Here is a 112,931-nt window from a genome sequence, read left to right as displayed (position 1 = left end):
CCTCTCCTCTTCTCTCTCCTCTCTCTCTCTCTGTCACTGCTCTCCTCTCCTTTCTCTCTCTCTGTCACAGCTCTCCTCTCCTTTCTCTCTCTCTGTCACAGCTCTCCTCTTCCCTTCTCTCTCTCCTTTCTCTCTGTCAGCTCTTCTCTCCTCTCCTCTTCTCTGTCCTCTCCTCTTTCTCTCTGTCACAGCTCTCCTCTCCTCTTCTCTCTCCTCTCCTCTTTCTCTCTGTCACAGCTCTACTCTCCTCGTCTCTCTCCCCTCCTCTTTCTCTCTGTCACAGCTCTCCTCTTCTCTCTCCTCTCCTCCTCTCTCCTCTCCTCTTTCTCTCTGTCACAGCTCTCCTCTCCTCCTCTCTCCTCTCCTCTTTCTCTCTGTCACAGCTCTCCTCTCCTCTTCTCTCTCCTCTCCTCTCCTCTTTCTCTCTGTCACAGCTCTCCTCTCATCTCTCATCTCCTCTTTCTCTCTGTCACAGCTCTCCTCTCCTCTTCTCTCTCCTCTCCTCTCCTCTTTCTCTCTGTCACAGCTCTCCTCTCTCTGTTAGCTCATCCCCTCTCCTCTCTCTGTCAGATCTCCTCTTCTCTCTCTCCTCTCCTCCCTTTGTCAGATCTCCTCTTCTCTCTCACACACGTTATCCCTTCATCCATAAAAGTAAAATGCTGCAGGTTGGTTGGGAAAAAAGCCTTGTCCTGTTTGTCAGAGGGGCTGTCGTAAATATGACAGGCTGTCTGCTGCGTGGAAGGCAAAGTGGGTGTGTGTCTCTCTGTGGTTGTGCTTGCACGTGTGTATGTTTGTGTGTGTGCATACTTGTGTGTCTGGCTGTCGTAAATAATAGAGACCGGTGGTAGAAGACAGAATCTGTAGAGGCGAGAGGCATGGTGATAGAACTCATCATCGCCCAGGGAGTACATCTCACTACAGAACACCCAGACAGTACTTTTAGTATTTCCCAACGCCCTCTACTACCTCCTATAGTGTGTAGTCTTAACAAAACGCACACGTGTACTCAATATTCATTTTTGGGATATACTATAGTAAATATTGACTGGCTTTCATCTGTCTGCCCACTCACCCTCCAGGTGTCGCCCATCTTACCCATTATCCCCTGTGTATTTATACTTGTGTTCTCTGTTTGTCCATTGCCAATTCGTCTTGTTTGTCAAGTCAATCAGTGTTTTTGTTCTCAGATCCTGCATTCCCCAGTCTCTCTCTTTTTCTTGCCCTCCTGGTTTTAACCCTTGTCTGTCCTGACTCTGAGCCCGCCTGCCTGACCACTCTGCCTGCCCCTGAGCCTGCCTGCCGTCCTGTACATTTGCCCCACCTCTGGTTTACTGACCCCTGCCTGCCTTGACCTGTCGGATTATTAAACCATTGTCAATTTGACGGGTCTGCATCTGGGTCTTACCTTGATTCCTGATAGCCTGTAACCTGGTTCAGGTTATCAGTCAACCTACCAGGGTAGTTACAAACAACACGGGAATGATTATTGATCACATCTTTACTAATGCTGCAGACATTTGAAGGAAAGCTGTATCCAAATCCATCGGCTGTAGTGATCACAATACAGTAGCCATATCTAGTTCCAAAGGCTGGGCCTAATATAGTATATAAGAGGTCATGCAAGATGTTTTCAGTGATTTCTATGTTGTTGGTGTAAAGAATATTTGATGGTCTGTGGTGTTTAATGAGAAGAAACCAGACGCTGCACTTGACACATTTATGAAATTGCTTATCCCAGTTATTAATACACATGCACCCATTAAGTAAATGACTGTAAAAACTGTTAAAACCCTGTGGATTGATGAGGAATTGAAAAATTGTATGGTTGAGAGGGATGAGGCTAAAGAGGGATGAGGCTAAAGAGGGATGAGGCTAAATAAATGGCAAATAAGTACGCAGAACAACCAATTGACAAACGTCCTGCAAATTGAGAAATGATGTGACTAAACGAAATAAAAAGATGAGGAAACAACAGTTTGAAACAAAGATGAATGATAGTACAAAGCTTTGGAGCCTTAAATGACATTTTTGGGCAAAAAGGCAATCTCCGCTCCATCATTCATTGAATCCAATGGCTCATTCATCACAAAACCAACTGATATTGCCAACGAATGATTTTCTCATAAGCAAGATTAGCAAACGTAGGCATGACATGCCAGCAACAAACACTGACGCTACAGATCCAAGGATATCTGACAAAATTATGAAAGACAAGAGTTTTAATTTTGAATTCTGTGAAGTGAGTGTGGAAGAGGTGAAAAAAGTATTGTTGTCTATCAACATTGACAAGCCACCGCGGTCTAACAACTTGGATGAAAAATTACTGAGGATAATAGCGGACAATATTGCCACTCCTATTTGCCATATCTTCAATTTAAGTTTACGAGAAAGTGTGTGCCCTCAGGACTGGAGGGAAGAAAAAGTCAGAAAAATTTGTCCTACCTAAGAATAGTAAAGCCCCCTATACCGGCTCAAATAGTCGACCAATCAGCCTGTTACCAACCCTAAGTAAACCTTCAGAAAAAGGTTTTACCAGATGCAATACTATTTTTGTCAAGCAGAGCAGCACAGGGGAACCCAAGAGCAGACTCAGACCAGGAAACGGGGTTGAATGAAGCATGATATTTATTGTATCACAGGGAGAGATGAAGTGCAGAACCAGGGAAGCTCAGATGAGTTGTAGGAAACCAGATGTGGAGGCTGAGGTTGGAGTGAGCTGGGTTGGGACAGGGTAACAGGTCTAGAGGGGAATCCAAGGGAGTGATGATGAGTTGTATCCAGAACATGGTATCAGGGTGATGAGATGTGAAACAGGAGACAGGAACCAGAGTCAGAGTGGCAAAACTGCAGTGAAACAGGAGACAGGAACCAGAGTCAGAGTGGCAAAACTGCAGTGAAACAGGAGACAGGAACCAGAGTCAGAGTGGCAAAACTGCAGTGAAACAGGAGACAGGAACCAGAGTCAGAGTGGCAAAACTGCAAAAGTGAAACAGGAGACAGGAACCAGAGTCAGAGTGGCAAAACTGCAGTGAAACAGGAGACAGGAACCAGAGTCAGAGTGGCAAAACTGCAGTGAAACAGGAGACAGGAACCAGAGTCAGAGTGGCAAAACTGCAGTGAAACAGGAGACAGGAACCAGAGTCAGAGTGGCAAAACTGCAGTGAAACAGGAGACAGGAACCAGAGTCAGAGTGGCAAAACTGCAGTGAAACAGGAGACAGGAACCAGAGTCAGAGTGGCAAAACTGCAGTGAGAGCAGAAACAGCGTCAGGCAAGGAAACAGGCACAGCAGGAGACAGGATCTTAAATAACAACAAATAGCCAGAAGCATGACTTACTGAACGGAGATTGGAACCAGGGGTGCCTAAGCCAGCCCGCCGGGCTTTCATGCCCTGGCTGGCTCGAGAGGTTTCCTTGCCTCGGTTGGCTTGGCGGCTTCCCATCCCACGTCACACTCCACCGGATCTTCGGGCTCCTTCTCTGCAGCGGGATCGACAGGCGTCTTGACTCAGCAGGAGCCTCGAGCTTCCAAGCCTCAACCGGCTTGCCAGGCTCTCACGCTCCTGCCGGTTCGTCGGGCTACCACGCCGCACCCGTCTTGCCCAGCGCCCATGTCTCGGCCGGTTCGCCAAGGTGGGACGCCGGGTGGCGCCCCTAGAGGGGGATGTACTATCACGTCTGCTTCTGCTCTTCCCTCCCCCTGGCGCTTGAAGGCGCCAGGTTGCCCTGGATCAAGCACTCCTGCCATCCATCACACACACCTGCCTTCCCTCGTCACAAACATCAGCGTTATTAGACTCACCTGGACTCACTTATCACCTGTTCATTTCCTCCCCTATATCTGTCAGTCCCCAGCTCTGTTCTCCTGGAGTCACTTATCACCTGTTCATTTCCTCCCCTATATCTGTCAGTCCCCAGCTCTGTTCTCCTGGAGTCACTTATCACCTGTTCATTTCCTCCCCTATATCTGTCAGTCCTCAGCTCTGTTCTCCTGGAGTCACTTATCACCTGTTCATTTCCTCCCCTGTATCTGTCAGTCCCCAGCTCTGTTCTCCTGGAGTCACTTGTCACCTGTTCATTTCCTCCCCTGTATCTGTCAGTCCCCAGCTCTGTTCTCCTGGAGTCACTTATCACCTGTTCATTTCCTCCCCTGTATCTGTCAGTCCCCAGCTCTGTTCTCCTGGAGTCACTTATCACCTGTTCATTTCCTCCCCTGTATCTGTCAGTCCCCAGCTCTGTTCTCCTGGAGTCACTTATCACCTGTTCATTTCCTCCCCTGTATCTGTCAGTCCCCAGCTCTGTTCTCCTGGAGTCACTTATCACCTGTTCATTTCCTCCCCTATATCTGTCAGTCCCCAGCTCTGTTCTCCTGGAGTCACTTATCACCTGTTCATTTCCTCCCCTGTATCTGTCAGTCCCCAGCTCTGTTCTCCTGGAGTCACTTATCACCTGTTCATTTCCTCCCCTGTATCTGTCAGTCCCCAGCTCTGTTCTCCTGGAGTCACTTATCACCTGTTCATTTCCTCCCCTGTATCTGTCAGTCCCCAGCTCTGTTCTCCTGGAGTCACTTATCACCTGTTCATTTCCTCCCCTGTATCTGTCAGTCCCCAGCTCTGTTCTCCTGGAGTCACTTATCACCTGTTCATTTCCTCCCCTATATCTGTCAGTCCCCAGCTCTGTTCTCCTGGAGTCACTTATCACCTGTTCATTTCCTCCCCTATATCTGTCAGTCCCCAGCTCTGTTCTCCTGGAGTCACTTATCACCTGTTCATTTCCTCCCCTGTATCTGTCAGTCCCCAGCTCTGTTCTCCTGGAGTCACTTATCACCTGTTAATTTCCTCCCCTGTATCTGTCAGTCCCCAATTTATATGACAACAGACTTTCAGCACGCTTATATGGGGGAAGAACAACCAATTTGTACCTTGTCAGCTCGGGGATTCAATCTTTAACCTTTCGGTTACTATTCCAACACTCTAACCACTAGGCTTCCCACCGCCCCATTCACAAGCACAACACGTACACAATGACTGATGATTGGCGGAGAGAAATTGATGATAAAAAGATTGTGGGGTCTGTTTTGTTAGACTTTAGTGCGGCTTTTGACATTATCGATCATAGTCTGCTGCTGGAAAAACGTATGTGTTATGGCTTTACACCCCCTGCTATAATGTGAATAAAGAGTTACAGTGCCTTGCGAAAGTATTCGGCCCCCTTCCACTTCATGATTGTGTCCCACTTGTTGTTGATTCTTCACAAAAAAATACAGTTTTATATCTTTACGTTTGAAGCCTGAAATGTGGCAAAAGGTCGCAAAGTTCAAAGGGGCCGAATACTTTCGCAAGGCACTGTACCTGTCTAACAGAACACAGAGGGTGTTCTTTAATAGAAGCCTATCCAACATAATCTAGGTAGAATCAGTAATTCCCCTGGGCAGCTTTCTAAACCCCTTACTTTTTAAAGTCTTTACTAATGATGTGCCACTGAGTAAAGCCAGTGTGTCTGTATACAGATGACTCAACAACTGAAACGACTGCAAAACGTAACAGAGAGCTGCAGTTCGTTTCAGAATGGGTGGCAAAGAATAAGTTTGTCCTAAATATTTATAAAACTAAAAGCATTGTATTTGGGACAAATTATTCACTAAAACCCTAAACCTCTATATCCTGTAATGAATGATGTGGAAACTGAGCACGTTGAGGTGAATAAACTCCCTGGATTGCAAATTGTCAACAAAACATGTTGATACAACAGTAGCTCAGATGGGGAGGAAGTCTGTCCATAATAAAGAGCTGCTCTGCCTTCTTAACAGCACTATCAACAAGGCAGGTCCTACTGGCCCTGGTTTTGTCGCACTTTGACTACAGTTCAGTCGTGTGTTGTGAAATCTGTTGTGAATGTATTGTAATGTTGTTTAAATTGTATAAACTGCCTTCATTTTGCTGGACCACAGGAAGAGCAGCTGCTGCTTTGGCAGCTTTGATCCATAATAAACACAGATACCTCCCATACATATATCTCACCCACTTCCACAATCCACAGTCTTTTCACAACTACCACAACATGGTTTTGTAAAGAAATCCGTCTAGAATGATTATCATACAGAACAATAATTTATAGCTGTATAGATGTCCTATACATTCAGAAGGTCCTGTATACATCCCTCTACCACTCTCTCCTTAGTTAATAGGCTGTTGAAGAGCATAATGGATCCTAAGTGCTTTGGGCCTCAGAAGACTGTCTGGCTCTGCTCTGCCCTTCCAGCCCTGATGTAAATTGCCTCCATGCTTTTTAAGGATGTGTCGTTATGTTAATACACCACCCCTCCATCCCTTCACCCCTCCACTCTGTGCCCTTTCAGTCTATCTATGTGTAAACACTATTATTCCATCCAATTGTCCTCTGCTTCTATTCAAGCCTGAGTGCCAAAAGAAAATGTCCTTTCTATGAAAATGTAATGGACATTTACCGTTTTCTTAGATGTTATCTAACTAATGGCATTACAGTAAACCATTGTAAAAGTAAGAGTCCGTTCAAAACACACTCAATGTATGAATACCACTGGGCATACAGTACACTCAGTCTTCATTCAAATAAAAAAAATCTTCCCACATAGAAATATGCACATTTGAATAGAACGGGGTAGTTTAGTTCTTCTTACAAAACAATTTTCCATAATAGCTCATGTAAATACTACATTTTCAGTCTGCTGATGCCTAGAGAGCCTTGTGGTGATATCACATTCCAAGTCCCCAGACATCACAGTCCCTTGGGCTTCAGAGAGCAGTGGCAGAAATGGCAGTGGTCCCTGAAGGACTCTCTATCATGCACACAGACACATGCGCACACACTCACTCTCCCCTCTTAAAGGCCCAGTGCAATGAAAAGCGTGATTGGCCTGTTTTATATATTTTCCACACTATGAGGTTGGAATAATAATGTGAAAGTGTGAAACATATTGTCACACCCTGACCATAGTTTGCTTTGTATGTTTCTATGTTTTGTTTGGTCAGGGCGTGATCTGAGTGGGCATTCTATGTTACATGTCTAGTTTGTCTGTTTCTGTGTTTGGCCTGATATGGTTCTCAATCAGAGGCAGGTGTTAGTCATTGTCTCTGATTGGGAACCATATTTAGGTAGCCTGTTTGGTGTTGGGTTTTGTGGGTGATTGTTCCTGTCTCTGTGTTTGCACCAGATAGGGCTGTTTAGGTTTTCGCACATGTATTGTTTTGTTAGTCTATTCATGTATAGTTTTCTTTACTAAAGAACCATGAATAGAAACCACGCTGCATTTTGGTCTGCCTCTCCTTCAAGTCAAGAGAACCGTTACACATATGACAATGCCCTTTTAGTGTAAGAGATGTTTGAAAAGGCCGCCAGCAATTTCTGCATGTTTTGGTGGGATGGAGTCCTGGCCTGCCTGGTGACATCATCATATGGTAAATTAGTTAATAGACCAATAAGAAAGAGGTCCAAACCTCTGCCAATAAAAGCACATTTTCTGTTTTCTCCTCCCATCTCAGACCACTCTCAGGCAGTCCTAGCTAAATTCTTGTTTGAGGAATTCCTCTTTGCTAAGCAGCTATTTTTGTTTATTTTTGACAATTTGAATTGAAAAAAGTAAGGTGCTTCATTTTTTACCCAGAAATGATCTGATATTGAGATAAAAACAGCTGCATTGGACCTTTAAGTATCTGCTAAGTAGCTCCAGCCAGTCACAGAGATGGTCTGACTGAATGCTGCCCTGCTCCCCCCCCCCCCCCCCCCCCCCCCCAAGGCAGCAGCAGCCAAACGGAACCTGTGAAATCTGTCACAAACCATGGTGGCAAATGTCTCGCAGTTCCTACAAATGCTAATTCATCTCATGAGAGGTCCAAAAAAACGAGGAGGGTTGGAGGAAGTGTGGTCGACAGGGTTGGAGGGGACTCAGAGTTTATTCCAATTTAGAAAGGTATAAAACCATCCTTCCAAAAAGGGCATTGAAATGTATCTGGCCTGAGGACAGACAGACACACAAATGAGCTGAGCTCAGAGGGATGTGGTGGTATGACATTCAGGGTGCCATTGTGACGTTCTCCTCAGAGACTACATTATATTAGAAGGGGGTGTAATAAAATCCTGCTCTGCTGACTTATGCTGGGTTCATTAGAGAAGAGTGCACAGAGTGAGCGAGAGAGAGAATGGGGCTTGCAACACCAAGTTAGTTGGTTCGATTCCTGAGACCACCTTACGAAAATGTATGTGCGCATGAAAGCACGCTTTTGGAATATACATTGACGCTTCTCATTTCTTGATTAGCCCAGGCTGGACACGCACTGTTACTTTGTCACGAAATCAAGCCAGAAGTTAGCAACGTTTTCCAATGCAGCAGTTGATGGATGAATCCTGTGAATAAAAACAGGTCGAAGGAAGTCTAAATGTTAAAACACAGCAGATCAAACACACATCTCAACACTTTGTCTTCCCTTGATACTCACACACTCACACACTCAGATACTCACACACTCACAGACCCAGACACTGACACACTCAGATACTCACACACTCACAGACCCAGATGCTCACACACTCACACACTCACACACTCACACGCTCACAGACCCAGATACTCACACACTCACACACTCAGATACTCACACACTCACAGACCCAGACACTCACACACTCAGATACTCACACACTCACAGACCCAGATACTCACACACTCAGATACTCACACACTCACAGACCCAGACACTCACAGACCCAGATACTCACACACTCAGATACTCACACACTCAGATACTCACACACTCACAGACCCAGACACTCACACACTCAGATACTCACACACTCACATACCCAGATACTCACACACTCAGATACTCACACACTCACACGCTCACACACTCACACACTTAGATACTCACACACTCACAGACCCAGATACTCACACACTCAGATACTCACACACTCACACGCTCACAGACCCAGATACTCACACACTCACACACTCAGATACTCACACACTCACAGACCCAGACACTCACACACTCAGATACTCACACACTCACAGACCCAGATACTCACACACTCAGATACTCACACACTCACAGACCCAGACACTCACACACTCACAGACCTAGATACTCACACACTCAGATACTCACACACTCACACGCTCACAGACCCAGATACTCACACACTCACACACTCAGATACTCACACACTCACAGACCCAGACACTCACACACTCAGATACTCACACACTCAGATACTCACACACTCACACACTCAGATACCCACACACTCACAGACCCAGATACTCACACACTCAGATACTCACACACTCAGATACTCACACACTCACAGACCCAGATACTCACACACTCACACACTCAGATACTCACACACTCACAGACCCAGACACTCACACACTCAGATACTCACACACTCACAGACCCAGATACTCACACTCTCAGATACTCACACACTCACAGACCCAGATACTCACACACTCAGACACTCACACACTCACAGACCCAGATACTCACACACTCAGATACTCACACACTCACAGACCCAGATACTCACACACTCAGCAACCCTGGTTGATTACTCCTGGCTAGCGTTTCCACCCACGTAGCTTGAAGCTAGCCCGGCCAGAGCTCCTAGCATACTCCTGGGCTACAATACCTTGACTACGACCGGTCTATCGATGTCACCGCATGAAGAGGAATAAACAGACTCACCCCATCGCAACGTCCTCCAAAGGCTAACTCTCTAGCCCTCGCTATCTCCTTGCTTGCTAACTCGGCATGCTAACTGCTAGCTTGTTTAGCTTGTTTAGCCCAGAACACACCCAAGAACCTCCAGAAGCTAACCAGCTAGCTACAAGCTATTTAGCTACCAGCTAGCTAGCTACAAGCTATTTAGCTACCAGCTAGCTAGCTACAAGCTACTTAGTCATTGTTAGTTTTCTTAACCTGGATAACACTCGCCAGCCCCCCTGCCCCTGGACTCTGATCACTTGGCTACATAGCTGATGCATGCTGGACTGTCCATTAATCACGGTACTCGATTCTGCTTGTTTGTTTTATCTGTCGGCCTCGTTGCCTAGTCAATGCCATTTTACCTGCTGTTGTTATGCTAGCCGATTAGCTGTTGTCTCACCCACTGTTTTAGCTAGCTTTCCCAATTCAACACCTGTGATTACTGTATGCCTCGCTGTATGTACATTTACATTACATTTAAGTCATTTAGCAGACGCTCTTATCCAGAGCGACTTACAAATTGGTGCATTCACCTTATGACATCCAGTGGAACAGTCAATTTACAATAGTGCATCTAAATCTTAAAGGGGGGGGGTGAGAGGGATTACTTATCCTATCCTAGGTATTCCTTAAAGAGGTGGGGTTTCAGGTGTCTCCGGAAGGTGGTGATTGACTCCGCTGTCCTGGCGTCGTGAGGGAGTTTGTTCCACCATTGGGGGGCCAGAGCAGCGAACAGTTTTGACTGGGCTGAGCGAGAGCTGTACTTCCTCAGTGGTAGGGAGGCGAGCAGGCCAGAGGTGGATGAACGCAGTGCCCTTGTTTGGGTGTAGGGCCTGATCAGAGCCTGGAGGTAATATATATAATAATATATGCCATTTAGCAGACGCTTTTATCCAAAGCGACTTACAGTCATGTGTGCATACATTCTACGTATGGGTGGTCCCGGGGATCGAACCCACTACCCTGGTGTTACAAGCGCCATGCTCTACCAACTGAGCTACAGAAGGACCACTGAGGTGCCGTTCCCCTCACAGCTCCGTAGGCAAGCACCATGGTCTTGTAGCGGATGCGAGCTTCAACTGGAAGCCAGTGGAGAGAGCGGAGGAGCGGGGTGACGTGAGAGAACTTGGGAAGGTTGAACACCAGACGGGCTGCGGCGTTCTGGATGAGTTGTAGGGGTTTAATGGCACAGGCAGGGAGCCCAGCCAACAGCGAGTTGCAGTAATCCAGACGGGAGATGACAAGTGCCTGGATTAGGACCTGCGCCGCTTCCTGTGTGAGGCAGGGTCGTACTCTGCGGATGTTGTAGAGCATGAACCTACAGGAACGGGCCACCGCCTTGATGTTAGTTGAGAACGACAGGGTGTTGTCCAGGATCACGCCAAGGTTCTTAACGCTCTGGGAGGAGGACACAATGGAGTTATCAACCGTGATGGCGAGATCATGGAACGGGCAGTCCTTCCCCGGGAGGAAGAGCAGCTCCGTCTTGCAGAGGTTCAGCTTGAGGTGGTGATCCGTCATCCACACTGATATGTCTGCCAGACATACAGAGATGCGATTCGCCACCTGGTCATCAGAAGGGGGAAAGGAGAAGCTTAATTGTGTGTCGTCTCCCAAATATCAATATGCCTTGTATACTGTTGCTCAGGTTAGTTATCATTGTTTTAGTTCACTATGGAGCCCCTAGCCCCACTCCTCATACCCCTGATACCTCCTTTGTCCCTCCTCCAACATATGCGGTGACCTCACCCATTACAACCAGCATGTCCAGAGATAAAACCTCTCCCATCATCACCCAGTGCCTGGGCTTACCTCCGCCATACCCGCACCCCACCATACCCCTGTCTGCGCATTATGCCCTGAATATATTCTACCATGCCCAGAAACCTGCTCCTCTAATTCTCTGTCCCCAACGCTCTAGGCGACCAGTTTTGATAGCCCTTAGCCTCATACTTACCCTTACCCTCATACTACTCCTTCTCTGTTCCGCGGGTGATGTGGAGGTAAACCCTGGCCCTGCATGTCCCCAGGCACCTTTCATGCATGTCAACATCAGAAGCCTCCTCCCTAAGTTTGTTTTACTCACTGCTTTAGCACACTCTGCTAACCCTGATGTCCTTGCCGTGTCTGAATCCTGGCTCAGGAAGGCCACCAAAAATTCAGAGATTTCCATACCCAACTATAACATCTTCCGTCAAGATAGAACTGCTAAAGGGGGAGGAGTTGCAGTCTACTGCAGAGATAGCCTGCAAAGTAATGTCATACAGACCTAGATACTCACACACTCACAGACCCAGACATTCACACACTCACAGACCTAGATACTCACACACTCAGATACTCACACACTCACACGCTCACAGACCCAGATACTCACACACTCACACATTCAGATACTCACACACTCACAGACCCAGATACTCACACACTCACAGACCCAGATACTCACACACTCAGATACTCACACACTCACAGACCCAGATACTCACACACTCAGATACTCACACACTCACAGACCCAGATACTCACACACTCAGATACTCACACACTCACAGACCCAGATACTCACACACTCAGATACTCACACACTCACAGACTCAGATACTCACACACTCAGATACTCACACACTCACACGCTCACAGACCCAGATACTCACACACTCAGATACTCACACACTCACACGCTCACAGACCCAGATACTCACACACTCACAGACCCAGATACTCACACACTGAGATACTCACACACTCACAAGCTCACAGACCCAGATACTCACACACTCAGATACTCACACACTCACAGACCCAGATACTCACACACTCAGATACTCACACACTCACAGACTCAGATACTCACACACTCAGATACTCACACACTCACACGCTCACAGACCCAGATACTCACACACTCAGATACTCACACACTCACACGCTCACAGACCCAGATACTCACACACTCACAGACCCAGATACTCACACACTGAGATACTCACACACTCACACGCTCACAGACCCAGATACTCACACACTCAGATACTCACACACTCACACGCTCACAGACCCAGATACTCACACACTCACACACTCAGATACTCACACGCTCACAGACCCAGATACTCACACACTCAGATACAAGACACGTATACGCTCACACACTCACACACACACACACACTCAGACACTCAGATACTCAGATACTCACACACTCAGACACAGACAGTCACACACACAGACACTCACAGACTCATACTCTCACACGCTCTGACAATTAGACATTCAGATTCTCACACACACATACTTAGACACTCACACACACACACACACACACACACACACTCACACATTCACACACTCAGATACTCACACACACACTCACACACTCAGATACTCACACACACACTCAGATACTCACACACACAGATACTCACACACACAGACAGTCAGACAGTCACACACTTAGATACTCACACACTCAGACACTCACACACTCAGATACTCACACACTCGGATACTCACATATTCAGATACTCACACACTCAGATACTCAGACACACTCTGACAATCAGACACTCAGATACTCAGACACACTCTGACAATCAGACACTGATACTCACACACACATTCACACACTCAGACATTCAGCTACTCACACACTCACATACTGACACACTCAGACACAGTCACACACCCAGACAGTTACACACACAGACACTCACACACTCACAGACTCATACTCTCACACGCTCTTCGACAATCAGACATTCAGACACACACACACACGCACGCACGCACGCACGCACGCACGCACGCACGCACGCACGCACGCACACACACACACACACACACACACACACACACACACACACACACACACACACACACACACAGATACACACTCAGATACACACACACACACTCAGACACACTCAGACACACACACTCAGATACTAAGACACTAAGAGACTCAGACACTCAGATACTCACACACTCAGATACTCCCACACACAGACACTCAGACACATACACTCAGATACTAAGACACTAAGAGATTCAGACACTCAGATACTAAGACACTAAGAGACTCAGACACTCAGATACTCACACACTCAGATACTCCCACACACAGACACTCAGACACATACACTCAGATACTAAGACACTAAGAGACTCAGACACTCAGATACTCAGACACTCAGATACGCACACACACACACACACACACACACACACACACACACACACACACACACACACACACACACACACACACACACACACACACACACACACACACACACACACACACACACACACACACACACACACACACACACACACACACACACACAGATACACACTCAGATACACACACACACTCAGATACTCACACACTCCGATACTCCCACACACAGACACTCAGACACATACACTCAGATACTAAGACACTCAGAGACTCAGACACTCAGATACTTACACACTCAGATACGCACACACACACACACACACACACACACACACACACACACACACACACACACACACACACACACACACACACACACACACACACACACACACACACACACACACACACACACACACACACACACAGATACACACTCAGATACACACACACACACACACACTCAGACACACACACTCAGATACTAAGACACTAAGAGACTCAGACACTCAGATACTAAGACACTAAGAGACTCAGACACTCAGATACTCACACACTCAGATACTCCCACACACAGACACTCAGACACATACACTCAGATACTCAGACACTAAGAGACTCAGACACTCAGATACTCACACACTCAGATACGCACACACACACACACACACACACACACACACACACACACACACACACACACACACACACACACACACACACACACACACACACACACACACACACACACACACACACACACACACACACACACACACACACACACACACAGATACACACTCAGATACACACACACACTCAGATACTCACACACTCAGATACTCCCACACACAGACACTCAGACACATACACTCAGATACTAAGACACTAAGAGACTCAGACACTCAGATACTAAGACACTAAGAGACTCAGACACTCAGATACTCACACACTCAGATACTCCCACACACAGACACTCAGACACATACACTCAGATACTCAGACACTAAGAGACTCAGACACTCAGATACTCACACACTCAGATACGCACACACACACACACACACACACACACACACACACACACACACACACACACACACACACACACACACACACACACACACACACACACACACACACACACACACACACACACACACACACACACACACACACACACACAGATACACACTCAGATACACACACACACTCAGATACTCACACACTCAGATACTAAGACACTAAGAGACTCAGACACTCAGATACTCACACACTCAGATACTCCCACACACAGACACTCAGACACATACACTCAGATACTAAGACACTAAGAGATTCAGACACTCAGATACTAAGACACTAAGAGACTCAGACACTCAGATACTCACACACTCAGATACTCCCACACACAGACACTCAGACACATACACTCAGATACTAAGACACTAAGAGACTCAGACACTCAGATACTCACACACTCAGATACGCACACACACACACACACACACACACACACACACACACACACACACACACACACACACACACACACACACACACACACACACACACACACACACACACACACACACAGATACACACTCAGATACACACACACACTCAGATACTCACACACTCCGATACTCCCACACACAGACACTCAGACACATACACTCAGATACTAAGACACTCAGAGACTCAGACACTCAGATACGCACACACTCAGATACGCACACACACACACACACACACACACACACACACACACACACACACACACACACACACACACACACACACACACACACACACACACACACACACACACACACACACACACACACACACACACACACACAGATACACACTCAGATACACACACACACACACACACACTCAGACACACACACTCAGATACTAAGACACTAAGAGACTCAGACACTCAGATACTAAGACACTAAGAGACTCAGACACTCAGATACTCACACACTCAGATACTCCCACACACAGACACTCAGACACATACACTCAGATACTCAGACACTAAGAGACTCAGACACTCAGATACTCACACACTCAGATACGCACACACACACACACACACACACACACACACACACACACACACACACACACACACACACACACACACACACACACACACACACACACACACACACACACACACACACACACACACACACAGATACACACTCAGATACACACACACACTCAGATACTCACACACTCAGATACTCCCACACACAGACACTCAGACACATACACTCAGATACTAAGACACTAAGAGACTCAGACACTCAGATACTAAGACACTAAGAGACTCAGACACTCAGATACTCACACACTCAGATACTCCCACACACAGACACTCAGACACATACACTCAGATACTCAGACACTAAGAGACTCAGACACTCAGATACTCACACACTCAGATACACACACACACACACACACACACACACACACACACACACACACACACACACACACACACACACACACACACACACACACACACACACACACACACACACACACACACACACACACACACACACACACACACACACACACAGATACACACTCAGATACACACACACACTCAGATACTCACACACTCAGATACTCCCACACACAGACACTCAGACACATACACTCAGATACTAAGACACTCAGAGACTCAGACACTCAGATACTCACACACTCAGATACGCACACACACACACACACACACACACACACACACACACACACACACACACACACACACACACACACACACACACACACACACACACACACACACACACACACACACACACACACACACAGATACACACTCAGATACACACACACACTCAGATACTCCCACACACAGACACTCAGACACATACACTCAGATACTCAGACACATACACTCAGATACTCCCACACACAGACACTCAGACACATACACTCAGATACTCCCACACACAGACACTCAGACACATACACTCAGATACTCAGACACATACACTAAGAGACTCAGACACATACACTCAGATACTCCCACACACAGACACTCAGACACATACACTCAGATACTCCCACACACAGACACTCAGACACATACACTCAGATACTCAGACACATACACTCAGATACTCCCACACACAGACACTCAGACACATACACTCAGATACTCCCACACTCAGATACTCAGACACATACACTCAGATACTCAGACACATACACTCAGATACTCCCACACACAGACACTCAGACACATACACTCAGATACTCCCACACTCAGATACTCAGACACATACACTCAGATACTCAGACACATACACTCAGATACTCCCACACACAGACACTCAGACACATACACTCAGATACTCAGACACATACACTCAGATACTCCCACACACAGACACTCAGACACATACACTCAGATACTCAGACACATACACTCAGATACTCCCACACACAGACACTCAGACACATACACTCAGATACTCCCACACTCAGATACTCAGACACATACACTCAGATACTCAGACACATACACTCAGATACTCAGACACATACACTCAGATACTCCCACACTCAGATACTCAGACACATACACTAAGAGACTCAGACACATACACTCAGATACTCCCACACACAGACACTCAGACACATACACTCAGATACTCCCACACACAGACACTCAGACACATACACTCAGATACTCCCACACACAGACACTCAGACACATACACTCAGATACTCAGACACATACACTCAGATACTCCCACACACAGACACTCAGACACATACACTCAGATACTCAGACACATACACTCAGATACTCAGACACATACACTCAGATACTCCCACACACAGACACTCAGACACTCAGATACTCCCACACTCAGATACTCAGACACATACACTCAGATACTCAGACACATACACTCAGATACTCAGACACATACACTCAGATACTCAGACACATACACTCAGATACTCAGACACATACACTCAGATACTCAGACACATACACTCAGATACTCAGACACATACACTCAGATACTCAGACACATACACTCAGATACTCCCACACACAGACACTCAGACACATACACTCAGATACTCCCACACTCAGATACTCAGACACATACACTCAGATACTCAGACACATACACTCAGATACTCAGACACATACACTCAGATACTCAGACACATACACTCAGATACTCAGACACATACACTCAGATACTCAGACACATACACTCAGATACTCCCACACACAGACACTCAGACACATACACTCAGATACTCAGACACATACACTCAGATACTCCCACACTCAGATACTCAGACACATACACTCAGATACTCAGACACATACACTCAGATACTCCCACACACAGACACTCAGACACATACACTCAGATACTCAGACACATACACTCAGACACATACACTCAGATACTCCCACACACAGACACTCAGATACTCAGACACATACACTCAGATACTCAGACACATACACTCAGATACTCCCAGACACATACACTCAGATACTCCCAGACACATACACTCAGACACATACACTCAGATACTCAGACACATACACTCAGATACTCAGACACATACACTCAGATACTCCCAGACACATACACTCAGATACTCCCACACACATACACTCAGATACTCAGACACATACACTCAGATACTCCCACACACAGACACTCAGATACTCAGACACATACACTCAGATACTCCCACACACAGACACTCAGATACTCAGACACATACACTCAGAGACTCAGACACATACACTCAGATACTCAGACACATACACTCAGATACTCCCACACACAGACACTCAGACACATACACACAGACACTCAGACACATACACTCAGATACTAAGACACTAAGAGACTCAGACACTCAGATACTCACACACTCAGATACTCCCACACTCAGATACTCCCACACACAGACACTCAGACACATACACTCAGATACTAAGACACTAAGAGACTCAGACACTCAGATACTCACACACTCAGATACTCTCACACACACACTCAGACACTCAGACACTGATATCAGATACTCAGACACTGAGATCAGATACTCACACACTCACACACCCAGATACTCACACACTCAGATATTCACACACATGCACACTGAGATCAGATACTCACACACACACTCAGATACTCACACACTCATACACTCAGACCCTCACATACTCACACACAAGATACTAATTTACTCACACACTAAGACACAAAATACTAAGACACTCACACACTCACACCAGATACTCACATACTCACACACTCACACACTCAGACACAAGATACTCAGACACAAGATACTCAGACACTCTGACAATTAGACATTCAGATACTCACACACTGAGATCAGATACTCACACACTAACACACTCAGATACTCACACACTGAGATCAGATACTCACACACTAACACATATACCCGCTCACACACTCAGACACACACACATTTACACCCTCACACACTCAGACACTCTCACACTTAGATCAGACACTCACACACAGAGATCAGATACTCACACACTCATATACACACCCAGACACTCACATACTGAGATCAGATACTCACACACTCAGATACACACTCAGACACTCACACACTGACATCAGATAGTATCACACTCAGATACACACTCAGACACTCACACATTGAGATCAGATACACAATCAGACACTGAGATCAGATACTCACACACTCACACACTCACTCAGACACTCACACACTAAGATCAGATACTCACACACTCACAGACTGAGATCAGATACTCACTCAGACACTCACACACTGAGATCAGATACTCACACACTCAGATACTCACTCAGGACCTCACACACTGAGATCAGATACTCACACACTCAGATACTCAGATACTCACACACTCAGATACTCACATATTCAGATACTCAGACACACTCTGACAATCAGACACTCAGATACTCACACACTCCGACACTCAGACACACTCTGACAATCAGACACTCTGAAACTCACACACTAAGACACAAGTTGACAATCAGACATTCAGAAAATAACACAATCAGATACTCACTCACACACACACACACACACACACACACACACACACACACACACACACACACACACACACACACACACACACACACACAGACAGTCACACACACACACCCAGACAGTTACAGACACTCAGTGTAGTGTCAACAATGCAGCCACTGCCAGCTAGCCTACAAAGTCAACAACGCAGCCACTGCCAGTGCCTGATACTCACACACTCAGATCAGATACACACTCAGACACTGAGATCAGATATTCACACACTCACACACTGAGATCAGATACTCACACACTCACACAATCAGACACTGAAAACTCAGACACAAGTTGACAATCAGACACTGAAACACACACACTCAGACACAAGTTGACAATCACACACACACACACACACACACACACACACACACACACACACACACACACACACACACACACACACACACACACACACACACACACACACACACACACACACACACACACACACACACACACACACACACACACACACACACACACACACACACACACACACACACACACACACACACTGAGATCAGATACTCACACACACACTCAGACACAAAATACTCAGACACTCAGAGAATTAGACACTCAGACACACACTCACTGAGATCAGATACTCACTCAGACACACACTCACACACTCAGACACTGAGATCAGATACTCACACACTGAGATCAGATACACACACACTCACACACTGAGATCAGATACTCACACACTCAGACACTGAGACACGTTCAGTGCAACGCTCCTTCTGTGTTGATTTATTGATTTTACCTTTATTCAACTAGGCAAGTCAGTTAAGAACAAATTCTTATTTTCAATGACGGCCTAGGAACAGTGGGTTAACTGCCTGTTCAGGGGCAGAACGACAGATTTGTACCGTGTCAGCTCGGGGATATGAACTTGCAACCTTTCGGATACTTGTCCAACGCTCTAACCACTAGGCTACCCTGCCGCTGTGTTAAAGTAGAACTGTGAAGAACCCGCCACTGAAAACAGAACAAACAATACAGCTATTATACTGTAGATAATTCAACTAGTTTTAATATTCTCCAGTATATGTCTTACTGAATTTAGCCTTTATATATCCATTGGCTAATGGAGCAACAGCAGAAATAGCCCTACAGCCTTTATATATCCATTGGCTAATGGAGCAACAGCAGAAATAGCCCTACAGCCTTTATATATCCATTGGCTAATGGAGCAACAGCAGAAATAGCCCTACAGCCTTTATATATCCATTGGCTAATGGAGCAACAGCAGAAATAGCCCTACAGCCTTTATATTTTTTTGCATGATTTGGATTGTGTATGTCTTGGTGAATTTATTTTGCCCTCTAAGGATAGAGTGATCAAGTGAGCTCAACCTCAGAAATCTGACTGAAGACTGACAGCTCCGTTTATGACTAAATTACGAGGTAAACAAACTATGAATAATGAGCACAGATAAACTCAAACAATACAGAGCTTTATACATAGACTTAGTTTGACTTCTCATCTTTGTATCTGCTCCATTATAGCATCTCTGACAGCATGGGCAACGCTATTGAGGCTATCTCCATTTTAAAGTAGTCAATTTGTTCTTCTACTACTTCTATGAGCTGGTAAACTCATTTTAAGGGAGCATACTGCCACCTGGAGTGTATTGTTTGAACATGTATAAAGGTTGATGATTTATGGACACCTGCAGGTATGGAATGTTATCTTGAGAGTATAATTAATTGCCTGATCCCTCCTGATGATCTGGATGGAATTATATGATCCTTCCTTAACCCATAGGAAGTCCCATCCAGTTGACTACTTCAAAATGGTTTAAGTCCTCAATGGCACTGCCCATGCTAAAATGTGTTTTGGGGCACTAGAGTTGTCTAAGTCTATGGCATTAGAATACAAAGCCTTGAGAGGACATTACATTCACAGGTCAGGCTGAATACACTGAGAACTGACAGCTTTGTTTATGATTCAATTGTGAAGGGAACCAACAGTGTTCAGATTCAGAACACAGATACTGGAGGCAGAGAAATCCAACAACGGTAAGCATTAGAATTCAGAGCTTTGACCTGTGAATATCTCCATGCCTGATGCCTATGCTAAGAATGAGTGGCTTGCATCCCAAATAGCACCCTATTCCCTTTCTAGTGCTCTACTTTTGACCAGAGCCTGCAGCCAGTGTCTCCTATACAGAGTGTATTTGGGATGCATCCAGTGTCTCCTAAACCATAGTCTCGCTCGAAGTTGCCTGGGGCGGAGGTAACCTAAACCCTGACTGTGGCCCGGCCATCTTTTACAGAAAATAATAATGACACACAGTGAACACATACAGGGGACGGGGACAGGAAAAAGGGGGCATGGGGCAGGGGCACAGGGGAAAAGGGTAGAGGGGACAGGGCACAAGATTGGGGACAGGGGGACATGGGACAGAGGAAGAGGGGACATGGGACATACATCTTCATTGCTGTATGGGGTTTTAGGCTGGGTTTCTGTATAAGCACGTTGTGACATCTATTGATGTAAAAAAGGGCTTTATAAATAGATGTGATTGATCCCCTGTCCTCCCTGTATGTTTAACTGTTTGTCATTATTCTCTTTGCTTATTTGAGCTGTTCTTGCCATATTATGGACTTGGTCTTTTACCAAATTTGGATATCTTCTGTATACCACCCCTACTTTGTCACTACACAACTGATTGTCTCAAACGCATTAAGAAGGAAATAAATTCCACAAATGAACTTTTAACAAGGAACACCTGTTAAATTAAATGCATTCCAGGTGACTAGCTCATGAAGCTGGTTGAGAGAATGCCAAGAGTGTGCAAAGCTGTCATCAAGGCAAAGCGGGGCTACTTTAAAGAATCTCAAATATAAAATATATTTTCATTTGTTTAACACTTTATTTGTTACTACATGATTCCATATGTGTTATTTCATAGTTTTGAGATCTCCACTATTATTCTACAATGTAGAAAAATAGTAAAAATAAAGAAAAACCCTTGAATTAGTCGGTGTGTCCAAACTTTTGACTGGTACTGTACAAAAACAGAGATTTATCAACTTGGTGCACGACATATATTGGCATAAATCAGACCTGTCGTAAAAAAGTGTGCGTGTGAAAGAGCATTATAACAAAGCCTGAAAAACGCCCTTACTGAATGTATACTTTGGAAGTATTGTAATCAGGACAAGACAGTATCTAATATATAATAATCTAAAGGAAAAAGCAGTGGCGATCTTGATTAAATGTCTTTGGAGGTCTTGACAGAATGTTTTCTTTTGCAGTGACATTTGCTGTGTGTCCATTTCTCTGAAAGACAAAAACAATTCCAAATGGTTGTGGACCTGTAAACAGATCATTTGAATAACATTGTCTACTCTGAAAAAAATACAAATACACTTGGCCTACTTACAGTGGTAGACTACAGACTTCCATGCAAAATATTCTGGTCACCTGTTAAATTCTACTGTCTCTTAAAAGCCAAGCTCCTTTACAGATGCATAGCCTAGAACAAAATACTTGAAATAGCTTATATATTTAGTACTGTGACTTGGGTCCAATTAAATGAGAGATGGGCAGAATGGTGGTTTGTACTAACTTGTTGTAGGCCTGTAGCAGGGGTATCAAACGCAATCAGCATAGAGCCATATTGAAAATAACAATGAATTCCAAGAGCCATATTGAAAATAAAAATGAATTCCAAGAGCCATATTGATAAGAACAACGAATTCCAAGAGGCATATTGAAAAGAACAACGAATTCCAAGAGGCATATTGAAAGAACAACAAATTCCAAGAGGCATATTGATAAGAACAACGAATTCCAAGAGGCATATTGATAAGAACAACGAATTCCAAGAGGCATATTGAAAAGAACAACGAATTCCAAGAGCCATATTGAAAAGAACAACGAATTCCAAGAGCCATATTGATAAGAACAACGAATTCCAAGAGGCATATTGAAAAGAACAACGAATTCCAAGAGGCATATTGAAAAGAACAACGAATTCCAAGAGGCATATTGAAAAGAACAACGAATTCCAAGGTCCGGACAGATTTGGCCCAGGGGCCTTGTATTTGACACGTGGCCTATAGGCTCATTTTACCTGCAGAGTCATTTATACCAGTGTGTGAATACTTTACCTTATAACCTTCTGACAACCAAGATGACATTTTCTGTAGGCTGGAGGAAGGATCTGTTGGCACCAAAACTTGGCGCTGGGCATGGACATTTAGCCTACAACACGTTTATACTTTCGGTCTGATAAAATATTTAGTCAGTGCCATGAGTGATGGTATGATTGATACAGTGCATTATGATACAGTGCATTATGATACAGTGCATTATGATACAGTGCATTATGATACAGTGCATTATGATACAGAACCATCTGAACTTGATGTCCCAAACAAAACCACTATTTATTTTATTTTGAGAGAGATACCAAGATGACAACCACTGAAAGATTAGACACTTTTAACACAGATATTTTGTATTTCTTCCATGAATGTTCAAAGCAGCACAGTTACAAAGAAAAACTTTGAAGGTCTCAGGTTGATATGGCAGAAGAGAACACGAGGGGTTACTGAAGATGAAATGTTAGAGTGACTGGTTTTAGTAAGACAGAACAGTCCTCTCTCTCATCTCACTGCTTCTCTACTAAGAGATGGCATATATGCCAAATGGCCCCCTATTTTATATGTAGTGCACTACTTTTGATCAGGGACTATAGGGCAGTAGTGCACTAGATTGGGAATAGGGTGCCATTTGGGACATAGAAGAGGGAGAGAATGATCAATGATTATTTTTCAATCACAAATCTCAACTGGTTTGTTATATGGACCTTCATAAAGTGTGTGTGAGGTGAAGTCTAATTCAGAACTGAATGAACTTACGCTGTGTTTTCAATTACAGACTCCACTTTATAGGCTTATCTACTAGAGGACAGTCTCCTCTCTCATCTACAGTATATTAACAACCCCTTTCAGGACCTGTACAAATATTTACAATACATTAGCCCCCCTCCAATACAGCTTCAGAATTTAAAATGAGCCACAGGGGCGAAGACAATGAAAACATCATTCAGATTTTCCCTTGCAGGTTGTTATAGAGCATGGATCTACATTTTAATACGCAACATTAGGTTAGGATTTCTTTTTTCTTCTCATTTTGTTGGATGTTTGATACAAAAGAGGGATTAAGGGGATGAGATGTCAAAATACACAACGAAGGACAGATGGATGGCTTGAGTGCGCTAATGAAATGTCTTTCAGCGCTCAGGAGAGAAAGAGGAAGAGAACAGGGAGGAAGAGAAGACGAGAGAAAGTAAAGAGCCTTTTATTACTCTCCGGAAGCTTTCAGCAACTCTAAAACTGAGGCCTGTAAAGAGGTGTGATACATCTCGTGTACATTCACAGCCTGGTATAATCTGAAGAGGAGAACAGGGTCCCCCCCCAACCCCCAACTGGTACCCTATTCCCTACATCAGTGTTTCCCAAGCTCCTTCCTCTGGACCACAAGGGGTGCACATGTTGGTTTTTGCCCTAGAACTACACAGCTGATTCAAATAACCAACTCATCCATCTTTGATCATTTGAAAGGACAATGGACTTAGAAGTTCCGGGAAAAAATGGTAAATTAGGAACAGTTAAAAGGGCAGTGAATTCGGGGGTAGCCCCGACCCAAACCCAGAGCCAGCAACTGTCAAGCCAACACTTTAACCGTATGCGAAGAGGTTTGGCCCTCTTGGCGTAATGGTTAAGGTGTTGGCTTAACGGTCGCTGGACCTGGGTTTGAGTCCTGGTCCTGGTCAGGGCTACCCCCCGAATTCACAAAAACATACTTCATTGTTTGGTTTAATCATGTCACCCATTAACTGTGCCTAATTGACACATTTTTAGCTATAACTTCCCAAGTCTGTTGGAGTGGATCAGTTTAAACAAAGCGAGGTGTAGAATCACATCTATTTGATAGTATTCCCTGCCAAATAGGCTTTGTGCGATTGAGTCTCAGAGCTACACTTCCCCTGGCTTAGGAAATCCTCCTGCCAAACACACACGCACAAACCAGACATTGATTGTGTCAATTGTAGAACATTTCCTAGGATTCCTACCTGCAGGAAAACTAGTGGACATTGCTGGAAATACCAGTAAAAGCATAGTGCCTCAAATTGCCCAAACCTTCTGTCCCCATGCACACACCTTTTTCTCCCCATCATCCCATTCAGACTAGGAGAGAAGGAAGAGAAAGCAGGACTTCTTGCACTCTGCTGCTGCTGGGCCTGTAACTTAGCAGGCTGTATTGGAGCACAGTCAGTCCTGATCTCAGTGTATGTGCACTCAGCCTGTCTACCGGTCAGCTTCTAAATGAGTTTGACCTCAAATTCTTATCAGATGGATCAGCTGTTAAACCAACATCTTGATCAGTTTTTATCCACTACAAAAGGCCTATCCATTGGTGCAGCACAATGTTAACTGGAAAGGCAAGGGAACATCTATTGGGTATTGGGTGTAGGAGCTGGGAAATAGCAGTTAAAAGGTTCACCTTGACCTCGGGCACTTAGACAGGTGTGTGGTGCCGAGCTTGGAGTAGAATACTGATTTACCCTAGGCTGGGTCCTGAGGGACAAGAGGAAGCAAGTTACTGACAGAGTTATCACACACAGAGAGAGAGCGAGCGCAAGCGAAAGATCGACAGAGACAGAAGGGGGGGAGGAAAGACAGCCAGACAGAGATGGAGAGAGAGATGAGTGAGAATTTGTGTGAAAGACCAGAAAACAAAGGGAAATTAGATCATGGTGCCAGAGAGATTCAGAGAATGAGCAGCGTCAGCTACATTCTGAAGAGTTTCAACCCTTCACACAAGTCTACTATAAACAATTGACTGAAAAATCAAAACATTACTTTTATTTGTTTACAAACCAAAACAAAACAAAGCCTTGCCACCTGCAGCATTGTAAACATGATCATTTTAATACATGTATTTTTACATTTACATTTACATTTAAGTCATTTAGCAGACGCTCTTATCCAGAGCGACTTACAAATTTACACACGAGTGTCAAATTATGACAGGCAAATATTCAGAATATTTTATTTAAATTGCATGACTTTATTTGGTATAAAATACATTCATTGTATACATGTCCATAAAACGCAAACATTTTAATATTTAACACTGGTCTGTTTTGTGGTCAAATGTGCAAATATGCTTAAAAAGCTTACCCTGCTATTATTTGTGCCCTTCACATCTTCCCTTAAAATAGCTTACATTCTGTAGAACCAAGTGTCCTGTGTTCCCTCCACAGTGTGAACAAAAACAGCATGAACAGACTAACACAGCGTTGAACAGAAGATAAACAAATAAATATAGTGCAGTTCAGAAAGACTTAAAAAGATAGACTGCTAAATTATGTGGCCACAAGCAGCTCCACAAATATTGTGATGAGTGAGATTCTGGACTTCGCTCTCAGTCACACAATATCTGCTCATGCGCATGTGTTCGCTGGTAGCTACAAAGAGAGGAGAAGTTGAGCCTCGCGCTTCAATGCTCTTAGTTTTTGCGGAAATTGAATCACTATGGACCACTACCACGTCATGTTCCTGAGTCTCTTTAAATGAATGTGAAAGTAAGTGGCACATTTGATTTAGAAATTTCCTAGAACTATGTGCATGGAAACATTCACCAAAACTTAAAAACATCAATGTATTACTATACTCTATGGGCCTGTTCCCTGGACTATAAGGAATAAGGATATTGTCTTTTGAGCCTGCTGTTTAGTCCATGACTAACTAGCCTTAGTCTGTGTTCGGGAAACTGGCCCTAAATAATTTAATGGTAGCGATATTCTCCATTGTTTGCTTGAGATACATTGGACCCTTAACTGCCACTCAGTGAGCAAACACACACCCTGCCGTTCTCTCGATGAGAGTTAGGACCGGACAGAACTGGTACCCGTCTAAGCTGTAGTTCATTATGTTCTGTCCAGTCCTCTAGTCCTTGATCAGTGACCATTCAGACGTTTGACAAGTGATTAATCAGACAGGCGGCCTCGGAGGAGCAGCTGAAATGTAATTTCCATACTTCAGCCTGCTGCGGAGGAGGACATGAATTAGAGGCAGCAGACAGGACACTAGCTCCAGCTACCCCCCCCCCCCCTACTGCACTTCCATCAGCTTCAGCAACAGCACCTCTTTCAGGGTGACCTCTAGACCTCTCTCTCCTGGTCCTCCAGTCCTGAGACAGGATGATGTCCAGCCTGGTTGCTCCACCTAAGACCATACAGAAATAAGTTGTTCAACTGTTTTTGATGATTCATTTAAATAAACTGTATGGTTGAATTGTGTTTTAAATGGCCAAATAAATACCTTCGTCCCCGGCTCCATCTCCACACACACTGGTCGAGCTCCCAACCCCGTTTCGGACTATCACACATTGGACGTCAGAGAGGCAACGGAGGGTCACCCCCTTGAACTGGGCCTGGCGGGACAGCAGGGGGACGTGGTGGGGGGCGGGGTGGAACACTGTATCCTCCTAAGTGAACGAGTGAGTGAGTGCTTTGCGCATGGTATCCTCCTGCATAAATTAATGAATGTATTAATTTACTAAGAAATGTATTTGACATAGTTAATGTACCTGCACCAGTCCCAGGTGTGTGTCTGTGAGGAGGAGCTGGGCCCAGGGGTCAGGTCTGGGGTCAGGGGTCGTTGTCACACCAACACTGGTGTAAAGCAGCAGCCTAACCTCTCCCAGATGAGGCTTCTCTCTGAAAAGACTAAAATATTTTAGTTTTATTTTGATACAGTGCCTTGCGAAAGTATTCAGCCCCCTTGAACTTTGCGACCTTTTGCCACATTTCAGGCTTCAAACATAAAGATATAAAACTGTATTTTTTTGTGAAGAATCAACAACAAGTGGGACACAATCATGAAGTGGAACGACATTTATTGGATATTTCAAACTTTTTTAACAAATCAAAAACTGAAAGATTGGGCATGCAAAATTATTCAGCACCCTTAAGTTAATACTTTGTAGTGCCAACTTTTGCTGCGATTACAGCTGTAAGTCGCTTAGGGTATGTCTCTATCAGTTTTGCACATTGAGAGACTGACATTTTTTCCCATTCCTCCTTGCAAAACAGCTCGAGCTCAGTGAGGTTGGATGGAGAGCATTTGTGAACAGCAGTTTTCAGTTCTTTCCAGATTCTCGATTGGATTCAGGTCTGGACTTTGACTTGACCATTCTAACACCTGGATATGTTTATTTTTGAACCATTCCATTGTAGTTTTTGCGTTATGTTTTGGATCATTGTCTTGTTGGAAGACAAATCTCCGTCCCAGTCTCAGGTCTTTTGCAGACTCCATCAGGTTTTCTTCCAGAATGGTCCTGTATTTGGCTCCATCCATCTTCCCTGTCCCTGCTGAAGAAAAGCAGGCCCAAACCATGATGCTGCCACCACCATGTTTGACAGTGGGGATGATGTGTTCAGGGTGATGAGCTGTGTTGCTTTTACGCCAAACATAACGTTTTGTATTGTTGCCAAAAAGTTCAATTTTGGTTTCATCTGACCAGAGCACCTTCTTCCACATGTTTGGTGTGTCTCCCAGATGGCTTGTGGCAAACTTTAAACAACACTTTTTATGGATATCTTTAAGAAATGGCTTTCTTCTTGCCACTCTTCCATAAAGGCCAGATTTGTACAATATACGACTGATTGTTGTCCTATGGACAGAGTGTCCCACCTCAGCTGTAGATCTCTGCAGTTCATACAGAGTGATCATGGGCCTCTTGGCTGCACCTCTGATCAGTCTTCTCCTTGTATGAGCTGAATGTTTAGAGGGACGGCCAGGTCTTGGTAGATTTGCAGTGGTCTGATACTCCTTCCATTTCAATATTATCGCTTGCACAGTGCTCCTTGGGATGTTTAAAGCTTGGGAAGTCTTTTTGTATCCAAATCCGGCTTTAAACTTCTTCACAACAGTATCTCGGACCTGCCTGGTGTGTTCCTTGTTCTTCATGATGCTCTCTGTGCTTTTAACGGACCTCTGAGACTATCACAGTGCAGGTGCATTTATACAGAGACTTGATTGCACACCGGTGGATTGTATTTATCATCATTAGTCATTTAGGTCAACATTGGATCATTCAGAGATCCTCACTGAACTTCTGGAGAGAGTTTGCTGCACTGAAAGTAAAGGGGCTGAATAATTTTGCACGCCCAATTTTTCAGTTTTTGATTTGTTAACAAAGTTTGAAATATCCAATAAATGTCGTTCCACTTCATGATTGTGTCCCACTTGTTGTTGATTCTTCACAAAAAAAATACAGTTTTATATCTTTATGTTTGAAGCCTGAAATGTGGCAAAAGGTCGCAAAGTTCAAGGGGGCCGAATACTTTCGCAAGGCACTGTATATATATATATATATATATATATGACATCTACTTTGTACATGACACAGGTAATTTTTCCAACAATTGTTTACAGACAGATTATTTAACTTGTAATTCAATGTATCACAATTCCAGTGGGTCAGAAATTCACATACACTAAGTTGACTGTGCCTTTAAAAAACCTGGAAATTTCCAGAAAATTATGTCATGGCGTTAGAAGCTTCTGATAGGCTAATTGACATAATTTGAGTCACTTGGAGGTGTACCTGTATTTAGAGGCCTACCTTCAATCTCAGTACCTCTGCTTGACATCATGGGAAAATCAAAACAAAATCAGTCAAGACTTCAGAAAAAAATTGTAGACCCCCAGAAGTCTGGTTCATTCTTGTGAGCAATTTCCAAACGCCTGAAGGTACCACATTCATCTGTACAAACAATAGTACGCAAGTATAAACACCATGGGACCACACAGCCGTCATACAGCTCAGGAAGGAGACGCATTCTGTCTCCTAGAGATGAACGTACTTTGGTGCGAAAAGTGCAAATAAATCCAAGAACAGCAGCAAAGGACCTTGTGGAGATGCTGGAGGAAACTGGTACAAAAGAGTCTATATCCACAGTAAAACAAGTCCTATATCGACATAACCTGTTAGGCTGTGAAGCCACTGCTCCACAACCATCCATAAAAAAGCTAGACTACGGTTTGCAACTGCACATGGGGACAAATATCGTACTCTTTGGAGAAATGTCCTCTGGTCTGATGAAACAAAAATAGAACTCTTTGGCCATAATGACCATCGTTATGTTTGGAGGAAAAAGTGGGATTCTTGCGAGCCGAAGAACACCATCCCAACCGTGAAGCAGCATCATGTTGTGGGGGTGCTTTGCTACAGGAGGGACTGGTGCACTTCAAAAAATAGATGGCATCACGAGGGAGGAAAATTAGGTGGATATATTGAAGCAACATCCCAAGAAAGTCGGAAGTTAAAGCTTGGTCGCAAATGGGTCTTCCAAATAAACAATGACCTCAAGCATACTTCCAAAGTTGTGGCAAAATGGCTTAAGGACAACAAAGTAATGGTATTGGAGTGGCCATCACAAAGCCCTGACCTCAATCCTATAGAAATGTTGTGAGCTGACCTGAAAAAGTGTGTACGAACAAGGAGGCTGACAAACCTGACTCAGTTACACCAGCTGTCAGGAGTAATGGGCCAAAATTCACCCAACTTATTGTGGGACGCTTGTAGAAGGCTACCCGAAACGTTTGACTGAAGTTAAAAATTTTAAAGGCAATGCTACCAAATACTAATTGAGTGTATGTAAACCTCCGACCCACTGGGAATGTGATGGAAGAAATAAAAGCTGAAATAAATCATGCTCTCTATTTTTCTGACATTTCACATTCTTAAAGTAACTGACCTAAGACAGGGAATTGTTACTAGGATTAAATGTCAGGAATTGTGAAAAGCTGAGTTTAAATGTATTTGGCTAAGGTGTGTGTGTGTGTATATATATATATATATATATATATATATATATATATATGCTCAAAACAAAAGGGAACAATTAAACAACACTGATTGACAATAAATCTCACATGCTGTTGTACAAACGGAATAGACGACAGGTGGAAATTATAGGCAATTAGCAAGACACCCCCAATAAATGAGTGGTTCTGCAGGTGGGGACCACAATCCACTTCTCAGTTCCTATGCTTCCTGGCTGATGTTTTGGTCATTTTTAATGCTGGCGGTGCTTTCACTCTAGTGGTAGCATGAGACAGAGTCTACAACCCACACAAGTGGCTCAGGTAGTGCAGCTCATCCAGGATGGCACATCAATGCGAGCTGTGGCAAGAAGGTTTGCGGTGTCTGTCAGCGTAGTGTCCAGAGCATTGCGGAGCTACCAGGAGACAGGCCAGTACATCAGGAGATGTGGAGGAGGCCGTAGGAGGGCAACAACCCAGCAGCAGGACCGCTACCTCCGCCGTTGTGCAAGGAGGAGCAGGAGGAGCACTGCCAGAGCCCTGCAAAATGACCTCAAGCAGGCCACAAATGTGCATGTGTCTGCTCAAACATTCAGAAACAGACTCAATGAGGGTGGTATGAGGGCCAGATGTCCACAAGTGGGGGTTGTGCTTACAGCCCAACACCGTGCAGGACGTTTTTCCATTTGCCAGAGAACACCAAGATTGGCAAATTCACCACTGGCATCCTGTGCTCTTCACAGATGAAAGCAGGTTCACACTGAGCACGTGACAGACGTGACATTCTGGAGACGCCTTGGAGAATGTTCTGCTGCCTGCAACATCCTCCAGCATGACCTGTTTGGCGGTGGGTCAGTCATGGTGTGGGGTTGCATTTCTTTGGGGGGCGCATAGCCCTCCATGTGCTCGCCAGAAGTAGCCTGGCTGCCATTAGTTACTGAGATGAGATCCTCAGAACCCTTGTGAGACCATATATGCTGGTGTGGTTGGCCCTGGGTTCCTCCTAATGCAAGAACAATGCTAGACCTCATGTGGCTGGAGTGTGTCAGCAGTTCCTGCAAGAGAAAGGCATTGATGCTATGGACTGGCCCGCCCGTTCCCCAGACCTGAATCCAATTGAGCACATCTGGGACATCATGTCTCGCTCCACCCAACAACACCACGTTGCACCACAGACTGTCCACGAGTTGGCGGATGCTTTAGTCCAGGTCTGGGAGGAGATCCCTCAGGAGACCATCAGCCACCTCATCAGGAGCATCCCCAGACGTTGTAGGGAGGTCATACAGGCACGTTGGTGCCACACACACTGAGCCTCATTTGGACTTGTTTTAAGGACATTACATCAAAGTTGGATCAGCCTGTAGTGTGGTTTTCCACTTTAATGTGACTCCAAATGTGACTCCAAATTTATCAACCCATGGAGGTCTGGATTTGATTTCCATTGATCATGTTTGTGTGATTTTGTTGTCAGCACATTCAACTATGTAAAGAAAAAAGTATTTAATTAGAATATTTCATTCATTCAGATCTAGGATGTGTTATTTTAGTGTTCCCTTTATTTTTTTGAGCAGTATATATATATATATCTATTATATATTATATATCTATCTATTATATATCTATCTATTATATATCTATCTATTATCTATATCTATATCTATATATATATATATATATATATATACACACTTTACCTCTCAACTGCCCACTGACTTGCTTTCCTTGAAACACAGACACTGAATAGAAGAAATAGCGCTATAATATTTGAGCTATCCTTTCAAGAACAGGAAATACTACTACCTGGCCATGTTACTGTGTAGGAGGTAGACCAGGTCAGCTATGGTCTTGTGGAACTGGCCAGACAGCCTGAGACTACCACTACTACTACTACTACTACCACCATACCGGTTCATGTTGCCGTGGACCAGGTCAGCTATGGTCTTGTGGTAGACAGCCCAGGTTCATGTTGCCTAGGGTCCTGTGGGTCTTGTGGCCAGACAGCCTGAGACTACCACTACTACTACTACTACTACCACCATACCGGTTCATGTTGCCGTGGACGAGGTAGACCAGGTCAGCTAGGGTCCTGTGGAACTGGCCAGACAGCCTGAGACTACCACTACTACTACTACTACTACTACCGTACCGGTTCATGTTGCCGTGGACGAGGTAGACCAGGTCAGCTAGGGTCCTGTGGAACTGGCCAGACAGCCTGAGTTCAGCATTCAGCAGCAGGTCAGGTGCCTGGGCCTTCCAGTCCAGAGACAGAACCATTAGGTTCTCTACCAGGAGGGGGTGTTGGAACACTCTCTGGTCCCCAGGACAGAGGACCTCAAGCATGGTGTGGGTGAGGGCCTGGGTGAGGGTCTGGCTGTGGGTTTGGAGGTATAGGGTGCAACTGAAGCTTTGGTTAAAAAAATCAAATCTATATTTAAGCAACATTTCTTAGTAAACTACTTTACAATCTACTTATATTCAAGTGCTGGCCTATCTGGAAAAAAATGGACCGTTTGATTAACGACCGTTCTTGATCCACTGTTGGCTCCAAGCACCCATTTATTTGTTTAGAGGATAAGAGTTAAGCACCTTGGTCCTTTACCTGTGGGTGTAGAGGGTGAGGACACACTCCTCACTGGAGGCCTTGAGACGCAGGCTCTGACCGCCAAAACCCACCTGGATGGATATAAACTACATTACCAAAAGTATGTGGACACCTGCACATCAAACATCTCATTCCAAAATCATGGGCTGCGTGCTCGATTTTATACACCTGTCAGCAATGGGTGTGGCTGAAATGACCAAAACCACTCATTCAAAAGCCGTATATACACGGCCGTTCAGTTTGGGGTCACTTAGAAATGTCCTTGTTTTTGAAAGAAAAGCTCATTTTTTGTCCATTAAAAGAGCATCAAATTGATCAGAAATACAGTTTAGACATTGTAGTAAATGACTATTGTAGCTGGAAACGCCTGATTTTTTAAATGGAATATCTACATAGGTGTACAGAGGCCCATTATCAGCTACCATCACCCCTGTGTTCCAATGGCACGTTGTGTTAGCTAATCAAAGTTTATAATTTTAAAAAGGCTTAATTGATCATTAGAAAACCCTTTTGCAGTTATGTTAGCACAGCTGAAAACTGTTCTGCTGATTAAAGAAGCCTCACAAGTCCTCAACTGTCAGCTTCATTAAATAGTACCCAGAAAACACCAGTCTAAACATCAACAGTGAAGAGGCGACTCCGGGATGCTGGCCTTCTTGGCAGAGTTCCTCTGTCCATTGTCGGTGTTCTTTTGCCCATCTTAATATGGCTTTTCTTTGCAGCGCTGCCTAGAAGGCCAGCATCCTGGAGTCGCCTCTTCACTATCGACATTGAGACTGGTGTTTTGCGGGTACTATTTAATGAAGCTTCCAATTGAGGACTTGTGAGCCGTCTGTTCTCGTCCTCTTGCTCAGTTGTGCACCGGGGCCTCCCACTCTTTCTATTCTGGTTAGAGCCAGTTTGTGCTGTTCTGTGAAGGGAGTAGTACACAACGTTGTATGAGATTCTCAGTTTCTTGGCAATTTCTCGCAAGGAATAGCCTTCATTTCTCAGAACAAGAATAGACTGACGAGTTTCAGAAGAAAGGACATTTCTTCTGGCCATTTTGAGCCTGTAATCAAGCGATGGCTGTAATCAAGTGATTGTTGAGAGCCCCGAGACAAAAGTACAAAGGACTTTTATAGCCAAGATACACCCCTTTAAACATACATGACGATCAACAGATGTATAGAATGGGTCGTACTCTGGAATGACCTTTAGGTTTTATCACCCAAAAGACATGGTAAATCTCCTGTCAGTGCCATCTCCCAGAGGCCCATCCTCAGTAGAACACACACACAATAGTTATAAGAATACTCTTTTCTGATGCATAAAGCAACCATTTGATGCAATAAAAGTATTATAACATAATCTTGAAATGTTCCAACATAGTACGCCTACGTAGATATTCCTTATTTTTTTTATCAAATAAGCCGTTTCCAGCTACAATAGTAATTTACAACATTAAATGTTTACACTATTTCTGATCAATTTTAAGTTATTTTAATGGACAAAAAAATGTGCTTTTCTTTGAAAAACAAGGACAATTCTAAGTGACTCCAAACTTTTGAACGGTAGTGTATATAGTGAATATATTGAAAAATCTGGATGCTAATAAAGACAGATAAAAATGTTAGTAGATACAAAGAAAAATGATTCATTGGTAGAACAATAACATTTATATTATATACATTTTTTCAAATAAAAAAACAGCCTACCAGGATCTCTTTAACCTGTAGCAGGGGGAGGTGTTGGAACACTGTCAGAGGCGTTGTCTGATCTGTCGTGTCAGGGTCAAAGGTCAGGGCGTAGAGGCAGGACTCCAATAGGAGAACAAGGGCGAGGTGTGGGTGGGGCTGGCTGCAGTTAGCCACGCCCAGCCAGTAGAGAGCCAGTAGTCTCTGTGAGGTGAAGACGGAGGGGAGGACAGACTGGAGACAGCCCAGGAGGTTGGATACGGGAAGGGACTGGAGTTTAACCAGAGCCTCTGGGAACTCAATCAGGCTCTGAAAGAAAGAGAAAATGGTTTACTTTATTAAAACAATGTTACATATGTGCGTTCAGTTTGATTCAACGTTTGCTACGTTGCTTGATGTTTGCACTGAACGACACGTTTACCCAAAACGGTGCACATCGTTCTTCAGCAGCCTTTACGGTGTGGCCAGATCAATATGGGTATGACCACTTGAAATCGTAAAACTTGTGCAGAAAACACCATACAAAATCTCCCTCTGGGCCACCATAATCACACTGTTCTGGTCGTTAAATACAGTGCCATCTCCATTGAATTAAACGTTGGAAACCGTTTCCTCGTAGTGAACGCACCCATGGTATCAATAGCAGCGAAGGCTTTATTATTTAATCACAATTATTCTATGTTTTTTTACGAAAAGAAAACACACCCCATAATACACCTGAACATCATCAGTCCTCTGATTTCCATGCCCAGGAATAAAGATATTCTCTGGGCCTGTGGAACTGGTGTTGTTACGCTGCTCTGGAGGGGGCTGTGACTTGGTGCTCTTTGCTCCACAAGTGACACAATGTTTGTCCTCCACAATCTCGATCTGGTCCTTTGATGGCCACAGCACCTTCTTGGTTATACTCTGTTCCTCTGACTTAGCTAGAGATTCCTCTCTGCCCTCCTGCTCCAATGAACACTCCAATACTCTGACAGGACTCTGTTCCTCCAACTTAGCTAGATCTTCATCTCCACCCCCGTGCTCGGATGTACACCCCACTTCTCTGATGGGACTCTGTTCCTCCGACAGAGCTTGAGCTTCTTCTTTGCCCTCGTGCTCTGATGTACACTGCAGTTCTCTGATTGGACTCTGTTCCTCCGACAGAGCTTGAGCTTCTTCTTTGCCCTCGTGCTCTGATATACACTGCAGTTCTCTGATGGGACTCTGTTCCTCCGACTTAGCTAGAGCTTCCTCTTTGCCCTCCAGCTCCGATGTACACTGTAGTTCTCTGATGGGGCTCTGTTCCTCCAATTTAGGTAGAGGTTCCTCTCTGCCCTCCAGCTCCGATGTAGACTCCACTTCTCTGATGGGACTTGGTTCTTCTGACTTAGCTAGAGCTTCATCTCCACCCCCGTGCTCTGATGTACACTGCAGTTCTCTGATGGGACTCCATTCCTCCGACATAGCTAGAGCTTCCTTTCCACCCTCCTGCTCCAATGTACACTCCTGTTCTCTGATGGGGCTCTGTTCCTCCGACATAGCTAGAGCTTCCTCTCTACCCTCCTGCGCCGATGTAGACTCCACTTCTCTGATGGGGCTCTGTTCCTCCAATTTAGGTAGAGGTTCCTCTCTGCCCTCCTGCGCCGATGTAGACTCCACTTCTCTGATGGGGCTCTGTTCCTCCAATTTAGGTAGAGGTTCCTCTCTGCCCTCCAGCTCCGATGTAGACTCCACTTCTCTGATGGGGCTCCATTCCTCCGACATAGCTAGAGCTTCCTTTCCGCCCTCCTGCTCCATTGTACACTCCTGTTCTCTGATGGGACTTGGTTCTTCTGACTTAGCTAGTGCTTCCTCTCTGCCCTCCAGCTCCGATGTACACTCCACTTCTCTGATGGGGCTCCATTCCTCCGACATAGCTAGAGCTTCCTTTCCGCCCTCCTGCTCCATTGTACACTCCTGTTCTCTGATGGGACTTGGTTCTTCTGACTTAGCTAGAGCTTCCTCTCTGCCCTCCAGCTCCGATGTACACTCCACTTCTCTGATGGTCCTCTGTTCCTCCGACTTAGCTAGAGCCTCCTCTTTGCCCTCCTGCTCCGATGTACAAGCCAGTTCACTGATGGGACTGTGGTCCTCTGTTCTCCAATCCACTTCTTTACCTGTGCTCTGTTTATTTGCTAATTCTATGGTGTTGTGGGCTGGGTACAGGCTCAGTACTGTGCTGAGGACAGTGTTGTGGACTAGGGGCAGTTTTATTTCTGGTGTTTTGTTGAGGTCAATATCTTTCTGCTGGAGTCCAGTTGACTCCACTGGCTGTAGAACCTGAGTGAGCTTATTGTGAATGATCCCGAAGTCTTGAGTTAGCTCTGTGCTGATGTGATGCACAAACGGCAGCTCACTGACCATAGAGAACACCTGACTGTCTCGGACCAGGGAGTACATGTGACTCTCTCTGACCAATGAGAAGACCTGGCTATCTTTGACCACCGACAGCACCTGACTTTCCCTCACAACCTGACTGGACCAGTTGGAGCTGGCTCCTCCCCCAGCTCCAGGCTGCAGACTCCTAGCCCCTCCCCCAGCTGCGGGCTGCAGAACTCCTGTACCTTCCCAGACCTGCTGCAGGATCCTGGGGGTGGAGCTGCGAAGGAGACGGCCTGTGTCCGGAAACATCCAGGAGAGCCCCCTGCTGACCAGAGAACCCATCCCAGAGACCTCTTCCCCCAGAGAGTCTAGCTCCTGCTCCCCTCCAATCCCAGAGATCTGGCATACCCTTCTAACCAGAGCACTTAGTCCAGAGACAGAGAACTGGTTCTCCTCCTCTGGCTCCTCCTTCCGCTCCTCCTCCTCCCTAAACACCCTGCTAACCGGAGCGCCCAGCCTGAAGCTCTGCTCCACCTCTTCCCTCCTAGCCCCAGCATCCCCCTCCTTGTCATTCTCCCTGTGGCCCTCCACCGTCATCCTGGATCGATCCATCATGACACGACTGAACTGGCCCTCCAAAGCCTCTAGCGGTAGGCCGCGTACCGCCTGGCTGTGTCTGTGTCTGTCCTGCCGAGTGGCAGTGTGTGTTGCCTGGCTGCAATTGTGTGTGTCAATCTGAGACAGAGAGGCAGTGTGTGTTGCCTGGCTGTGATTGTCGAGCTGAGACACAGAGGGTGTGCGTGTGTCAAACCGAGAGGGAGAGGTCTGTGTGTATGTTGAGCTGCTGCTGGCCTGTGGGAGGTGGGCACGGTCCGTTCGTTCCTCCGTCCACCCATCTATTCCTCCTGCGTCTCCTCTCTGCAGATAGGATACAGCAGTGCTTAATGAGGTCCCTGCAGGGCCACCGTAGCGGGCTCCGGCCCTGGACAGGTCTCCTCTGCAGCAGTCAGTTGCCAGGACCCCTCCCAGGACCCTGCAGCCATCAGGTAGGCCTGACAGGACACCTGGGCTCTTGTTAGCAGGCCCCAGTAGCCCCTTCGGCCCAACGGTACATACATCAGTCTGCTGGACCAGGAGGACAGGTGTCTGCTGGAGGGCCCGGTTCCTTTCCTCGTCTCTGTCCCCAGGTTCAGACCAGGCCTCCTCACCCCAATAGAGTCCTCCCTCTTCCCTCACTCTACGCAGAGGTAGAGCTCCCTCCAGCCACCTATCAGACACTCCAACCCCAGACGCTGATTGATGACACAAGTCCCACTCTTCCACCACCTCTCCTTCCAATCCCTGCTGCAGGCTGTCCCATTCCAAGGCAGTGGGAGTGAGAGTGGGGTTGGAAGTGAGTGTAGGAGTCCCTGTCCGGTGGACTGGGGAGGCCCTGGCCCTCCTCTGGCTCTCTACATTAGTACTACTGCAGGGACGTTCATGGCCCTCAGCTGCACCGAAGCTCCACCCGTATACCCCAGCCTGCAGATGCTGAAGGGCTCCGGCTCCAATCTGAAGAGGTACAGCATAACATGCTGAAGGATGACGAGAGACAGGAGCCTCCATAGGCATGGCCTTTGTCTGGGTGAGAGAGAAAAACATGATAAATAACTTCTGCTTCATGTTTCACATTTTTGAAACAAGTCATTCCTCATAACCAGGTAGCCTGCTTGTTTAAAAAAGAAATTGTTCATCCGAAAGTAAAAGGACTGATAAGAAAGCCACAGTTAACCCACATTGCCAATGAAAAAAAAAAAACCTTTTCAAGTATTTATTAAAGCATGTCTGTTTTCTTCTGTAGAAAAAACATTAATCAAAGCATTAACAAGCCAATGGAGTGAGGATCAGAGAGAGGGGGGAGCGGGAGAGAGAGAGACGGGGAGAGATGTAAATACACTAACGTCTTGCTTTGTGTACAATGTGCTATCACAAAACGCTAGTCGTTTTCTCTGAGGTGGGCTCTGAAAACCCTGCAGGAAGGTAATGGGTTTGAAATATGTGCATATTAAACAAAGAAAACAAGCCAAGGGAACAGGCATTTCATGCTCCATAAAAGTCTGTATTAGGCTGTGTGTGCGTGCGTGAATGCATTAGGCCGAGGCAGGGGAGAGGAATAGCCATTACATTATTATCTAACAATTTGCAAAGATGTGAAACCCGACCTGACTAGAGCTGAGATGGCGACGTTCAGAGCACTCACATACACATGGAATAATGTATTGGGCATGCTGTGGAGATAGATACGCAGCCTACACCATAGTCTGAGACAACATGTGAAGTGGGTTTATCTTAAACACTTAATCTCTATTTTACCTTTTTGTTAGAAACATTTTGCAAATTCGCCCCATTGTTAGTTAGTAAAAGGTTTGCCCATCCACTAGCACAGTATCCATCTATGAATGTACGTGTTTATGTCACTGTGTGTGTACGTACCATAACCGTACAGCTCTGTAGTTGAGGAGAGAGCACAGAGCTCCTCTGTTGTCTAGAGTCTCCCTTCTCTCCTGCTTCAGCGAACACATCCATCCTGTTGCTGGAGAAGGAGGTAGCCATATAATTAAGAATTAGAACACTAGAAATCATCCATATTGGTAAAGTAATTTAATAGGATCTCGATACGGCAGCTGTTAAGCAGGAGGACATGGATCTCTCTCTCCCTCTAGATCGATAGACTCTGGGTACTAACTCCTAAACTTGGGATAGGGTTAATTATCAGGTATCCTATTGAAATATTGAGTGCCTAGGTTTAGAGGGTCTACACCAGAAGTTATCTGTAGGAGGGAGGTATAATAGTGTGTGCAATTAAGCTTGGAATGTGCCGAGTGCAGGGAAAGTGATCACATGGCAGTCATTGATAAGGGGAGAGAGCCATGGATTAGTGATGAAGGGGGTCGAGGTCAGGTCACGTTAAGGGAGAAAGAAAAGTTTACGGGCACATTACTTAGTTTCCTGCCTAGCAGTAGCAGAAATTGACTCAACCCAGCGTAGGAGACTAGGGTTAAATATCAGTGCTTGTGTGAACAATGTCTTTGTCTAATGCTGCTGTATTGATCCTCTGGGAATAAATCAACTTGGTTTAAGCATTCAGTGTCCGTCAAGTTTTTACTCAGAAATTAGAACCTAACAATATATAAAAGATGAGGGATGGAGGTTCAAAGCAATTGGGGGTTTATCCCACTGGCAGTAACTTTCTTTTCCAAAAGCGATTTAAATTATTTTCATGCTGTGACACAAGAGACTTGTGCACATGTGCAGACACACACACACTAATAGCGTAATACATCTAGCCCTCGCTAAGTCTGCTGTCAGATAACTTCTTGAGCTGTATATTTGGTTTTGCTCTGTGTTCTCCTCCCCCCCCACACTCCCAGATAGAGGTTGCGTCACAAATAGCACCCTGGTTCCAGTATAGTGCACTACTATACTGCACTACTACTGTGTGTGTGTGTGTGTGTGTGTGTGTGTGTGTGTGTGTGTGTGTGTGTGTGTGTGTGTGTGTGTGTGTGTGTGTGTGTGTGTGTGTGTGTGTGTGTGTGTGTGTGTGTGTGTGTGTGTGTGTGTGTGTGTGTGTGTGTGTGTGTGTGTGTGTGTGGTGGGGAGAACAAGTATTTGATTGCTGCTGATTTTGCAGGTTTTCCTACTTACAAAACATGTAGAGGTCTGTAATTTTTATCATAGGTACACTTCAACTGTGAGAAAATCCAGAAAATCACATTGTATGATTTTTAAGTAATTAATTTGCATTTTATTACCTACCAACCAGTAAGAATTCCGGCTGTGTGTGTGTATCTGTGTATGTATGTATGTTTTTCACAATTGTTGAAATTTAATCATAGTAAAATTCCCTGTCTTAGGATCACCACTTTATTTTAAGAATGTGAAATGTCAGAATAATAGTAGAGAAAATGGTTTATATCAGCTTTTATTTATTTCATTACATTCCCAGTGGGTCAGAAGTGTACATACTAATTAAGTGTATCTGGTACCATTGCCTTTAAATTATTTAACTTGGGTGAAATGTTACAGGTAGCTTCCCACAATAAGTTGGTTGAATTTTGGCCCATTCCTCCTGACATAGCTGGTGTAACGGAGTCAGGTTTGTAGGCCTCCTTGCTCGCACATGTTTTTTCAGTTCTGCCAACAAATGTTCTATAAGATTGAGGTCAGGGCTTTGTGATAGCCACTCCAATAGCTTTACTTTGTTGTCCTTAAGCCATTTTACCACCTCATGATGCCATCTATTTTGTGAAGTGCACCAGTTCCTCCTGCAGCAAAGCACCCCCACAACATGATGCTGCCCCCTCCGTACTTCACGGTTGTGATGGTGCTCTTCTGCTTGCAAGCCTCCCCCTTTTTCCTCCAAACATAATTATGGCCAAACAGTTCTATTATTTCATCAGTACAGAGGGCATTTCTCCAAAAAGTATGACCTTTGTCCCCAAGTGCAGTTGCAAACCGTAGTCTGGATTTTCTATGGTGGTTTTGGTTTCTTCCTTGCTGAGCAGCCTTTCAGGTTATGTCGATATAGGACTCGTTTCACTGTGGATATAGATAATTTTGCACCGTTTCCTCCAGCATCTTGACAAGGTCCTTTTGCTGTTGTTCTGGGATTGATTTGCACTTTTTGCACCAAAGCACGTTCATCTCTAGGAGACAGAACACATCTCCTTCCTGAGCGGTATGACGGCTGTGTGGTCCCATGGTGTTTATACTTGCATACTATTGTTTGTACAAATGAACGTGGTACCTTCAGGCGTTTGGAAATTGCTCCCAAGGATGAACCAGACTTGGGAGGTCAACAATGTTTTCTGAGGTCTTGGCTGATTTCTTTTGATTTTCCCATAATGTCAAGCAAAGAGGCATTGAGTTTGAAGGTAGGCCTTGAAATACATCCACAGGTACACCTCCAATTGACTCAAATGATGTCAATTAGCCTTTCAGAAGCTTCTAAAGCCATGACATAATTTTCTGGAATTTTCCAAGCTGTTTAAAGGCAGTCAACTTAGTGTATGTAAACGATTGACCCATTGGAATTGTGATAGATTATTTAACTTTTAATTCACTGTCTAAACAATTGTTGGAAAAATTACTTGTGTCATGCACAAAGTAGATTTAACAAACTATAGTTTAACAAGAAATGTGTGGAGTGGTTGAAAAACGAGTTAATGACTCCAACCTAAGTGTATGTAAACTTTGACTTCAACTGTGTGTGTGTGTGTGTGTGTGTGTGTGTGTGTGTGTGTGTGTGTGTGTGTGTGTGTGTGTGTGTGTGTGTGTGTGTGTGTGTGTGTGTGTGTGTGTGTGTGTGTGTGTGTGTGTGTGTGTGTGTGTGTGTGTGTGTGTGTGTGTGTGTGTGTATATATTTGTCTGTGTGAGTGTGTCTCGATATACTGTACACGCACACACCTCATTTTAGAGCAGCCAAAACGATCCCAGTCGTCTCAGTCCAGTATCTGTTCAGCCGGGTGTACACTACACGATTTTGGCCATGATTTAGATGTCCCTGACAAATTTTTTGAGATCGGACAAAAAAAAATCCCCATGTCGTTGCTTTCTCTGGGCGCGCAACCGGCACTCGTTTAATTTCAGCAGGTCAAAGACGTAATGGGAAGGGCTCTGAAGTTCACAATCAATGTTACTCAATTCAAAATGTTGGCTAGATATTTCAACTCTGTATGGCAAGCATGAATGTCTGAATGTCATTTATGAGGCTACCATTCTCATCGACAGGCCTGTAGTGGAGATTCAAGTTCCTTGGTGTCCACATCACCAACAAACTAACATGGTCCAAGCTCACCAAGACAGTCGTGAAGAGGGCACGACCAAACCTACTCCCCCTCAGCAGACTGAAAAGATGTGGCATGGGTCCTCAAAAGGTTCTACTGCTGCACCGTCAAGAACGTCCTGACCGGTTGCATCACTGCCTGGTATGGCAACTGCTCGGCCTCCAACCGCAAGGCTCTACAGAGAGTAGTGCATACAGCCCAGTACATCACTGGGGCCAAGCTTCCTGCCATCCAGGACCTCTATACCAGGAAGTGTCAGAGGAAGGCCCTAAAAATTGTCAGGGCCTCCCGGGTGGTGCAGTGGTCTAAGGTACTGCATCGCCATGCTAACTGTGCCACCAGAGATTCTGGGTTCGAGCCCAGGCTCTGCCGCGACCGGGAGGCCCATGGGGAGGCGCACAATTGGCCCAGTGTCGTCCGGGTTAGGGAGGGTTTGGACGGCAGGAATATCCTTGTCTCATTGCGCACTAGCTACTCCTGTGGCAGCCCGGGTGCAGTTCACGCTGACTAGGTCTCTAGGTGTACAGTGTTTCCTTCAACACATTGGTGCGGCTGGCTTCCGGGTTGGATGTGTATTGTATCAAGAAGCAGTGCGGCTTGGTTGGGTTGTGTTTCGGAGGACACATGGCTCTCGACCTTCGCCTCTCCTGAGTCCGTACGGGAGTTGCAGCGATGAGACAAGACAAATTACTACCAATTGAATACTACGAAATTGGGGGTAAAAAAAATAAAAACAGTCATAGATTTCTCTCTGCTACCGCACGGCAAGCGGTACCATTTGGACCTAGACCTGGCGCTGAGGCTTCTAAACAGCTTCCCTTGCAGCCACAAGACTCCTGAACATCTAAATCAAATTACCCCCCCCCCTCTATTTTTTTACACCGCTGCTACTCTCATCTATGCATAGTCACTTTAATAACTTTACCTACAAGTGCATATTACCGCACATAGACTCCGTATCGGTACCCCTGTTTCTTATTTGTATTTTTTTAACGGCATTGTTGTTTTTTAAATTATTTATTTCCCCAGCTAGGCCAATTGAAAACAAGTTCTCATTTACAACTGCAATCGGGCCAAGATAAAGCAAAGCAGTGTGACAAAAAAACAACAGTTACATGTGGGATAAACAAAAGTACAGTCAATAACACATAAGTAAGCATTTCACTGTAAGGTCCACACGGGTTGTATTTTCACGCATGTGACTAATAAAATTTGATTTGAGCCACAGCTCAAATCAAATCTAATCACATTTTTGCGAAACAACCTTAGAGAATTCTCACAACCAAGTGAAGAATCTTGTAGTGTGCGACACCCGTCTGTGTTACAGTTTAGTCTGCGCACCATACGTGGCAAGACAAAAAAAAGGTGGTTTAATGTGAGAAACTGTCCACCCGGCTTCAGTGTGTGTGGTAACTATGGTGGCTGCATGTTGTCGTATCTGTGTTTTAGCTTTGTGTTGTCTGTCTGCTATCTTTCAGTGTTAGAGATGTGTTGGTTGCATCTTATCCCTCTGAACCCCACAAGGATATACAACCTCTGAACTTCTCCAAGATTGTATTCTCAATATCACCCACTAGCACGAGCAGACATCCATCTCATTCGACTAGCTCGTTCTCTCCATCTCCTGTCTTCTATCTTTGTCTCCTTCACTCACCCTCCATCTTTTCTCCTCACACTCCCTCGCATACACTCCCTCCCACTACATCCATCCCTCTCAATCCCCTCTCCAAATCATATCTTCTGTCTAAAGCCTGCAGGAGAAAGTGCTGTGCCGCTGTTAGGGGACGTTGTCTTGCGGAGTAAATTACAAGTCAGACAGGAGTAGTAGCTGTAACACCAGAATATCAGATCACACAACCAGGCCTAGAAGCCAAAGAACACAGGCCTAATGTGATCCCCCCCACACAGAGGCTGAGAGAAGAGAGAAGCCTGCTGTGTCCTACTCCATCAGTGGTCTACAGGAGAGAGAGAGGGTGTGTGTGTGTGTGTGTGTGTGTGTGTGTGTGTGTGTGTGTGTGTGTGTGTGTGTGTGTGTGTGTGTGTGTGTGTGTGTGTGTGTGTGTGTGTGTGTGTGTGTGTGTGTGTGTGTGTGTGTGTGTGTGTGTGTGTGTGTGTGTGTGTGTGTGTGTGTGTGTGTGTGTGTGTGTGCTCCCCACTTACACTTCACTTGGCGGGAGCAGTGACAAATGGGTTTTATTTGGTTTTCATGCCAGACAGATGGAGCAATGGGTTTTATTTGGTTTTCATGCCAGACAGATGGAGCAATGGGTTTTATTTGGTTTTCATGCCAGACAGATGGAGCAATGGGTTTTATTTGGTTTTCATGCCAGACAGATGGAGCAATGGGTTTTATTTGGTTTTCATGCCAGACAGATGGAGCAATGGGTTTTATTTAGTCTTCATGCCAGACTGATCAACACTAGGCAATAAGCAACGATGGGGAGGACCACAATGTAAATAAGCCTCCGCCTTTATGGTTTTTAGATCCTCAATTTTGTATTTATTGTGACGTCATCTCCGACTGGAGAACCCTACTAGTCTTATAGGCCCAGTGCATTCAAAAATCATATTGCACAACAGCTGACGAAACTACCGCCTGTCTTTTTTTACCATTTTAAATGGAAAACCGTTACAGTAAGATATCTAATTGTTAACCAGAAATTAGAATAACCATCCAATGTCGTGGGAGTGGAGAGGGAGTTTGTGTGTGTGTGTGTGTGTGTGTGCGTGTGCGTGTGTGTGTTAACTCACCCAGGATGGAAAAGCCTGGAGAAGTCAGTCAAGGAAAGGCTGGAGACAAGGACACTCTGGGAGAAAACATAAGATACACAGTATTACACACGCACACCCTTTCACTAGTAAAAACAACTGGATGTTGCAAACATAAGAGGTCCCACCAAAGGACATCATGGACATAATGGAAACTAAGCTCCAAATGGTTTTGAAAATATGGAGACATCGAACATGCTGTTCCTGATCTAGACCGGGCAATTACAGTGTTTAGTGAAAGTCAACACCCCACATTTTACAGCCTTAAAACGCAATTTAAAAAATATTACATTAGATGTTTTCCTACCAATCTAATCCACATTTTCTAAGTGAAAGAAAATGTATTGAAATTCTTTCAAATCATAAAAAAATGGCTTTCCAATAAGTGTTGAGTGTTCCAGTCTCAGTCCTGAATTCAATTTGCTTGAAAAGCAGAGAAGTTTAAATCAAAGTTTTATGCACCGAATACAACCTTACAGTGAAATGCTTACTTAAGTACGTTCTTGGATAAGGGCTTGTAAGAAGAATAAGTGTTAAGAAATTATTTACTAAAATGAACTGAAGTAAATAAAAAGAAGTGACTAAGCATAGTTTGGGTAGCCATTTGATTAGCTGTTCAGGAGTCTTATGGCTTGGGGGTGTTAAGAAGAAGCTGTTAAGAAGCCAATTTGGACCTAGATTTATCATTCTGGTACCGCTTTCCGTGCATAACAGAGGAAACATTCTATGACTAGAGTGGCTGGAGTCTGACAATTTTTAGGGCCTTCCTCTGACACCAGTGGAGGTCCTGGATGGCAGGAAGCTTGGCTGAGGCGCAGTCAGAGGCCGAACAGTTGCCATACCAGGCAGTGATGCAACCATGCTCTCGATGGTGCAGCTGTAGAACCTTTTTACGATCTGAGGACCCATGACAAATCTTTCCAGTCTCCTGAGGGGGAATACGCATTGTCATGCCCTCTTCACGACTGTTTGTGTGTTTGGACCATGATAGTCTTTTGGTGACATAGAAACCAATGAACATGAAGCTCTCGACCTGTTCCACTACAGCCCTGTCGATGAGAATGGGGACGTGCTCGGCCCTCATTATCCTGTAGTCCACAATCATCTCCTTTGTCTTGATCACGTTGAGGGAGAGGTTATTATCCTGTCACCACACTGCCAGGTCTATAGGCTGTCTCATCGTTGTCAGTCATCAGGCCTACCACTGTTGTGTCATCGGCAAACATCATGTTGGAGTAGTGCTTGGCCATGCAGTCATGGGTGAACAGGGAGTAAAGCAGGGGACTGAGCATGCACCCATGAGGGGCCTCCTTGTTGAGGATCAGCATGGTAGATGTGTTACCTACCCTTACCACCTGGGGGTGGCCTGTCAAGAAGTCCAGGATGCAGTTGCAGAGAGAGGTGTTTAGTCCCAGGGTCCTTAGCTTAGTGATGAGCTTTGAGGGCACTATGGTGTTGTACACGAGCTGTAGTCAATGAATAGAATTCTCACGTAGTTGTTCCTTTTGTCCAGGTGGGAAGGGCAGTGTGGAGTGCAATAGAGACTGCAGCATCTGTGGATCTGTTGGGGCGGTATGTAAATTGGAGTGGGTCTAGGGTTTCTGGGATAATAGTGTTGATGTAAGATATGACCAGCCTTTCAAAGCACTTGATGCTACAGATGTGAGTGCTACGAGTCGGTAGGCATTTAGGCAGGTTGCCTTTGTGTTCTTGGGCACAGGGACTATGGTGGTCTGCTTGAAACATGTTGGCATTACAGTCCCGGTCAGGGCCAGTTTGAAAATGTCAGTGTAGACACTTGCCAGTAGGTCAGCGCATGCTCGGAGTACACGTCCTGGTAATCCGTCTGGTCCTGTGGCCTTGTGAATGCTGATCTATCTTACTCACATCGGCTACGGCGAGCGTGATCACAGTCATCTGGAACAGCTAGTGCTCTCATGCATGTTTCCGTGTTGCTTGCCTCGAAGCGAGCATTGAAGTAATTTAGCTCGTCTGGTAGGCTTGTGTCACTGGGAAGCTCGCGGCTGTGCTTCCCTTTGTAGTCCGTAATAGCTTGCAAGCAATGCCACATCCGACGAGTGTTGGAGCCGGTGTAGTACAATCAAATCTTAGTCATGTATTGACGCTTTGCCTGTTTGATGGTTCGTCGGAGGCCATAGCGGGATTTCTTCTGAGCTTCCGGGTTCGAGTCCTGCTCCTTGAAAGCGGCAGCTTTACCTATTAGCTCAGTGAGGATTTTGCCTGTAATCCATTCATGTAGGTACAGTCACTGTGGGGACAACATCATCGATGTCCTTATTCACGAAGCCAGTGACTGATGTGGTGTACTCCTCAATGCCATTGAAAGAATACCGGAAACGTCTAGTCTGTGCTAGCAAAACATTCCTGTAGCTTAGCATCTGCATCATCTGAGCGCTTCCATATTGAGTGAGTCACGGGTACTTCCTGCTTTAGGTATGGTCAGATTTGCCAAATGGAGGGCGAGGGAGAGCTTTGTACACATCTCTGTGTGGAGTAAAGATGGTCTAGAGTTTATTTCCTCTATGGTTGCACATATAACATGCTGGTAGAAATGATGTAAAACTGATTTAAACGTTTCCCTGCATTAAAGTCCGCAACTAAGAGGGCAGCCTCTGGATGCTTATGGCCTTATACAGCTCGTTGAGTGTGGTCTTAGTGCCAACATCGGTTTATGGTGGTAAATAGACAGCTATGTAAAATATAAATCAAAATTCTTGGTAAATAGTGTGGCCTACAGCTTATCATGAGATGCTCTACGTCAGATGAGAAAAACCTTGCGACTTCCTTAATATTAGATTTTGTGAACCAGCTGTTATTTAACCATAGACAGACCGCTACCCCTGGTCTTACCGGAGGCAGCTGTTCTATGTTGCCGATGTATGGAAAACACAGCCAACTGCATGTTATCCATGTTGTCGTTCAGCAACAACTCGGTTAAACATCAGATATTACAGGTTTTAATGTCCCGTTGGTAGGTTAGTCTTGATCGGAGCTCATCGATTTTATTATCCAATGATTGCACGTTGGCTAATAGGACTGATGGTCGAGGCGGATTTTCCACTCGCCTTCGGATCCTTACAAGGCATCCCAAACTACGTCCCTGATATCTCTGTCTCTTCAAGCGATTGACAGGGATGTGGGCCTCGTCCCGGTGTCTGAAGTAAATCCTTTGCGTCGACTCATTAAAGAAAAAAAACTTCATCCAGTGCGAGGGGAGTCATCGCTGTCCTGATATCCAGAAGCTCTTATCGGTCATAAGAGACGTTGGCAAAAACATTATGTAAAGTAAGTTAAAAATAACAATAGCACAATTGGTTAGGAGCCCCTAAAAACTGCAACCATCTCCTCCGGTGCCATTGCTGTCCAATGATTCCCAAATTTATTGAGCTTGAGCAATTGGACTGAATCTTTTTTTAACATTTTTATATATGTTGACCTAAGAGTTGGTACAATCTTATTCAATAGGATTTACAGATGTAATGGCTGCCAAAAGGTGCTTACAGCAAATTTTAACTCTTGACTTGTTTTTTTATTAATTTGGAAAATGACCTATAATTTCTCTTTGGCTTTGAAAATGTGGAGAAGGTTGTGTAGATCAGTAGGAGAACATCCAATTTACTCCCATTTTAGTTTTAAAGGCAGCAAAATGTGAAGAGGGGTGTGTAGACTTTCACTAGGCACTCTGAACATATTGAAACAATTTATCTTAATTTCATCCCCACAAATGCATACAGGAAGGAAGACTCACATAACTCAATTTCTTTTTGTGATCCATTTTTATTACCCAATTTTGTGACCACAACACAAATGAATAACTACAAATGTGAGCACTAGAATTGTTGGTATAGAAACTCTTGCATCAGTCACTGGCTTCATGAAATATACTCTACATTAAAATGACTTAACAACCTGGAACTCTATCATTACCTGCTGAATCTGCCTCAGTAAATGGATGTCAGCGTCCCAAATGGAACCCTATTCCATACGAAGTGCCCTATGGTCCCTGGTCAAAAGTAGGACACTATAAAGAGCACTGAGCCTGGAACCTGACAGTTACAGCCCATTATCCAAAGAAGCAGTTCGGTAACACTTTACAGTACCTAAACCAGCAGGTATATAATGCATTTTAATTCAGTTAGACTAGACTTGTCATAAGCATACAATATATGACCCCCTTATGTCTTAGAATCATCTCATGATCCTGACTAAATACCAGCCACCTTGAGAGCATATTATATGCCTTATAAGACATTAAAATAAATACTTGTTGATAACAAGCTATGAAGTATTACAGACATGGTGAAGTAGGAGGAGATACAGTATTTACAGTGATAGCTTCGAGGAAGTGGAAGATGCATTTCTTTGAAGATGTGTTTTTTCCTTGTTTGATATATAGCCGACGGCACAGCACTAATTATGACTCCGAGACGAAGAAATGCAAATGACTTTACGTACTGGGTTAGATAGCTTGTGATTTCTGCTCAAGTTTAACTGATCAAAAACAGGAAAGTTAGGGAAATGTAAGGTTATGTTCTGGGCTGGAGTTTAATCTGGTCTGGAAATAAGAGTTGGTTGGGTTGCAAGGACTGGTTTCCCAAAAATATTAATACAAAACTAGCCCTGGAATAAAGAGCATGCTCAATGTAAATTGTTTATTGAAAGTGTTTTTTAGTCCAGGGATAGGCTTACTCGGTGTCGGGGAACCTGGATCTAAGAGAATAAGAGTGGTTGTGGTGTGGTCTGGGGGGTTTGGGTTAGTAAGAGCGGTTGTGGTGTGGTCTGGGGGTTTGGGTTAGTAAGAGCGGTTGTGGTGTGGTCTGGGGGTTTGGGTTAGTAAGAGTGGTTGTGGTGTGGTCTGGGGGTTTGGGTTAGTAAGAGCGGTTGTGGTGTGGTCTGGGGGTTGGGTTAGTAAGAGTGGTTGTGGTGTGGTCTGGGGGTTTGGGTTAGTAAGAGCGGTTGTGGTGTGGTCTGGGGGTTTGGGTTAGTAAGAGCGGTTGTGGTGTGGTCTGGGGGTTTGGGTTAGTAAGAGCGGTTGTGTGGTCTGGGGGTTTGGGTTAGTAAGAGCGGTTGTGGTGTGGTCTGGGGGTTTGGGTTAGTAAGAGCGGTTGTGGTGTGGTCTGGGGGTTTGGGTTAGTAAGTGGTCTGGGGGGTTTGGGTTGTGGTGTGGTCTGGGGGTTTGGGTTAGTAAGAGCGGTTGTGGTGTGGTCTGGGGGTTTGGGTTAGTAAGAGCGGTTGTGGTGTGGTCTGGGGGTTTGGGTTAGTAAGAGCGGTTGTGGTGTGGTCTGGGGGTTTGGGTTAGTAAGAGCGGTTGTGGTGTGGTCTGGGGGTTTGGGTTAGTAAGAGCGGTTGTGGTGTGGTCTGGGGGTTTGGGTTAGTAAGAGCGGTTGTGGTGTGGTCTGGGGGTTTGGGTTAGTAAGAGCGGTTGTGGTGTGGTCTGGGGGTTTGGGTTAGTAAGAGCGGTTGTGGTGTGGTCTGGGGGTTTGGGTTAGTAAGAGCGGTTGTGGTGTGGTCTGGGGGTTTGGGTTAGTGGTGGTGTGGTCTGGGGGTTTGGGTTAGTAAGAGCGGTTGTGGTGTGGTCTAAGAGCGGTTGTGGTGTGGTCTGGGGGTTTGGGTTAGTAAGAGCGGTTGTGGTGTGGTCTGGGGGTTTGGGTTAGTAAGAGCGGTTGTGGTGTGGTCTGGGGGTTTGGGTTAGTAAGAGCGGTTGTGGTGTGGTCTGGGGGTTTGGGTTAGTAAGAGCGGTTGTGGTGTGGTCTGGGGGTTTGGGTTAGTAAGAGCGGTTGTGGTGTGGTCTGGGGGGTTGGGTTAGTAAGAGCGGTTGTGGTGTGGTCTGGGGGTTTGGGTTAGTAAGAGCGGTTGTGGTGTGGTCTGGGGGTTTGGGTTAGTAAGAGCGGTTGTGGTGTGGTCTGGGGGTGGTGTGGTCTGGGGGGTTTGGGTTAGTAAGAGCGGTTGTGGTGTGGTCTGGGGGTTTGGGTTAGTAAGAGCGGTTGTGGTGTGGTCTGGGGGTTTGGGTTAGTAAGAGCGGTTGTGGTGTGGTCTGGGGGTTTGGGTTAGTAAGAGCGGTTGTGGTGTGGTCTGGGGGGTTTGGGTTAGTAAGAGCAAATCAAATCATCAAATCAAATCAAATAATAATAAAAATCCTCCCCCCCTTGGGTTGTACCGTGTCGGAGATCTTTGTGGGCTATACTCGGCCTTGTCTCAGGATGGTAAGTTGGTGGTTGAAGATTTCCCTCTAGTGGTGTGGGGGCTGTGCTTTGGCAAAGTGGGTGGGGTTATATCCTTCCTGTTTGGCCCTGTCCGGGGGTGTCCTCGGATGGGGCCACAGTGTCTCCTGACCCCTCCTGTCTCAGCCTCCAGTATTTATGCTGCAGTAGTTTATGTGTCGGGGGGCTAGGGTCAGTTTGTTTATCTGGAGTACTTCTCCTGTCCTACTCGGTGTCCTGTGTAAATCTAAGTGTGCGTTCTCTAATTCTCTCCTTCTCTCTTTCTTTCTCTCTCTCGGAGGACCTGAGCCCTAGGACCATGCCCCAGGACTACCTGACATGATGACTCCTTGCTGTCCCCAGTCCACCTGGCCATGCTGCTGCTCCAGTTTCAACTGGCCTGGGCCCTAGGACCATGTCCCAGGACTACCTGACATGAGGACTCCTTGCTGTCCCCAGTCCACCTGGCCATGCTCCTGCTCCAGTTTCAACTGTTCTGCCTTACTATTATTCAACCATGCTGGTCATTTATGAACATTTGAACATCTTGGCCACGTTCTGTTATAATCTCCACCCGGCACAGCCAGAAGAGGACTGGCCACCCCACATATGCTCTCTCTAATTCTCTCTTTCTTTCTCTCTCTCGGAGGACCTGAGCCCTAGGACCGTGCCCCAGGACTACCTGACATGATGGCTCCTTGCTGTCCCCAGTCCACCTGACTGTGCTGCTGCTCCAGTTTCAACTGTTCTGCCTTATTATTATTTGACCATGCTGGTCATTTATGAACATTTGAACATCTTGGTCATGTTCTGTTATAATCTCTACCCGGCACAGCCAGAAGAGGACTGGCCACCCCACATAGCCCGGTTCCTCTCTAGGTTTCTTCCTAGGTTTTGGCCTTTCTAGGGAGTTTTTCCTAGCCACCGTGCTTTTACACCTGCATTGTTTGCTGTTTGGGGTTTTAGGCTGGGTTTCTGTACAGCACTTTGAGATATCAGCTGATGTACGAAGGGCTATATAAATACATTTGATTTGATTTGGGTTAGTAAGAGCGGTTGTGGTGTGGTCTGGGGGTTTGGGTTAGTAAGAGCGGTTGTGGTGTGGTCTGGGGGTTGGGTTAGTAAGAGCGGTTGTGGTGTGGTCTGGGGGGTTGGGTTAGTAAGAGCGGTTGTGGTGTGGTCTGGGGGTTTGGGTTAGTAAGAGCGGTTGTGGTGTGGTCTGGGGGTTTGGGTTAGTAAGAGCGGTTGTGGTGTGGTCTGGGGGTTTGGGTTAGTAAGAGCGGTTGTGGTGTGGTCTGGGGGGTTTGGGTTAGTAAGAGCGGTTGTGGTGTGGTCTGGGGGTTTGGGTTAGTAAGAGCGGTTGTGGTGTGGTCTGGGGGTTTGGGTTAGTAAGAGCGGTTGTGGTGTGGTCTGGGGGTTTGGGTTAGTAAGAGCGGTTGTGGTGTGGTCTGGGGGGTTTGGGTTAGTAAGAGCGGTTGTGGTTTGGTCTGGGGGTTTGGGTTAGTAAGAGCGGTTGTGGTGTGGTCTGGGGGTTTGGGTTAGTAAGAGCGGTTGTGGTGTGGTCTGGGGGTTTGGGTTAGTAAGAGCGGTTGTGGTTTGGTCTGGGGGTTTGGGTTAGTAAGAGCGGTTGTGGTGTGGTCTGGGGGTTTGGGTTAGTAAGAGCGGTTGTGGTGTGGTCTGGGGGTTTGGGTTAGTAAGAGCGGTTGTGGTGTGGTCTGGGGGTTGGGTTAGTAAGAGCGGTTGTGGTGTGGTCTGGGGGTTTGGGTTAGTAAGAGCGGTTGTGGTGTGGTCTGGGGGTTTGGGTTAGTAAGAGCGGTTGTGGTGTGGTCTGGGGGTTTGGGTTAGTAAGAGCGGTTGTGGTGTGGTCTGGGGGTTTGGGTTAGTAAGAGCGGTTGTGGTGTGGTCTGGGGGGTTGGGTTAGTAAGAGCGGTTGTGGTGTGGTCTGGGGGTTTGGGTTAGTAAGAGCGGTTGTGGTGTGGTCTGGGGGTTTGGGTTAGTAAGAGCGGTTGTGGTGTGGTCTGGGGGTTTGGGTTAGTAAGAGCGGTTGTGGTGTGGTCTGGGGGTTTGGGTTAGTAAGAGCGGTTGTGGTGTGGTCTGGGGGTTTGGGTTAGTAAGAGCGGTTGTGGTGTGGTCTGGGGGTTTGGGTTAGTAAGAGCGGTTGTGGTGTGGTCTGGGGGTTTGGGTTAGTAAGAGCGGTTGTGGTGTGGTCTGGGGGTTTGGGTTAGTAAGAGCGGTTGTGGTGTGGTCTGGGGGTTTGGGTTAGTAAGAGCGGTTGTGGTGTGGTCTGGGGGTTTGGGTTAGTAAGAGCGGTTGTGGTGTGGTCTGGGGGTTTGGGTTAGTAAGAGCGGTTGTGGTGTGGTCTGGGGGTTTGGGTTAGTAAGAGCGGTTGTGGTGTGGTCTGGGGTTTGGGTTAGTAAGAGCGGTTGTGGTGTGGTCTGGGGGTTTGGGTTAGTAAGAGCGGTTGTGGTGTGGTCTGGGGGTTTGGGTTAGTAAGAGCGGTTGTGGTGTGGTCTGGGGGTTTGGGTTTAGCGGTTGTGGTGTGGTCTGGGGGTTTGGGTTAGTAAGAGCGGTTGTGGTGTGGTCTGGGGGTTTGGGTTAGTAAGAGCGGTTGTGGTGTGGTCTGGGGGTTTGGGTTAGTAAGAGCGGTTGTGGTGTGGTCTGGGGGTTTGGGTTAGTAAGAGCGGTTGTGGTGTGGTCTGGGGGGTTTGGGTTAGTAAGAGCGGTTGTGGTGTGGTCTGGGGGGTTTGGGTTAGTAAGAGTGGTTGTGGTGTGGTCTGGGGGGTTTGGGTTAGTAAGAGCGGTTGTGGTGTGGTCTGGGGGGTTTGGGTTAGTAAGAGCGGTTGTGGTGTGGTCTGGGGGGTTTGGGTTAGTAAGAGCGGTTGTGGTGTGACTCACCTTGCGTTGCTCTCTGAGATGTGCAGCTTCTTTAGGATGGTTGAAACGGAATATAGTCCCTCTACCTAGCTGGATTACTGCACCTGAAACCAACCAGACACAGAGACAAACATGCTCAATGTAAATGGCACATGAGTTATTATACCGTGAACAAAGTTTTACATCGATGGTTGGTTTCCTGGACACAGATCAAGCTTAGTCCTGCACTAAAGAGAATCTCTTTTGAAATAGCTTTTTAGTCCAGGACTAAGCTTGATCAGTGTCTGGGAAACCAGCCATGAGTTGAGTGCTATGGCAGTGGATGGTTGGTAATTGGAACATTAAAAGCTGATAGTGGGTTCAGTTTTAGTGGGAGGCACACAACACATCTCTCCCAAATGTTGTTAAGATTAAAGTGCTGCCTCTTCACCTCTTCTCATGGTATCCACTTCAAATTCCTGCATTCTGTCTCCCTCTAAAGCATTCAGTGTTACCAGTCAGGAGTGGCTGTGAACCACGCTCCCATCCCTGCTCCACAGGGCAGATGACATTTCTTTTACTAAACATTTGAGGGTGAGAGGCCTTGGAAAAAGCCCTGAACAAAGCTCCAGGCCTCTCCGGTCAATTGGCAGATGGTGGTGATAGCAGAGTGGGTTCTGAAGTAGAGACCAGGATCAACCTTTACAGAAGTGGGAATAGAGCCAGCCAGGCAGGCAGAGAGCTGAAGAGCTAACTTTGGCCCCAATAGAAAAACACACTATTCAGTTAGCTCTGCCAGCTCTGTCTGCAAGCTTTTTTTTCTTCCATCGTAGCCTCGCTTACACCAACCCGCTCTGACTCAGAAATATAAAGAACAGCTGTGTGTGTGTGTGTGTGTGTGTGTGTGTGTGTGTGTGTGTGTGTGTGTGTGTGTGTGTGTGTGTGTGTGTGTGTGTGTGTGTGTGTGTGTGTGTGTGTGTGTGTGTGTGTGTGTGTGTGTGTGTGTGTGTGTGTGTGTGTGTGTGTGTGTGTGTGAGAGTCCCAGCACCCCACATCAAAAAGGTCCCTGCCACTACTCCTTCATAGCCATTTCAAATTGACCCAAAAGTCCCCCCGAAGCAACTGCATCTCAGGCCATTTTCTACACAACAAATGATAGTCATTTCTGCTCCTGTTGCAGCTCAGGTGCATTGTCACTCGTCAGAAGCCATTAATCAAAGCAAGATTAGTATTTTATGCACAAAAAGAAGGAGAGAGAGCGTGCCTGTGAGAAAGAGAGGAGACCTGGAGAAAATCTTATAAGTGTGAGCCTGCTAGATATATAAGCCTCCAATATCAGCCTCTATTCCATGGCTTTACAACACATCCTAGAGTTTTTCTAGCCTATTACCTTCGGTAAATCACCCAGCTGGGGTCTTGACGAAAGCCAATCATGTCAGAGAGATTGTGTACTTCATGGCAATGTATTCACTTTACCACGGCAAAGGACTGAGAAAATGAGTAAAACTTTATATATTTATTTGTCAAGTTGCCTGAAAGTTAAGAGTTGTGTTGTCTAGTCCCAAAGTAAGAAGGGGAAAGATGGTCTCCAAAGTTGGAGCAGCCATTACAGGTTTAGCATTGAAAGAGAGGTGTGCCGGTTTAGATTATAGGTACAACTGTCCCAGTGCCCCGGTTAGAGGACGTAAATGACCAGTCACAAAGTTTGTGTCCCTAACTCCCAGGGTCAGAGAGAGGATTTTGTACAGATTATCTTGCAGAGTCTCCACACACGACCGGGAGATGACACACACACACACACACACACACACACACATTACCCTGTGTCAGCTGACAGGGCTGGGTCGTCTCCCGTCTGTTGACAGAGCACAGCGCCCCCGTCTGGGGGATCAGAGTCACAACTCCATCACGGTTCTCAAACACACAGTGTTCCTCCAGGAGACCAGCACCATGGAGTACTGCATGGTGGGAGACAGGGTTAGGGGTCAAAATTCAAAAACTGTGTTCCTCCTGCAGACCAATACCATGGAGCACTGCAGGGAATAAAGGGAGGGAAGTGGTCAGAGGTTGATGTAGAAAAAGCATGAGTTTAAAGGGGGTCAGTTAAGGTGAGGCTCAGAATCACTTATCTTGATCATATAATGAGCAAAAAAATGAGTGCCTAATGCTCTGGAATAACACTAAACTCACATGAACCCGAAGCAACAACCCACAGCAGATATCCTATCTGCCTACTGACTCACCAATATCCGGATTGGATGAAGCCTCGTCTCGACCCACCAGCGTCCTGCCCTCCTGCAATCAGATCACAAGGCCAATGTCATTAGGTCTGCCTGATCGTAAGCCGATTTGCTCACGGGAGAATCCAAATCTAAGGCTGCATCCCAAATGGCATCCTATTCCCTATATAGTGCACTACTATGGCCCTGGTCAAAAGTGCACTTTAAAGGGAAGAGGGTGACATTTGGGATGTAGACTAAGAGACCAGTTGTGGATAAACTAATATGGATTTCCCACATTTAGCAGTAGTTTTAAAACAAGCTACATTATTGGCTAGCACCACAGACCCATTGAGAAAGTACACTGAGTGTACAAAACATTAGGAACACCTGCAATGACAGACTGAACAGGGGAAACCAGGTGAAAGCCATGATCTCTTATTGATGTCACTTGTTAAATCCACTTCAATCAGTGTAGATGAAGGAAAGGACAAGAGGTTAAAGGATTTTTAAGCCGTGAAACAATTGAGACATGGATTGTGTATCTGTGCCATTCAGTGGGTGAATGGGCAAGACAACATATTTAAGTGCCTTTGAATGGGCTATGGTAGTAGATGCCAGGCACACCGGTTTGTGTCAAGAACTGCAATGCTGCTGGGTTTTTCACGCTCAACAGTTTCTCGTGTCTATGAAGAATGGTCCACCACCCAAAGGACATCCAGCCAATGACAACTGTGGGAAGCATTGCAGTAAACATGGGCCAGCATCCCTGTGGAATGCTTTTGACACCTTGTAGAGTCCATGCCCTGACAAATTGGGGCTGTTGTGAAGGCACAAGGGAGTGCAATTCAACATTTGGAAGGTGTTCATAAAATGTTATATACTCAGTGTATACAGTATACTCTATATACAGTGGGTACCGCCGATTTTGCAGGTTTTCCTACTTACAAACCATGTAGAGGTCTGTCATTTTTATCATAGGTACACTTCAACTGTGAGAGATAGAATCTAAAACATCTAAAAAAATCCAGAAAATCACATTGTATGATTTTTAAGTAATTAATTTGCATTTTATTGCATGACATAAGTATTTGATACATCAGAAAAGCAGAACTTAATATTTAGTACAGAAACATTTGTTTGCAATTACAGAGATCAAACCTTTCCTGTAGTTCTTGACCAGATTTGCACACACTGCAGCAGGGATTTTGGCCCACTCCTCCATACAGACCATAGAGCATGGCGCTTGTACGCCAGACCACCATCTCCATGACTGTAAGTTGCTTTGGATAAAAGCGTCTGCTAAATGGCATATATTATCTCCAGATCCTTCAGGTTTCGGGGCTGTCGCTGGGCAGTACGGACTTTCAGCTCCCTCCAAAGATGTTCTACTGGGTTCAGGTCTGGAGACTGGCTAGGCCACTGGCTAGGCCACTTGAGATGCTTCTTACGGAGCCACTCCTTAGTTGCCCTGGCTGTGTGTTTCGGGTCATTGTCATGCTGGAAGACCCAGCCACAACCCATCTTAAATGCGCTTACTGAGGGAAGGAGGTTGTTGGCCAAGATCTCGGGATACATGGCCCCATCCGTCCTCCACTCAATACGGTGCAGTCGTCCACCAAAGAATGATGTTTCCACCTCCATGCTTCACGGTTGGGATGGTGTTCTTGGGGTTGTACTCATCCTTCTTCTTCCTCCAAACACAGCGAGTGGAGACCAAAAAGCTCTATTTTTGTCTCATCAGACCACATGACCTTCTCCCATTCCTCTTCTGAATCATCCAGATGGTCATTGGCAAACTTCAGACGGGCCTGGACATGCACTGGCTTGAGCAGGGGGGACTTGCGTGCGCTGCAGGATTTTAATCCATGATGGCATAGTGTGTTACTAATGGTTTTCTTTGAGACTGTGGTCCCAGCTCTCTTCAGGTCATTGACCAGGTCCTGCCGTGTAGTTCTGGGCTGATCCCTCACCTTATGATCATTGATACCCCACGAGGTGAGATCTTGCATGGAGCCCCAGACCGAGGGTAATTGACCGTCATCTTGAACTTCTTCCATTTTCTAATAATTGTGCCAACAGTTGTTGCCTTCTCACCAAGCTGCTTGCCTATTGTCCTGTAGCCCATCCCAGCCTTGTGCAGGTCTACAATTATATCCCTGATTTTATCTTACTGTTTGGTAGGTGATCAAATACTTATGTCATGCAATAAAATGCAAATTAATTACTTATAAATCATACAATGTGATTTTCTGGATTTTTGTTTTAGATTCAGTCTCTTACAGTTGAAGTGTACCTATGATAAAAAATGACAGACCTCTACATGCTTTGTAAGTAGGAAAACCTGCAAAACCGGCAGTGTATCGAATACTTGTTCTCCCCACTGTATGTATTTGTCTTACTCACTTTTAAATGATAGAGAATGATGCCAGTGCCGAGAAGATCATCATCGATGCTGATTAAGTGAGGTAGTTTGGAGTCCATGACCACGCCTATACCCTGCTTCCTCAGAGCTACAGTCTCCTCCTATATAGTAGCAAACACAGAACAGGGTAGTACTACTATTATGATAACATGTTAACCCAGCATTACACCTATGCCCTGCTTCCTCAGAGCTACAGTCCCCTATATAGCAGGAGATTAATAGACAGGTGAGGTAAGTCCAACACTGTCGTCTGTCAAGGTAAGTCCAACACTGTCACCAACATTCGAAGGTTTGGGATCACTTTGAAATGTCCATGTTTTTGAAAAGCACATTTGTCCATTACAACATCATCAATTTGATCAGAAATACAGTGTAGACATTGTTATTGTTGTAAATGACTATTGTAGCTGGAAACTGATTATTTCTATGGAATATCTACATAGGCGTACAGAGGCCCATTATCAGCAACCATCACTCCTGTGTTTCAATGGCACGTTGTGTTAGCTAATCCAAGTTAATAATTTTAAAAGGCTAATTGATCATTAGAAAACCCTTTTGCAATCATGTTAGCACAGCTGAAAACTGTTGTACTGATTAAAGAAGCAATAAAACTGGCCTTTATTTTTTATAATTATTTTTTATAATAGCCTTTATTGAGAAATAAAGGCTATTCCATGCGAGAAGTTCTTTCAAAAACAAGGACATTTCTAAGTGACTCCAAACTTTTGAACGGTAGTGTATGTATGATCGTACATAAGTCACACAGACAGTCATACATAGTCAAAAGACACATACAGCACACTTCTGTATATTTTAAAAGCGTTACATGGTCGCTGCCCAGATCATTACATAGCGCAGAAAATACACGAGAGTTCAGAGGCCTTGCTTTAACAAAGTTAACCATTTTCACTGTAGTGTTCAAAATGTCTTTCAAGCGGTCAGGAATTTCCTTGGCAGCAAGAGCCTCTCGGTGGATGCTGTAGTGTACCCAAGTGGCGTCAGGGAGCAACTGCTTGCACGTGCATTAACACTCCACTATTTTGTGGCTTTTGTGCCATCACAGTGCATATACCAACACATCTTGACCAGTCCATTTGATGTCACAAAGCTGTCCAGTACTTACAAAAATATCATCCTTCTGTTGTCCTGGTTTCCAGTGGTTTTATTTTAATTTTATTTTTTTCACCTTTATTTAACCAGGTAGGCTAGTTGAGAACAAGTTCTCATTTTCAACTGCGACCTGGCCAAATTAAAGCATCGCAGTGCGAACAGACAACACATGGAGTAAACAATTAACAAGTCAATAACACAGTAGAAAAAAATGGGCAGTCTATATACAATGTGTGCAAAAGGCATGAGGAGGTAGGCGAATAATACAATTTTGCAGATTAACACTGGAGTGATAAATGATCAGATGGTCATGTACAGGTAGAGATATTGGTGTGCAAAAGAGCAGAAAAGTAAATAAATAAAAAACAGTATAAAAACAGTATGGGAATGAGGTAGGTGAAAATGGGTGGGCTATTTACCAATAGACTATGTACAGCTGCAGCGATCGGTTAACTGCTCGGATAGCTGATGTTTGAAGTTGGTGAGGGAGATAAAAGTCTCCAACTTCAGCGATTTTTGCAGTTCGTTCCAGTCACAGGCAGCAGAGTACTGGAACGAAAGGCGGCCGAATGAGGTGTTGGCTTTAGGGATGATCAATGAGATACACCTGCTGGAGCGCATGCTACGGATGGGTGTTGCCATCGTGACCAGTGAACTGAGATAAGGTGGAGCTTTACCTAGCATGGACTTGTAGATGACCTGGAGCCAGTGGAAGAGGAGGTCTTCCTTGATCCCCCATAAAAGTAATGGGCATACACCAGGAGCCGTGTCAGGCCCGCCATGTCTGTTGACTCATCCAGCTGTAATGCATAGAATTCACTGGCTTGTACGCAACGCAGTAATTGTTTCAAAAAAGCTCCAGCCATGTCACTAATGCATCGTGAAACAGTGTTGTTTGATGAAGGCATTGTCTGTATAGTTTTTTGCGCCTTTTCCCCCACCATTGTCCCAGCCATATCCACGGCAGCAGGAAGAATTAAGTCCTCCACAATAGTATGGGACTTGCCTGTTCTAGCCACTTGGTAGCTCACCATATAAGACGCTTCGAGGCCCTTCGAGCCTCTTCTCATTCATGGTATCTGTTGCTTTTATACGTCTTACTACTCAAAAGTCTTAAATTTTCACTCAAACTTTGTGGCTTATTTTTCAACTTTGCGTGTTTTGTTTCTAAATGTCTGTGCAAGAGTGAAGGTTTCATTGAGTTGAGAGATTACTTTTGCACATATAAAAAACACTCACTGTGGCTGAGAAAAGGCACTACTCCCAATATAAGTGAACCCCAAATCAATGTAGTTATCATATTTGCGCCTCTTAGATGGTCCAACGTCCCTGTCTGTTATTCGATGCTTTCCCGGGTAAGGGGGCAGTAGCTCTTCGGCTGCATCAGATTCACAACGGCCAGTGTCCATACTAGCTGGGCTAACAACAAATGTAGAATTACTGATGCTAGCATTGGATCTGCTCATGGAAGCAGAACGTATGTCGTCGGAACAGAATGAACAGCAGTTACGTTTGGCTACATACGGACCGTTAGTGTAATTCCCGCCAGAGACAGAGTTATATTTCGTATTGTATTATGTACTGTATATTATTATTTTATTTGTGTTTCCTGTTTGGACCCCAGGAAGAGAAGACGTTGCCTTGGCAGCGATTTTGTTACTCTAAGCACACCCTCCAAACCCTTTTCACCTCTTCTGAATATAAAGTTATAGCGTGCCTTCAGAAACTAACTAGGTATAGCGTGCCTTCAGAAACTAACTAGGTATAGCGTGCCTTCAGAAACTACCCTTGATGTTTTCCACATTTTGTTGTGTTACAGCTTGAATTTAAAATTGATATATTGAGATTGTCACTGGACTACACAAAATACCCCATAATGTCAAAATGGAATTATGCTTTCAGAAGAGTTTAAAAATTAATAAAAAATGAAAAGCTGAAATGTCTTGAGTCAATAAGCATTCAACCTATGTTATCGCAAGCCTAATTAAGTTAAGGAGTAAAGATTTGCTTAAGTCACATAAGTTGCATGGACTCACTGTGTTCAACATGATTTTTGAATGATTACCTGATCTCTGTACCCCACACATACAGACAATTGTAAGGTCCCTCAGTTGAGCAGTGAATTTCTAATAAAAATTCAACCAAAGACCATGGAGGTTTTCCAAGGGCACCTATTGATAGATGGGAAAAAATAAAAATACCAAAGCAAACAGTATATTAGTTATAATTTGATGGTGTAGCACTACACCCAGTCACTAAAGATACAGGAGTCCTTCCTAACTCAGTTTTCGGAGAGGAAGGAATCTGCTCAGGGACTTCACCATGAGGCCAATGGTGACTTAAATACAGTTAGAGTTTAATGGCTGTGATAGCAGAAAACTGAGAATGGAACAACATTGTTACTCCACAATACTAGGGAAAGGGGGATACCTAGTCAGTTGTACAATGCATTCAACTGAAATTTGTCTTCCGTATTTAACCTCTGAATCAGAGGTGCGGGGGGCTGCCATAATCGACATCCACGTCGGCAGTGCCCGGGGAACAGTGGGTAAACTGCCTTGCTCAGGGGCAGAATGACAGATTTTTACCTTGTCAGCTTGGGGATTCTATCCAGCAATCTTTCAGTTACTGGCCCAATACTCTAATTACTAGGCTAATATCCTAAAGGACACTGAAAAGGAAGCCTGTACAGAATAAAAAATATTCCGAAAACATGCATCCTGTTTGTAATAAGGCACTAAACTGCCCAAAAAAGTGGCAAGTAAATGTACTTTATGTCCTGAATACAAAGCGTTAGGTTTGTGGCAAATCCAACGTCACTGAGTACCACTTCATATTTCCAAGCATGGTGGTGACTGGAGCATGTTATGGGTATGCCCGTCATCAGGAAGGACTAGGGAGTTGTTTGTATTTTTATAAAAAATAATCAGAATAGAGCTAATCACAGGCAAAATTCTAGAGGAAAACTTAGTTCAGTCTACATTCCAACCGACACTGGGAGAAAAATTCACCTTTCAGCAGGACAGTAACCTAAAACAAGGCAAAAACTAAATACACTGGAGTTGCTTCCCAAGACAACATTGAATGTTCCTGAGTAGTCAAGTTAAAACTAACTTAATACGGCTTGAAAAGCTAAGGCAAAACCTGAAAATGGTTGTCTCGCAATCATCAACAACCAACTTAACAGAATGAAGAATTTTCCAGGTATGGAAAGCTCTTACAGACTTACCCAGAAAGACTCACAGCTTTAGTCTATCATGTACTGACTCAGGGGTGCGAATACTTGTGTAAATTAGATATTTCTGTACAAAAATGTCTAAAAACATGTTTTCACTGTCATTATGTGGTAGTGTGTAGATGGGTGAGAGAAACAAAGTTTGCTATTTTGAATTCAGGTTGTAACACCACAATGTGGAATAAGTCAAGGGGCAGGAATACTTTCTGAAGGCACTGCATGTTGCCCTCCTAGTAATCAAATCGTATTTGTCACATGCGCCAAATACAACCTTTCAGTGAAATGCTTACTTATAAGCCCTTAATATAACAAGTGATGCGTTGTTCTCTGCGCTGAATTATCTTTCAATGCACCATCTTCCAGAGGAAAGATTGAAGGATTGGGTGAATATGAATCATTTTTTAACAATTTCATGGCCGTATCAACCATTTTCCTTTCTGAACATTTTTTATTTATTCACACAGAAACCTCCATGTCAAACACTGACTAATAGAAGGGTTTTTAACGTCCATACGCCACACACGAGTCTGATTAATGCTACCCTATAGTGTGTGTGTGTGTGTGTGTGTGTGTGTGTGTGTGTGTGTGTGTGTGTGTGTGTGTGTGTGTGTGTGTGTGTGTGTGTGTGTGTGTGTGTGTGTGTGTGTGTGTGTGTGTGTGTGTGTGTGTGTGTGTGTGTGTGTGTGTGTGTGTGTTTGATGAATGCTGCCCTATAGTGCTGACATTCACATTACAGGCAGTCACACCCCCACGTTAGCCTTTGGTCGCATCAGAAGCTCGAGTCAGCCTCAAATCAATGGATGTTCAGGTGGAAAAATCCATGCCGCTTGTCCAGAAATCCCTGCTAAATATGTATTTAATGCATTTTAGGTTTCTGCACGTCAGAAGAGGGTGATAAGAGGCAGGATAAATGGAATTGATCTGTGGAAGACATTTTTAAAGCTTTAGTACAGAGAGCTACAATTCTACATTTCCATCGGCGATCTGTCTGCTTCACTGCCCACAGTATGGGAGCTGGGCTAATGTCAGGAAACTGTCCTGAGAGAGGGAGTCGACAGCCGTGTGTGTGTGTGTGTATTCTGTAATAGAGGCTGAAAAACAAACAGAATACAAGTCACCAGTGTTATGACTATTGACATTGCTGAAATGATACCAGAGATTAAAAACAGAGCAGACTTCCCACCTTGGGTTCAAGGCTAAACGGCCTTTTCCTTCCAGTCAGTGGCTCCTGCTGAATAACAAACTAACTCCTTCAGTGTGTGTCTGTGTGTCTCATCTCCCAGTCTTGTCTCAGTGAAGTGACACAGTGCATTAATCTGCCAGGCTCCTCTCTTCACCTCTAATGAAGTCTGTGAAGGAACCCTTTAATTAACTACCAGCCTGGAAACACACTTCCCTGAGACAGGATGGGTAGATGAGATTCTCTTTCTTAGTCAGACCAAATCAGAGTATAGGGCCAGGCCATGCAGCATGATGCCACTCTCCATCCCTTGATTGAGGCAGGTGGTGGACGTAATTATCTTTTGGGCAGGCTTGGGCACAAACACTCACACACACCTCATCTATCAGCCAGGCTTGGGCAGCATTTAAACTCGCATTAAAATTTCACCCAACTGCAGATGATGGCTTTCATGCATTTGTGAGCACTTCCACTCAGAGTTTCTCTACTTCACTTTACATAAATTAAAAGTAACTCCACTGCAAGGTCAGCCTACCACCTGTCCATGAGAGCTCTGATGAGAGCTTCTATCCATCAGAGCTATGATGAGAAAACTAGTGAGTAAGATTTCCAATATATTTTATAAAATATGGCACAAACTTTACTTAATCCGTCAGGAGCCCACACTACAATACATCAATAAAAAGTCCTCCCACAGAGATAGCAGAGGGCAGAGTAGGGTAGTAGGCCATCTCAAAATGAAACAGTATTGTGGTAACTTGGGGGGATATCTCTCCAAAAGAAGTTGAAATTAAGTTCACACATCAGATATTTGCATTATTGGGTTTTATATTTAGGAGTTGCAACAAAATGCTTGAAGCTTTGAGAGCAAACATTGCATTATTAAAATGTCACCCAACTGCAGATGTCTTTAAAGCTAGACTCCATAATGGTGAAACTGACATGTCCGTTCGCGATATTTAAACAAAAAGGTTACTGCTAGCGCTGTTGTTTTTACACCTCCGACATCACACACACACACACACACACACACACACACACACACACACACACACACACACACACACACACACACACACACACACACACATACACACACACACACAGCAGCATATGTACTGCAACAACAAAAAATTACGATGTGCAACGCTCCCCAGCTCTGCTTCGGCAACAAAACAATAATTGCCGTGGGACGGACAGTTGCCCCGTATCCCCTACATACAGATTCCATATTTAAATGGGTTTCTGAGCATCTCCAGACACCTAGGAGATTCCCTACTTTACTCTACATATCAAACAAACAAACTACACAGTTGGACAGCAACACACCTGTCCAGCTTGCAAGAAAGTCACCAGTCTGTCCAGCTCACGTACAGAAACCCATACTGAAACACTTCAATAAAAAAAGCACAAGACTTCTCCATTCGGGGCAGGTCTAAGGGAAGTCGCCAAAGACATTATAATGAAGCTCATAGATTACAGATCTAGGCATGAATGGGATTTACTGTGGACTTGATTGAAGTTAAGGGCTCAAAAACAGCAGCAACTTGAATGCTTATTGATTTCCACTGCGAGTCAAGTCGAGTCAAGCCATCTGAAATTGAGCTCTATCGCTCATGTAAAGGTTATAGATAGAACAATCACAAAGGTCATCTCAAATGATACATCAAGGCCTAACTGCTGACAGGGTGGATACTAGAATGTCATGGAATCCCTTAATGATTAAATATAATGTAGAAATAACAGACCAAAGACAATGGCGGAATAACCGAAGACAGTCTGTGGGGATAACCCAGATGTAGTACTGAGCGAGCAATTAGTGCTTTTTGTGGTTGGTTCGACTATCAAAAACAATCATGGTTTTTCGATTTAGATTATTTGGGTAAATGCTGTAAGAGAATAAAAAAATATATTGAAAAAATGTCCCATGATGGTAGTGAATGCCCATTACTGTCTATCACTTACCAGTATTACCAGTATTTTATTCACATTACTTTCCTAAAATATTTAATGTTGCGTATATTACATTTGTTTTATTTGAAGACTTTTCATTCCAAGTTATAATCTCATCTCTTTAGAGCTGCTACTTCAAAAATCACTTTGATCATGTATATTCAGGTAGAGATACCTCACGAAGCAACAGCAGCTCTATCTAGATCTCATGATCGATCACGGATTACTGTCTCTTCTGTAGCAGGCGTATGGTCTTTTGAAACACAGACCGGACAAGTAGATGCGCAATGTAGTTAATTACCATTTTGTATGGGGTAAATTACGTAGAATATTAGCCTGATGGAAACTACAACTCCCTACTACATTGCATCTTCAGGCTGGATGTGATTTCTCTCTAGAGAAACTGTGTGATGTGTGCTTTGAGCTGACAGAAAATAAATCAGAAAGAAATGGAATTCAACTAGTTGTTTAAAAACTGAAAAAATATATAATAATAAATAAATATATATATACACACACAATATAGGGAATAGGGTGCCGTTTGGGAGTATCAGAAACCGATGTTTACATGTATTAATCTCTACTGTCCGACGTGCTTAACATAGCACGATCAAAAGGAGTTTGATGACACAGACAGATATACAGAGAGCGACACACACACACACAGACAGAGAGACATTCATCCAACCCAAGTAACAGTTCCGTTGGCACTGGCTCTCACGACAATATAAAACTTCCAGAAAGTAACAGTCTCCCTTTCTGCAAATCAAGAGGGCAAAGCTCCTCATATTTTTTCATCATGTTCTTCATTCCAAGAGTGTGTCCCAAATGGTACCCTATTCCGTATATAGTGCACTTTTTAAACTAAAGTAGGGCACGATATAGGGGATAGGGCTACATTTGGGACGCTACCAACACTACAAGAACAGGTTTGCAATCATCTGCGCCACCTCTCCCCAAACATGTGCAGGTACATCCTGCAATCTTGTGTGTGCATGTGTGAAAGGATACAGCAGGAAATGAGAACATTTTGGCATCTTCCTCCCTCCACCTCTTCCCTACTTCCCTCCAAGAGGCTGCCTTTCCCACAAACCCTGCAACCAATCTTTGACTGTGTCCCAAATGCCACCCCATTCCCTATTTAGTGCACTACTTATGACCAGGGCCCATAGGGCTACAGTCAAAAGTGGTGTCATATTCTTTATATATATATAAATATATATAAATATATATAGATAGAGAAGGAGAGCAGTGTAAACACAAGGTTAATGCCATTTCTCAGGTAGATTTAGGAGCCTAATATGCCCCCCCCCCCCCCCCCCATTCCTCACCGTACCCCTGGCTCCATGGTGGGAGTCTCATAGCCTTTCCCTTTCAGGGAGAAGCGAAGCAGCTCTCATCAACAGAATTAACCCATCTCCACACACACACACTATAGCCACTAATACCTCCCCTGCATTCCACACCGTACCCCTGGCTCCATGGCTGGTTCTACCACTCGTCACCCTGCACAGAATTCAAAAATAGCGGAAGACAAAATGTCAAATCCATAAAGCTGTTCATCAAACACTTATCATTATGGCAACATCAGTATGCCTGCCGCTTGCCAGTATAGTGGCCTTTCAGACCGGGTGTCACAGGGTGTCGTGCTGAACGTTTAACATGGAAAAACACGGCCATACCAGTGTGCGCGCTTGCGCAGTACCAGTCAAAAGTTGACACACCTACTCATTCAAGGGTTTTGTTGTGAAGAGGGCACAATAAAACCTAATCCTGCTCAGAACTAAAAACATTTGGCATGAGTCCTCAGATCCTCAAAAGGTTCTTACAGCTGCACCATCGAGAGCATCCTGACTGGTTGTATCCCTGCCTGGTATGGCAACTTCTCGGCCTCCGACCGCAATGCACTACAGAGGGTAGTGCGTACGGCACAGTACACCACTGGGGCCAAGCTTCCTGCCATCCAGGACCTTTATACCAGGCGGTGCCAGAGGAAGGCCCTAAAAATTGTCAGACTCCAGCCACCCTAGTCAGACTGTTCTTTTTGCTACCGCACGGCAAGCGGTACTGGAGCGCCAAGTCTAGGTCTAAGAGGCTTCTAAACAGCTTCCTCCCCCAAGACACAAGATTCCTGAACATCTAATCAAATGGCCACCAAGACTATTTGCATTGCCTTCTCTACCTCTCACAAAGACAACGGTTGGAACCAAAAATCTCCAATTTTGACTCAAAAGGACAGATTTCCACCGGTCTAATGTCCAAGTCTCTTTATCTTATTGATGTCCTTTAGTAGTGGTTTCCTTGCAGCAATTCAACCATGAAGGCCTGATTCACGCAGTCTCCTCTGAACTTTTGACTGGTACTGTGTGCATTCAGATGGGTCGTGTACATTCAAGGACACGGGCATTTTTACATTGTTGAAGGGAAATGCTTCCCAACTCCTGCACCCAAAGGGGTGCACATATTCCCTACCCTGGACCCCAACCAACCCAAATGAGAAGTTTGATGGGTCCCAAGGACCAGGATCAAGAAGCAGAACTCCGAGGTATAGACAGGTATGGTAACAGATTCTTAGCGGGACCAATCCATCCACACATAATGGATGCAAATCAAATCTAAAATGAAACAACAAAGGCAACAGCATCAGTAAGCCATACAAATATACAAGTCAAAAAGGAGGGTCTGGCCATTGTATGTCTATAAACGATCCACAGGTGGAATGAAATACATATTTTATAGTTTTTTTTAAAGTGAACAAAATCATGCAGCCTTCGACTGTGCAATGGAGGGTGGACGCTGTTCCACTCGAACTATACATCTTTTGGCGAGAATCAGTGGAGGCTCCTCAGTAAACCATCCTCAGTGAATTGCATAAAATGTGAAACATTTTCAAAAGTTATCCGTTTTAGATGGAACTATACTAAATATATTCACGTCATTAAATAACTGATTCAAAACACACTGTTTGGCAATGTAGGTCTAAAGTAGCCTCATCAGCACTCTGTAGGGTAGCACCATGGTGTAGCCAGATGACAGCTAGCTTCTGTCCTCCTCTGGTTACATTGACTTCAATACAAAAAACCTAGGAGGCTCATAGTTCTCACCATCTTCCATAGACGTACACAGTAATTATGACAACTCCGGAGTACATCCTCCAACCTATCAGAGCTCCTGCAGAGAACAAAGGATCAGAGAAGGAATCTAGTAATGAAAAGCACAAGCTACAGCTAGCTAGAACTGCAGTGCATAACATGTGGTTTGAAGTTGATTCAGAGAAAGACAATAGTTTAACAAATAAATGTCTAAGAAGCAAGAGAGCGAGCTACCTATGTGTTTGTATTTTTTTTATTTACTTTCACTTAGCTAGCAATACAGCTAGCTAGTTTAGCCTACTCATAACACCCGGTTCAAAACAAAAGAGGGATGCTATGTTAGCTAGCTGGCTAATTTATTGTCACCGGGGCCCGCAATTGTAACTGCTAACATGCTTGCTGTACACAGTAGTGCATGATTGGGTTACAGCTGTTGTATTGTGCACTGAAGTCAACAAGCAAAGAGGAAAGGTGAGAGGAAGAGCGAGCATAGACGGAAAAAGGAATTATATATACAATGAGCAAAGTGAATGCGGTTTATATGTGGCTGCTAGTTATGTGTAATCAAGGGTGTGTACGTAACAGCATAAATTTAGTCCATCCCCTCGGCCCTACCCAGGCTTGAACCAGGGACCCTCTGCATACATAGACAACTGACACCCACGAAACATCGTTACCCATCGCTCCACAAATGTCACAGCCCTTGCAGAGCAAGGGGAACCACTACTTCAAGGTCTCAGAGCAAGTGATGTCACCAATTGAAACGCTATTAGCGCGAACCACAGCAAACAAGCTAGCCATTTCACATCGGTTACATGTACAACAGCTGTCTGTGACTAGGTGGAAAAAAACTAGAAAAAAAAACCTTCATACCATAACCGCTACACCAAGCCTACGTCGTTTTCACCATACTAACGTCAGTCAACATGGCTACTAGAACTAATGCGTTGACCAAATCATGCCGTAAATTAATAAAACCAAAAGCTTACTTTGACTTGGAAGAGTTTCAGTGTTGGATAGCCAAAGCCAGCTAGCTAAAATAGCATCCCTCTCTGTTTGAACCTGGTGTTTGAGTAGGCTAAACTAGCTAGCTGCATTGCAAGCTAAGTGAAATATATATATATATATATTAGTTGAAGTCAGAAGTTTACATACTCCTTAGCCAAATACATTTAAACTCAGTTTTTCACAATTCCTGACATGTAATCCTGGTAAAATTACCTGGTCTTTGGTCAGTTAGGATCACCACTTTATTTTAAGAATGTGAAATGTCAGAATAACACTAGACAGAATTATTTATTTCAGCTTTTATTTCTTTCACCACATTCAGTGTGTCAGAAGATACTCAAATTAGTATTTGGTAGCATTGCCTTTAAATTGTTTAACTTGGGTCAAATGTTTTGGGTAGCCTTCCACAAGCTTCCCACAATAAGTCCTGACAGAGCTGGTGTAACAGCCAGGTTTGTAGGCCTCCTTGCTCGCACACATTTTATTCATTGGGCCCACACATTTTCTCTATTGGAGCTTTGTGACGGCTACTCCAATACTTTTACTTTGTTGTCCTTAAGCCATTTTGCCACAACTTTGGAAGTATGCTTGTGGTCATTGTCCATTTGGAAGTCCCATTTGCGACCAAGCTTCAACTTCATGAATGATTTCTTGCGATGTTGCTTCAATATATCCACCTAATTTTCCCCTCTCATGATGCCATCTATTTTGTGATGTTCACCAGTCCCTCCTGCAGCATAGCACCTTCGCAACATGCTGCTGCCACACCGGTGCTTCACGGTTGAGATGGTGTTTTTCTGTTTGCAAGCCTCCCCCTTTTTCCTCCAAACATAGCGATGGACATTATGGCCAAACAGTTCTATTTTTGTTTCATCAGACCAGAGGACATTTCTCCAAAAAGTACAATCTTTGTCCCAATGTGCAGTTGCAGAACATAGTCTGGATTTTCTATGGCGGTTTTGGAGCAGTGGCTTCTTCCTTGCGGAGCGGCCTTTCAGGTTATGTCGATATAGGACTCGTTTTACTGTGGATATAGATACTTTTGTACCCGTTTCCTCCAGCATCTTCACAAGGTCCTTTGCTGTTGTTCTGGGATTGATTTGCACTTTTCGCACAAAAGTACATTTATCTCTAGGAGACAGAAGGCGTCTCCTTCCTGAGCGGTATGACGGCTGCGTGGTTCCATGGTGTTTATACTTGCGTACAATTGTTTGTACAGATGAACGTGGTACTTTCAGGCGTTTGGAAATTGCTCCCAAGGATGAACAGGACTTGTGGTCGACAATTATTTTTCTGAGGTCTTGGCTGATTTACTTTGATTTTCCCAGGATGTCAAGCAAAGAGGTACTGGGTTTGAAGGTAGGCCTCTAAATACATCCACAGGTACACCTCCAATTGATCAGAAGCTTCTAAAGCCATAATTATCTAGAACTTTCCAAGCTATTTATAGGCACAGTCAACTTAGTGTAAGTAAAACCTCTGACCCACTGGAATTGCGATACAGTGATTTAAGTGAAATAATCTGTCTGTAAACAATTGTTGGAAAAGATACTTGTGCCATGCACAAAGTAGATGTCCTAACCGTCTTGCCAAAACTATAGTTTGTTCACAAGAAATGTGTGGAGTGGTTGAAAAACGAGTTTTAATGACTATATAAACTTCCGACTTCAACTGTGTATTTTATTTATATATAGATATAGCTAGCAAGCAATGTTCTCTCGCTTTTCCTTAATTTTGTGTGCTGTTGAGGATAGACCTGTTTTTATCCATTATTTGGTGACGTGAATATATGTAGTATAGTTGTATCTGAAAAGGATAACATTTAATGTTCCACTATTTTTTGTTTTATGAAATTCACTGAAAATGGCCCTCCCCTTCCTCCTCTGAGGAGCCTCCACTGGTTTATACCCAATATTTTCAAGCCTTAGAGTATGACCCTCTCTGTTTGAGGGTCATGTTCCCCATGTGGGGAACAAACACCATCTAGGACTAGTCCATGTAGACACTGTAGGCCTGAACAAGAGCTACTTGAGAAGTTGAACCAATTTCAATGTGAAAGTAAATAGAGTCATTTTCAACTTGTCTCAGCTGGGCCAAGTCCATGTGAGAAACTCAACTGCTTTTCCTTGATTCCTCACCTTTTCAAAATCCATTGACTGAGAAGGTCAGAGGTCTCTCCCCTCTGAACTTCTCATCCAATGGATTTTGAGCAGGAGACGAGAGGAATCAAGGAAATGCAATTGAGATTCAAATGGAGTGGCTGTGCGACATGCGTTTTCCCCACCCCCTAGAACGCTTTTTCCAACTTTTGCCTCAAACCTGTCAACTCTGTGAAGCTGAAGTGAACATAAACTAACTCTTTCATTGGGCCTGAGTAGCATCAACTAAAACTCTAGGTTTGCACGCTTAAGTGTGAAGACTGAAATTCTCTCCCACTCTCTCTCCGGCACACTGATGAGCCATATGGGATGTAGAGAGAGTAAGCGATTAGGCATGTCTGATGAGTTTCCCCTTCTCTCCCTCACTCTTCTCCCAGTGTCAGATGTTGACTTCAGGACTATTTAAGCAGCTATAATGTCAGCTGGATGCCATTTAAGCTAAATAGCTGGAAAATTAAATAGCAACGCCATGTTGAGGTTCAGCAGAGCAACACTGACACTCGCTGGTAGGATACAGGAACTATAAGCAGCAGTTACATGAGACGGAACGAGGAAGAAAGGGAAATGCTGGTTAGACTGTTTTGTAAACAGGCAACTGGAATGTAGGAAAACCTGCAACTAACTCTATATTGGGTTGCTTTATGACCATTTATAAGTATTCCAGTATACAGAAATACACACACAGTCAAAAGTTTGCTTATTCCAGGGTTTCACTTTATTCTTACTATTTTCTACATTGTAAAATAGTGAAGACATCAAAACTATGAAATAACACATATGGATTCATGTAGTAACCAAAAAAAGGGTTAACAAGTCCAAATATAATTTATATTTAAGATTCTTCAAAGTAACCCCCCTTTGCACGCTTGGCATTCTCTCAACCAGCTTCATGATGTAGTCACCTGAATGCATTTCAATTAACACGTGTCCCAATTTACACGTGTCCCTTGTTAAGTCTGTAGAATATAATGCCAACCAGTTGCGTTGTGACATGGTAGGGATGGCATGCAGAAGATAGTCTTTTACCAAATAGCTCCAAGTCCATATTATGGCCAGAACAGCTCAAATAAGTGAACGACAGTCCATCAGTACTTTACGACATGAAGGTCAGTCAATATGGAATATTTCAAGAACTCTGAAAGCTTTTTCAAGTGCTATGATGAAACAGGCTCTCATGAGGACCACACAGGAATGGAACACCCAAGGTTACCTCTGATGCAGACGATTAGAGTTATCAGCCTGAGAAAATACAGCCCAAATAAATACTTCAGAGTTCAAGTAACAGACAAATCAACATCAACTGTTCAGAGACTGCGTGAATCAGGCACTCATGGTCGAATTGCTGTAAAGAAATCACTACTAAAGGACACCAATAAGAAGAGACTTGCTTTGTTTGGCCAAGAAACATGAGCAATGGACATTAGAACTGTGGAAAATGTATTGTTTGGGCTTATTGGAGATTTTTGTTCCCAACTGCCGTGTCTTTGTGAGACGCGGTGTGGGTGAACGGATGATTCACGCATGTGTATTTCCCACCGTAAAGCATTGACGAAGAGGTGTTATGATGTGGTGGTGCTTTGCTGGTGACACGGTCTGATTTATTTTGACTTCAAGGCACACTTAACCAGCATGTATACCACAGCATTCTGCAGCGATACACCATCCCATATGTTTTGTTCTTAGTGGGACTATCATTTGTTTTTCAACAGGACAAATGACCCAACACACCTCCAGGCCGTGTAAGGGCTATTTTACCAAGGACAGTGATGGAGTGCTGCATCAGATGACCTGGCCTCCACCAAATTGAGATGGTTTTTGTAAGTCGCTCTGGATAAGAGCGTCTGCTAAATGACTTAAATGTAAATGTAATGTAAATGTTTTGGATGAGTCGGACCTTAGAGTGAATTAAAAGTGCTCAGCATATGTGGGAATTCCTTCAAGACTGTTGGAAAACCATTCCTGGTGAAGCTGGTTGAGAGAATGCCAAGAGTGTACAAAGCTGTCATCAAGGGAAAGGTTGGATTACTTTGATTTGTTTCACACTTTTTTGGTTACAACATGATTCCATATGTGTCATTTCATAGTTTTAATGTCTTCACTATTATTCTACAATGAAGCAAATAGTCAAAATAAAGAAAAACCCTTGAATGTGTAGGTGTTCTAAAACAACTTTAGACCGGTTGTGTATATACACCGAGTATATCAAACATTAGGAGCATCGTCGTAATATTAAGTTGCTCAGCCCCCATCCTCCCCTTTTGCCCTCAATTCATCGGGGCATGAACTCTACAATGTGTCAAAAGCATTCCACAGGGATGCTGGCCCATGTTCACACCAATGTTTCCCACTGTTGTGACAACTTGGCAGGATTTGGCATTGGTCCTCAAAAGGTTCTACAGCTGCACCATCAAGAGCATCCCGACTGGTTGCATCACTGCCTGGTATGGCAACTGCTCGGCCTCCGACCGCAAGTCACTACAGAGGGTAGTGCGTACGACCCAGTACACCACTGGGACCAAGCGTCCTGCCATCCAGGACCTCTACACCAGAGGAAGGTCCTAAAAATTGTCAAAGACTCCAGACACCCTAGTCATACTGTTCTTTCTGCTACCGCACGGCAAGTAGTACCGGAGCACCAGGTCTAGATCACAGAGGCTTCGAAACAGCTTCTACCCCCAAGCCATAAGACTCCTGAACATCTAAATCAAAATGCTTCCCAGAATATTTCCATTGCCCCCCCCCCCTCTTTTACACCGCTGCTACTCTTATTATCTATGCATAGTCACTTTAATAACTCTACCTACATGTACATATTACCATAATTAACCTGTTGAGCATGAAAAACCGAGCAACGTTGCAGTTCTGGACACAAACCGGTGTGCCTGGCACCTACTACCATACCCTGTTCAAAGGCACTGAAATATTTTGTCTTTCCCATTCAACCTCTTAATGGCACCAATACACAATACCATGTCTCAATTGTCTCAAGGCTTAAAAATGCTTCTTTAACCTGTCTCCTCCTCTTCATCTACACTGATTGAAGTGGGTAAACTAAGAGACCCAATCGAAGGGCTGATCGTTAAGAAGACAAAAGGGTACATGGACGAGCAAATTTTAGTATTAAATCAAGTGGCCAGTGTGGCTTAGTGCAATTGTATTATAACAATCTTGCAAAATCCCCCAAACAAAGTTTACTTACAAAATACCCCAAATTTAATTTCCAAACAATTTGGTTCTTCTTTCCAAGCAACATTATTTAGTTCATAATCAGCATAGCTAGCTAATCAGTCTACGACAGAAGAACTAATAAGCAAAAAACAAAATGTTCATTTACTGGAAAACTAGAATATACTCCAAAGTCCTGCTACATCAAGTTATTATACTGTGCTGAGTATCGACCAACTCATTTCCATACACCAGACAGCACTATGAAGCCTGCTGAGCCTCTGTTACCACATCCCAAATGGCACCCTATTCCCTATGCAGTGCACTACTTTTGACCAGAGCCCTATAAAGGGAATAGGGTGCCATTTGGGATAGAGGTTCTGAGTTGACAGAACCAACAGCAAATTGGTCCCTGGATATTTAAGAACTTTTTTGTAATCTTATTTGGCTGCCACACAAACAAGAGATGATTCTAGCAACAGAATTGTGTGAGATGAGACGCCAGGCAGCCAAGACTAAGTATGAGTCCCAAATGTCACCCTATGTAGTGCACTACTTTCGACCAAAAGTAGTACACTATAAAGAGAATAGGTTTCATTTGGGATATAGACTAAAAGATAAATAGTGCTTATACATGTCAAATGCCTATGGCCTTCTGAGGGAGCTGTGGATCTAGACAGACGGTCAGACTGAGCCCAAAGCTCAGGCACTGACACAGACATCTTTTTCGACTGATCTACTGGGAGAAGTGTACGCACGCTCATGTGTCTGAGAAAGTGTGACCGATAATCACACAAATGGAGAGAAAGAAAATGAGGGAAAGAAAAGGTTCAAATGTCTTACTGTTCACTAGGTTTACACACTGACTGACATTCCAGCGCCCAAGACTCATTCTACATTCCAGCATACCCCAGATGCTAGAAAATTGGTACATGATATCATCATCTATCTAGTGGAGAGCATTTGTTGCTGACCTATGAGTCAGCCAATGTATTAACCGATATGCCAGTGATGGGGATGAGTGAGAGAGCATCTCTCATCTCACATAAATTGTGTGAGTCAAAGAAAATGTTGTACGAAGGATTAGATCCAAAACAGTAACAGAGGAAGGATTGCCAACTGCATCACCACCATCTGGCATCACTATCATCAAACCATCATCGAACTGAAGTGGGTTGCCACCAGTCTTCACCATGAGTGGGCATACTCCTTCCACCAAAAAAAAAAAAAAAAAGAAAAAAACCTACAATGGCATTTTGTTTTATTAATCTCCATAATTGTTCAGGGCCACAATGGAAATATGTTTGACCTGGTCATCATCATTTGAAATCCATTGCGCCACATGTGTGGTTGTAGCATTTCTCAATTGTCAAATAAATTGTAAAAAAATTAATGATTAACTGACATATTTGCGTACATTGAGAATGTTCTGGGTCTCCCCCCACTTGTTGGTCCACTCCCTGGTCAGTTCTAACACCTGTGGGAGAGCACAGAAGGGTTTACTACAAAGCAGGATAAATGAGTTAGCGGTCTAACTTTAATAAACAACCAGAAATAACTGTTGATTTTCTAATTAAAAAGCTAAACTTATGCATTTCCAGTTGTTGAGAGAACTGTTGAGAACAGATCTGTAGTCACAAAACATTGACATTTTCATTTTATTTTACCTTTATTTAACTAGGCAAGTGAGTTAAGAACAAATTCTTATTTTCAATGAAGGCCTAGGAACCACTGGTTAGCTGCCTGGTCAGGGGCAGAACGACAGATTTGTACCGTGTCAGGTCGGGGGTTTGAACTTGCAACCTTCCGGTTACTAGTCCAACTCTCTAACCACTAGGCTACCCTGCCACCCCAGGGTAGCCTGCAGAGAAACACATTCAGTACATTCTAGAGGTCGACCGATTAATTAGGGCCGATTTCAAGTTTTCATAACAATCAGAAATCGGTATTTTTGGGCGCCGATTTTGCAGATTATTATTATTACTTTTTTTAATGTACACCTTTATTTAACTAGGCAAGTCAGTTAAGAACGCATTCTTATTTTCAATGACGGCCTAGGAACGAGGCAGAACGGATTTTTACCTTGTCTGCTCGGGGGATTCAATCTTGCAACCCCTACAGTTAATTAACTAGTCCAACGCTCTAACCACCTGCCTTGCGAGGAGCCTGCCTGTTACGCGAATGCAGTAAGCCAAGGTAAGTTGTTAGCTAGCATTAAACTTATTTTATAAAAAACAATCAACGACTGTCGCTGCGCCAATGTGTACTTAACCATGAACATCAATGCCTTTCTTAAAATCAATACACAAGTATATATTTTTAAACCTGCATATTTAGCTCAAATAAATCCAGGTTAGCGGGTAATATTAACCAAGTGAAATTGTCACTTCTTGCGTTCGCTGCAAGCAGAGTCAGAGTATATGCAGTTTGGGCTGCCTGGCACTTTGCGAACTAATTTGCCAGAAATTATGTAATTATGACATAACATTGAAGGTTGTGCAATGTAACAGGAATATTTAGACTCATGGATGCCACCCATTAGATAAAATACAGGAATGGAATAAACATTTTATTTTTAAAGTGATTTCCGGATTTGACCTAAGGCTCGTATTTCTGTGTGTTTATTATAGTTAAGTCTATGATTTGATAGAGGAGTCTGACTGAGGGGTGTTAGGCAGCAGCAGGCTCGTAATAGTCAAAGGTATATGGTTTAGAGAGAAATAGTTGACGCGTTATAATTCCTGTAATAACTTGCGGCTGAACTTGAAAGGGGTTCCTTCGTTATTTTACCGTTCATGTCTTCCATAGAGAATGTCTTGATCTACTTCAGATAAGGTCTGTGTTTCGTGCAGGTTAGGGTTCAGGCTTAAACCGCCTCGGCGTTTTGATACCCGTGCAAATCTCACTAGGATAAGGTCATGTTTGTCAAAATATTTTCATAAATCCACTCTACAAAAAAAATCTTCGCTTGTATGTGATCTTCGCTTACATTTAGCCAATATTTATCAGTTACCTTGTCCTATGGATATCTACACAGTTTTAAAATTGGCGCGGTGGTGTGAGCCTACATGAGAAACAGACCTTATTTTAAGTGAATCTAAAAATATTCTAGGGATAAATAAATGGAACCGCTTTTCAGATTTTGCTAGGTGTCATGGGAATTATGACTCGCACTTTGGTAGTCAATTCTTATCATGTCAATTATTAAAATAGGATTTCCTGCATATAGAAATTACTGTTTTTGTTTTCAACATTCATCACAGGTAACTTACTTTATTTTTATTCAAACAGTTGAGTGTATTTGTCTCCTAAGCAGACTCTTCAGTATCATTGTCAGAGTTGTGTGTGTGTGTTTTACAGATGGCAGAGAAAAGCAGAGCACCAGTGTGGGACTATTACATGGAATTGGCACCAGGCAAAGCAAAGTGTCTTATTTGTGATAAAGATGTAAGCATGGGGTCAGCAACGGCTAAATCAAAAAATACCACCCTGTGGAATCACCTTAAGAACACCCATCCAAAAGCCCATATGTATTATATTAAGTTAAAATAAAAGTGTTCATTGTTCATTCAGTATTGTCATTATTACAAAAATGTGATATACACATATATATACATACACGTTTTATTTTTATTTAAATCGGCATCTGGTTTTTTTTGTCCTCCAATAATCAGTATCTGCGTTGAAAAATCATAATCGGTCGACATCTAGTACATTCCACTAGGTACTGGCAGACACAATAGGCTACATTGAATGCATCCAGTTTAAGAATGTGTATGACGATCCCAGCAGGAATAGAACCCAAGACCTTAGGAGTCACACTGAGAAACATACACAAGTCAACCCAGGAACACTTCCTGTAGGCCTGAAAAGTGCACTCACTTTGACCACATTCTTGTGAGGTTTCTCCTCCACCTTCAGTGTCTTGGAGAGATCCTGAGGAGAAAGGCAAGCCTGGCGAGGGAGAGGCCATAATGTATGAGCATTGTACTTCAACATACCCTTACATAATCTCTCACACACACACACACACACACACACACCTGGTTGCTTTGCTGGATAGTCACATGTACAGATATTAGCCAAATGCTTTAACATACACATCCACCCTCTCTCCATCTACCTGGTTGTTCTTCTCCACTAGACGTTTCAGTCTGACAATCTCCTCCTGCAGTTTTCTGATGACTGTAACACTGCTGTCCTCGTTGACTGTGGGCTTGTTGAAGATATTCTTAGCTCTGTTAGCATAGTGCAGCGTGCTCAGTGTCTCACTGTAGTTCACATCAGCGGGTGAAAGAGCTGGGCGGGAACATTGACAGGAACACATCGCTTACTAAAAACCACCTGTACAGGAGTTAAAGCAAATTATAATCCCATGACTGAAGCGTAAAACGATCTCAGATCGACTGTCTGGGGCCAAGTTAACAGTAGAAACACCACAAAAATCAGACCGTTTTCAATTTAGTCATTTTAATAACTTAATTTCAATAAAAACATACCTGTCCCTGACTTTTCCTAAATGTGTATTTTAGTAGTAGTACTTTGAGATAAATACCCCAAAAATACAACTTTTTGCATTTCTATCTCAAAATGACTATGCATATTAACAGTAAGAGCCAGGCGTCCACAAGTAACAATAGATCAGTTAAATAAATAAATCAATTTAAAATGTATCACAAATTAATATTTTGTTAAAGAAGGTCAAAGATTTTTATTTTCTTTAAATGATATTAAGACAATTTTATACCCATCAGACTACTGTCAATTTAATCTTGTCTTTAGACTACATCTAATATGTGTGTGAATTTAGTTTCAATATAGTTTAGGCTTAGTTTGGGTCAGGCATTATCTGGGCAGACAACTACTGTCTTACAAGCAGAAAATACATTATCATCTTATTTTAGTATTTACTTATGCCCTTCTGGATCAATCAATACATTTTCATTGTAGTAGTTTAGGAATTCCGACACGCCGAGTGTTAACCTTCCCTTTCATGTAATGAAAAAGTAATAACCATCATGTATTAAATTAGACTCATTCCAGCCCTTTTCAATATTGGATTCATATTTAATATACATCTCCCCCCCAAAAAATACTAAATCAAATTGTAAAAATCAATATAACATAAATCCGTCACAAAGAAGGATAACGAACTCAAGCCTGTATTTAAAATCAGCAGCTGTGCTAAACAGTAATACCCAAAGGAATACTATGAATATTCCCCACCAAATAGGTTACATTACTAGTTCCCCCTTATCAACATGTAAAGACATCGCTTAACGGCTTGGTGGAGGGAACAAAGAATGTGTTACACTGTGTAGTGTCAGAGGTAGGAATTAGATCAGTGGTATTAAAACTTTTTCAGTAGGGACACCATTTATTTCATGACCTCAACCCTTAATCTAATGGCAACCTTTAAAATCAGTACATTTCTATTTTTACATCAACAAGAAATAACCTTCAATTCATTACATTTTCATCAAAATCAAGTTATCCAATAATTATATTTACTCACAATGTTATTTTTCAATGTATTATTCTCAAAAAGTCTATTGTCCATTATAATAATATGTCCTCTTATTTGTATAATTTTTTAAAATATAGGATTGTGACACCAATTTGAATACCACTGACTAAGATCAACCATACTTGCTATCATGATGGTCTTGGAGTTTCCTCCCAGGCTGTCTTTCAGGAGCCAGGTCAGAACAGAATCTCTGTAGGGGATGAAGAGCTGCTTCTTCCTTTTTCCCTTGTGGGAGCTCCCTCTATCTCCTCCTCCAGCCATACACAGACATACAGAGCGGGAGACAGAAAAAGCCTGGTCAGAACAGTCTCTGTAGGGGATAAACAGCTGCTTCCTCCTCTTCCCATGGTCTGGGACTGAGAGGCTTCACTTACTCCCTAATGCTCCAATTTTTCAGCTAGGAGGACACACGCAGACAGAAAGAGGAGTTAGGACAAGTCTTTATAGGGGGACAAAGAGCTGCTTTTTCCTCTTGGTAACCCCTCCAACTCCTCCATGTAGAGACACACACAAAACTGAAATAGAAAATTACACAAAAACATCCTCTCCAAAGCCAACTACAAAAGCATGTAAGAATATGCCATAAAACTGGGCAGATAGAAATGGAATCATAAGTACATGTAGCTACCACTTGTGCAGCAGACTGATTTTAAAAAATGAATCCTTATTCAGAGTCTAATTGGTGTTAACTTATTAATAGCCTTACCGACTCTAAAATTGAGTAAGTTGTTGTGTCATGGTTGGCATCAGGCATGTGGTGTGGCACGTGCGTGTGTGTATCATGTCTGTGGCACTGGACATTTGAACGGTATAATTTCTTTAAAAATGGACATTGAGAAACGTACCGGACCCATATGCATTGGGGGCGTAACCTGATTAGTGCATCCAACAACAGTCGTCAGAAATCGCATTTAGAATATGGTAATTCCGCCTCCCGAGTGGTGCAGCAGTATAAGACACTGCATTGCAGTGCTTGAGGCACCACTACAAACAGCCGGCCATGACCGGGAGACCCATGAGGCGGTGAACAATTGGCCCAGCGTCATCCTGGTTATGGAAGGGTTTGGCCAGTATGTTCTTGTCCCATCACTCTAGCAACTCCTTGTGGTGGGCCGGGAGCCTGTAAATGGACTTTGGTCGCCAGTTGTACTGTGTTTCCGCCGACACATTGGTGCGGCTGGCTTCCAGGTTAAGCAAGTAGTGTGTCAAGAAGCAGTGTGGCTTAGCAGGGTCGTGTTTTGGAGGACCCAGGGCTCTCGACCTTCGCCTCTCCCAAGTCCGTACGGGAGTTGCAGCGATAGGACAGGACTGTAACTACCAATTGGATATCATGAAAAAGGGGTAAAAAGTACAAACATTATATTTATTTTTTAATCATTTATCTGATGCAACATACGTTTAGCTTAAAATGTTGATACAGGTGAATCTTCGTTCCATAATGCAATTGTCAAAAGCACAGCAAAGCGGTTTCATATGACAGATTAAAATATTGCTGTGTTTATAATGTGAAGAAACAATAGTGTATCAACATTTTAAGGCAAACGTTATAATCTGCTGCATTTTTTGTGGGCATTTAGAAAGAGGGGAGATTTAATATGCAACAACTAACATAGGTTGCTAATACAGTGGGGGGAAAAGTATTTAGTCAGCCACCAATTGTGCAAGTTCTCCCACTTAAAAAGATGAGGCATGTCATTTTCATCATAGGTACACTTCAACTATGACAGACAAAATGAGGGAAGAAAAATCCATACATTGTAGGATTTTTAATGAATTCATTTGCAAATTATGGTGGAAAATAAGTATTTGGTAACCTACAAACAAGCAAGATTTCTGGCTCTCAGACCTGTAACTTCTTCTTTAAGAGGCTCCTCTGTCCTCCACTCGTTACCTGTATTAATGGCACCTGTTTGAACTCAGTATAAAAGACACCTGTCCACAACCTCAAACAGTCACACTCCAAACTCCACTAAGGCCAAGACCAAAGAGCTGTCAAAGGACACCAGAAACAAAATTGTAGACCTGCACCAGGCTGGGAAGACTGAATCTGCAATAGCTAAGCAGCTTGGTTTGAAGAAATCAACTGTGGGAGCAATTATTAGGAAATGGAAGACATACAAGACCACTGATAATCTCCCTCGATCTGGGGCTCCACGCAAGATCTCACCCCGTGGGGTCAAAATGATCACAAGAACGGTGAGCAAAAATCCCAGAACCACACGGGGGGACCTAGTGAATGACCTGCAGAGAGCTGGGACCAAAGTAACAAAGCCTACCATCAGCAAGGGCATTGAAGACGAAACGTGGCTGGGTCTTTCAGCATGACAATGATCCCAAACACACCGCCCGGGCAACGAAGGAGTGGCTTCGTAAGAAGCATTTCAAGGTCCTGGAGTGGCCTAGCCAGTCTCCAGATCTCAACCCATAGAAAATCTTTGGAGGGAGTTGAAAATTTGTGTTGCCCGGCAACAGCCCCAAAACATCACTGCTCTCGAGGAGATCTGCATGGAGGAATGGGCCAAAATACTAGCAACAGTGTGTGGAAACCTTGTGAAGACTTACAGAAAACATTTGACCTCTGTCATTGCCAACAAAGGGTATATAACAAAGTATTGATAAAAAATACATATTACCAAATACATATTTTCCACCATAATTTGCAAATAAATTCATTAAAAATCCTACAGTGTGATTTTCTGGATTTTTTTTCTAATTTTGTCTGTCATAGTTGAAGTGTACCTATGATGAAAATTACAGGCCTCTCATCTTTTTAAGTGGGAGAACTTGCACAATTGGTGGCTGACTAAATACTTTTTTGCTCCATTGTATGACTAGGATTGTGCCTTTGCATACTAGACAATGAAAGAAGGTTTATATAAAATAATTGCCTCCACGGATATAGTCTGGTTTTGGCTAGGCTTCTTTGAAGCAAGACATGCCTCATAACATGTAATAAAATGTTCAGGTTTCAAAACAATTAAGTATATGTTTTCAAATGCATACTGCTCATTAGTGGTGTGAAACGCGCTGATGAAGCTTGCCTTTCGTTGCCTTTGCTATTTGAGATGCTGTAGCAGCAGCTCTCGCACTGTCTGACAGATTTTCTGCTCAAAGGCTCTGTATCCTGTACCCGTGTCATAAATAAGATCCATAACGAATATACTTCACGCAAAACAATTTGCAAATTAACCTATAGACTGATAAGCATGAACAGTAATATGCATTTCCATCGAGTAGAATTTCCATGAATGAATAGGCTAAAAAGCATAATTTTGCAATTCGATTGTTTTTCTTCTCCCAGACAATTGATCAGCAGCAATTTTATTTATTGGCTTTACATTAAGAAAATATGTAATCTGCTAAAAGCCGGCTAACAGAAACCCTGGTGTGTGTGTGTACTAAGCATCATTTACCAAGAGCAGAGATGACAATGCCCAGTGTGACCAGGGACTTGTTGATGTTGGCTCCTTCCTTCAGCCTGGCACCGGTGGCGCATGTGGCGTCAGCCCTCTCACTGCCTGCCAAATCTACCAGGTGGATCTTACTCACCATCTCACATGGCAGCTCTGCATCAAAACGAGCCTGGAGATGGGTACATATACTCTGAGCTGTTATCCATGGGAATGAAGGGAGGGAGAGAAGGATCCAAAGCAAACCATCCATTTAACAGAGGGGAACTAACAATCAATACTGTGCTACTTAACATATATAGCTGGATGTGGCTCAAAGCAAACATGTTCAATACTAATATTGGACAAATTTACTCAATAAATGGACTAACTGGCTCTTGAGGCCTGGTCTTCAGTTGCACCCTAAGGCTAGAAAATAATGTATTTACAAAATTAAGTGTCAACCACACACACCACTTGATAAGGTTATAAGCATGGTTGTGGGTTCAATTCCCTACAGGGATCACAGTGACACAGAAACATTTTTATGACTGAATGTACAATAAGATGCTTTGGATAAAAGTAGCATATATTGTTATTTTAATTCAAATAGATCTACTGAACACTTGGTCACTAACAGTGTGTGTGTACCTGTGTGAAGTTGATGGTGAAGATGGCATGCGAGCGGCTGCTAACATCGTTCATGCCCGTGCTCGACGTGGTGCGTTTGGCTTTCCCAGCATGCAACAGCTTCTCTATATCCCTGTAGTTCTGAACCAGGTGCTTCGACAGGTCTGTACACACACCCAAAGGAGAGTCACACCCAACACATCACATATGTGGACATGCTCAGATCCTGTTAGCCACTATGACCTGTCTGAGTTGGTTAGCATCATGTCTGTCTACGGCCCATACCAGTAGGAGAATCTCACTAGAGAAAGGAGCCTTGTCAACAAAGAACTATACCCTTTCCAGACTTACGGAAAGTGCCGCCTTTAAAGCACCTCGGCTACGACATGTTTGTTTGTCTGCAAAGGTACACTACAGCTTTTTAAATGCCTGCCATGAAACCTCTGGAGATTGTTTCGAAGCGCCACTGAACAGCCATTTTACTTGTCTGTAAAGGAAAGCCGCTTCTGGGACTAACGTCCATCACCAGAACTGTCAATTAAATCATCTCCAGCTGCCAGCACTCAGACCACTCTCCTTAAAAAAAGGGATGCTAAGGTTTATTAAATACTGTGACTTAACAAGACATTTAGTAGAAATAAAACATCTAGCTACCATACCATAAAAAAATGACACTGCAGTAAAATCAGCTATTTCTAATGTGGTCAGGGAAACATACAAATCATTCTACGCCAGAGGAGAGTTCTACTGTCTGAAAAAGTACAGATGTTTCTAATGCAAAACTTTTTTTAAATTCTCTTAAAAGGTTATCAATTGTTGCTATAGACACATCACTGTATCGGCATTCAGTCTGTAGCGGGTAATATAATGAATAGAATGGTCTTGGAATCTATAACCCTGGTAAATTGACTGGTAAAGTCATGGAGAAACTTGTAATGGCTGCCTGGTATTGTGATGCAATCATTTCCATGGCATTTTGGAATGTTCTACCAACTGATGCTGGATTGCCATGGTAATTTAGAATGGAATGTATTTTTGCAGTGTCAGTTGAGTTGACTCAACAAATCACAGCACAAATTGAAGTGTACACTTTCAGCTTTTACCTACTATACTCAAAATGGCTGCCAGTCCACCCATTATGCCATCATTGACTTGACTGGAGATGCCATCTCTATTCATTCTATTTATATGCTTGTCAACATCAAGATTATATCACTGGTCTGTTCTTAATCAATGGGGTAGTATGGTTGTGAGAGAGGAAGTCTTACCCTCCACATACGGCCCATCCTTGGGATGTTCTCCGACCTTGAGTCCTGACCCATTCTCTGGGCTCTTCTTAGTCGTTAGTAGATCCAGCACACGCTCGTTATAGATCTCCAGGTAACTAACAGAGGAACACATTGAACATTTCACGTCACCATCGTCGGGCTGCAGAACAATCTACCGCAAGCTTCCTTCAGTAGCTAAATGCTCTAAAGAGGTTTGCTATTTGTGGTTTAAACTACTAGTCTTCATTCCCCTATCACACCTCAGAGAATTACATCAGTCTGTGAAGACGTTAGAAAGCTTCTCCATTTCCTGATATCTGTCACACTGACATGGCTCCTTTCATTCAACCAGAAGAATAATATCAACACAACTTATCACTAGATCCAAATCATCCACTGACATAAATGGTATTTTCAAGCTCATTTTCAGCTCACAGTTAACGAATTACCCAATTAAACCATGCCAGAAAAACACATTAAAATCCATGATTTTTCTCATCGATTGTTGTACTGACAGAGATTAAAGAGACACTAACTTCAGAGAAAATCATATTCACCGCCTGAACAGAGACTCTGTTCGTTTGTTAGCGAGAGGAAATGACAGTGAATGTTATTGCTCAGTTGTTTGGAAAACTCGAGTCAACGACCTGCCTACTTTAATGCTCACAATGATTTCTCTGTGAGCACACAAATGAAAGCTAAAACAACTTCCACCTGAATACATTTTAAAACGCCTAGATGCTATTTATTGAATTACAATAGTTCTCACAACCCATTTATTCTGACAGTGGCTGGGGAAATGTTTTTATTTAGTCAAAAGCAAAAATAATTATTACTGACAGGAGAGACGTTAAATTACAGCGTTTCTTTATGCTCATTGGCATAGACATACTGTATGCACTCTGTACTCCTCAATCATTCACAATGGGCAGAAGTCTATTAAGGCAGAAGCTTAAGGCTTGCCAGTCAGGTCAGCTACTGTAGCAATTAGCTCAGCTAGCCTTTCCTATGAGGATTGGCAGTCAGGTCAGCTAGCACTTATCTATGGGGTTTGGCAATGAATTCAGCTAGCGGATAGCTAGCTATTATCCCTCAGACTTCCAGTTGGGGCATCCTCCACATATTGTTCTTATCTGCACTACTGGCTAAAAGTCTAGTCAGGTAAACGCAGCAAAAACCAACAGAGATGGCCGCACATGGTCCATTCCTCACTTGTCAGGTAATTAGTTACTTGTTAGAGAGGAGCTTAATTAATATGCCCTCCAGCCAAGACCATTGGACCACGGTGTCTGCCAGACGTATTTAAACTGCTACTGGTCCCCCAGAGGAAATCTGTACCTTGTAGCCATCTCTTGCGTCACCATAAAATGTTCCGTGACAGCATCCTGGTTGTTGTTGTTTGTTGCGCAGCAGTGCTGACTCTTACCTGACCTCTGTGCGGAAGGAGGCCCCATCCCCCTGGCTCTTCTCTGATATCTGACAGAACAGGCCTTCACAGATCCGTGGAATCAGAGCAAAATCTCCCTGCAACAGTAGAAAGTATGACAGAGGACTTACATTTATATTTGCTAAACATACATACTGTAATTATATAATACCCTTCAGAATTATTTACATTTATTATAAATTAAAACTCTATTTGATTAACCTTAGTACTATCCCTGTTCACCATTAGAGGCTGTGGTAAAACGTTTCCTATATTCCATCTCCTCTTCTGTCCTGTACACACAGACTCATCCATTCAGGCAACTGCTTTAACAGCCTACAAATACCAACTAGCCAGCCAGCCAGGGCATCTAATGTGGAGTTAGCGTCACTGAGGCGTAACAGCACGTCGGTCCACTCTGATTTGTGATGTCCTGTCCTTGTTTCTAATTAGCACACACTGCAGATAGTGAATAATGTTATTAACAACCCTGTATGATTATCCTACATGTTGACAGCAGCTCTGCATGGTGCCGTTGACCTTGTATAAAAGTCTCCTGGTGGTTAGACAAGCAGAAAACTCATTAGCCTCAGTCTGACTTGTGTACTGAGTGTTTCCTGTGCTGTGCAAGGAGGAGAGAGAGATCTGGGAAAGAGACTAAAGGGACGGGACTCAGACAACTCCACTCATCACATGTTCTGATTAGTGGAGAGTAACAAAATCAAATTTTATGTCACATGCGCTGAATTCAACAGGTGCAGATCTTAGTGACATGCTTACTTACAAGCACTTAACCGACAATGCTTTAAGAGGAGGAAAAGAAGTTACATTGAAAATCAGCGTAACAACTAATTAAACAGCAGCAGTAAAATAACAATAGTGATGCTTAATACAGGGGGTACCAGTACAGAGTCAATGTGCGGGGGCACCGGTTAGTAATATGTACATTTAGGTAGAGTTAGTGACTATGCATAGCAAATAAACAGAGTAGCAGCAGCTTAAGAGGGGTCTGGGTAGCAGTTTGATTAGCCGTTCAGGCTTGGGGTAGAAGCAATTTAGAAGCCTCTTGGACTTAGATGTGGCGCTCTGGTACCGCTTGCCATTCAGTAGCAGAGAGAACAGTCCATGACAAGGGTGGCTGGAGTCTGACCATTTTTAGGGCCTTCCTCGGACACAGCCTGGTATAGAGGTCCTGGATGGCAGGAAGCTTGGGCCCAGTAAGATACTGAGCTGTACATACTACCCTCTGTAGTGTCGTGCGGTCAGAGGATGAGCAGTTGCCATACCAGGCAGTGATGCAACCGGTCAGGATGCTCTCGATGGTGCAGCTATAAAACGTTTTGAGGATCTCGGGGCCCATGCCATATCTTTTCAGTCTCCTGAAGGGGAATATGCTTTGCCGTGCCCTCTTCACAACTGTCTTGGTGTGCTTGGACCATGATAGTTTGTTGGTGATGTGAACACCAAGGAACTTGAAGCGCTCAACCTGTTCCACTACAGTCCCGTCGATGAGAATGGGGACATGCTCGGTCCTCCTTTTCCTGTATTCAACAATCATCCCCTTTGTCTTGACCACGATGCGGGAGAGGTTGTTGTCCTGGCACCACACAGCCAGGTCTCTGACCTCTTCCCTATAGGCTGTCTCATCGTTGTTGGCTATCAGGCCTACCACTGTTGTGTCATCTGAGAACTTGGTGTTGGAGTCGTGCCTGGCCATGCAGTCATGAGTGAACAGGAAGTACAGGAGGGGACTGAGCACACACCCCTGAGGTGGCCCCGTGTTGAGGATCAGCGTGGCGTATGTGTTGTTGCCTACCCTCACCACCTGTGGGCGGCCTGTCAGGAAGTCCAGGATCCATTTGCAGAGAGAGATATTTAAAACATGGATACAATTGGTTCATTCAGGAAGAAAGTGTTTTTAAATTAGGAAAATTGGAACTTAAGGGTTTCTTACAGAATTGACTGAATTGAAATGGAATAATTGAAGGCAACACTACATAGAACTGCATATTATTTAATAGGATCTCTGTGGCAAACACTAACTCAACAAACAGCTCTGTGACCGGAGTGAATCAACAATAGTGCATATTATCATGGCTTCTCAAAAGTGACTTACTGGGCTTCCCATCATGGTATGAGACTTCCCTGATCCCGTTTGTCCATAGGCGAAAACACAGGCGTTATAACCATCAAACGCTGCCTCCAGGACATCACAGCCCAAGTCTTTAAACACCTGCAATGACACAGAAACATCATAGTGCAAGTCCTTAAACACAAGCAACTATATGCGCTGACCAACTGGCAAGTGTCTTCACTGACATATTCAATATCTCCCTGTTGGAGTCTGTAATACCAAAATGTTTCAAGCAGACCACCATAGTCCCTGTGCCCAAGAATACTAAGGTAACCTGCCTACAGTGGCTTGCGAAAGTATTCACCCCCCTTGGAATTTTTCCTATTTTGTTGCCTTACATCCTGGAATTAAAATAGATTTTTGGAGGGTTGTATCATTTGATTTACACAACATGCCTACCACATTGAAGATGCAACAGTTTTCTTGTGAAACAAGACAAAAAAACTGAAAATTTAACATACATAACTATTCACCCCCCTTCCCCCACCCCAAAAGTCAATACTTTGTAGAGTCACCTTTTACAGCAATTACAGCTGCAAGTATCTTGGGGTATTTCTCTATAAGCTTCGAACATCTAGGCAAAACTGCTCCAGCTCCTTCAAGTTGGATGGGTTCCACTGGTGTACAGCAATCTTTAAGTCATACCACAGATTCTCAGTTGGATTGAGGTCTGGGCTTTGACTAGGCCATTGCAAGACATTTACACGTTCCCCCTTAAACCACTCGAGTGTTGCATTAGCAATATGCTTAGGGTCATTGCCCTGCTGGAAGGTGAACCTCCGTCCCAGTCTCAAATCTCTGGAAGACTGAAACAAGTTTCCCTCAACAATTTCCCTGTGTTTGCATCCTCCATCATTCCTTCAATTCTGACCAGTTTTCCAGTCCCTGCCGATGAAAAACATTCCCACAGCATTAGAGGTCGACCGATTAGTCAGCCATACTGATTAATTAGGCCCGATTTCACATTTTCATAACAATCGGTAAATCTGCAAATTATATTGCATTCCACAAGGAAACTGTGGCAGGCTGACCACCCGTTACGCGAGCGCAGCAAGGAGCCAAGGTAAGTTGCTAGCTAGCATTACACTTATCTTATTAAAAAAACAAAAATCTATTTTAACAATCTCTTATTAACCTAGTAATATCATCAACCATAGCTTGTCCTGTGTTGCATATAAACAATGCAGTGCCTGTTAATTTATCATCGAATCACAGCCTACTTCACCAAACGGGTGATGTTTTAACAAAAGAGCATTCGTTGCACTAATGTACCTAATCATAAACATCAATGGTTTTCTTAAAATCAATACACAGAAGTATATTTATTTAAACCTGTATATTTAGTTAAGAAATTCATGTTAGCAGGCAATATGAACTAGGTCAATTGTGTCACTTCTCTTGCGATCATTGCATGCAGAGTCAGGGTATTTGCAACGGTTTGGGCAGTCTGGATCGTTGCCACAATTTTACATAATTATGACATGACATTGAAGGTTGTGCAATGTAAGAGCAATATTTAGACTTAAGGTTGCCACCGGTTCGATAAAACACGGAACGGTTCCGTATTTCACTGAAAGAATAAATGTTTTGTTTTCAAAATGATAGTTTCCAGATTTGACCATATTAATAAACAAAGGCACATATTTCTGTGTTTATTATATTAAGTCTATGATTTGATATAGTAGTGACTGAGCAGAGGTAGGCAGCAGCAGGCTCGTAAGCATTCATTCAAACTTTACTGCGTTTGCCAACAGCTCTTAGCAATGCTTGATTCACAAGCTGTTCATGACTTCAAGCCTATCAACTCCTGAGATTAGGCTGGCAATACTAGTGCATATTAGAACATCCAATAGTCAAAGGTATATGAAATACAAATGGTAGAGAGAGAAATAGTCGACGCGTCATAATTCCTATAATAACTACAACCTAAACTTAACTGGGAATATTGAACCACCAGCTTTCATGTTCTGAACAAGGAACTTAAACGTTAGCTTTTTTACATGGCACATATTGTACTTACTTCGTTCTCCAATACTGTGTTTTTCCATTATTTAAACCAAATTAAGCATGTTTCATTATTTAAGACTAAATATATTTTATTCATGTATTATATTAACAAGTGTTCATTGTTCATTCAGTATTGTTGTAATTGTCATTATTACAAATATATCAAATAAAAATTGTCCGATTAATCGGTATCGGCTTTTTTTGGTTCTCCAATAAATCAGTATCGGCTTTGAAAAATCGGAATCCGTCGACCTCTACACAGCATGTTGCTGCCACCACCATGCTTCACTGTGGGTATGGTGTCCTCGGGATGAGGTGGTGTTGGGTTTACGCCAGACTTAGCGTTTTCCTTGATGACCAAAAAGCTACATTTTAGTCTCATCTGACCAGAGTACCTTCTTCCATATGTTTGGAGAGTCTCCCACATGCCAAAGACCAAACATGTTTGCTTATTTTTTTCTTTAAGCAATGGCTATTTTTCTGACCACTCGTCTGTACAGCCCAGCACTGTGGAGTGTACGGCTTAAAGTGGTCCTATGGACAGATTATCCAATCTCCGCTGTGGAGCTTTGCAGCTCCTTCAGGCTTATCTTTGGTCTCCTTGTTGCCTCTCCGATCAATGCCCTCCTTGCCTGGTCCGTTAATTTTGGTGGGTGGCCCTCTCTTGGAAGGTTTGTTGTGGTGCAGTAGTCTTTCCATTTTTAATAATGGATTTAAATGGTGCTTCATGGGATGTTCCAAGTTTCTGATAGTTTTTAGAATTCAACCCCAATCTGTACTTCTCCACAACTTTTTTTCCCTGACCTGTTTGGAGAGCTCCTTGGTTTTATAGTGCCCCTTGCTTGGTTGTGCCCCTTGCTTAGTGGTGTTGCAGTCTCTTTCAGAACAGGTGTGTGTATATACACTGAGATCATGTGGCACTTAAATAAAGTCCACCTGTGCGCAATCTAACTAATTATGTGACTTCTGAAGGTAATTGGTTGCACCAGATCTTATTTAGTGGCTTCATAACAATGGGGGTGAATACATGTACATGCACCCCTTTTCCATTTTTTTGAAACAAGTAATTTTTTTCATTTCACCAATTTAGACTATTTTGTATGTCAATTACATGAAATCCAAATAAAAATCAATTTAAATACAGGTTGTAATGCAACAAAATAGGAAAAAGACTGACCAGTAGCACAAACATCTGTAGCCATGAAGTGCTTTGAAAGGCTGGTCATGGCTCATATCAACACAATTGTCCCAGAAACACTAGAACCACTCCAATTTGCATACCATCCCAACAGATCCATAGATGATGCAATCTCTATTGCACTCCACACGGTTCTTTCCCACCTGGACAAAGGGAACACCTGTTTGAGAATGCCATTCATTGACTACAGCTCAGCGTTCAACACCATAGTGCACTCAAAGCTCATCACTAAGCTAAGGACCCTGGGACTAAACACCTCCCTCTGCAACTGGATCCTGGACTTCCTGACGGGCCACCCCCAGGCTGTAAGATTAAGTAACACATCCGGCACACTGATTCTCAATCAATCAAATTTATTTGTAAAGCCCTTCTTACGTCAGCTGATGCCACAAGGTGCTGTACAGAAACCCAGCCTAAAACCCCAAACAGCAAGCAATGCAGGTGTAGAAGCACAGTGGCTAGGAAAAACTCCCTAGAAAGGCCAGAAGCTAGGAAGAAACCTAGAGAGGAACGAGGCACCGGGGCCCCCTCAGGGGTGCGTGCTCAGTCCGCTCCTATACTCCCTGTGCACTCATGACCGCATAGCCAGGCACGACTCCAACACCATCATCAAGTTTGCCGATGACACAACAGACCTGATCACAGACGAGACAGCCTATAGGGAGGAGGTCAGAGACCTGGCAGTGTGGTGCCAGGACAACAACCTCTCCCTCATCATGATCAAGAAAAATGAGAGGATTGTGGACTACAGGAAAAGGAGGACCAAGCACACCCCCATTTTCATTGATGTGGCTATAGTGGAGCTTCAAGTTCCTTGATGTCCACATCACCAACAAAATAACATGATCCAAGCACACCAAGACAATCATGATGAGGGCACTGTTACGTACTAATTCTCAGAGTAAAAACTCAACTGACACTATGAAAGCTTAACCAAGTTTATTCTTCCCAGAGGATCAATACAGCTGCATTAGACAAAGACATTGTTCACACAAGCACTGATATTTAACCCTTTCTCCTAGGCCAAGTCTCCTCCTACACATCTGAACAAACATTGTGTCTTTACTGCTAGGCAGGACAAAGTAATACGGCCATAAACGTACTTCTCCCTTAATGTAACCTGACCGGATCTCGACCCCCCCTTCATCACTAATCCATGGCTCTCTCCCCTTATCAATGTCTGCCACATGTGATCGCTTCCCTGCACTCAATATTTAAATAAGATACCTGATATAATGCAAACATTACACATTACCCTCTCTCCCTCAGTGATATGAATAAGTATATTTCATATTCTCAGAACCCAACAGCACGACAAAACCTATTCCCCCTCAGGAGACAGAAAATATTTTGCAGGCGGCCTCAGATCCTCAAAAGGTTCTACAGCTGTACCATCGAGAGCATCCTGAATGGTTGCATTACTGCCTGGTATGGCAACTGCAAGGCACTACAGAGGGTAGTGTGTACGGCCCAGTACATCACTTGGGAGTCAAGCTTCCTGCCATCCAGGACCTCTATACCAGGTCGTGTCCGAGGAAGGCCCTAAAAATTGTCAGATTTTAGCCACCCTAGTCATAGACTGTTCTCTCTTCTACCACATGGCAAGCGGACCCGGAGCACCAAGTCTAGGTCTTCTAAACAGCTAAACAAGCCACAAGACTTCTGAACATCTAATCAAATGGCTACCCAGACTTTTTGCACTACCCTATCTTTAATTATTATTATTTATTTTTTTAAGGCATTTTATTTTCAGGCATTTTTTAAAACTGCATTGTTGGTTAAGGGCTTGTAAGTAAGCATTTCACTGTAAGGCCGACACCCATTGTATTCAGCGCATATGACAACATTTTATTTTATTTTGATTTGGTTTTAGGTACAGAGTATGCAATGGTTCGGGACAGGTTCACAAGAGTTGGTCTTACTTCAACATGTATAGTATTATATACAGCCTCAGACAGTGCATGGTGTACAAAACACTGGAATCTTAGTAGACAGTGGTGAGAGAGGAGCATAGAGGTGTCCTATATGTAATTATATGGGGTGCAACAGTGATGGGGTGGTTGAAGAGGGCCCTGGGGGTGAGAGTAAGAGGTGAAATAGGGGTTAAGCCTGAAGCATGTGTGAAAACAGGGTGAGTTCCATCAGTATCTGAGGGTTCTGCTCTAGAGTGCTAAGAGCTTGAAGAACATCACTGCAGGACTCAAGTCTGGAGCTGAAGATAAGAGATGTACAGCCTCTTCTCAATGTAGAAAAGAGAACACACACACCACAGAGTATAGCTTATGAAGTTGTAACCAACAGCTTACCACCTGGCTTGAGATTGGCTGCAGGTTTAGAGGTGTGTGTGTTCTATACCTTCTCTTGGGGCACAAAGTTGGGGCTTCCGACATCCGTAGAATCGTAGGAGAAATCATAGGAGAATGACTGTCTGACTCTGTCCTTCAGCCCAGTGCCAGGGGTGCCTTTGGAAAGGTGCTACAAGCATAATAGCTTAGATTAATTTATAAAACAGGAGGGGTATTGTTATTTTAGTCATTGTGCAACATGTCATCCTCATTCTAGAGCCTTTAGTTGTTCCTGATATTTGTACAAAAATGTCTCTTTAACATTGTCTGTTCTTTGAATATATAAAAAAATATATGTAGCAATTGACATTAATCAATCACCTTTTTGTTGCAATCTATAGAAGTGGTGCTCCCCTCCATGTGGATAATGACCTTCGCAGACACTTCCTTTTCTCTGTGAAATTAATGTAGAATTTTGAGCAGTTTACTTGAAGTCAGTCAGGCTGTTTTATGTAGAAAACTGAATACAATGCCCAATGTAGGCCTACAGCCAATTGATTGTTAGTGCCTTGATAAAACAGTCCGTGTCATGATGATAATTTATCAGAAATCAGAAATCCCCCTCTTATCAGGTAATTAGATTTTGAACTGTGCAGTTATTCTTTGAAAAATCACCATTGGACTTCAACATGTTTTGTGTGAATCATGACTATATCAAAACATATAGAGCCTTCATTCATATGCGGAGTCATATCTAGCCCATATAGACGCCAACTACATTTAGCCCCTATTGATGGCATCTTCTGGCCGGGGGAGTTTTATTAAGAGCCCCAACGCTTGTTCGAAATGTTGGCGTCTATATGGCGTGTTGCGGTTTTGTTGTTCTATATCAGCGAGAAATCGTTTTATTTTAAAACACGGTTATATTACCACACACCTTTATAGTCCAAGGATCTTAAATGTTCTGTTTAGGGGAGAATTGGCTGTGGCAGCCAAATACTTCATCTAAACGTGAATCAATTCTCAATTGCAATATTGTTCTAGAAACATAAAGCCCCCTCCTCTTTTTCAGTGACAACACATGTGTATTCCTATTGCACACAGGTGTTCGTAGACGCAGATGATTAGCACATATAGTAGACTCTGCTCTGTTTTCTGTAAACAAGCTCTGTAACATGGACATATGGCTATGTGGGAACCCTATATAAAGAGTAACATTAGGCTTCTGAAGTCCATTAAAGGGCTAAGTCATATGACAAACAAAAAATACTGATATGTCAACATGACTGTACATTCCCAGTGGTTAGAGCGTTGGACTAGTAACCGAAAGGTTGCAAGATTGAATCCCTGAGCTGACAAGGTACAAATCTGTCATTCTGCCCCTGAACAAGGCAGTTAACCCACTGTTCATAGGTCATCATTGAAAATAAGAATTTGTTATTAACTGGACATGCCTAGTTAAATAAAAGGTTAAAATAATAATAATAATAAAGGCCTAGTTGAAAAATGAGATATGAGTTTGGGAAATCCTGTGATAGTACATTAAATCAGTTACACAGTTTAAATTAAGTATTTGAGTTTTTACCCAAAGCCAACCTTTAAAGTGATTGTCCAATGTTTGCAAATGTCTGACATATGACCTATAATCAATGACAAGTGAAATTGTATGTTAAAACGCAGCTTTTCTGTGTTGATAGTGTGGAAGCACCCCAACAACAAAATGGTGCAAGTGTATACTGGTCATTAAAAATATTAAGGTGAGTAGACTGCTGATTGGCCAGACATCATCCTCTGAGGAAATCACAAGCATGTTTTAAACTGGCTGTTTGAGGTGGAGTTTTTGGAAGTGTTTCTTCTAGAACATATGCCTTGGCCACAAATACCACTAGGATGTGTCAACAACATTATTTGGGTAGGAGTTAACAGAATATGAACATATGAGATAGTAACTGAGCAGTTACTTTAAAACTGCAACATTTTTACTTTCCACTTATACTGTTTTCAAAATGCCGCTCAATGTACCCAAGAGAATAATAATAAGTAATGTCAAACTGTGTAGAAGTGCTAGAAATACTGTTCATTAACGTTGCCATTGTGCGTATTGACTGACTCCATCAGTATACAGACCTCTTGATCAAGGGTCTTACACGGACAGCCACACGCACTGACGCCATGGCACAGCGCACTTTCGTCCAAGTCACCTGAGAAGTGCACCGTGTCAGTCACATACGTAGCTACAATCCGTTAACTTTGAAATTGCAACATACTGATTCAGTTTTAATAGCTGTGGGAAACTTACTCGTTTGCAGGCCTCTTCCAATATTTTACTTCTCAGAACGGACTGATATCAACTTGATTAACTGCGCGATGCAGCAGCTGCAACTGTGCTTGTCCCAGTCTGCACAGACTCACCGCTAGGTGGCTCTACCTGATTTGAGTTCATAGGATTTGGGCTCCAGTCTTCCACGGGCATGTCAATAAAATATTCCGACACAGATAGAACAATGAGACAGATATTTAGCCGGATGTATAAATGTGAAGCATCCGCTTGGCGTTTCTACTCACTACCTTTATATGGTGGCTAGAGAAGGCCCAGTGTCCAGTGGAAGAAGATGGAGTGAGATGTTTTGTAGACGAAATTCTGTCAAATGTTCTCATCGATGAAACATTTGATCTCAACAGTTTTCTGCTACCAAAACTATAATTTATTACGAACAGAGTGGACTAAGTTTTGTAGTCTTTACCATTTGCCATAGGTTTTAAAAAATTGCGTTTATCGCACACGCGCATTTTAGAGTAGGCGTTCCCTAAAGCCAAATACGTGCTAGAACGCTGCAATAGGCAGGTTTCGCTTGCTCGTGCTTGGCTCTGTCCCCTTCATTGTTCTGCCTACTATGACTAATTTGTTCCCATTGAAAACGACAGGCTGTGAATAGCCAGGCTCAGCAAGGGAAGATTCTGCAAATGGAAAAGCTTAATGGGAAGAAGATTAAAAGCAATGTACCTCAAATCACATTTTATTTGTCACATGTGCTGAATACAATAGGTCTTACAGTGAAATGCTTACCTGGTGCTTATGCTGTGTTGAGTGGAGTCATCAATGGGGTCACAATATCTATGTCCATAGATGATATTAAAGAAAATGTACAGATAGGATTCCTTAGTTTCAATGTTTGAGAATTTGTCCCATATGCACTGTATTGTCACTGATTTTGAGTAAAGCCAGAGTTTCTATGTGTGTGGAGGGAATAAGTTAGCCCTAAATATTTCTAAAACTAAAAGCATTGTGTTTGAAACAAAACACTCACTAAACCCTAAACCTCAACTATATCTTGTAATAAATCATGTTGAAATTGAGCAAGTTGAGATGACTAAACTACTTGGAGTAACACTAGATTCTAAACTGCCATGGTCAAAACATATTGATGCAGTAGTAGCTAAGATGGGGAGAAGTCTGTTTATAATATAGCGATGCTCTGCCTTCTTAACAACACTATCAAGAAGACAGGTCCTACAGGCCCTAGTTTTGTCACACCTTGACGACTGTTCAGTGGTGTGGTCAGGTGCCACAAAAAAGGACTTAGGAAAATTTCAATTGGCTCAGAACAGGGCAGCACGGCTGGCCCTTGGATGTACACAGAGAGCTAATATTAATAATATGCATGTCAATCTCTCCTGGCTGAAAGTGGAGGAGAGATTGACTTCATCAGTACTTTTATTTATGAGAGGTATAAACATGTTGAACGCACCGAGCTGTCTGTCTAAACTGCTGGTAGACACAGCTCCGACACCCATGCATACCCCACAAGAAATGCCACACAAGGTCTCTTCACAGTCCCCAAGTCCAGAACAGACTAGGACAGGTACACTGTACTACATAGAGCCATGACTACATGGAACTCTATTCCACATCAAGTAACTGATGCAAAAATACCTTATGGAACAGCGGGGACTGTGAAGCAAAACAAACATTGGCACAGACACATGCACACACACACACACACACACACACACACACACACACACACACACACACACACACACACACACACACACACACACACACACACACACACACACACACACACACACACACACACACACACACACACACACACACACACACACACACACACACGAAAACATACGCACTATACATACACATGGATTTAGTACTGTAGATATGTGGTAATGGGGGAGTAGGGGCCTGGGGCACACAGTGTGTTGTGAAATCTGTGAATGTATTGTGTTTTAAAATTGTATAAACTTCCTTCATTTTGCTGGACCCCAGGAAGAGTAGCTGCTCCTTTGGTAGAACTACAGTGCGGACTGATGGAGCTTACATGGATGTTCCTGGAGTAGCAACTGTAGTCAGTGCTTCTACTGGTCTTGACATGGTTTTGAGGCCTGCTCATAAAATCTTGAACTCATGAATGTGCAGTGTCAAATGACACTTTGATAATTAATGAAGTTGACTTCATAGCTTTAATTGGTAAGGTTATCAATACGACTCGGTTGTGGAAAGCAGAAATGCCAGGATGAAGGTTATTGTGGAGATGGCAAAAGAGATATTGTGGGTAACATATGTTACTGTTGAAATGGCTGCTGACATGCTGAACACTCCTAAGGGTGGATTTTTTTCAGCATAATAAAGATCAAGTTTAATGGGGTTGGGGAGTTTTTTGGGGGAGAGACTGTGGTAGAAGTTAGTAGGGATTTCTTTTGGTTTAGAATTTTCATGGTAGTATAGAATTGGGCAGATCATGATTGATCGGACATTCAAGCACAGTAGGTGACGGCATGCACTTTAAACATTTATTTGCAGCCATGATATCATAGAAGAAGAAAAAGAAGAAAAAGAAGAAGTGCTGTGGTCTGTCTTGGGTTAGTAATAAACACCTTTGATCCAAAAAAAGATTTGAGTTTTGAAACTGCAGTCAAAGTGCAGTAACTGCAGTCGACTATGGTATTTTGGACGCAGTATTTGTCGCATACTGCAGTTATACTACACTCTGCCTGCAATCTTTTTTCATAATGGAGCTTTTGTCAAATTAAAGTCAGATTTGACTTTTCACAGCAGCTTAAGAGAACTTAGGGAGTATGTTGTGATAATACATGTAGCAGGTTAAGAGAACTTAGGGAGTATGTTGTGATAATACATGTAGCAGGTTAAGAGAACTTAGGGAGTATGTTGTGATAATACATGTAGCAGGTTAAGAGAACTTAGGGAGTAGGTTGTGATAATACATGTAGCAGGGTTAAGAGAACTTAGGGAGTATGTTGTGATAATACATGTAGCAGGTTTAAGAGAACTTAGGGAGTATGTTGTGATAATACATGTAGCAGGTTAAGAGAACTTAGGGAGTAGGTTGTGATAATACATGTAGCAGGTTTAAGAGAACTTAGGGAGTAGGTTGTGATAATACATGTAGCAGGTTAAGAGAACTTAGGGAGTAGGTTGTGATAATACATGTAGCAGGTTTAAGAGAACTTAGGGAGTAGGTTGTGATAATAGGTTGTAGGTTGTGATCGGTGAAAAAGAAGAATCGGTCTGTCCTTTTCAGTTTTGATGTTGAGTCTTTGCCTGACATAGTGATGGTAGGATATATAAGTTATCCCGTGCAAGCTTTTGTGCCAAATACATTACTTTGTTACAGGTGTCAAGCTTATGGGCATGTCACAGCAGTATGCAGGGAGGTTCCTAGGTGTGAGAAGTGTGCAGAAGGGCATGAGACAAAGGAATGTGTAGCACTGGGGAAAGTAGTGGTATGTGTTAATTGTAGGGGTGTCCATGGGGCTGTGGATCTAAAATGTCTGGTCAAGAGAGGCAGGTTGAGGTTTCCAGGGTTAGAGGAGTGCAGAAGTTGTCTTATGCTGAGGCAGTGAATAAAGTTGAGGTGGTGGTGGCAGCTGCCAGGAGGTATTTGGGCTTGCGAGACTTGACATCAGAAGAGTTACAGGCTGTGTTAAGTGGTGGTGTCCCATCCTTTCAGGCTGTTGGCCTTAAGTAGAACTAAATAGATTTAAATAGTGGAGTCGGTTGGTAGGTTTAGATGGTAGGGTATTTGTTGATTTTTTTTTTTTAAAGACTCAAGTGAAGTATAAGGGAGTTCTACTCCAGTGTAGTAGGTGGCGGAAATGCTAAATGTATTTGATGCCAACCGCCGTTGAACCTCAAATAAGAAGAAGAAGGAGCTGGATCCCTTCAAGCAATGACCGGTTTCCATTCGTCTTCCCATGATGCAACGCACTGAGTGGAATTTTTCAAAACGAGTCAGCGATGGCGGAACAAACAAACAGGGAGGTGGTCACCGGGAGTGTAGAGACAACGAATACATTCACAAATGATCACAACCTCCGATCAAAAATGTGTCTCCCAACTTCGCAAGGAAAAGGGATCAACATACACATTCAATCCGACACCAAATGTTACGTCGCGAGCCGGACAAACGACTTCTCAGACGAACAATCAGCTACGGAAACCTCGGGGCTACTATCCCAGGAAACACCGACAACAACAAGCAAATGTAACACACCAAACAGCTCAAAGTCCGATGAGAATAACTCCAAAGATATCGTAGTAACCACGGAAAATAAGGAAAACTACATCATCTCCTGTGTTTCTGATGTTGGTCAGTGTCTCTTCTATTCCTATTCACTTGCGCATGATGTTCACGTGTTGCTATTCGTAGGTAGTTACAGTACTTGTAGCTATTGTAGCTACGATATCTCTCTGTGCCCATGATAAATGTATAATAAGTCAGCCAGGTCATACGCATGATATGTCAGGAGATCAATATTTTGAAACAGCTGTAGAAATGTTTTTTTTTTGTAGTAAAATAAGCTTATTGAACCAACAACACTTATGACAGCCTAGTCTCTGACTGGTTGCCTGCCACCATGGTGGCTCTCATTATTAGGGAAACCCAGAACCTATCTCCTAAAGTTATTTAACAGTGTGTTATTTGACAGTGATCTGCTCAAATTCTGAGGTGGACCTATCAGATGATTCTATTGTGTTCTATCCACAGATCCGTCATCTGCAGGCAGTACCTGTCAGGTTATCACCGAGACCAGCAGCACAGACACAGCCACCACCTCCCCCTCTGACCCCCTCCAAGCAGGCTGAGGCTGACGATGCAGAGACGCTACGGAGGGCCAGGGAGGAGGGCCGTGTGGGGTAATGTTCCCAGGTTTGGTCACACAGGAGGGCTGCTGCCGCTTCGTCAGTGAGATACTGAAGTGTATCCTTTACCAAAGACAACAGCTGCCCATGACCTATGACCAGCTGGTTTACTCTCAGAAGAGACAGCAAGCTGCCATGCAGGTGAGTGCTGGGCAGTGATGCTTCCGACGTTCTCAACCATGTTTCTCTCACTATTTATTTAACATCAATGACTGTTTTCCCTATTTGTCTTTCTTTGATTCCTTTTTTTCATCTCTTCTCACCACCTTCTCAAAATGCATTGGAGAAGGTCAGAGGGGATGAACCCTGGGAACCTCCTGCAATACAGATTTATTCCAACCGAATAAATACTGGCTGCTATAATAGCCCTACTCCTAGCAGTGTTGTCAAGGATCTATGAGTTGCTGTTTGACGCCAGGCCCTCTCTCTTCCTCTTTCCCCCAGAATGAGGAGGCAGTGGCCTGGAGGCCCGGTCAGTCCACTGCAGAAGGCCTGGACTGGAGGAGGTGCCAGCGTACCCTCCAAGACCTTGAGCAGGTGCTACAACAACTGGAAGTGCTCTTCTCCCTCTCCCTGGTCCCCCGTGTGCTCCTCCTGCTCGGCGGCTCCCTCCTCCTTCCCAAGGAGCTGTACGAAGTCAACATGGAGGATGTGATACTAGCCACCGGCGACCGTAGCCTACGCGTCTCCTCGTGTCTACGACAAGTCTTCCGCACGCTCTTCGTGGCCGACCTGTTGTCTGACGCTAAACCTGTCCGGCTCACAGCCACGACGGTCATGGTTCTGGCCCACAGGGACTGTGGCGTGGGGTGGTTCCGGCCCAAGCTGGATTTCAAGGTCCCCACACGGGTGAAGAGCCAGGTTATTTCTCTGTCTTGTGACCCCAGTAGTGTTTCTGGGTCTGGGGCGTCTGAGGGAGGAAGGCAGACTGCCTGGCAGGACTATGTGTGGTTTCAGGCCCCCTTGACTATCAAAGGCTTCAGCAAGTGACATACAAGGAAGGTACTCTAACCCACAGCCATAGTATAGTATGAGATGAGACAAGGTCCTGTATTCAGAATCTGAAAGTAAGAGTGCTGATCTAGGATCAGGTCCCCCCCGTCTATATAATCCTACTCTTACTGATCTGAAGGCAAAACTTGGCCCGTCTTTATGAAGTGTCTCAGAGTAGGAGTGCTGATCTAGGTTGTTTGACCTTTTGGATCACAATGACTAACATTATATGGACCTAGGGCACATGATCCTAGATCAGCTGTGAATATGGACCTGTGTAAAGGCAGCCCAAGTGTTGACTGAGCGGATTTACACATTTGCCATACCTTTCTCTCTCTCAGGGACCCCTGTCTCTGGCTGCGTTTACACAGGCAGTCCAATTCGGATCTTGTTTTCACTAATTGGTCTTTTGACAAATCAGATCAGCTCTGAAAAAGATCTCATGTGAAATTTTAAAATGGTCAATTGTGCTGCCTGTGTAAACAGCATATGTAACCCGTAGCCTAGTCCAGGGACTGTGTTTTTATTACAATTCATATGAAAAACCTTTGGGATCTGTACAGAATGATTTTTAATGAATTATGTTGTCTTTTAGCTGTGTATTTACTTTTAGCTTGGCTATGTGCTGTAATGAAAGCAGTGTTGGTGCTTTTACTGTGTATAATATAGCTTTCTAAAAAAATGTTATGGACAGTATGCCTACTTTTCATCTGGTTGAGACGCAACACTGGCTGTACCTGTACTGTACATTGACGTGTCATGGTTTTCAATTGCTTAAAAATGGAGGTCTGAAACAATAATTTGTAAATATACAGTGTGTATGTCAGTTTTAGCATGATCACTAAATTATTTCCGATTAATTTGAATTGTACACATCTGCAGCTAAAAGCTGAATTATAGTATACATCCCAGGACTCGACTTAAGCTGTGTCCGGGTTATTCTGGGAAACCAGCCCCACCAATATTAGACACTACAAAATACTTAACAAGCCAGACATTACAGGGTTGTCACAATAGACATGATTACAGCAGTAGTGCATTATTACAACAAGGACAAGAGAAGGAAAGAGCTGAAACATCTGTGATTATGTTGCTTCCACAGTTCTTGTTCAATATGGCAGACATTTGTAACCTGAATGTGTTAGTGCTGGTCAATTATGTTTTGACTGATAGTGCACATTATCAAATGACTAAGTCTTATTCATATTACATTGATCTTAAATTATAATAGCATTGTTTGACAGAGTATTTCAAATATTGACTTGATAAGACAGCTTGATTTTGAGCTTTGATAATAGTATAAAATGGTTTTAGAGAAACTTGGACTATTAGTAGTTAGTTGTGCACCTCTGTGAGAACACTAAGTCCCTGAAGTTCTGTTGGCTCTCTTCCTGGCGCTTGGCTGGAGAGTGCAGTGTACACACCTGGGTTGTGTTCATTACATACCAAACCCATGTCCCACCCCTTACCTCTCTTCCTTGGCCCTAACCCTTCATTTCTACAGATCTTCATTAAGGTGTCAGCAAACATGGTGTGAGCTTCACCACTGCACTTCTTATACCTATCCAGAATCTACAGAACTGCAAACATCGAGGGGTTTGTGGTAGGGAGCAATTTGGGACTGGCTGTTGTTGCATCAGCCCTAAAACAACTTCAACTTCCTAACAAACTGCAGCAGGTCGTCGGCCAAGAGCCATGCCTCTTTGAAGGCAGTGAAGTGGCTTCCTTGGGGGAAGTAGGAGTAGATGTTCCTGAACCTGGGGCACATGCATTATCTCATTAAGGAACGTTGCTAAGCCTGTAGGCACATACTGTACACCATCTTCCCGAGGACACGAGAACAAACGCTGCAACACAAGTACATTTTATTCACAGCAGACATTCATTTAACATATATCTTTGTAACTACTTTACAGCAACATTTTATAGTGATACATAGTACAGTAAGCATAAACTGCACACATTTCCATTGCTGTGGAAGGAACATGCAATATATGTACATTTTATGTCACTCTTCCTTACCAAAACAAATTCAACTGTGTGTTCTGGGATATAGTGTATAATGGAGTTGGAATCAAGTGAACCCTCTCACAACTTTGTATACGTGGATGAGGCTGGCTTCAACCTGACCAAATGCAGAAGGCGGGGTGGGAATATCATCGGTCACAGAGCGACTGTGAATTTGCCAGTCCAACGGGGAGGAAATATCATGATGTGTGCTGCTATTTCGGAGCATTGTGTCCTAACCCATATCCCCATTATAGGGCCATACAACACCCAGCATCTACTCAAATTTTTAGAGACTCTCTACAGGGCTCTCATCCCTGATGATGAGAGGGGTCTGTTTAGAGAGGATTTGCCAAAGTATGTGGTCATTTGTGATAATGTGTGTTTCCCTTGATCAAACATCATAAGGCAATGGTTTGTGACCCACCCGAGGATGCTCATAGAATTCCTCCCACCTTATTCACCATTCCTTAACCTAATTGAGGAGTTATTTTCAGCATGGAGGTGGAAGGTGTACGATCGTTAGCCACACACACAGATGACCCTGCTGTCTGCAATGGATGCAGCATGTGAGGACATCACAGTAGACACCTGCAGGGGATGGATAAGGCATTCCAAAAGATTCTTTCCACGTTGCATTGGAAGGGAAAATATCCGGTGTGATGTGGATGAGAATATGTGGGCCAACAGACAGGAACGTCTGGATGTGTAGAGACAGCACAACAGTGCTGCGGGCAAAGTTGTGCCTTGGGGGTGGTTTCCTGTGTTTCTTTCTAATTTAGTTTTTTTTTCCTTTGTGCCCCTTGGGTTGTCCAGTCTCTTTCAATCAATAACCCACATACAGTAATATGTAAATAGTACTGTTGAAATTGATATATGCCTTAGAAGTGCAGCCTTGTGCATTTTCAATACAGTAACTGTCATCCTAACTGTAGCCTAAGTTTACATCAGGTAATACTGTCAAAGTACACAGTTACATTGACAACATGCCTAAACATTTTGATGACCTTGTTCGTGAACAATGACTCAATGACTTATCATTCTGATGACACTGACATGATCATTGGCATGAATATTTACTTCTGAGAGATGTACTAAGGATTTTTAGTGACTGACTAGCTTTAGAAACATATCTATTCTATATTGCAGTTTGTACAAATTGTTCTGAGAAATGCACTTATTATTTTGCACATGTTAGGGATGATGTGAAAAATGCACCAAAGGGACTGAGAAACTGTAACTGACTTGCCTGGTTTAAAACATTTTTTAAAGATCCGTTCTGCAAAACAAACGCACTTAATACGTGTAAACTTTTGGGTCCTCTAGATTTTGGGTTGAAGTGATTGGTGGAATCAAGATCAAGCCCCACTCTCAGCAAGCAGGCAGTGACGTCACCGTGTTTATATAACAGCCGTCTGAGGCAAGGATTTGTTTGTTTAATACGATTGGAGTGACGATTAAAAAAAGATATCAAACGGGAAAATGATCATGGAATGGAAGATCGTCGTTCCTTTGCTCGCCGTGGCCTTTACGGTGGCGAACGCCGGTTTGATCGGAGGCCCCATCGACGCAAATATGAACGACCAAGGAACGAGAGACGCCCTGCAGTTCGCGGTGGTCGAACACAACAAGAAAACAAACGACATGTTTGTCAGGCAGGTGGCCAAGGTTGTCAATGCACAGAAACAGGTCAGATCCTTTTCCATGTATTAGTTCACGACAAGATCATTTTGTTAGTTTGTGTAGTCTACCCAGTGAGCAAAATGACGTAGAAAATACGTATTTTCTCACTTATGTATGTTCAAAATGCGTCTTTTGTGGATGTTTGCAGTATGGGTGGAATTTATTATTATAATAAATATGCCAATCTGTCACATGCATTTATGTAAGCTTTTAAAATGAGCTTTAAAGATGTCAGCGACGTTGAAAAAAATAAACCAACTACAATAACATTCATTGTAACGGTTATAGAAATGTTTCTTGTTATGACTGATATATTTTTGTATATCTACATTAGTTGAATGCACTGACTGTAAGTCGTTCTGGATAAACTGAACGACCTAAAAGTTATTAAAAAAATATATATATAAAAACGAACAAGGCATGCTGGGTATTATTCTAATAAAAGTCGCCAACAGACTAGTACCAATTTGGTTCGTCCGGCCCAGACCAAATCTGAAAGAATCATAGACGTCAAGGCTGTTTCACAAGTTTGAACAGTATTATGGCACAGTACTATTCAGAGTACAGGTCAATATAGTTTAATTCCGTAGAGTACAATATGGTACATTCAACTGTACTCGACTATACCTAATTTTCTCTACTGTGCTGTGCTGCGCTCTTCTGTACTGTGCTGTGAAACATAGACGCCTATGATTGGGACAAATCAAGGCCAGTCAAGGCAGGACCAAATCTTAACCAAACATAGACGCCCAAAAGACCTCAGGTGCCAATCCATGCTTATTGTGTTTGCTCATGTTTCATTCCTCAAGTGAAATGGGTTTAGTAATTTAACTAAATCGCTCTGGATAAGAGCACCTGCTAAATGACTGAAAATGGGAATGGGTCTTATTGTCAGGAAGTTCATCAGATTAACACAAGAGTACAACCACATTGAAAGCTCATTCTGTGATTCTGTGTTTATATGCCAATTTCCCAACCCCTCTGGATCTATGCACATTTGCCATTATGCAGAGGACTATTCATTTCTAAACCAGGCGGGCATCTGCGCTAATTTGAGATCACAGCATAGAATGTGGAAGGGAATTGGATTATGTTTTTTACATTTCAATTGTTTATCATCCGTGCATGATCGGGAGAAGACCAATCTAGAATTAGGCCAAAATGCTGTTTATCACCTCTGTTAGTTGACCTCATAGCCTAACATGGTCTGAGTGCCAATCTGTTTTTTCTTTAATGTACTGTGTTTTGCATGACAGTTCTGACAGGATTTGGCAAAAGAACAGAAACAGAATGCCACCCTGGCCTAATCTAACATGACATGTACAATCAATAAAACTTTCAAAATTACTTTGAAAGCAGGTGTGATTTTTGTATATGTAAATGATATGATACCATAAAATGATGGCCATGATTTAAAAAGATTGTTTGTGTAACCCACCCTCTTGCCTGTAGGTGGTATCTGGGATGAAGTACATCTTCACAGTGCAGATGGGCAGGACCCCATGCAGGAAGGGAGGTGTTGAGAAGATCTGCTCTGTGCACAAAGACCCGCAGATGGCTGTGGTAAGGACCACTAGGGCCTAGACTAGCCTGTTCCCAGATCGGTTTGTCCTCAACCAGTGCCAGTCGGTTATCAGAGCTTCCTATATGTCAGGCTTATGACTGGTCCATAGATTGTTTGCAACATGTTACAAACAGTCATAGCACGTTGGTAACTAAGAGTTTAGACAACCGTTGATAAACTAATTAAAATTTGCTCAGTTCAGTTGTTATTGCTATACACTGAGTATATGAAACATTAAGAACACCTGATCTTTCCTTGACAGACTGACCAGGTGAAAGCTATGTTCCCTAACTGATGTCACTTGTTAAATCTACTTCATTCAGTCCATGCCCTAATGAATTGAGGCTGTGTGTGCAGCCTTTGGCCATGTTCAAGAGCATAACAACTAATATATTGTGTGTAAATTGTGACTGATCTACAAATAATGAGTAGTTATTTATGATGCAAGTTGATTTGTATATCAGGCAGTCGGCTGCAATGTGGAACAAGTCCATTGTCAAGTGTTCCGCTTGCTAAAAGGTTGTGTTACTATGCAGACTCATGTTGCTTTCTGTCTCCTCAGCCCTACAAGTGCACCTTCGAGGTGTGGAGCCGCCCCTGGATGAGCGATATCCAGATGGTCAAGAACCAGTGTGAAAGTTAAGACCCAGTGAAGAGAACTTCAATCAATGTCTAGTCTACCCAATAACTACTATTATCTAGTACTAGTGTTATTTGTTAGTCTTACCAATGCAGTTCAACCTCCTTGTCTAGGATGTATTCAGAGAATCGCACTAATAAAATATGTTCAAATGTATTGCATGCCCACACTAATATAAGCACTTAATGCAAACATTGCTGTCTTGAGAATGTAGTATTAAAATGAGGCAACAGTTAACCATATGTAAACGTTCCTAAACATTTATTTAGTTATTTGCTTCATTTAGTTGCCATATGCCCAAACCTCTCCTTTACAAGGTAAGTTCTATATGTGTTCTTTTCACATGATTGTGTCCAAAGTTGAGAAATACAGCTGCCAGTCACACGCCCAATGAGTCACAGAACCCACAGAAAACAGTACGTGACAGAAATGTAATAAGACAGATGGGCTGGCCCGTTTTTAGTCCAGTGGGTGTGTCACTTTTATGTTGTGAATAATTGTCATTATCTGCCTAATGGGTGGCCTGTGTTTGAAATGTCAGGGCCGGTTTCTGGTACCGGTCTGCCCCGTGACGCAGCATACCTATTGTATATCACAGCATTTTTTTAATTGATAATAGGTCAGAGACAAGGAGCTACTAAAAACAAGGTGTATCATAAGGGATTATTGGCTATTTATACTTTATTATAAACTGGGTTGTTCAAGCCCTGAATGCTGATTGGCTGAATGTCATGGTATATCATTGTATACCACGGATATGACGAAACATTTATTTTTACTGCCCTAATTACATTGGTAACTAGTTGATAATAACAATAAGATACCTTTGGGGTTTGTGGTATTGCATTTGGAAAGTATTCAAACCCCTTGACTTTTTCCACATTTTGTTACGTTACAGCCTTTTTCTCAAATGGATTTAATACAAATATGTCAATCTACACATGACAAAGTGAAAACCGGTTTTTAGAAATGTTGGCAAATGTATAAAAAACTTACATTATTTACAAGTATTCAGACCCTTTGCTTTGAGACTTGAAATTGAGCTCAGGTGCATCCTTTTCCCATTGATCATCCTTGAGGTGTTTCTACAACTTGATTGGAGTCCACATGTGGTAAATTGAATTGATTAGGCATGATTTGGAAAGGCACACACCTGTCTATTGTGGCAAAGAAGGGGGTTGAGTGATACGTGGCAGATATGT

General features: G+C 43.6%; 3 protein-coding genes and 1 long non-coding RNA gene across 7 annotated transcripts; 3 read left to right on the top strand and 1 right to left on the bottom strand.

Annotated features, from left to right (window-relative positions):
• Positions 1–27,048: 27,048 nt before the first annotated feature.
• Positions 27,049–100,268, bottom strand: LOC124038503. 4 transcript variants are annotated; one of them, XM_046354475.1, is made up of 26 exons: positions 99,956–100,268; positions 99,784–99,857; positions 98,038–98,110; positions 97,727–97,846; positions 92,149–92,265; positions 90,033–90,130; positions 88,607–88,722; positions 87,360–87,502; positions 86,733–86,901; positions 83,442–83,570; positions 81,916–82,091; positions 81,675–81,746; positions 79,210–79,269; positions 60,872–60,991; positions 58,490–58,541; positions 58,067–58,204; positions 56,289–56,371; positions 47,155–47,210; positions 41,051–41,150; positions 36,938–40,198; positions 36,254–36,541; positions 34,554–34,627; positions 34,101–34,325; positions 28,713–28,842; positions 28,445–28,610; positions 27,052–28,348 (listed from the first exon to the last, which is right to left on the bottom strand). In XM_046354475.1, exons 2-26 carry the CDS (start codon positions 99,828–99,830, stop codon positions 28,092–28,094), a joined length of 6,270 nt encoding a protein of 2,089 aa, XP_046210431.1. In that variant the 5' UTR covers positions 99,831–99,857; positions 99,956–100,268; the 3' UTR covers positions 27,052–28,091. The 4 variants fall into 4 exon arrangements, with proteins under 4 accessions (XP_046210434.1, XP_046210433.1, XP_046210431.1 ...); XM_046354476.1 differs by having other exon boundaries at positions 83,442–83,567; XM_046354477.1 differs by lacking the exon at positions 92,149–92,265 and having other exon boundaries at positions 27,051–28,348.
• Positions 79,932–81,360, top strand: LOC124038504. The gene is made up of 2 exons (XR_006839366.1): positions 79,932–79,988; positions 81,153–81,360. It is a non-coding gene; the product is annotated as an uncharacterized LOC124038504 (long non-coding RNA).
• A 3,616-nt stretch (positions 100,269–103,884) lies between the features above and the next one.
• LOC124037288 (MAD2L1 binding protein) lies at positions 103,885–106,754 on the top strand. Its single transcript, XM_046351988.1, is given in 4 exon segments — positions 103,885–104,288; positions 104,688–104,832; positions 104,835–104,983; positions 105,287–106,754. Coding segments are annotated over 4 exon segments (846 nt in total). The 5' UTR covers positions 103,885–104,282; the 3' UTR covers positions 105,833–106,754.
• Positions 106,755–109,214: 2,460 nt separating this feature from the next.
• On the top strand, positions 109,215–111,971 carry LOC124038502 (cystatin). Its single transcript, XM_046354474.1, has 3 exons — positions 109,215–109,531; positions 110,978–111,088; positions 111,652–111,971. Exons 1-3 carry the CDS (start codon positions 109,325–109,327, stop codon positions 111,730–111,732), a joined length of 399 nt encoding a protein of 132 aa, XP_046210430.1. The 5' UTR covers positions 109,215–109,324; the 3' UTR covers positions 111,733–111,971.
• The last annotated feature ends 960 nt before the right edge of the window (positions 111,972–112,931 follow it).

The sequence above is a fragment of the Oncorhynchus gorbuscha genome, linkage group LG06, assembly GCF_021184085.1.
Source record: "Oncorhynchus gorbuscha isolate QuinsamMale2020 ecotype Even-year linkage group LG06, OgorEven_v1.0, whole genome shotgun sequence".
Classification (NCBI taxonomy): Eukaryota; Metazoa; Chordata; class Actinopteri; order Salmoniformes; family Salmonidae; genus Oncorhynchus; species Oncorhynchus gorbuscha.
Note: the sequence above shows the minus strand (reverse complement) of the source record. Positions and strands in the feature narration are given on the sequence as shown.

Bases quoted from the DNA above. Each gene is read 5' to 3' on its own strand.
- LOC124038503 (XM_046354475.1), bottom strand. From the start codon at position 99,830: ATGGCGTCAGTGCGTGTGGCTGTCCGTGTAAGACCCTTGATCAAGAG. The intron at 90,131-92,148 runs GTAAGTCACTTT...CTACTGTTGCAG, and splicing joins ATACCATGATGGGAAGCCCA to GGAGATTTTGCTCTGATTCC. The intron at 87,503-88,606 runs GTAAGACTTCCT...GTGTGTGTACAG, and splicing joins GGATGGGCCGTATGTGGAGG to ACCTGTCGAAGCACCTGGTT.
- LOC124038502 (XM_046354474.1), top strand. From the start codon at position 109,325: ATGATCATGGAATGGAAGATCGTCGTTCCTTTGCTCGCCGTGGCCTTT. The intron at 109,532-110,977 runs GTCAGATCCTTT...TCTTGCCTGTAG, and splicing joins TTGTCAATGCACAGAAACAG to GTGGTATCTGGGATGAAGTA. The intron at 111,089-111,651 runs GTAAGGACCACT...CTGTCTCCTCAG, and splicing joins AAGACCCGCAGATGGCTGTG to CCCTACAAGTGCACCTTCGA.